Source organism: Malania oleifera, chromosome 2 (genome assembly GCF_029873635.1).
Source record: "Malania oleifera isolate guangnan ecotype guangnan chromosome 2, ASM2987363v1, whole genome shotgun sequence".
Lineage (NCBI taxonomy): Eukaryota > Viridiplantae > Streptophyta > Magnoliopsida > Santalales > Ximeniaceae > Malania > Malania oleifera.
In genome coordinates, this window is record NC_080418.1 from 41,699,179 (window position 1) to 41,843,357 (window position 144,179).

A 144,179-nucleotide genomic window follows, 5' to 3' on the forward strand; every position below is an offset into this window, starting at 1 on the left:
GTGTGCCATTTAGATCTTTATATAGCTTCTAATTAAGATTTTCTATAACCCCTCTTTAATACAAATTGAAAACTAAGGTGTAGTCCCAAGAGGAGGGCGAATTGGGCTTTTGAAAGTTTCTTTTAAATTTTTTTACTGATTCACAACCTTTTGTAAATTTAGCAAACACACAAGAATAATTTTGTAATGCTTAATTATACCAACTACAATCCACACTCAATATTAACACAAGCTTATGATTCTTAATGAGATTCTTTCAACAATGTTTATCAATCAACCAATCAATCACAAGATACTTAACCAATCATATGAGCTGTAGCACTTCCTTGATTTAGCATCTGCAAAACTTGGTTTAGAGTTTACATAAACTCCTGTATATATGAATTTTGGTGCACATCCTATTAACCAAGATTTCCGCAAATGATTAATCAACATACTCCCTTTAAGATTTCCGCAAAAGAGTAATCAACGTACTCTCTTAAATTAAGAGTTTTCCAAATCTTGAACTTTCAGCTTCCTGCACTTAGATACACAACCACACAATTTATATACGCAGAAAAATTAAAAGTAAGGGTAGAGAGTGAGACCGAGTTTTAATGAGGTTTGACTTATACCCAGCCTACGTCCTCGCCTTAAGCAAGACCACCTAATTCCACTATAGTGTTCCTTTACGGGCGGAACAAACCATTACAATCCCTCCTTCAATTAGGGTGGAGCCCCCTATCCAAGCGATACCCCACACTCGGTACAATGACCCAATAACCCTGAACCATCAAAGAAAGCAAAGAAACAAGAAAGGATTCTTGTGTACAAGAGATGCTCTCAGATAGAGCTGGTTAGTACAAATATAGAACAGCTAATACTTCAAAGTAAATATTAAAGGGAATTGAATTGAAGCTCAAAGAAGTTTGTCACCAGGATTCTTCTTTTGATTTGTATCAAACCTCAGAACATTTTCTTTCAGATCAGTGATCGAAAACTTTGTTTATCTCAAAAAATTCTCAACAAGAGTACATGTGCAAAAGGGCTTGAGAGAGAGTGGGCAATATAGCTTGAAAGTTGATTTTCAATTCCTGGTATTGGTTTGATTTGAGAAACCATGTATTTATAGGCTTAAAAGCATTAAATTTGTGTTGCCCAAGTTACTTGTAGTGTTTCCCAAGTTTATAAAAAATTTGGGGCACAAACAACTTAAAATTTGAATTTAAAAAGTTGTTTTAAAAACTAGTCGTTTGAGGGTCAGTAGCTTGAGCCCTTAGGGTTTAGTTGCCTGATCGTTTTGAACATTGCAAAATTTCAGTTTAAAACAGGGTTAGGCGCCTGAGGATTTAGGGGTCAGTCGCCTGAACCTTCACGGCCAATTGAAAATCAGTTCAAGAAAATCTTCAGTTGCCTAGGTCTAAAGCTCAATCAACTGAACAGTTATTGTTAGAATTGGTATGATCCCAAAAGGGAGGGTGAATTGGGTTTTAAAAACTTTTTTGCTAATTTAAACAATTCGCTGATTCACCACAGTATCATATCCCATTCAACATGTATATGTGTATGTAAAGTGAGTTTAACAATAAAAGCAAATATACACGTGTGCAGTATCTTATTTAAATCAAATGTGTGCATGAAAATAATTTCGACATTAAATAGACATTCATACACATGCTAAAATTAAAATGCAAGAATTTAAATAAGATAGAAAGAGAGACACTAGATTTGTTATCAAGGTTTGGCCAAACCAGCCTACATCCCCGCCTTGGACATACCCCCAAGGATTCCACTATTCCTACTTACTTAACCAGGCGGAGCAAAAGCCTTTTACATCCTCTCCTTACGAGGCGAGGAAAACCCCAACTCAATTACTAGGCTGAGCCAAACTAATTTCACTTGTGGGGCTGAGACTCCCCAGTTCAATTCCAAGCTGAACCGAACCGGTCTCACTTGCGGGACTGACACTCCCTAGTTCAATTAACGGACTGAACTGAACTGGTCTCACTTGCAGGGCTGAGACTCCCCAGTTCAATTAATGGGCTGAACCGAACCGTTACAATAAAATCATTTTGTACATAAAATATGCTTTTTAATTACAAGTAGAGATGTACAACATTAAAATCAAATATGTAGTCTCATATGATTTTGAAATAAAGCTCATGTAGAGCATGGGTTTTCTCTCAAAATATTTTTCAAGTAAAACTTGAAAGTTTGGAAAATCATTTCTTTTCTAAAATGATTGACCTTTATAAAATAGAAGGAGAAGCCTCTCAAGTAAGTATATATTAAATTGATATATGCTCAAGGCTCCCTCTTGTATAACCCAAATAAATTCTCCAACAAATGTATGTCAAGATAAGAGTAGGAGAATATTAGTGTTTTCTTCAAAATGATTGATCTTAGTAAAATTAATCACAAGAAGGCATTCAAGCAAAATATATGAGCAAGAATATTAGTCCAAGCCTTCAAGACATTATTCACAATAAATTTCTCCAAAAGATATTTTTCCAAATAAAAGAATATGGGAGAAATTTAATCTTTGAAAACATGAAAAATAGAAAGGCCTTCAAGCAATATACATATAGAGAATGTTATATGCTCAAGCCTCTTCAAATATAACCCCAAAAATATTTTCCCCAAAAATGGTTTCAAAAGAAGAGAATAGGAGACATTTTAATCTTTAAAAATATATCACAAGTGAAAGAAGAAGGCCATCAAGCAATATATATGTATATGATATATGCTCAAGCCTCTTCACATAAAACGCCCAAGAATATTTTCTCCCAAAATGATTTTCAAATAAAAGAAGAGTAGGAGAAAAATAAGAATTTAAAGAACAAATGGCGTATAGAAGTGTGGGAGAATCAAAGAATGATAAAATAATTAAGAAAAGGATTTTCCAACAATTTTCAAGTGTTTTGGGGTTGTATTTATAGGCAAAAACCCCTTGTGACCGTTATATAACTGTTGGGACCTTAAAATGTATTTTTATTTTGAAAACTAGCCATTTTTCGGCCATTGAGACACTTTCCCGAGAAGGTTGGTCGACCAAGCTCAAGGTACGGTCAACCGAGGTTTGAAATCTACGAGTTTCAGTCGACCATAGTGAAGGTTCGGTCGACCGGCCTCTACTTTTCTGCGCAGACACTGTTCAGTGTTTTAGCCATAACCTTTGATATACAATTCCAAATTGGATGTTCTTGATATCAATAAAAAGGTAAGAGAAAATCTCAAAACTTTCATGTTGAACATAGTTTAAGATAATGATTTTTGTTTTGAGAAAAATGTCCATCAATGAGACGGAAGAAACATGAAGGGAGTTTTTCTCTTACAAACACATTTCAGTGTTTTGGCCATAACTTTTTCTGTATAACTCTAATTCAGACGTTCTTGGTATCAAACTCAAGCTATGGAAAAATTCCACAATTTTTATGTTGAACATGGTTTGATATGATATATAATTGAGTGAGAAAAATGCTCATTTATAACATTTGGTCGACTGGTTGGTTGACCGACCCCTTTGAAAAATTTAGTTTTTGCCTTCTTTAAACTTTAAAACCATTTAAAAACCTTTGTATAAGTTAAGAATTTTATGAAAAGAGTTTTCCATATTATTTGGTGGTCCTATGGTCAATCTAATGTTAGGTAGAGTTTAAATTTTAAATCATGTAAGATGTATGCACATTCAACCCTAATTACTATTACATCCCAGAAAATAAATAAAGTCTTCATGTCTTCTATTCCTCAATGCTCTATGGAATATGCCGATTGGTGTTCTTCTTAGTGCTCTTTACAACTTCCATTTTGCATTCATCTCTTGTTCTTATAGAAATATAAACTTGTTCACACTCAGTTACACATGTGGGATACTATGGTTTGTCATTATCAAAACAAGGATCAGACTCAAAAAGTCAACAATCTCCCCCTTTTTGATGATGACAAACACATGAACAAAATGGGGATTGCCTGAAAAGGCTCCCCCTTACAATATGCATAAATTCAAAATGATATTAAAAAAAAAAAAAAAAAGCTTAATCATAAATATGAAGACTTCACAAATTTTCAAGTTGACAGTTAAGCTCAGTGGTTCAATGTGCAGTTTATGTTTGAAGCTATTTTAACAAAATATTCAAGTTTGTGCATTTGTCATTTCCCATTTTGAATAACAAAAGGCAGAGAGATAAAAGGGGTTTATAATTTTGCTCAAGAAACATCTCCCCCTTTTGTCATCAACAAAAGGGCTAAACTGAGTAGAAAATAATTTAATCATTTAAAATATACACAGCAAAGAGAACATCCCTTTTTTGAAGAAAAGAAAAACTCTCCCCTTATGTGATATAACAGTTGGGCATAAAAATTTTATAACTTTATAAAAGATATAACCATTAAGCATACAGAACAGTTTAACTGATCATTTAAAAGATTAAAATGACATGTAAACAAGGTTAGACCATAAGCATACACAAATCGTTTGCAATTTAAACATATCATATGACCCGTGGAATATTTGAGTTAAAGGCACATGACATATGATATCAAAGGGAGGTTTGAGCATAAAAATAGTCTAACAAGTTCACATGCATTTTCATATGAAATTACTGAACCAATTATGCAATTTTATAACTCATATGTATATAATAATAATGAGGCAAAAGAAAAAGTTCTGGTTTTAAAATAAGTTTTTGCCATAAAGTATTATAATAAATATATATATATGTATATATATAAATATATATATCCCCCTTATAATGTTTGCTTAAAAAACTAGGGGTTTATGCTTGCTAAAAAAGAAACTTTAATTTAAAACTCAAGCAAGCATTATTTTCCTGGAATATCATTTAAGTGCAAATCACAAAGTACCAGAAAAATGAAACCATATAAATCCAAGGATGTTAAATAAATTTAAGAATGGGGATCATATGGAAAAACCTAAACCACTGTGGCAAACAAAATATTTTCATTTATTATATTCAAGGAAGACATTAAAATTAATCACAAGCCACAATGAATTTAAAAGCCAAATCTATGTAGGAAATGTTGTGAGCACAACAAGATAGAAAAATAATTTCTAGGTGCTCCCCCTATTAATTTGAATGCATGCTTAGATTCTTTTAACTACTTATACTGATATAATTTTTGAAAGTTCAAGTAGTATAAGTATTAATTTCATATTTTACTGGATATGTGTTAGACGAATAAATTTCACCAGTAAAATATCCCTAAACACACATGAGCTAAATATCAAGTACTAACTCATGCATGGTGTTCAGGTGTACCCGGAACAATTCATATCAAAGATATTCAGTAGAGACAAGATACGATGTTCAAGGTGCCTAGAAAAACTTTGGACTCAAAAAGTAGAAACAATGAGAAATAATGTGAGTCCATGGGTCAATTGATTCTTATCCTTTTTCAAGGATGGGGCTTAACCTCCCCAGTATAGTCTCAAACATACAAAAGTGCATTAACGTTCAAGGATGAATTTCATTTAAGCGCACTCAACACATGTTCATCCTTCTAAATAATACTTAGCATGCAGGAGATTATAGGCATTAATTTCATTTTCCTTAAAAGTGAGGCTTAAACTCCCCCATGTATATTTGCATGCATACATACTTGCATTAAGTTCAGGATGATAGTCATTTAAGAACATTCCTAAAAAATTCATCCTTTCAAAATATTTTCAACATGTAGCAAATATAGACATTTCGCACATACTAGCATGACATATTGCATTTTAATTTAAATACACAATAGTCAATCAAGGCTATACTCAAGGGTAATGCAATAGGGGTTCAATAAGGATGACACAACTCAAAATTCACAATGAGTGTGTGTGAAATGAAAAACTCCCCCTAAGTCATGCAAATTCCTTAGTCAATGGACCATCATCAAAATATGGAACGTTCAATTTAAAACAGGATGATGCTCTACCATTTGGTTCTAGAGTGAAAGTACATAATCCAAAGAATTTGACCAAATGGTTTCCATGAACTAAGTTCATCCTAAGACACAACCTAATTGTGTACATATCTTCAAAATACATAGCAGTTTGGATTTCACATGTACTATCCCTTATAATTACTGTGCATCCTAGGAAAGGAAATGTGATGCTTATACTAATCAAAAATTGATTTCAATAGGTATACCAGATAGTATAAGTGATCCTTTTAATGCATCTATACTAGTTTTCTGTTAAGAGATTTTGTCATATGTTCAGTATAGTCTTCCTTGTAAGCCACAGATGCATCAGAAAATATATATAGGGGCATGCAATAATGTTCATGACCCAAGAACATTTCATATCAAATCATCAGACGTTAAGCACTTGATATAATGTTTAGGGTATTCTAAAAAGCCTCGATATTCAATAAATGAAGATGATGCATATGGATCATTTTTGTGCTTCCTATAGCGATGGAGCTGGGCTCTCCTAGTTATTCGATGATTATGTAAGGATGAATTTTACTTTTCTATTTGGTTTCACTCATCCTTTCAAAAATGTTTTAACATTAATTTTATCATAATCATCTTTAGCACAAAGTTTTGGTTTGGGAAAAATCCTATCAAAATTTCGGCAGCATGCCGTCTGTAAATCGGATATTTCCCAATTTTACCATGTACCTAAAACCAGATAGATTCACGCAATCAACAAATAATAGTTCAGTTTAAGCATGCGAGAACCTATTTCAACTACCAGCATGCAATTCTCATCAACTGCATCCACCATGCAGGAGGCGTTCTAGACTAAGCATGTAATCAGGTAGTTCAATCAATATACCAAAAAGGAATATAAACTATCCATACGAAAATATGATCATTAGGCAAGTGATGGATAGTGGCATTCAGTACAAATAAGTTATCCATCAAATATAATTGAACTTAAATCAAAAGATGGATATATGCATTTATTTAAAACAAATTATCCATTCATAAGAAAATATAGTCATTTAAAGAAGAATGGACATAGGCATTTAGCTCACATCAGATCAAATTTAAAATAATATCCATCAATCATTGAGTATATTCATTTAGCACAAATAGATATTTGTATTTAGCTCATATAAAGCATCCAATGTATATGATAAACACAATACAAAAAAAATGTATATTGGATGAATTTTCAAAACATGCTGCTCCCCCTCAATTATGTAGCCAAAGAATTATAGGTTCAATTAATTGTGTTTGGCATAAAAAACATTTTCAAATATGAGGACGAGCTTAAGTTCAATTATGAGTTTAGGATTATACATTACATAGCATAAGATCAATTTCCTAAAACTCAATACTATGTGATGGACACATATATGCTATATCTGAGACATTCATACTAAAGCATATATAGCATCAGAATTCTTATAACAATTAAAACATTTTGTCCATTTGAATGAGATTTATTTAAATATGCTTATGAGGTTTAATTCAAAAGCTGATAATGACATAAGCATGCACTAGCCACAATATTATCATATATTAACCAATCATAATTATATGTATATATTAAGCTTAGATTGGATAAGGTCATTAAAACTCATATGTTGGCTAGATTTTCTTAGGGTTCTCAGTAGAATAATAGAGCATACTAAAATATAATCTTTTAAGCATGCAACTCTATTTAATCATTTAAAGCATTTTGATTCCTTATATATATATATATCCTAAAATCTTATGAGTATTAATAAGATATTCTTCTCAAGTGCACCTCATAAGACATCATGCTATTATCATAAAAGATTTATCATGATTTATACAAAGATTTAATACAAGATATATCATACAAATCATTACAAGAAATTAATATAAATGTCATATGATTCACGGCGACAAATAAATCAAACATAAGATATATCATGTGAATCATACTATGAGTTATTCAATATATTAGAAGGAGAAAAGATATACCTTTAAGTTTTACTCCTTCTTAATCGTTTAAGTTTGGAGTGGTGTCATCTCTCTTTCAGTTCCTTATACCTCTTATGATTCCCAAAGGACCTTAGCACTCAAAAGAATGAACTTACATAGGCATTAGTGACTAAGGCACACAAAAAAATTATGCATGACACACATATGATATGCATTAAAACATATGTCATGCAAATTTAATTCATTTTCAAAATTTGGGAAATTTGAAATTTGAAAACATTTTCAATGGGATATGATAAGCATAACAAACACGAATACTTTCCAAATCCACCAATCATTTGATTTTACAAACATATTTTCAGATTTAACACAGTAAAATCTAAGCAATAAAATAGTGGAGGATTTGCAAAGCACTGACCCTCAAAATTGGGATACACCAAAAAGTTGAGCCGTTACGATCTTTATGCATAAGCGCTTAAACCTTTTGCAACGAGGCTCTGATACCAATTGTTGGAATTGGTGTGATCCCAAGAGGGGGGGTGAATTGGGTTTTAAAAACTTTTTGGCTAATTTAAACAATTCGCCGACTCACCACAGTATCATATCCCATTCAACATGTATACGTGTATGTAAAGTGAGTTTAACAATAAAAGCAAACATACACGTGTGCAGTATCTTATTTAAATCAAATGTGTGCATGAAAATAATTTCGACATTAAATAATCATTCATACACATGCTAAAATTAAAATGCAAGAATTTAAATAAGATAGAAAGAGAGACACCAGATTTGTTATCGAGGTTCGACCAAACCAGCCTACATCCTCACCTTGGACTTACCCCCAAAGATTCCGCTATACCTGCTCACTTAACTAGGAGGAGCAAAAGCCTTTTACATCCTCTCCTTATGACGTGAGGAAAACCCCAACTCAATTACTAGGCTAAGCCAAACTAGTCTCACTTGCTGGGTTAAGACTCCCCACTTCAATTCTGGGCTGAACCGAACCGGTCTCACTTGCGGGGCTGAGACTCCCCAGTTCAATTAATGGGCTGAACCAAACCATTACAATAAAATCATTTTGTACATAAAATATGCTTTTTAATTACAAGTAGAGATGTACAACATTAAAATCAAATATGTATTCTCATATGATTTTGAAATAAAGCTCATGTAGAGCATGGGTTTTCTCTCAAAATATTTTTCAAGTAAAACTTGAAAGTTTGGAAAATCATTTCTTTTCTAAAATGATTGACCTTTATAAAATAGAAGGAGAAGCCTCTCAAGTAAGTATATATTAAATTGATATATGCTCAAGGCTCCCTCTTGTATAACCCAAATAAATTCTCCAACAAATGTATGTCAAGATAAGAGTAGGAGAATATTAGTGTTTTCTTCAAAATGATTGATCTTAGTAAAATTAATCACAAGAAGGCATTCAAGCAAAATATATGAGCAAGAATATTAGTCCAAGCCTTCAAGACATTATTCACAATAAATTTCTCCAAAAAATATTTTTCCAAATAAAAGAATATGGGAGATATTTAATCTTTGAAAACATGAAAAATAGAATTGCCTTCAAGCAATATACATATAAAGAATGTTATATGCTCAAGCCTCTTCAAATATAACTCCAAAAATATTTTCCCCAAAAATGCTTTTCAAAAGAAGAGAATAGGAGACATTTTAATCTTTGAAAATATGTCACAAATGAAAGAAGAAGACCATCAAGCAATATATATGTATATGATATATGCTCAAGCCTCTTCACATAAAACCCTCCAGAATATTTTCTCCCAAAATGATTTTCAAATAAAAGATGAGTAGGAGAAAAATAAGAATTTAAAGAACAAATGGGGTATAGAAGTTTAGGAGAATCAAAGAATGATAAACTAATTTAACAAAGGGATTTTCCAACAATTTTCAAATGTTTTGGGGTTGTATTTAGAGGAAAAAACCCCTTGTGACCGTTATATAGCCGTTGGGACCTTAAAATATATTTTTATTTTGAAAACTAGCCATTTTTTGGCCTTTGGGACACTATCCTAAGAAGGTTGGTCAACCAAGCTCAAGGTACGGTCGACTGAGGCTTGAAATCAACGAGTTTCGATCGATCGTAGTGAAGGTTCGGTCGACCGGCCTCTACTTTTCTGTGCAGACACTGTTCAGTGTTTTGGCCATAACCTTTTATATACAACTCTAAATTGGATGTTCTTGATAGCAATAGAAAGGTAAGAGAAAAGCTCACAACTTTCATGTTGAACATAGTTTAAGATAATGATTTTTGTTTTGATAAAAATGACCATCAATGAGACGGAAGAAACATGAAGGGAGTTTTTCTCTTACGGACTCATTTCAGTGTTTTGGCCATAACTTTTTCTGTGTAACTCCAATTTGGACTTTCTTGGTATCAAACTCAAGCTATGGGAAAATTCCAGAATTTTTATGTTGAACATGGTTTGATATGATATTGAATTGAGTGATAAAATTGCTCATTTCTAACATTCGGTCGATTGGCTAGTTGACCGACCCCTTTGAAAAATTTAGTTTTTGCCTTCTTTTGGCTTTAAAACCATTTTAAAACCTTTGTATAAGTCAAGCATTTTATGAAAAGAGTTTTTCATGTTATTTGGAGGTCCTATGGTTAATCTAAGGTCAGGTAGAGCTTCAATTTTAAATTATGTAAGATGTATGCACGTTCAACCCTAATTACTATTACAACCTAGGAAATAAATAAAGTCTTCGTGTCTTCTACTCCTCAATGCTCCCTGGAATATGCCGATTGGTGTTCTTCTTAGTGCTCTTTACGACTTCCATTTTGCATTCATCACTTGTGCTTACAGAATTATAAACTTGTTCACACTCAGTTACACAAGTGGGATATTGTGGTTTGTCATTATCAAAACAGGGATCGGACTCAAAAAGTCTACAGTTATAAAAACTTTTTTTAGATTATTATTTTTTTTCCAAAATCCTTAGTCATCTTGCTTTGATACATTTAAAAAGCATTTTCTTGGATTTTCGAAGTAAGGTCTCTAAGTCCATGTCAACCCCTAATGAGCTTCAAAGAATTCAAAATGATATTTATAATGAAGTACTTACATAAGACTTCCTAAAGACTTAAAAACTCTCTAAGTTTGAAGTCTTCATGTATTTCTTTTCTTCAAGTTATCTTTGCCTTGAACTTGAGTATTCTTTAAGCTTCCACATGTTTTGAACATCTTGGTCCTCTTGAGCTTTTCTTTTGATCACCTTGTTGATGAAGTATAACTTTATGGTACTTGTGATCTTGAATTTTCATTTCTTTGAACCTTTTGAACTTTGACTTACTAGGTTTCCTGAAATATCATCACTTAAACAATAACTTGTTAAATTAACCTTTATTTGTTATCATCAAAACAAGATTTGAAAGTCATGTTAGGCCAACAGAGAAGTTGCCTAAAGTTACATTAGACTACATAATTAAGGGAGAGCAAGTTAAATTAAAATTCAAAATTAAATTCCCATTTGATTAAAATTTTCACATTTGGCAAAAAAAAAAAATCACATTTGGTGTTAAATTGTCTATGGATCTATGACACATGTTGATGCACACATAAATTTTTGGATTTTAATGGGCTGATTGGCTTATCCATGTCTAAGTAAATTGAAATGCTGTGTTTGGTCACATTAAAATTTGATTCAACAACACGGATATACCTTAGAAAGAGGGAGAAGTAAGGTAAGTAACACAAGGGGAGAAATTGTTATATTTTTTTTTTTACAAAGATGAGATATAATTCTGTTAGAACAATTTTTTATAAACCTTTTTTTTATGTCAAAAGGGGGAGAATTATTTAATTATATACTAGAAAAAATCGATTTGCATGGAATTGAATTTGCATGAAAAGGGTTTGAATGAAAAGGGGAGAAGTTGTACTAGCAAAAATATTTCATATTCTACAATGTGTATGAACTTCATTGTGAGTGAATGAACTTCATTGTGTGTGAATTATATTTCTAAATTCTACATAATGCATTATCTTAGGGGGAGCCTTGTTAGGCGTAACCCATTTTTGCTCGTGTATTTGTCATCATCAAAAAGGGGGAGATTGTTGACTCTATGAGTCCAATCCTATTTTGATAATAACAAATCACTTGGTATTTGACCTGTGCAATTGAGTTTGTAAACAGGATTATGATTTATAATGCATGAATGGTAAGCATGATATGGAAGCCACGAGGAACCTAAAGTATATATCACTTGACTCAATCTATGGAACTGGAAGAATAAAAGAATGATGAAGCAAGCTCTAAGTTCAAGATCCTCAATTGGAATGGGTATTTAGAATTGAATATATTTACATATCTCATATGATATAATTGAAAGCTCAAATATACCCTATACTAAACTTAGGACTCACGCATTTCATGAAAATCTATTTACATTAGTTCTAGGTTGAACAAATTTTAGAGGCAAATTTTAGAGGCCTGGTCAATGAACCACATGGCCTCATTGATGAACCACATGACCTCATCGACGAACAAATGAATGCCACTCGGCGACGAACGATTTGTTATCGTCGACGAGAAAATACCGACAGCCTAAAAATTTTAGACAGGTCTCTCATCGATGAACTCATATTCTTGTCGACGAACGAGTGTTGAACACTTGTTGAAGACTATGTCTACTCGTCAATGAAGGTCGCGATGTAGAACTCTATTTCAGTGCAAATACGGACAGATTAATGTTTAATCTTTATGACCTAACAGCCAAAACTTAATCTGATAGCGAGAACACTCTTTAAACATATCTTAAACCCTATAGACACAAGAAGAAACACTTTAAAGAGACTAACCTTGTTATCTTGTGTTAAGTGTACCTCCATTCTAAAGATTTTGCCAACACTCTACTGTATTCATCTTTGGGAAAATCATCTCAGTTTTTTTAAAGAGCATTCATTTACACATCTTGCAAGCAATTCATGGTGATTGAGGTTTGATCAATAAGTGATTTATTTGTGGATTCAATACATATATCAAAGCTTTTTCATCTCCCAAACTCTTATATCCAATATTTTTATTAAGAAGAAAAATCCAAATTTAGAATAGCTTTCCCAAGAGGGGGTGAATTGGATTAATTCAAGTTTTAACCTCTTTTTAACTTCTTACTTGTTTTAATGCAACAACAAGAAAATAAATCAATTAACTAATAATCACAACCAAATCACACCACAAAGAACTAAAAAATTAAAACACAATCCAACCAACCAAAGTATGAAAATCAATCAATCATTCAAGAATGTTATGCTTTTTGGTAGCAGCCCTGTAGTTGTTTGCAAACCTTACTTTGAATGAAATTTTTATTGCGCTTCTCTTAATCAAGATTTCCACAAATTAACCAATGTAATACCTTGTGGGTTTCCAAAAATGGTTAATTAAAATGTACTTTCTAAAATCAAGAGTCTTCTTTGAATATGGATTTTAAGCCCTGCAACCTGCACTTAGCATACACAAGGATATATGGTGCTAAAAATAAAGAAAATAAGGATGAGAAGAACACCGAGATTTACGAGGTTTGGATTATGCACATCCTACGTCCTCACCTTTAGCAAACCGCCAAAGAATTCCACTAACTTAGTTCCTTTATCGGGCGAAATGACACCTTTACAACCACTTCTTCAAGTAGGCTAGAGTCTGACTCTCCAAACGATGTATCCTCATTCGGTCAGCGAACCAACAAGCCTGGAATCGTCCAATAACTATAAGAGAAACAACAAGTGGATGTGTACAAAGAGTGCTCACACACAAAGCTGATTAGTACAATTCAAATCTATATACTTCGAAATTTAAATATCAAAGATGAAATACAATTCGAAGCTCAAGATTAGAATTGACCAAGTCCCCTTTTCTCTAGATGTGAAATTAGTATATAGAACTCAGGGATTGATGATCAATACTTTCATAATGTCAGCACTTTCAGATTGCAAGAGGTTTAGCAAGAGGCCCTATAAATAGCACTTTCAGAATGCAAGAGGCCCTATAAATAGATAAAAACCGAATCTGGCATATCTTGGTTTCAGGGTGTTGTGTAGCAGGACCTGCGGGTGTTAAGCTAGTATTCCATAGGGACTTTTTAGTAGTCAAGTAAGGAAATATGCTATGCTAGGTATTTTTAAAATGTTATACAGTTTATTAAATGATGAAAATTATGTATTACAGTATCGTGTGGCTTTTGAATATGAATATAGTACGAATATATGTTTTACAATATTTCAGTGTTCTGATTTTACGATGTTTTAGTACCATGATTTTATGGATTTTAGTACCATGATTATACGATTCTCAGTATTATGGTTATGCAATTTTATTGTGATGAATATACAATTCTCAGTAGTACGACGTATGAATTACAGTACAGTTTATGCAGCATCATGGTTATTACTATTACTTCAGAATCATGGTAAATCAGATAGATATGTATAGAAATATATTATATGATATCAGATCCTATTAGACTTGCAACTATAAAGCACGGTACCGTTGCTACAGATACTATGTTACTTTATGAGTGCAACCACCTATTTAGATAATACATGGTATGATCGATCACCTAGGCCCTTGAAGAGGTTAGGCTCCCCATCTAGATATGGGTTAAGAGGGGCAGATCGACTGACGGAGTATAGTGATTTATTCCTGGTTGGCTAGCCAAGGTAAATCCCGCCTACGGGCCGCACAACCCTGTCCTGAGGGGGTAAGTCATGACACATAAATAGCCACAGGGAATATTTTCAGTTATTATTACGTATGTATAGATTTGCAAAAATAGAGAACATACTTACTTATACTAGAAGTACTTTGAATTATAGCTCGTTATACTGTTATATTAAACAACATGGAAAGGGGTGGTGTATTTTATTACTTGTACTGTAATTTTGTATCTAGTTATTCATGATTATATGAAAACTAATTTTCATATTATAGTAGCTCATTTGCCACACACTAGTAATAGCATATTTCGTCTTACTGAGCGTTGGTTCATCCCAGTGTTGAATCATTTTTCAGGTGATCTAGGTAGGCAAGCAAACTAGGCTCACAGATAGAGGGGCTTCAGGTGTGCTCTTTCATAGAGTGAGTATGTTTTGTAAGAATTTTTGTATACCTTAGCTAGTTGAGGATATTATGGGAAAACAGTGATATGTGATATTTTGGGAAAACATTTAAAAACTCTAGTATTGTATGTAATGATTTATGATTATGTTTATATGATTTCTGCTTCTTGGTGCTTACGTTTATGATTAGGTTTACCCCCAGCATGGTATCAGAGCATGTAGATTATTATTGTATAAAATTTATATATATATATATATATATATAGTCATTAAGCAGGTCTCTATAGTTTGGTATTAGAGCCTAAGTTTACTAGGTTTTGTAGACTATAGAGTGCAGTAGAAGCAATACTAGAGTATAGGAAAAGGATTTGGGGTCTGTTCTGTGTCTAGGTACAGGATTCCGTGGTGGTCTCTATGTTTTTCTTGGGGTGACGATTTCAGGAAAACTATAGTAAACTATTGTCGGGTCGTGTGTCTAGGTGACAGAATTGGATATTGGTTAAGGTTAGGGAAGGTAATTAGTTTTGGGTTGGTATGAGATAGGTCTGTATAGGAGATAAAGTACCTAAGTGTATTTCTTGTTTTTAGGATGGACCCAGGAAGCAGCGGCATGAATACTGGAGAGGATAGGCCAGGATCTTCTAGCATAGGTGGAGAAGATACTGATGCTGTATTGCACAGTGTCACTTAGTAGGCGATGGCTGAGATGGCCAGGAGCTCTGGGGAGCATGGCTGTTCAATTGAGCAATTTACACAGATGAAGCCCCCATTCTTTGCTGGAGGTGATGACCCGATTGTAGATGAGAATTGGTTCAAGAACATTGAAGAGACATTGGCAATGCTTCCATGTACGGATGAACAGAAGGTAGCATTTTCCACATTTAAGCTGATAAGGGAGGCAAAGCGCTAGTGGAGAGCAGCACGTCTGATAGAGGAGCAGAGGCTGGTTCCAATTCCCATGACGTGGGACCAATTCAAGGACCTGTTCTTCGAGCGGTATTTCCCTTCTATCGGTCAAAATATGAAAGCAGTAGAGTTCCTACATTTGGTACAGGGGCAAATGATGGTATCCCAGTACGCAGCTCAATTTGTCGAGTTGTCACTTTTTGCTCCATATCTAGCACCTAATGAAGAGAAGAAGGCAAGGAAGTTTGAAGAGGGGCTGAGGCAGAATTTGTTTGAGCAGGTGATTGGTTTTAGGGCTCAGACATTCACAGAGGTTGTAGACAAAGCTGCAATTATTGAGGGTGGTATACAGAAGGGTGTAGTAGCTCAGAGTCAGAGGAAGAGGCCCGCGCCTCAGGGTTTTCAGGCTAGCTCCAGTAGGGGTCCATGAAGAGGTGGTCGCGATAGGAGAGACCATAGGCAGATGGCAGGAACTCGTGGGAACCAGGGTGTACAAACATACCCGGTGTGTCAGACATATGGGAGACATCATTTGGGATAATGCTAGGTAGGCAATGGGGTATGTTATCATTGTGGGAGACTCGGTCACGTGATGTGTGAGTGCCTAGGTCAGCAGGACCAGGTCCCAGCACCCAGGCCTTATCAGGGAGGACATTAGGCAGCTCGGGGAGGATACCAGGTGCCTCGGGGTGGCCAACAGAGAAATGTGGCCCCAGCATGAGTTTATGCCCTGACACCAGGTGATGCAGAGGCTGCTACGAATGTGGTGACAGGTACATTTACTGCTTTATCACATCCAGTTATTGTTCTTTTTGACTCGGGTGCTACTCATTCCTTCATTTCCGCATCTTATGTTAAATTATCTGAGAATGAGACCCAGTCATTAGATACAGCACTGTCGGTAGCTACGCCATCGGGATTAGAGATCAGATGTTAGAGGATACTTAGAGGTTATCCGATAGAAATTCAGGGGAAGGTGCTAGCAGCAGATGTTATTATGTTTGTGATGTATAGGTTCAATATAATACTAGGCATAGACTGGTTAGCTGCCAATCACGCCAGCATTGATTGTTTCCAGAAAGAAATAATTTTCAGACCTCCTGGAGAGCAAGAATTCAGATTCGTTGGTTCAAGGGTACGTGCTCCAACACAGCTAGTATCCTCCATGCAGGTAGGCAGATTACTCCTAGATGGAGGTCAGGGGTTTATAGCATTTGTGAAAGAAGTATCTGAAAATGAATTGAAGACTAACAGCACTCTAGTAGAACGAGAATTTTTAGAAGTTTTTCCAGAGGAGCTACCAGGGTTGCCTCCTGTGCGTGAGGTAGATTTTCCTATAAATTTACCTCTAAGGACTGCACCGATCTCTAGGGTCCCGTATCGTATGGCTTCAGCTGAATTAGGAGAATTAAAGGAGCGGTTGTAGGATTTGCGGAACAAGGGGTTTATATGACCTAGTGTATCGCCGTAGGAAGCTCTAGTGTTGTTCGTAAAGAAGAAAGATGGGTCCATGAGGATGTTCATTGATTACAGGGAGATAAACAATGTTACTATTAAGAATAAATATCCTCTACCCCGTATAGACGATTTGTTTGATCAGCTCTAGGGTACATGGGTATATTCCAAGATTGACCTTAGATCTAGGTATTATCAAGTGAGAGTGAAAGCAATGGACGTTGTGAAGACAGCCTTTAGGACCAGGTATGGGCACTACGAATTTCTCGTTATGCCTTTTGGTTTGACGAATGCCCCGGCCGTGTTTATGGACTTGATGAACAGAGCTTTTCACCAGTATCTGGATCAATTTGTAGTAGTTTTCATCGATGATATATTGGTATACTCGAGGAGTTTTGAGGAGCACAATGTGCATTTGAGGCAGGTGTTGCAGACTCTCAGGGAGGAGAAGCTTTATACTAAGTTTAGCAAGTGTGAGTTCTGGCTTGAGAGGGTGGCATTTTTAGGCCATGTGATCTCAAGAGACGGTATAGCAATGGATCCCAACAAGATTGACGCAGTGGTAAACTGGTCTAGGCCGAGAAATGTGCAGGAAGTTAGGAGCTTCTTAGGACTGGCAGGTTATTACCGTCGTTTTGTTGAGGGGTTTTTAGCCTTGTCAAGTCCTCTTATGCGATTGACTAAGAAAAATTCCAAATTTGTGTGGGATGAAGAATGTGAGCAAAGCTTCCAGGAATTAAAGTAACGGCTCGTCACTGCACCAATTTTGACGATTCCATCGGGAGGCGATGGTTATGTTATCTACAATGCTGCGTCCTTGAAAGAGCTCGGTTGTGTACTGATGTAGCATGGTAGAGTAGTGGTGTATGCATCTAGGAAGTTGAAAGAATATGAAAAGAACTACCCTACTCATGATTTAGAATTGGCTGCGGTAATACATGCACTGAAGATCTGGAGGCATTACCTTCATGGTAAGAGATATGAGATATTTTCTGATCACAAAAGCCTAAAATATATCTTTACACAGAAAGAGCTGAATATGCAGCCGACGAGGTGGTTGGAACTTATCAAGGATTACTACTGTACCATTAGTTACCACCCAGGTAAAGCAAATGTGGTGGCTGATGCTCTGAGCCATAAATCAAGAGACACAGCACAGTTAGCAGTGATAGTTCAACATCCGATTCAGATGGACTTAAAGAGACTTGGTGTGGAATTAGTGGAGGATGATCCTTGGGCGCTTATGGCCAGTTTGGTTGTACAGCCGACGTTATATGAGAACATTAAAGTTGCTCAGAGAGATAATCCAGAGTTAGTGGTGGTGATAGCCAAAGTACAGGATGGTCAGGGGGAGGAGTTCAGTATTTTTGATGATGGGGCTCTGAGATTTCGCACCAGATTGTGTGTGCCTGAAGATGATAGCATTAGGAGGACGATTTTTTAGGAGACACACAGATCTCTAAACACTGTTCATCCTAGCAGTACAAAAATGTATAGGGATCTGTGAGATTCTTTTTGGTGGAGTGGCATAAAGAGGGTGATAGTAGAGTTTGTGTGGCAGTGTTTGACATGCCAGCATGTTAAAGTTGAGCACTAGAGGCCAGCTGGTCAGTTGCAGCCACTTTTCATTCTCGAGTGGAAGTGGGACCACGTATCCATGGACTTCGTTACTGGGCTGCTGCCAGCGACGCATGGTCAGAATGCCATCTGGGTGATAGTTGAGAGATTGATGAAGACAGCGCATTTTCTGCCCATTAAAGTCAGTTACCCTATGAACCAATTAGCAGAGATATATATACAGGAGATTATTCGATCCCATGGAGTGCCGGTATCCATAGTCTCGAATTGTGATCCATGTTTTACATCATGATTCTTGAGGAGTTTACAGGAGGCACTAGGGACTCATCTAGCATTCAGCACAACTTTTCACCCTTAGACTGATGGTCAGACTGAGAGAACCATCCAAGCATTGGAAGATATGCTTCATGCTTGTGTGCTAGACTTTGGAGGTAGATGGATTCAGTTTTTTCCACTAGTTGAATTTTCTTATAATAACAGTTATCAGGCTAACGTCGGCATGGCACCCTATGAGGCATTATATGGTAGGAGATGTAGATCTCCTCTTTTCTAGGATGAAGTAGGCGAAAGGTGAGTTTTGGGTCTAGAGATTATTCAGCAAGCATGTGATAAAATCTGACTTATTCGAGATAGGATCAGTGCAGCGCAGAGTCGGCAAAAAAGCTACACAGATACTCGCCGCCAGGAACTGGAATTTGGAGTAGGTGATCATGTATTTTTGAAAATAACTCCACTGAAGGGGATCTTGAGATTTAGGAACAAGGGTAAGTTGAGCCCTAGGTTTATTGGCCCTTTTGAGATACTTGAGAAGATTGGGTCAGTACCCTATCGGCTGGCTTTACCGCCCTCTCTATTTCGAGTTCATGACATATTTCATGTTTCTATGTTAAGGAAATACGTCACAGATCCTTCCCATATCATCATCCATGCAGAATTGGAAGTCAGTGAGGCTTTAGCATATGAAGAAGTACCAGTACAGATTTTGGACAGAAAGGTTCAGACTTTACACACTAAAGAAATACAGTTAGTGAAAGTTTTATGGAGAAACCACGCGATAGAAGAAGCTTCTTGGGAACTTAAGGAATAGATCAAATAGAGATACCCGAAGTTATTCCAAGAGGTATAGAGGTACTCAGGTAAAGTATAATAGTTAGATAAGTTTTTCTCTTGCAGGTACATGCATTGATTTTAGTTAGTAGATAGTTTTTAGTTCATATGTATGTAATCTCTCAGGACGTAAATGTAACCACGGTATTCCTCTGCCATAAGTGAGGGCAGGTAATAAAATAAGTAGACCTTTTTCTTTTACTGAATGATAGAGTATGGGTAAAGATACAGATAGTAAATTTTGAGGACGAAATTTTATAAGGAGGGGAGAATGTAGTGACTCGAAGAATGATATTATTTAAATAATAAGAGGGATAGAAATAGAAACAAAAATAAAAGGAGGTCATAGACTTCATTGACGAACGCAGAGCGTTCATTGACGACATTGCATTTTGGAGAGTAAAATAATTTCAAGGAAACTGCCAAGCTTCGTCGATGAATACAGGGTTTCGTCGACGAAGGTCTAAAGGATTTTTTTGACGAATATAGGGCTTCTTCGATGAGAAAATACCGAGAGACGGTTTGAGCTGCTCTGAATTTCATCAACGAAGTGACGTGTCTCATCGACGAATTTGACCTTATAAATAGATAAAAACCGTATTTTTATTCATTTCTCGCGCCGCTCTCTCTCTCCTCTCTCTCTCTCTCTCTCTCTCTCTCTCTCTCCTATGAATCCTCCCATTTCTCTCTTCGATTCAGGCCTTGCCAGTCACTGGATCAAAGATTTGAGGCTACCATGATGCTCCTGGCGAAGTTCTCTACATGTCTATCGGAGCGAATCGTTGGGGAAACGAAGTTGGAATTCATCCCAAATTTAAGGTAAGGCCTTTTAGTCCATTTTTAGCCTTATGTCAGTTATAGGAAATGATATAGGTAGAAAAATACTGATATTTTGTTTTGGCATATATTGGTTTCAGGGTGTTGTGTAGGAGGCCCTACGGGTGTTAAGCTAGTATTCCATAGGGACTTTCTAGTAGTCAAGTAAGGGAAACATGCTATGTTAGGTATTTTAAAATGTTATATAATCTATTAAATGATGAAAATTATGTATTACAATATCGTGTGGCTTTTGAATATGAATATAGTACGAATATATGTTTTACGATATTTCAGTGTTCTGATTTTACGATATTTTAGTACCATGATTTTATGGATTTTAGTACCATGATTATACGAATCTCAGTATTATGGTTATGCAATTTCATTGTGATGAATATACAATTCTCAGTAGTACGACGTATGAATTATAGTACAGTTTATGCAGCATCATGGTTATTACGATTACTTCAGAATCATGATAAATCAGATAGATATGTATAGAAATATATAATATGATATCAGACCCTGTTGGACTTGCAGCTATAGAGCACGATACCATTGCTACAAGACCATGTTACTTTATGAGTGCAACCACCTATTTAGATAATACGTGGTATGGTCGATCACCTAGGCCCTTGAAGAGGTTAGGCTCCCCATCTAGATATGGGTTGAGGTTGGCAAATCGACTGACGAAGTATAGTGATTTATTTCTAGTTGGCCAGCCAAGGTAAATCCTACCTACGGGCCACACAACCCTTTCATAAGGGGGTAAGTTTTGACACACAGATAGCCACAGGGAACATTTTCAATTATTATTGCGTATGTATAGATTTGCAGAAATGGGGAATATACTTACTTATACTAGAAGTACTTTGAATTATAGCCCGTTATACTGTTATGTTAAGCAACATGGAAAGGGGTGGTGTATTATATTACTTGTACTGTACTTTTGTATCCAGTTATTCATGATTATATGAAAACAGATTTTCATATTATAGTAGCTCGTTTGCCACACACTAGTAATAGCATATTTTGCCTTACTAAGCTTTGGCTTATCCTAATGTTGAATCATTTTTCAGGTGATCCAAGTAGGCGAGCAGACCAGGCTCGCAGATAGAGGGGCTTCAGGGGTGCCCTATCATAAAGTGAGTATGTTTTGAAAGAATTTTTGTATACCCTAGCTAGTTGAGGGTATTGTGGGAAAACAGTGATATATGTATATTTTGGAGAAATATTTCAAAACTCTAGTATTGTATGTAATGATTTATGGTTATGTTTATATGATTTCTGCTTCTTGCTGCTTAGGTTTATGATTGGGTTTACCCCTAGCATGGTATCAGAGCATATAGAATATTATTGTATAATATATATATATATATATATATATATATATATATATATATGGTAATTAAGCAGGTCTCTACATCTTGGTTTTCTATGGAGTTTTCATTTGAAGTTTCACCATTGTTTTCTTCTTTTATTTCAAAGTTTTCTACTTTTTGTGAGATATCTTCTTTTTCATCATGCTTAGTTTCTTTGACATAGTGATTTGATTCATCAAAAGTTATATGTATGGATTCAACAATAGTAAGAGTTCTTTTATTATAAACCCTATAGGCTTCACTATTTGTGGAATATCCTAAGAAGATACCTTCATCATATTTTGCATCAAATTTACCTAAATCATCTTTAGTATTAAGAATAAAGCATTTGCATCTAAATACATGGAAGTAGGATATGTTGGGTCTTCAACGTTTTCATAGTTCATAAGGTGTTTTATCTAGACTTGATCTAATAGATACCCTATTTATAATATAACAAGTTGTATTTACAACTTCCACCCAAAAGTACTTAGGTAAGTTATTTTCATTTATCATGGTTCTTGCCATTTCTTGGAGGGTTCTATTCTTTCTTTCTACAACTTCATTTTGTTGTGAAGTCCTAGGTACTGAAAAGTTATGGTTTATTCCATGATCATCACAAAATTTATCAACTTCTTTGTTTTTGAACTCTCTACCTTGATCACTCCTAAAGTTAGTTACATTATAGCCTTTTTCATTTTGTAGTTTCTTGCATAGAGTGATTAGCATGTTACAAGCGTCATCTTTATTTGCTAAGAACAATACCTAAGTGAATCTTGAATAATCATCTACAATAACAAAAGCATATTGTTTGCCTCCTAAGCTTTGGGTTCTAGTTGGACCAAATAAGTCTAGGTGCAAAAGTTCCAAAGGTCTGCTAGTTGATATGTATTTCTTCTTTTTGAAACTTGTTTTGACTTGTTTTCCTTTTTGGCATGCATCACAAATCTTGTCTTTTATAAATTTTGTATTTGGTAAACCTTTTACTAAATTTTTCTTGGATAGTTTAGATAATAGGTCCATGCTTGCATGTCCTAGTTTCTTATGTCAAAACCAACTAGTTTCATTCATGGCAGCTAAACAAGTTACATTTTGATTAACTAGGTTATCGAGATTTATACAATATACGTTATTTGCCCTATGAGTTGTGAATAAGGTTTCATTATTCTTAGGATTTTGAATAATACATTTGTCTTTCTTAAATATTATGTCAAAACCTTTGTCACTTAATTGCCTAATACTCAAAAGATTATGTTTTAAACCTTCAACCCACAACACATCATCAATTGTAAGAGAGGGTTCTTTACCTATTTGACCAATGCCAACAATTTTACCTTTGGCATTGTCACCGAAGGTCACGTATCCCCCATCTTTTTATTTTAGTGTCGTGAACTTGGTCCTATCTCCGGTCATGTGTCTTGAACACCTGCTGTCCAAGTACCACTTTTCCCTTGATGATGTTGTCCTAAAGCACACCTACAATGAAGGATTCATGGTGTTAGTTTTTGGAAACCAAATTTTCTTAACTTTCTTTGAATTATTTCTAGTCCCGTTGTTTACTCTCCATTCACCTTGAACTTTAACATATTTTCTTTTGGGTGGGCAATTAAACATCACATGTCCTTTATTCTGGCACATGTAGCAAGTAGTATGTTCATATATATTGGTTGAGGAAGTACTAGAATAGTACTTTGCTTCTTTAACAAATTACCCCATGAGTAACTTCTTACTTCTTTTATTTGTTTTTCCATTATATTCGATTCCTTCTCTATTTCCATGTAATCCTTGTTGTCCAATCATCTTTTCAAAATTTTCTGTACCTTTGGTAAAGCTATAAATAATTTTCTTTTTATCCTCTATTGATTTCTTAAGTTCAATTATTTCTAAATCCTTCTTATTTAGATCATCTACTTGTACTTTGCCTATTTCTTGAGTTATATCTTTTATTTCATCTTCTAAATTTTCAATTCAAGAATCTTTCTCCTTTTCAATGGTTTTAGAAGATTCAAGTTGTTTTCTTAGTTTTTCATTTTTCTCTTTTAAAGTTATGTTTCTTTTCGAGACTTTGATAAATCTTTTATGTAAGGCAAATAACTCGACTTGCAGTTCTTTATAGGAGGGCATGCTATCGCAAGATTCATCACAAGACTCATTACTAGATTCTATTGAGGAGTAATAAGAATTTACCTCTTCATCATTTGCCATGAAGCACATACTCATTATCTCTTGTCCACTTGACTCGTTCTCTATTTTGCTTGAGCTTGAATCATCCCAAGTAGCTTTCATGGCTTCCTTCTTCTTATTTTTATCCTTCTTAAGTAACGGGCAGTCCGATTTGATGTGTCCTAGTTTCTTGCAATGATAACATATAGGAGGATCATTTTTACTTTTTTTTTCTTTCCTACTTATTTCCCCTTTTTCAGATTTCTTTTTACGAAACTTTCTAGGGAACCTTTTATTTCTCCTATAGAACTTGCCAAGTCTTTTAGTGATGAATGCTAATTCTTCTTGGTCTAGGTCACTTGATTCACTTTCATCTTCACTTGAGCTTTTACTAGATTCTTTTAAGGCAATGGATTTCTTATGCTTAGATTCAGGGTTTCTTTCTTTTAGTGTCATTTCATAGGTGAGTAGTGAACCTATAAGTTCATCTACTAAGGTGGTCTTAAGATTCCTACCTTCCATAATTGCAATGGCCTTTGCCTCTTAGTATTTTCCTAATCATTTCATAGGTAGTGTAGGTCTTTTCTAAGGCATTTAAAGAATTTATTATGTGAGTAAATATAGTATACATACTAGTGATTGTTTCATCTAAATTCATTTTGAACGCTTCATACTTACTAGTTAGCATGTCTATCCTATTGTCTCTAACATCTACCATTCCTTCACAAGCTACTTCTAACTTGTCCCAAATTTCTTTGGCCGTTTTGCAGGCCATGACTCTATTTAATTCAATGGCGTCTAAAGCACAATACAAGGCATTTATGGCACTTGAATTTATTTGAAGCATATTGTAGTCTATATCGGTCATATCATTTTTCTCTTTAGGAATTTGTTTTCTGCCCACTATTTTAGTAGGAATTAGATCTCCATCCATAACTACTTCTCAAGATTTCCAATCCATATGTTGAAGATAGATTTGCATTCTTTTTTTCTAAAAAGTATAGTTATGTCCACAAAAGATTGGTGGACGGGTTGAGGATTGGTCCTCTTTGAAGGAGCTACTCCTGTATATGCCATTAGATCTTTTTATAGCTTCTTGTTAATATTTACTATAACTAGGCTCTGATACCAATTGAAATTAGAATAGCTTTCCCAAGAGGGGGGGTGAATTGGATTAATTCAAATTTTGACCTCTTTTTAACTTCTTACACGTTTTAATGCAACAACAAGAAAGTAAATCAATTAGCTAATAATCACAACCAAATCACACCCCAAAGTACTAAAAAATTAAAACACAATCCAATCAACCAAAGTATGAAAACCAATCAATCATTCAAGAATGTTATACTTTTTGGTAGTAGCCCTATAGTTGTTTGCAAACCCTGCTTTGAATGAAATTTTTATTGTGCTTCTCTTAATCAAGATTTTCGCAAATTAACCAATGTACTCCATTCTGGGTTTCCGCAAACAATTAATAAAAATGTACTTTCTAAAATCAAGAGTCTTCTTTGAATATGGATTTTAAGCCCTGCAACTTGCACTTAGCATACACAATGATATATGGTGCAGAAAATAAAGAAAGTAAGGATGAGAAGAACACTGAGATTTATAAGGTTCGGCATATGCACTGCCTACGTCCTCACCTTTGGCCAACTACCAAAGGATTACACTAGCTTTGTTCCTTTACTAGGTCGAACAACACCTTTACAACCACTCCTTTAAGTAGGCTAGAGCTCACCTCTCCAAAGATGTATCCTCGTTCAGTCAACAATCCAACAAGCATGGAGTCGTCCAATAACTACAAGAGAAACAGCAAGTAGATGTGTACAAAGAGTGCTCACACATAGAGCTAATTAGTATAATTCAAATCTATATACTTCAGAATTTAAATATCAAAGATGAAATACAATTCGAAACTCAAGATTAGAATTCACCAAGTCCCCTTTTCTCCATATGTAGTCCCCTTTTCTCCAAATGTGAAATCAGTATATAGAACTCAGGAATTGATGATCAATACTTTCAAAATGTCAGCACTTTCAGATTGCAAGAGGTTTAGTAAGTAATGATTTTAAATGCAAGAGAGCTTAGAGAAATTTTCAATTCTTGGTATGTTTTGATTTGCAAGACCATGTATTTATAGACCAATAAAATGAGTTTCGTGCTACCCAAAATTACTTAAAGTGTTTCCCAAGTTTTAAGAAAATTTGGAGCACAAGAAACCAATGTAAAGCATTTGAAATATTTAAAAAATTTGACTGTTAACAGTCTTCATATGACTAAACCTTCGGGGTCATTCTTCTGAAGTTCCTTAAACTTTGAAAATATTAAACTGGAAACAGGGTTAGACGACTGAGGTTAGGGTTCAGACTTCTAAAGTTTCAAGTTCAGACAACTGAAGTTAGGGTTTAATCTTCTGAGGTGCTTCTACCAATTTCTATGTTTCACTAATAAATCTTCAGATGACTGAACATAATCTTCAGATGTCTAAAGTAATTCTTCAGAAAACTAAGCTTAAACTTCAGTCTTTTGAAGTTGACATTTCAATCTGAGCAGTAACTTCAGTCCTTTGAGTAGTATACTTTCTGGTTTTTTATTTCCATTTCAAAAATATGTTTTGCTCTCTTTCTTTATTCTTTTATAAAACATTTTGTGGGGTTTTAAAATAAGTCTTTAAGTCCATATATTTCCCTTAAAGAGCTTCAAATAATATTTCAATAGATATTTAACTTTGAAGTACTTACATTGCTCATCCTAAAACCTTATACTCTAAGCTTAAAATCTTCCATTCCATGGTCACTTTGAAATCCCTTGGACTTTACCTTGAGCTGGCTTTAGTTTCCCCATGCATTGATCAATCTAGTGTTGCTTTGAGCTTCTCTTGGATCACTTGTTAATGAATGTAGCTTGATGGTCCATAATGATCCTTGTATTATTGTCAAACTTGAAACATCATTTCTCAACCATTCCAAGTTAGAATATCCTTTGTTTGCTATCACCAAAACGGATTGAAAATCCCAATTAGGCCAAAAAAATCCTTATTTTATTACTTGAGAAGTTTTGATGACTTTGGTCTATTCCCAAGATGGGGGTGAATTGGAGATTTAAAAAAAAAAAAAACTCTTTGGTAAATTTAAATGTTTCGCCGATTCACCAATATTAAATGCGTGTATGTAAAAATATTAAGCTATTTGGTTCATGCATACATGTGTATCTCATTCAAAGTAAATGTGTGCATGCAACTAAATATAACAGTAAATAAATAGGCATATACATAATGAATTTATAGTGCAGTAATTTAAATGAGATAGGGAGAGAAAGACACAATCTGTGATTGAGGTTCGGCCAAACCAGCCTACGTTCCCACCTTGGGCATACCCCCCAAGGATTACACTATACCTTCGCGCTTAAATAGACGAAGTAGAAGCTATTTACATCCTCTCCTTACGGGGCAAGGAAAACTCCAACTCAATTACTAGGCTGAGCCGAACTAGTCTCACTAACGGGGTTAAAACTCTCCAATTCAATTTCTAAGCTGAACCAAACCGGTCTCATTTACGGGGCTGAGACTCCCTAGTTCAATTAATGGGTTGAACCCAACTAATACATGGAAAACATTTTTGTACATGAAAATGCTTCTAAAACATACAAGCAGAAATGTACACATTTAAGCTCGAGTATAAACACTTTAGTATGATATGAAATGTATGCTCAGTGGAGTAAGGGTTTTTTTCAAATAAAGTTTGCAATCTTTCAAAATGATTTATATGAAAAGCGCATCAAAGATTTATATAATCTTTGATTTCAAAAATGAAATATGCAATAAGTATTTTTCAAAGATCTTTAAACCCTCAAGATATTTTCCCAAGTAATGATGATAAAAATAAGTTCATTGCAATGAAAACACACATAAAAGAAATGCCCAACTAAAATACTCTCTTTGAAAAATATTTCAAAGAGTAATAGAGAGAGTTGGAGAGTATAACATTTACCCCATAAAATATTTTTGCACTAAAAACATGTTTTGGGGGAACTTTGATTAGGAGAAAATTAGAGAGAAAAATTGGCTAATCAAAGTTGCTAATTTTGACAAATGAAGGGATATTTATAGTTCTAAAAATTGTGACCGTTAGGGACATGTTGGAAATTTTCAGAAAAGTTTAATTAAGTTTTAACCTTAATTACCGCAGTTAAAAATGAGCAACCGAGAGTTTCGGTCGACTGAACCTGAGTTCAGTTGCTCGAATAAACACGAGAGAAAAAGCAAGTTTTTGAGGTTCGGGTGCCTGAAAATGGGTTCAATTTGCTAAATCGAAGGCGATTTGAAAAGACCGCGGTTCAAGTGCCCGAGCATGAGTTCGGTCTACCGAACGCATGTGTTTGGTACCTCGAGGCAAATTTGAACGTGATGTTCGGGCACCCGAGGAAGGTGAAAAGTGACCGCTCAAAGGTTCGGTAGCCCGAGGACACTCAGTTCAATTTGGTTCGATCACCCGAACCAAGTCAAAGTTGTTGACTAGTTAAACATTTGGTCGATTGAGGTGTTTTCAACGCACACAGTTCGGTTGCCTAAAGCCTTTTCACACTTAATATTTTTTCCTGATTTTTAGCAAAATTATGTGCAAGGACCTAGGGTCAATATAAGGTCTAGGCATTTTAATTTACCCTAAAAGCCTGGCATCAGTCGACCGAAGGTCGATCGAAGTCAGCCCTAAGGTTGGTCAATGGTTCTATCTGAGCATTTAAATCATTTCATGCATATGCATGCATTATTACCAACCAGAATAATAAAATTAAAATGCATATACAAATTGAAACAACTGTCTTCTTCTTCTTCTTCTTCTTTGCTCTCCTGTCCTTATGAAATATGTCAGAAAATATCGCTCTTCAAGTTCTTCTGGCATCCATTTATCGGTATCTTATGTTCGTACTGAATTGGAAACCTATTCACATACTAAATGCACACATAAGATGCTGGTGGTTTTTCAGCATCAAAATAGAGATCAGACTTAAAAAGCCAACAAGTTTATTTAAGAAAGGTTTTTTCTAAAGTCTTAATCTTTGCATATATTCAAGTTTATATTTTACACAAAGATTTCATCTTATGATATTATTGCAAAAATTTTCGATACGCAAATCCTAACAATTTTAAAATACATAGCCTTGAGAAATCCTTTTGAAAAATATTGACTTGTGTTCAGATCTTTGAAGATATTTTATCATATATATACAAAGATCATATATTTTTTGATACACAAATATCATTGAAAACATCTTACACACTCATTAAGCTTCATGTTTTATCAGATGAGTATCTATTAGGATTTCAATTGTACTCACTAGTTTTGTTAGAAGCATTTTGAGTTTTTGCAGAAATATTGTAATCATTATATTGTATAAATAGTTTGGATTGTGAACCGTGGTGAGGAGGAAGCTATGCCTCTTGTAAGCTGCGGAAGCTACGTCCCAATTAAAGAAGCAGGGATTAGTGGAATCCTAGAGTGGTTTGCTCGAGGCGAGGATCAAGGTCGGGTTGGATGAACCTCGTAAAATCGTGTTTGCATCTCTCTTACCCTTAACTCTTTTAATTTTCATGTACATTTATTTATATGTATATTGGGAATGTTTTGAATATATAGTAGGTCTACAAAGTAATTGGGTAAAATTGATTGATTGACAAAATTACACATTAACTTGATTAATTATGAAACATTGAGCTAGGTGTAAAGTAGATTGCAAGTTTGTAATTGAAAGTTTTCAAAATTAGAACTTGAAGGACATAATTTTTAAAATACCCAATTCACCCCCCCCCCCCATCTTGGGATAACACTGGAATTCACAAAGTCGTTCAGTCCATAATGTCAAAACATCCCAATAGCTAGTAAAAGAGAGACCTTAAGCCTACCATTTATCCTAATGAGTGATTCAAATTCAGGATTTTTCACTCTTATAAACAAATCAAACTTAGGATTTGAAGTTCGTATAGTTAGTGAAAACCTATATAGGTAGTAATCATGTGTGAGTCAACCCAAAGTAAAAACCAATAATGACACTTGGGGGATGTCAAGGCGAAAGCATTCAACTTCTTTAAGATAACCAACCTCAACGAGTGGTTGAGAGGGGGGAACTCCAATTTCCACTAAGGATTGCCAATAAATGTCTAAAGAATCTTTCAAACCATGTATCCCATCAAGTTCCAAATGGTCTTTTGCGGAAAGTTGAACTGATGAAATGTTACAGTGGGATTTGGTTACAGAATGATTGGAGAGAACCCTCTAGCTTTAGAGATAGAATATCCATTCAGCAAAAACCACCATAGCCATAAAATTGAGAAAACATATGTAGTAAGTTAAGGATGATCCTTCTATTGAAATCCCAGATGAATTCCCAATTATGTTAGAAAACCCACTATAAAGAATCCATCTCTTCTAAGGAATTGAAAGTGCCAAACAAAGGAAATGGGAGATAATTTGTTTGTTGAGGTCCTATACTATCTCCCCATATTGTGGAAGATGAGGGGAGAACTTCCATCACAAAGGCAAAAATTGAATGGTTTAGTGAAACCAAGAACACTTCTAATCTCTGAAGTCCAACTTTCAACAATAGACCTCCTACATAATGCACTCATTTCCTGAATTTTGACTTAAAAGTTGGTGTGTTTGAGTAGGTTAAAAGTTGGTGTGTTTTAGTAGGTTAAGGGCCTTAATAATATTTGGAAGATTAGCAAAGAAACATGTTACTTCCCATTCATGTAGAAGTTGAAGATTTGAATCTAGATAGTGTTCCATTTTTTGGTGGTCAATGACACTGATAACTAGAAATAGAACTTGGAGTTCTACCTCTAACTATGGTGACAATGATAGATTAGCTCCTTATCCTAAAACAAAAAATAGGGGGAGAAAAAGGGATGGTACTGGGGTAGTTTGTTTGGAGTTAGAGGCAATACAGTATCTTTAAGGATTTAAGCCTACCAAGGATAACCTATATCAAAGGACTCCAAGATTGGGGGTAATCTTTAAAATACCATGTCGATTTGGTCGCTTGGCAATTATCACACTGCATAAGAAGACATAATCGAAGCAATCGATATTATTCCATGATGCATCGAAACATCCTTCCTCTCACTATTTTTCATCTCTTAAACTTACTCTTCCTTATTTCACTTTTATTGAATTTAAAGTCATTTACTCAAAAAAAAAAGGTGAAAGGTTGTGAAGGTCGCATGGGATCCCAGTGAAAGTCTAAAGAAATCACCTAAATTTGGTTTGTAGATAGCAAAAGAAAATAGTACAATAGGCAGGGTTGGCTAAAACCTCAAATGATAATGGGTCTGGGCCATGTATTGGCACATGTTGGGATTAAGGACTAGGAAAACTCTGCTCACGTCCCTTTTTGCATAAGAAGTCATAAACTTTAGGTTCCTACTAAATATTTGATTTTCCAATACTTAGGTCAAGGTTACTATCCCTTAATGCCGAGTCTTTGTTGTGTTAGATTAGGTATATCAAGGTCACAATCCCTTGAGACCAAATCTTTAATTTTCTAGAGAAGGTAGGCCAAGGTTACTATCCACTAGGACTAACCTTTTTTGTGTTAGAGGAGATATTTTAGGATCACAATCCTCTAAGGCCAATTCTTTGTTTTTCCAAGATTGGGTAGGTTAGGGTTACTATCCCCTGAAATCGAGTCTTTGTTTTGTTAAAGGAGGTGTTCTGGGGGCACAATCCCTTGAGGCCATATCTTTTTATTTTCAAGACGAGGTAGGTCATTGTCACTACCCCCTAGATACTAAGCCTTTGTTGTGTTAGAGGAAGTATATCAGGGTTACAATTCCCTGAGATTGAATCTTGGTTTTACCCAACCAAGCAAGTCAAGGTCACTATCCCCTAAAATCCACATCAAGCAACGGTACTTTTATATTGTGGTGGTTTGATTTTTTATCTTTACTTCTTCTTCTCTCGTCCAAAATGGACATCTCTATCTTTGACCAATGCCATTTTTTAGAAAAAAAAAAATGCTAACCAAAGAAGGGCAGCTGTCAATGCCCATTTTGTTTAGGTAAGTTTTCCATTGGGGAGCAAAGGCAGTTGAAACTAGTTATGTTCTTTTGTGTTTCTTTTTGTTTTTACCCTTTTAATTTTGTTTATGCCATTTTTGGTTATATCAAATGACCCAAGATGCTCCAACGTAAAAGGGTGGGGTTTGGTAGTGATTTTGACTTTATGCACATAAATTGAGGTAAAAGTCTTCTCATTCCAGGCTTTTATACACACTTTCTACCAAATTTCATTGCAATGGGTGATTTAGAGCAATCTAAAATTGTAAGAAAATGTAAAATTGTTATTTTAACTTTGAGTACGCAAATTAAAGCAAAATCCTTGTCATTCCGAGCTTTTCTACATTCTTTCTATCAAATCTAGTTGCAATAGGTGATTTAAAGTAATATGAAATGATAAGAGGAGGTTTGACAGTGATTTTGACTTTGGGCACACAGATTAAGGAAAAATGTCTTTCATTCCAAACTTTTCTGCACTCTTTCTGCCAAGTTTGACTGTATTAGGTGATTTGACGCAATCCAAAAATATTTAAAAAAAAAAAAAAAAAACAAGAAAAAATGCAATGATTTTGAATTTGAACATGCAAATCAAGAAAAAATCCCTATCAAGCCGCAACGAATGATTCGGAGCTATTTGAAATGGTAAGAGGAGGTATGATAGTGATTTTGACTTTGAGTACATAAATCGAGGCAAAATCCTGTCAACTCTAGATTTTCTAGTCCTTTTCTGCAAAATCTAACTCCACGAGGTGTTCCAAAGCAGTCTGAAATGGTAAGATAATCCTCTAGTAATTTTTCCCTTTAGCACAAAAATTAAGGTGGAAGTCCCTTCATTTCTAACTTTTCAAATTTTTTTTTTCGCTAAATATAACTACATCGGGTGATCTGAAACAATGTAAAATGGTAAGGATCAAACTATAATTTTGGCTTTTGCATGAAAATTGAGGAAAATTTCTTCTTCTTTTTTTGTAATTTTCTAATATTTTTGGACACTTAAATATTTTTGTCATTATTGGTTAACCCCAGGCCCTTTTTCTATATTTAAAAAAAAATAAAAAATTAAATATTATAATATTTTAGTATTAAAATAAAAATAATTTTTAAAAAATGAAAATGAAAAAAAAAATTAGGGCTGGCGCGTGCAGACATGCATATGCCCTGGGCAAAACAATTTCATTTTGGTTTAAGAAAATAATTAAAAAAATTAATTAAAAAATAGTGTCATTTTTTTAGCATTTAAAAAAAAAAAAAAAAAAAAAAAAAAGAGGTAACGACACTATTATGGCGTCGTTCCTCCCAATGTCTTCCTTGCATCTCCTACAAGCCTACGGCCACCAAAGATGCCATTTTAGACTGGCAATGGTGGCTGCCCGGGGTGGGGGGGCTCTCTCTCTTTCTTTCTTTCTTTTTCTCTCTCCCCCTCTCTTGTTCACCCTGACATCTCTTTTTTTTTTTTTTTTATTTCTCCCCCTAGCCTCAACCACCTTCCCCTGCCCTACAACCACACTCACTGGTAGAGTGTTGCTACCTACTTATTTATTTATCATATTTTTTTCTCCTCCAGCCTATAAAAGTTAGAGGGGGGTTTGGGGGCTTTCTTTTATCTCTCTCTCTCTCTCTCTCTCTCTCTCTCTCTCTCTCTCTCTCTCTCTCTCTCTCTCTCTCTCTCTCTCTATCCCCCCCCCCTCCACCAAGTAAACCTAAGCAGGACATTAGTTCTTTCCCTAATTCTTGAATCGATTAAATGGCAAGGTTCTCTCTATACACCGAAACCTATTTCTTCATTTAATTAATGTTATTAATTCTTTCTCTCATTTTTGAATCGATTAAATAGCAAGGTCCTCTTTATACATCGAAGTATATTTCCTCATTTAATTAATGTTATTGGTAACTTGTATAGTTTACATTCTTTCGATGCACAAAGAAAATATTTTCTTATGAATGAAAATATTTTTTTTCTTCTTCTGTTGTTGCTGCTGCTCCTCCTCCTCAACCTATGTGTGTGTGTTTTGTGTATGAATGCATGTGGTAATGTGTGTAAGTGCACATGCATGATATATTCATGAATAAAGGTGTGTGTGTGTGTGCGTGCGCGCACATGCGTAAATGTATGAGGATGTGTGGTGCATATATACATATGTGGATGCATGCATATATAAGTGAATGATGATGTGGATTCATGTAAAATGAAGATGCATATGCATATAATGGATGATGAGGTGCATATGCATGACATGGATGCATGTAGATGTATGTATATCCAAGTAAGCATGATGATGATATATGTGTATGCATGGCTATGCATGCATATGTATGTGCATGTTGATGCATGCATGCGGATGCATAGATGATAAGTATAATGCATAGGATTCATGTGTGCATATACATATGCATGATGGTATGATGCATGGATGCATGTGGTATGTAAGGATGTGCAATTGCATGATGACCATGTGAATGGATATGAATATGCATGTGCATGTGATTACGCATCAAAATTGTGTAGTTAGGTATTTAAATTCATGCATTAAAGATCATAATTTCAATTAAATATCTAATTATGTATTTTATTTTAATTATTGGGCTCATTTGAGTTAATTATCCTATTTTTACCTTAAGTTTATGGACATTTGTATTTCTTTATTACAAGATAATTTCTAAGAATTAAGATCATGCCATGCTTAGGACATGAGACGAGAAGGCTTGTGTGTGTGCAAGAGGGCCGTGTATAAGGCTGGGCTTAAATCAAAATACAAGTCGGGCTGGCCGTGTGCAAGCAGGACTCAAAATGAAAACCAAAGAAAAAAAACAAAAGAGTGTGGGCTTATAAAGGGTCAGCTGGAAGGGATCCTAAATGAAAACAAATAAAAAAAAAAAAAGGAGTATGGTCGGGTCCTTGATGTGGCCCGTGTGTGTGTGAGTAAAGTGAGGCGCTGGGCGCACAAGGCAACTAGCTAGGGAGAGTGTTTCTTTTGGGCTAGAACGTGAAACAAGGGGGTTGTTAAGGGAGTGTACTGACAGTTTGGAAAAGCAAAGGAGAGGGAAAGTGAAAAGGAGCTAATGTAGGGTTTTCTTTAGGTTCTTTGAGGGAGTAACTGGGTTTTTTTTGGGTCTCCGCACTGCTACAAGTAGCAGAACATAGCAGCTACTGCTACTGTGTTGGGGGCTATCTCACAGCCTCTCCACTCTCTCTCTCTCTCTCTCTCTCTCTCTCTCTCTCTCATCTTGTTTATGTATTTTAAATGTTTGTTGGAGGGAGTAGACTTTTCGATAAAGCATTGGTATAGAGAAGGAAATAAAGTGGCAGCTGCCTTGGCTCGTCAAGGTGCTAGGCGGAGGAATAGGTTGTTTACAAATATTAGTCAACTCCCTAGAGTTATCAATGGGTTATATAAATTGGAGAAGATGGGTACGACTTATTTGAGGTACGTTTAGCTAATTTCCTGTTGGTGTTGGTCTATGCTTTATGTTTTTTATCTTTTTTTTGTTTTATTACGTGATATTTGGTTTGTAGGTCCTTTTTTTGTTTTGATTTGTTAGGTTTTGTAATCTTTTTTTTGGCTGGATGTTGGTGTTATTATTTGGGAGGCCTTTAAAGGTTTGTCTTTTGCCCCTCCCTTTAAATATCTTGTAACCACAGTATTCCTCCGCCAAAAGTGAGGATTTATTAATAAATAAATGGAGGTCCCGCCCTTCTTCTTTTTTTTTTTTAAACAAAAAAAAGTATTTTAAATGTTTGTTAGATTGTGGGAGTAGGTTTATCTATTTTAATGGTTGTTTTTAATACATTATTAGAGTGCTCTAATACTATGTTTCTTTACTTTATTGTTTGAGTATGTCCATTAGATTAACTAATTGCTTATCTTTTATTTAGTTATCCTAAATGCTTCAAGGTAAGTTTAATTTGTTGTTTAACTTAGTATACATTTAGTCTAATATCTGGAATGATTATAGGATGGATTAATTAGTTTTCTTTTAGTTTTAGTATACATCTAGTTTATTGTTCTTTTAAGTTGTTGTCTTTTATTTTGTTGTTGCAATGAGTTATTGTAGGATTAGTTTGATCTGGAAATTTTGGATTGCAAGCATGAGTGGCTAAGTTTTATAACTTGGGTTGTGGTTCAATGTCGGTTATTTTCCATGGTTTATTAGTTTTCCTATGATACTATTGTTAAACTTTTATTTGGCTAAAACCGAAAATTGAAAGCATCGTTGATAAATCGCTAGCTCTTATTTCTTATTTTGTTGTTGACGTTAGGCACATCAAAACCTTGATTTAATCTAGGATTTTCATCAATTAATTTTTACATAAAATTCGGTTGATGCTTAATGAGAGTTTTTATTTTCTTCTGTTTGAATGTGACAAATTTACTTGAACTTTAGTATGAAAATTTCATCTTATTAATGTCTTGATGGATTAACAAGAAGAGGAGTAAGACCTAGGGAATTAGTAAACGGTGGAAGCAAAAAGACATTGAACCTATAACCCATGTGTTTGAAAAATTGTTTCAGTTAATCTGTTTAGTTTTGGTTGCATTACTAGATTTATATTTTTGGAAATTTGATAAAAGTTCAGTCTCATTTTAGCATTTTTCTCAAGGATTTCCCACTTTGTTTACTATTTTCGAAAACATAAAAATCGAAAAAGATTTTCACACCACATTTTACAACAACAGGATTTCACTAAACTTTCACAAATACTTTGATACTCAGTTATCCCTGTGGAATACGATCCTGGACTCATCATTGATACAACTTGACACTTCTACACTTGGAAGCACAACTCAGAACGAGTCAGCATGTATGCATAAGGAGTTTGGGTGTATATGTATGCATACATATGTAAATAAATATATATATATATATATATATAATGGATAAATGTAGGTGTAATGTGTGTGTGTGATGCATATATACGTATGTGGATGCATACATGTATAAGTGGATGATGATGTGGATGTAGGTAAAATTTTGATGCATATGCATATAATGGATTATGAGGTGCATATGCATCACATGGATGCATGTAGATGTATGTATATCCATGTGAGCATGGTGATGATATATATGTATGCATGGTTATTCATGATGATGTATGCATGCATATGTATGTATGTATGTGCATGTTGACGCATGCATATGGATGCATGGATGATGTATAATGCGTAGAATGCATTTGTGCATATGCATATGCATGATGGTTGATGCATGGATGCATGAGGCATGTAAGGATGTGCAATTGCATGTGCATGAATGAATAAGGAGTTCGGGTATGTATGTATGCATACATATGTAAATTTATACATATACATATACATACACACACAAACACACACACACACACACACACATATATATATATATTAATGGATAAATGTAGGTGTAAGTGTGTGTGTGTGTGTGTGTGTGTGTGTGTGTGTGTGTAAGTTTGTATATATATAGCATTATATATATTCTTGTGTATATTAGGGTGTAGATTAAGGTGTTTATTTATGTTGTGCACAATTGGCGCTCTAATACCAATTTTTGTTCACCACACCAACAATCACTTGGGTCTGATACTGATTTTTGTTCTTAACAATCAACCCTGAGAAACCAATCACCGCTGTCGAATGTGCACAATGGAAAACCTTGCACAAACTCTCACGAAACAATCAATGGAACAAGCAAGCAAATGCTCGATGATGAACTATACTAAATAAGCAACCACTTAACAATGAGAACTAATGAAAGTAACAATCAAAAAACAAGAAATTTACATGGTTCAGAAATTTGCCTACATCCACAGGAGCAGCAACTATTTTTCACTATCAATGAATCTTATACCAAGCTTTGAAGCTTACTTGAAGCTTAATCTCTTCCAAGGTTACATAATAATGTTTATATAACAATGTAATGTGTACAGAAGACCTATAGTTGATAATAAAACACTTCTGTAGCAATCCCTCAACGAATCCATTACTTGCGCCGACTAAAATCATGGACGGTTTGACCAAACCATCAATGATTTGAAGCAAAAAACAAACACCTTGCAACTACTACCTAAAACCGTTGATGGTTACACCCTAAACCATCAACGTTTGCCTTCAATGGCTGCACCCTGCAACTCTCTTTTGGTCCCTCACTTCACAGTGTTTTTCTCAATACATGCGTTCCACTCAAAATATGAGTCATATTTCAACAATCTCCAATATTCACCACTTAAAAGAAATCCGAAAGCATAATCCCCTGCTGCTCCACCTGAGCCAGTAGATTGGGACTCGCCTTCCCTCTAACATATGGAGACATAAACCAAGTTCAAGCCATGCTTGAACTTAACTGTGGTAATAGGAACTTTACCTAGCTAAACACTCAGCTCCTTGAACAATCCTGAACCACAATGGTACTTTGGCAGCCTCTACCCCTGCCTCTTCCAGGAACTCTGATCAGTTGTAACCAGCACACCCTAAGACTGTACTCTAGACTTCCAACAATGAGGCCTTCCTACAACATACCCTGTTGTAAGCCCTTTGTCATCCAAGTCCCCTATGTAGCCTCTATTTATGAACCTCATAACTAATGAAACCCTCAGTTTCCTGCCAAAATACCCAATTGCACTGGCGTAGAAAACCTTTAACATGACCCGAACATCATTGTTCGTCCATAAATACTGATCTGTAGACTATTTACTTAGATTCACCAATAGTGTACTGGTGACCGATTTAACATTAACCATACTAAACCTCTCCTACACCTAATCCCCAAAACCACCTTGAGATAACCACAATCTCCATGTAGTTTTGTCCGTACGTCCACCCTGAGATAACACCAATCTCTCTGCAACTATGACTACAAAGTCACCTTGAGATAATTTCAATCTCCTTGTAACTTTAACCTTGCGAATCTCTAACCCAAGAACACTTTTGGTAGCACCCAACACCTTCTTGTCAACTTCCTTTCTCAACAGAGCCCTCGATTGATTTACCTCATTCAGAAACTTCCCAGCAATCGACATATCACCCACATAAAACCACAGAATACTTGCCCAATCGCAACCTATCTCCCCTTCCCTTTCTAGGAGCACCACCAACTCCTCTGTCAAATTCTTATGTAGTACCTCCATCTCCTCCACCATGGCACCTGTCCATCTACCCTTCTCCTGGCCATGCACTTCTTCCTGAAAGGTAGTAGGATCCTTCCTGGTAATAATGTTTGCATAAGACATGAGATCATACCTAGGCATTGGCCTGATAGTGCCTTTGAGCCCATTGTGATCCTACTGGTCTCCAAGCTTAAATTTCTGCATCATAACCAATGTGTCATCTCTACCATGAGTCTGTAACTCCACGTACATCACAATTTACTTTCTGCTCCAATTTATCCCGTGATACTACAAGTATCCAAAGTTAGAACTCCCTGCACTTCTGCCCTAAGTCTCCAACTCCACCTACACAACATGCTCATTACTGCTACTATAGTTTTATGGAACTCATTTCTCATTAGGTACGTTGTCTCATGGCTTTAACACCTAAAACAATGTCTCCACCAATCACCACCCTATTTGCCATTGGATCACCCAACTTGAATTCATCTTTCTTATATACCAGAAAAGATGCACCATTTAGACATCACACCAACCCTAGATCCCACCTCACTAGAAACGTGCATAGCTTGACCTCCAAAGTCTATTGCATAACCAGTCAAAGCCTCTCCTGCAACTCTCCCATCTAGTGATACCTTTGGCGATCGATTAATCAAGAAACACGCCATTCTCGTTGACTTCACTAAGAAGTCCCTTGCAAGCCTTGCATATACCATGCCTTACTCACAAAACTCCTTAAACATTAGTGTACTTAGAATCAATATCTGACCTGAGGAACTCTCTCCCGGTCTGGTACTCCATCTCAATCACAAGTTACACCTGGAAAACAACTCCAACTTGTGTCGCATGAGATACCCCCAAACCTTTCATGATAACCTCACGAAATGCCCATGTCCAACCCGTGATGCTGCCCTCACTGATCCCTAAACATCCACACCAATGTAGTTAAGAATACCCATCATTTTTTGTGTGGTTATATTACACAAAACGGTATTACTTGACTCAGAACTCTCAATTGCAGCTCCACCTACAACTTTGTTACCTAATAGTTCATAAAGATTCCCTACCATCCTCTGTCCCTTCATCACCATCAATACGCCATCACTCACCATCATCGTCTTACCTTCAAACTTGTAACTATACCTGTTACAAGTTAAAGCACCCAATGATTTCACGTTCTTCCATAGATCGGGTACATGCCTTACCCCACACAACGTATTTACTATTCCATCAAACATCTTGATCCTTATGTCCCCTATTTTGATAACTTAGTAGACAACACCGTTATCCATCAGAACGGAACCAAGACTCACTAATCTATAAGTGGTGAACCAAGTTTTGTGCTGTCGTGTGAAAAGAATATCCCGAGTCTAAGATCCAAGAACCCGTGAGGCATTCTGAACTTTATGAAACAAAAAGCATCTCACAATCACTACTCTTTGAGTCCCTTTCTTCAACTACATTCACATATTTTAGTGAACCCTCTTGAGCTTTTGCCTTTCCTTTCTCCCACTCCTTACATTCTGGTTTTATATGCCCTGGTTTCTAATACCAATTGTTGTTCATCACAACAACAATCACTCAAGTCTGATACCGATTGTTGTTCTCAACAATCAACCCTCAGAAACCAATCGTCGATGTCGAATGTGTACAGCGGAATACCTCACACAAACTCTCACGAAATAATCAATGGAACAAGCAAGCAAGCACTCGATAATGAACTATACTAAACAAGCAACCACTCACCAATGAAAATCGGTTAAAGCAACAATCAAAACGCAAGAAATTTACATGGTTCAACAATTTTCCTACGTCCACAGGAGCAACAACTATTTATCACTTCAATGAAGCTTACACCAAGTTTTGAAGCTTACTTGAAGCTTAATCTCTTATAGGGTTACATAATAATTTTTATATAACAATCTAATGTGTACAAAAGACCTATAATTTATCTAATACACTTCTATAGCAAACCTTTGGAGAAAATCCCTCCGATTAGCACAATCTACTGATCTCAGATTCAAAAATCCATTACTTGCGCTGGCTAAAACCATCGATAGTTTGGAGCAGAAAGAAACACCTTGCAGCTACTGCCTGAAACTGTCGTTGGTTACACCCAAACCATCAACGGTTTGCCATCAATGGCTGCGTCCTGCAACTTTCTTTTGGTCCCTTGCTTCATGGTGCTTCCCCCAGTACATTCATTCCACTCAGAATATGAGCCACATCCCCAACAATTTAGTATGTATATTATTATTATTATTATTATTATTATTATTATTATTATTATTATTATTATTATTATTATTATTATTATTATTATTATACACACACACACACACACACACACACACATATATATATATATATATATATATATATATATATATAAGGGATAAATGCTAGTGTAATGTGTGTGTGTGTGTGTGTGTGTGTGTAAAAGTTTGTTGTATATATATGGTATTATATATATATTCATGTGTATATTATATATATAGATATAATGGATAAATGCAGGTGTAATGCATGTGTGTGTATAAGTTTGTATATATATGGTATTATATATATTCATGTGTATATTACGATATTTATTTCGTATGTATATTATTATTATTATTATTATTATACGTACTTATATACACCTATATATATATATATATATATATAATGTGTGTGTGTGTGTGTGCGTGTGCGCGCATGTGTATATGTGTGCGTGCGTGTGCGTGCGTGTGTATGTGTGTCTGTTAGTATATGTTTTCTTGTCTTTATTAAAATCCCAAATTTTGAGAAATGCGAAAAATTGCAAAAAATATGAGGTTTTTATCTTGGTTCCCAAAGTCAATTTCTAGCTGAAAATGGAATAAAAGGGGAAAGTTCTACTCTTTAGCGTTATCTTCTCCTTATCCTCAAACATTACAGAAGTTTTTAACTTTCAAAAATTATATAATTTACAATGGATTATGGCTCTAACTAATAGATTTGGACTAAACGAACTCTATTTTGTTAATTAAGTGTTGGAGTTTTTTTTTTCAATTTTTTTTTTCAAAAATTCAAAAAATATTGTGCTTTTCAATGTTTTTTTCTTGATTTAAGTCGATGATGAAGCTCTAACTTTCTAAAACTTATGCGTCTCCTCAAAGTTTTCAACTCCAACTCCACTTTTTTCAAACTCGCTATTTTCAAACTTTATTTTCAAATACCAATAATACAAGTCTGGGCCCTTTTCTAAAAATCTTGGTTTTTCAAGTTGATAATACAAGTCCAACTTTTTCCAACCAACTATTTTGCTCACTCACCATCATTAACATGTTTTCATCAAACTTATGATTATAAGTTCAACCCCTTTTGGAGCAATACTCTAGACTTCTCATAGCCATGTTAAAGTACTCGAATAATGATTTAATAATTGAAGAATCAAAAGGGGGTCTTTTCCCTTTCATTTTCTATTTCTTTTCTTTTTGAAGGCAACACATAAGTAATTGTAGTAACCGTTCCACAAACAGTGTCGCTAGGGGTGCCAAAAGGCTGATCATCAATGAGATAATGGAGTAATCACCTTCCCTACCCACATTGTACTCTTGAATTCTAAGTCTAGTTTTCGCAGACCTTTTTCAGGGTTTTTCTTTATTTTTCCCGTGTTTAAAAAAAAGAAGTGGAAACCCCATATCTTGTGTTTTAAACTATTTTACCCCCTCTTTCTTCAAAATCTTCCTCATTTGGGGACTGTCATTCACTCTTCATTGGCACCACGAATAAAATCTAGCTTTGGCAATTGCCCTAACCCTAAATTTTTGTAGGAATTAAAATATATATATATATATATATATATATATATATAATCAATTTAATTAGTCAAAATAAATAAATTTATGACTAATTATTTTAATGAGGTCATCCACCTTTATTTTCAGCCTACAAATATTATTTATGATATTTCTCAAGGGAACCCCTGAAAGAACAAATAAGAAGAATTTAGAGAGAAGGCATACATCAACCTAGTTTACACTCTTCCTTCATTTTTGTTATAAAGGAACTTCAATAAATTGTACCTATGCAATCCATTCTTTACTCAGACATCCATCATCCATTATCAAACTTGCGCCTACGAACATTGGATACAAGTCCATCTTTAAACAAATTGCCAAATTTGTCATCTCCACACCACCTATTTAAGAGTACACTCTTCGATCCCTCAAATCAATACAAATTCATCTTCCATCAATACAAACTAATACCCGTACATTACTTTATTATGTATTATAATAATATATTGTTCTTATGTAGAAAATACTAACAGGAGTTATATTAATTAGAAAACTATTTATTAAAACCACTATATATTTAGTTAATGATACTAAATATTAAGACAGACTAAAATCATATATTACTATATTACATATTTTAAAATATATTATCATTAATTAAGAACTAACAATGTGAATCATATTAATTAAAATATTAAATAAAATTGGGCTCGGTTTGGGTTTGGGCTGAACCCAATCAGGCTGCAAATGTCAGAGAGCCCAAGCCCATCCTACTAGGCCTTTGGAAAATAATATTGCTCAGGCCTCATCAGAAAGCCCGCCCATAATTCGGGCCAGCCCGCTCAACCGCACCGCCGATCTCATCCTTCAGAAAAGGGCGCCGACCGTTGGCACATGTGCTATATGTCTGCCTCGCTGAAGCGCCGATCGTCCTTTTCCCTTCACTTCGAATGCCTACAACTTCTCTCGTGGGCTGCCGCACTGGCGCCGCCATCGCCACCGGTTCTTCTCGGCATTATCTCATACGCGATGGAGAGGAAAAGGGGCAACCCAACTTCTCCGCAGCAAGAGGCAAAGAGGAGAGTTTGCTGCAAAACCCCGTTAGCTCGTGCGGATGATTCAATTCCGTATATTCCCGAAGAATTGGTTGAGGAAATTCTCTCAAGAGCGCCCGCTGAGTCTCTGGCTCGATTCATGTGCGTTTGCAAATCTTGGCACTCCTTGTTCTCGGACCCATTCTTCGTCAAGAAGCACCTCAACTTTGCCCATGCATCAAGGAATCTTGCTTAACACCGTTGTAAGACCCTTAATCTTTAGATGCTATAAATTTCCCCCAATTTTCGGCTTTGGTTCTACAACTGGAGTGCTATCGTGTCGTGTACCTTTTATGGATGGAGCAAAGATTGTCAGAGTAATCGTTTCTTGCAATGGCTTGGTGTGTTTGAGAGCCAATGGAAATGTTAGAATGGAGATACACCTGTGGAACCTTGTTATAGGAGAATACATCAAATTGCCTTACACATTTACAGTTCATGGTGTTAACATATTTGGGTTTGGCTACGATAACTCCATTAATGATTTCAAGTTGGTAAGAATGCACAGGGATGATATTAACCGTTTTGGGGCTGAGATTTACACTCTGGGAGCAAAGTCTCGGAAAAAGATTTCAAACATCCCCCATGGACTTCCTTATAGTCGGGATGAGGGTGTACTCGTTAATGGAGCTCTCCACTGGCCAGCCGGTTAAGGGTCCGGCTCCGATTTATTTTTAAAAGCAGGTAGTGGTTTGGTGTCAGGAACATTTTGGGTTGTTGTTGCTTTCGATTTGGTAAAAGAAACATTCCAAGAGTTGCCACAACCTGACTATGATGACGACTGTTTCGGATGTGAGAATAGGAGATTAAATTTGGGTTCAACTGGCGGATTTCTCTGCATTGTTTGCAGCTATAAGGAAAGTCATGATGATGTGTGGATAATGAAGTAATATCTTATCAAAGAGTCGTGGACTAAATTGGTCAGAATCCCGTTTGCGCAAGCTACTAATCCTGTTAGGGCCAAGCCGAAACTGGTGTACTGATGGAAGAATGGTGCTCTGTACAGTTCAAAAGAAAAAGAAATAAAGGATCTTGATATTTGTAGCGTGAGTGATGTTCTTGCATTACCTTGCTACCCAAAGATATATGACATCCAATTCAACCCTCACGTCGATAGTCTAGTTAGTCCTAGGGAGGTCATGGGACTGAGTAACGAACATGTAAGGGTGGACCTAAAAGGGATGTGATGAAAACTTTTTGTTCTTTTTTAATGATTTGTATGTGCCATTTTTATCATTTTTCTTCAATCTAAAATTTCACGATTCTTATTCTGATGGAACATTTTTCTTGAATTGTTGTCTTAATTTGTGGCTTGAATATTTGAGTGGCTTGATAGTTAGTTGCGGCATGTGCTTTTGGCCACCAAATTAAGTTCTTAAAAAAGTTTTTTTTTTTTTTTGGTAAAAAAAAAAAATTGGTTTTGGTGGACAAGTTTAAGATAGAACATAGAAATCCAACACAAATTTACAAATACTGTTGAGTTGCGCATAGTATGTAGAGACGGCAGCACCACCCCTCGCAGCTTACGTTGAAATGGAGATTTACAGTAAATGGACACCAGCAGCCCTCCGCCAACCTTGCCTACCATGGCTGACATTGAGCCACCAACCTTTGAAATTTACCCTCCATCCATGTATATATATGTGTGATTTGTGTGCAGAGTGTTGCGTAGAGCTGTGTGTGCAGAGCAAAGTGCGTTGTGCGAGAAAGATAGAGAGAGAGAGAGAGAGAGAGAGAGAGAGAGAGAGAGAGAGAGAGTTGAGTTGAAGGCAGTAGCCTCCTCCTCCTTATATTATTCTCTTGGTTATAATGAATTTGTGTGTGCTCCGTGGACGTAGGTCGATTCGACTGAACCACATAAATCTGGTGTTTCATTTTTGTTATTTATTTTTCCTGTGTGTAATTATTGCTCCTAGATCTACCCCAACAATTGGTGTCAGAGTTAGGTTGGAGCAAAATCGCCAAATCGGAGCAAAATTGTCGAATTGGAGCCTCTATCCAGTAGCTCAAAACTTAGTTTTAAGGCCACCATCGCATTCCTCTCGTTGAGACGAAGCCAATGGTGGTAACCGGAGCTCAAATGGAGCTCAAACGACAACGCACGTGCCATCGACAGTTAGACAATGCTGCCATGTGCCCCCACGCACCCCTCGGAGTTCGGCGAGTAAACAAATGCACCCACACGCTCTGGTGAATCCCAGCCAGCTGAAGTAAGAAGACGATGTGACGTTAGCGCCACATCACCTATCCATGTCAATGTTGAGTAAGCGCCCCGTCAGCATCCGCGTCAGGTTCGTCAACCTCGGGTCCACGACCACGTATGCGCTGAGTCAACAAGCCACGCCAGTAGGGACCCACGCCAAGTTAGCAGCTGGGTCGGATCCCCATAGGACACGTCAACAAGTGGCCCAATAGTGCCACATCAGCAAACAGTGTCAATAATGGCGTCAGTGACCGTTAACGGTGTCAAGTATATTCCATTAACGGAAGGAATATTCTGTTAAAGTTGACCGAAGTTTGACTAGGTTTGACTAGGCTTTTCAGAACCATTTCAGGTCCATTTTTCGAACGGCTTGAACCATTTCTAAGGTTTTTGACAGTTTTGAATCCAACCGTACTGCCCGTTTGAGCTAATTCCATCTTTAGATTGGTGAATCAAGATGTTGAATGAAAAGATCTTACAAATCGAGATGTTTGAGGACACCAACTTCGATTTCTAGAAAATGCAAATTGAGGACTACTTATTTGGTAAGGAGTTACACTTACTATTGAACGAGAAGCCAATATCCATGAAGGAGAGCAAGTGGGAGTTGCTTGACCGAAAAGCTCTTTGAGCTATCAGAATGACGTTGGTAAAGTTTGTTGCCTTCAATATCAAGCACTTAATAACCACCAAGTCTCTTATGGATGCGCTATCCAATATGTACAAGCAGCCATCATCCGCGAAAAAGGTACACTTGATGAAAATATTGTTTGCCATGAATATGTTTACAGGTGAAAGTTTTAGTAGACACCTGAATAATTTCAACGAGCTATCGAATCAACTCGCCTCAGTTGGAATTACATTTGATAGTGAGATTCGTGTCTTACTGATTCTTAGTCAGCTGTTTGAGAGTTGAAAAGATATTGTTACTGCGATCAGTAGCTCTATAGGACAATCTAAGCTGAAGTACGACAAGGTCATCAGCATGATTTTGATGGAAGAGATTATAATGCAGTCGAACAATGTCTCCACTTCAAATTTAGCCTTGAATGTGAAAAGTCGAGGAAAAGGAAGCGGACATGGACAATCAAACAATCACGGTAGACCTAGGACCAGATGATCTAGATCCAAAAATCCTAGTGGTTCCGAGGGCACAAAGAACATTGAGTGCTGGAATTGTGGAAAGGCCGGGCATTTTAGAAACAAGTGCATGCAAAAGTCCGAGAAAGGAATCTATGGTGAAGATAGAAACAAATCTTGACTCTTCCTCAGGAGAAAAAGATGCATTGATATGCTCTTTGGAGAGCAAGCAGAAGTCTTGGGTCTTAGACTTCGGAGCCTCATTCATGCCACTTGCAGCAAAGATTGCTTAGAGGAGTACACACCAAGTAACTTAGGTAAGGTGTACCTTGGCAATGATCATCCTTGTGATATAGCCGGCAAGGGAGTTGTGAAGATCAAGGTAAATAGGTCAGTATGGAAGCAGCTAGCTTAGGGGGATTTTGAATTGGGAATTTGGCATTTAATGTAAAGGGGAGTAGGGTTTAAAAAAAAAAAAAAAAAAAAAAGAAGGATGGGGTTTATAAAAATTAGGTCTTTCTTTTTGGCTTTGGAGGAGGCAACAAGAGAGGGGGTGCAGGAGTGCTGCTATGGGCTTGGAGTTTTTTTTTTTCTTCTCTTTCTCTCTCTCTCTCTCTCTCTCTCTCTCTCTCTCTCTCTCTCTTTGAATTCAATTTTGTTAGAATTAATTTTATTGTTGAGTTTTTAATTTATTCAAAGTTTGGATAAATTTTAAAAAAAAAACAGTTTGTTTAATTTGAGAATCTTCTTTTTAATTAGATAAATTCATGTTTAATTCTCTCTCCCTCTCTCTCTCTCTCTCTCTCTTCTCATGTAAGTTTTCTCTTACTTCATATTTTTAGTTTGAGTTATTGAGTATTTTGTTTGGGTATTAAGTTTATGTTTAGGATTTTTATTTGGCATGCTTCTTTAATGGTTTTGCTTCCCTGAAGTGTTAGATCATCATTTTGTTTAAGTTTATGATTATGTTAAGTTTATTTTTATCTTGTTGGGTTATATTTTAGTTGGTGTTAATTGATGATCTTATGGTTGTTAGATTTTAATTTTGTCTGATCTCATTATAAAATTTCGTACTTTCATTTGGTTGGGTTTTAATTACTATTTAGCATAGTTGGTCTTTATTTAGTTGAATGATTGCAGGTTTGTTTCTTTTGATATTGTGGTACTGAATCTAACGTTTATTTAGTTCATTTAATGCATGTTAATCTTTTAGTTAAGATTTACGTATTTCCATTGCAAAAATCTCAAACGTCCCAGGAAACCGAATTTGAATTGTGTTCAGTAAAATTTTCTTTTCTTAATTTATTTTGAGATTACATGAAATTTGGAATTAAACTGCATTCCTTAAGGAGAAGATCTAGCCCTTGGGCTAATTATTACACGACTAAACTCCTATACTTAGGATAGCTTCCGAACTGCTCATTTTTCGAGTGAGTCAATTAACTTGTTCTAGACCTTTGGAGACTTTATTTATGGATGTTTGGGGTCCTGCTCCTCTCCCATCCTTTGATAATTTTCACTGTCACATTATTTTTGTGGATTACTTTACCAAAAACACTTGGCTTTATTCTATCAAGAAAAAATTAGATGTTACTTCAGTATTTTAACGATTTAAATCTCTTGTTGAAAATTATTTTTCTACATTGATTAAAACAATTTATACAGATGGAAGTGCCGAAGCCACTAGTCTCGAACATATTCTCTCTCGAGTTGGTATTCAACATCTCAAATCTCCTCCTCATACCTTAGAACATGTTGGCATGGCTGAGCGTAAACATCGCCATGTTGTTGAAACTGCACTAGCCTTGTTACATTATGCATCTATCACAATCCAATATTGGTCCTTAGCATTTCAAGCCACCGTTTACCTCATCAACCAAATGCTCTCTCCAGTAACGCATCACCAATCTCCTTTCTCTCATCTCTTTAAGCAGTCACCTAATTATTTATCCTTGTTAATATTTGGTTGTCTATGTTATCAATGGTTGTGACCCTACACCTCTCACAAACTCCAACCACGGTCTCGTCCTTGTATATTCATTGGATACTCAACTCCACATCATGCCTCTATGTGCCTTGATCCCTCCACCAATAAAATCTACATCTCTAGACATGTCTTGTTTGTGGAACACACTTTTTCCCTTCAGAATAACAAATCTCACACCTCATCATCTTTCATCTTACCGTCCTCCACCAATTGGTTATCCAAATCAACTCAAGTTTCTATTCCTGCATCTCTTCCTAATCACCTTCAATTGCTTGTCACCTCTATCCCTTGAGTTGAGTCTATATCTCCTCCTCTTACTACTACTTCATGTGGTGAGTCTTCTTCTTACTAGACTGAATCTCCACACTAGGTCATTTTATCCTTGGGGCCCTCCTCCACGCCTCCACCATCGAATGCATCCAATCCTTCCCAGGTAAGTATCTCATCCCCAATATCCTCTCCCTCATCTACAATTCCAACAAAACCTCACCCTTATAATACCAAGCTATGTAATAACATTACAAAGCCAAAACATATCTTTGACCTTCACACAACCACCACTCCCACCACAATTGAACCTTCCACCTTCAAACAGGCCCAGCAACACCTCTCATAGCGACAAGCCATGAGCGAAAAACACAATGCCTTACTTTCCAATCACACATGGTCTCTTGTTCCGCGCAATCCTACACAAAATTTTATTGGGTGTAAGTGGGTCTATAGGATTAAGAGGAATCCTGATTGGTCCATAGCTCATTACAAAGCTCGCTTAGTGGCGAAGGTTTCCATTGACAACCTTGGATAGATTTTTTTGAAACCTACAACCTAGTGGTCAAACCTGCAACTGTTCGGTTATTACTTACTCTTGCTGTGACTAACAATTGGCCTCTTCACCAACTAGATGTAAATAATGCATTCTTGCAAGGCACTTTATCTGAGGCAGTCTTCATGGACCTGTCCCTTGGCTTCACCCACCCCAATCTTCCTGATCATGTATGTTGCTTATGCAACACCATATATGGGCTTCGACAAGCTCCTCGTGCGTGGTACCATGAACTTTGCAATGTTCTTATATCGGAAGGCTTCACCAACTCTTAGTCGAACACCTCCTTGTTTATGCTTCACTCTTCTGACACAGTTCTTTATCTATTAGTTTATGTGGATGACATCATTGTCACTGGATCCTCTACTGCTCATGTGATTGCCTTCGTCACCAATCTTTCCAAATGATTCTATCTTAAGGATCTTGGTAATCTCTCATATTTTCTTGGGATTGAAGCTCACTTTACCTTTAATGGTTTTTTTTTGTCTCAAATAAAATATATCCAAGACCTTTTGCATCGAGTTCACATGGCCACTGCCAAGCTTGTCTCTACCCCTCTTACAACTACTGAAGCTCTCATATTACCAGATGGTTCTCTACCAATTGATGTGAAATTAGGATAGCTTCCAAAGAGGGGGGGGTGAATTGGTATTATTTTAATTTTAATTCTTAATTATCAATCAATCACAACAATTAAACATAAAAACAATTCAACCACAGCCAATCAAGATAATCAAAAACTCAATCTTTGTCTCAATAGCCTTATAATAAATTGCTAAATTTGTGTAAGCCCTGTATTTATTCCAAACTCACAAGTCTTCCTTATGTTTAGTTTTTAAACACACTTTTAGATTAATAAGTTTAGGTTGATCAACCAACGTAGTCCCTTTTGGTTTCTGCAATCAATGCTGATCAAACTAAAAACAAATTATCCTCTGGTTTATTTAACAACTAAACACTCAGAATTAATCAATTAAAAGCATGCACGTAGATTATAAGTCTTTGCTGAAAAAGTAAAGAGTAAGAAAGAATAGAGACACAAGATTTTATGAGGTTCAGCTTATACCCAGCCTACGTCATCACCTTTGGCAAACCACCAAAGGATTCACTAGTTTAGTTCCGTTGACGGGTGGAACAATACCGATTACAAACACTCCTTCCGTTAGGCTAGATCCCACCTCTCCAAACGATATTCCCTCGTTTGGTCCAACGATTCTACAGCCCTGAATCATCTATGAATAAGAATCAAGATAAAGAGATTTTGTGTACAAGAAAAAAACTCTCACAACAGAGTAGGTTAGTACAACAATCAGCATAATAATACTTCAAAGTAATTCAAATATAAAAGAATTTGAAGCTCAATACTTAGTATGAATCACCAAATATCTTTCAAAATATGAAAGATTTTGACTTTGAAAGCTTTGCTTCGAAGTTTGAATCAGTAGCAACTCAGTAGTTGAACACAAGAGAGTTTGAGAGCCTTTGAGAACTTTATTGCTTGAAAATTGTTTGGTGTCTCAAACCTTTGAAGATTGGGCCTATTTATAGATGTTTAGAAGCAATTCCATACCCCCAAAGTTTCTTTAAAATAGTTTCCAAGTTTTTAAAAATAATTATGTCCAAAAACTTTGTTTAAAAAATCTTCCCATTAAGAGTTTTAAAGCCAACGTTCGAGTGGCAGTTGCCTGCCACGACTTGGCAGTCGCCTATCATAGAACAAACTCTCAACACAGAATACTAGCAGTCACCTGTCAGAACCAAGGCAGTCACCTGGCATGTTCACGCAGGAGCATGACATGTTTAGGCAGTCGCCTGTCTTACTACTATCTTTTTGAAAAACCCCCTTACTTAATTTGGCAGTCGCCTGACCCTTCTTTTTATTTCAAAAGTTTTTCTTTTTCAAAACCCTTTCTTTTCATTAGTTATAAAAATATTCTTTAAATTATATATAAAAAATATATTTCTGAATTTTTGAGAGCTTCAATTCAATTTATATTTGAAATTAACTTGAAGTACTTACATTTAGAACATCTAAAAAACATGATCCTTTGTTCTTCAATCTTGTTCTTCCATCATCTTTGAGTTTTCAATCTTTTCTTTGAGCTTTCACTAATATATCTTTAATCCTCATGCTCTTTAAGATCTCTTTGTAATCCATAAGCTTTATTATGCTCTTCAAAATTTCTTTTTAATCCATAGGCTTCTTTATGCTCTTGAACTTTGTCACTTCCTTTAAGGTTTGCCTTTTTCCTTAAAAACTTTCACTTGAACCATATTAAACACATCATTGATTTGTTATCATCAAAATAAGAATTGTAAGCCTTATTAGGCCAATAATCTCCCCTTTTTTTATGATGACAAATCGAGAGTAAAATTAATAAGAATTAATACTCATGGCTCCCCCTATCAATAAGCATGATATATTTTTATAGTTATGATCCATGCATATAAGTCCAAAGATAATCCATGAATAAACCATGCATACAAGTACAAAGATAATCCATGAATGATCCATCCATTCATTTAAAATTTTACAAACCATAAGATATGATTCATATAAGTACAAGTTAGTTTTACAAACCATGACATAGCATATTTTTGCACTCACTTCTCTTAAACATTTCTCCTCCTTTGGACATCAATCAAAAAGGAGAAAGAAAAACAAAAATAGAGAAATGCTGCAATACAAAGTACTGCTTTTAGAACATCAAGAACATACTATCTGATAAAGCTTTAATACATAAAAATGATAAATAACTCATAGATGAAAACACATCAATCAGAAGCTTCCATAGATCCACTTTCATCATCTCCTTCCTCTTGTTCACCAGATTCATCATCACTTGATGTAGCAGAGCTGATATTCATAGGATTTGCCTTTAGAGGAGCTGGCCAACGGTTGTTCAATCTTATCAAATCGCTTATCAATATTTTAACAATGATTTTCTACAGAAGAAACCTTCTCTTGTAGAGTAAAAAGTCCAGATTTCATTCCATCACTGAAAGTCATATAATGATTAAAAAATGGAACTAACCATGAAGGAGTTTCTGGATCAAACTGCACTAAAGGTGCTGGTATGGAAGATGAAGGAGGTGGTGGAGCAGATGATACATGACGATGTCCCTTATGAAACCATCCTTGAGGAGAGTTCTTATAACCCTTACGTTTAAGAATGGTATCAGAAAAAATATTGTAATGAGTTTTGCTAGTGAAGTTAAATGATGGTGTAAGAATATTAAAATGAGCAAAAACCATATTTAACATCCCAGCATATGGTAGAACAATATGAGAAGCATCAACTTTCATAATAATCCACTAGATAATTAAACTTGGAAGATCCATATTTTTTCTTTTGAGAATACACCACATTACAAAACAATCTAGGAATGAAATATGATCATGAGAACCAGAACACGGTAAGATGTTAATTGTAATAAGTTTATGCAGGATTAGAGCTTTCAGATTAAGCTGTTTGTAAATAGGTGGATGCCCAAAATTAACAGGAGTTTCAGTCATGATTAGAGGCAAAAATTCTTGTGGAGTAAAACCCTAAGTCATAATCCATTGTTTCTCAACAATGTGAACCTCAAAATCTCCTGGTTTGATTCGAAGAATTTTTCCCAAAGATATGGAAGTTAGATGAATATTTTGCCCAAGAAGATTGGTTTTGATCCCATTATCACATCGTTCCATATTTGCATAGAAAATCCGAACAACATTGGGATAATATCCTTTAGCTTGATATGTAATAAACTTAGCCCATCCAATATCCTTAAAGAGTTCCATGATTTCAGGAAAATCTGTATTGAAGAACGTTACATCAAGAACTTTACCTAAAATAGGTTCAGCTGAAGCAATCTAATTCTGATAAAGTTGCTTAGCATGTGGAGTTACTAACCATTTCTCCATCTCATCATTATTGATCCTAGTTGAAGACGAAGATCCCTTAACACCAACTGATTTGGATCGTGGCATATTTGTATGGAGGAGAAGAACAAAGAAACCCTAAGTTAGGTTTGGGATTTGGTAAGAAGGAAGGATTAGAACCTTGGTTTCAAGTTGATTTGAATAAGGTATGTGTATGGAAAAAGGTAGAGAAGAAGAATTTTAAAGAAAAGGATAAATGAGCAGGCGCCTGATGGAAGTTAAAATGACTTAAAACAGGGTTTTAAACCCTACCCGCCGCGAGGCAGTCGCCTGCTAGAATGTGGCAGGCACTTGTCTATGTGGACTCTGAAAAATCAGTAGCTTGGCAGTCGCCTGCCAAGCTTAACAGAGTTTAGATTACTTCACGACTATATAGCATGCTCAATTCTCTTCTTATAAATATGAATCTTTCTTTAGATAAAGGTTTTGTGAAAATATCTGCTAATTGGTCATTTGTATTTACAAATTCTAGTATTATATCTTCGTTTTGCACATGATCTCTCAAGAAATGATGTCTTATGTCGATGTGTTTTGTTCTTGAGTGCAATACTGGATTTTTTGAAATATTAATGACACTTGTGTTGTCACATTTTATGGGAATAGTTTGATATTGTATTTTAAAATCTTTTAGTTGCTGTTTCATATACAATGTTTGGGCACAACAACTTCCTGCAGTAATGTATTCTGCATCTACTATTGATAATGCTACAGAGTTTTGTTTCTTTGAAGACCATGAAACTAAAGAGTGTCCTAAAAAATGACACGTTCCACTTGTTCTTTTTCTATTTATTTTACATCCAGCAAAGTCTGCATCTAAATAACTAATCATTTCAAATTCAGATTCCTTTGGATACCATAAACCTAGTTCAAGTGTGCCTAATAGATATCTAAGGATTCTTTTGACCGCTATTTCGTGTGACTCCTTAGGAGCTAACTGAAACCTTGCACACATACATACACTAAACATAATATTCAGTATACTTGCTGTTAAATAAAGTAAGCTTCCTATCATTCCTCGGTAATGCTTAGTATCAACTTGTTTCCCTTTTTCATCTTTGTCAAGACTAGTTGAAGTGCTCATAGGGGTTCCTATAGGTTTACTTTCTTCCATATCAAAATTTTTTAACATATCTTTAAAATATTAAGTTTGATTTATGAAAATTCCATTTTTTGCTTGTTTTATTTGTAATCCTAGAAAATAATTTAATTCTCCCATCATACTCATCTTAAACTCTTTTTGCATGGATTTAACAAATTCATTACATAAATTCTCATTGGTTGCCCCAAAAATAATATCATCAACATAAATTTGTACTATAAGCATGTCTTTGTTTTTAGTTTTTCTAAACAATGTACTATCTATCTTTCCTCTTGAGAAATTATTTTGAATTAGAAACTTGCTTAGTCTTTCATACCAAGCTCTAGGAGCTTGCTTTAATCCATATAGAGCTTTTGTTAACTTAAATACATAATTTGGATTTTTTGAATTTTCAAAACTTGGAGGTTGTTTAACATAAACCTCTTCATTTATATATCCATTTAAAAAAGCACTTTTTACATCCATTTGATATAATTTGAAATCCCTATAGGCTGCATAAGTTAGAGTATCCTAATTGCTTCCATTCTTGCTACAGGGGCAAAAGTTTCATCGTAATCATTACCTTCTTCTTGATTATATCCTTGAGCTACTAGCCTAGCTTTATTTCTTACAACAACTCCATTTTCATCTTTTTCATTTCTAAACACCCATTTAGTTCCTATGATTGATTTGTCTTTGGGTTTTGGTATAAGTTCACATACTTGACTTCTTTCAAATTGATTTAGTTCCTCTTGCATAGCTATAATCCAAGAGTCATCATTTAAAGCTTCATCAATATTTTTGGGTTCTTCTTGAGATAAAAAGGCATAATGATTGCAAATATTTTTCAAAGAAGTTCGAGTGGTTATACCTTTTGAAATTTCTCCAAGTATTTGTTCTTTTGGATGAATTTTTGAATATTTCCATTCTTTAGGTAGTTCTAGACTTTTTACAATGTTTTCATTTGAAGTCTCATTAATATTTTCTTCCTTTATTTTAAGATCTTCTTCATTTTGTGAAACATCTTCTTTTTCGTCATTCTGAATTTTATTTTCATAAAAGTTGGATTCATCAAATGTTATGTGTATTAATTCAATGATAATAAGAGTTCTCCTATTATAGACCCTATAGGCTTTGCTATTTGTAGAGTAGCCTAAAAAGATACCTTCATCAGATTTTGCATCAAACTTTCCTAAATCATCTTTAGTGTTAAAAATGAAGCATTTGCACCCAAATACATGAAAGTAAGAAATATTAGGTTTTCTTCCTTTCCATAATTCATATGGTGTTTTATCTATACTTGATCTTATAGATACCCTATTTATAATATAACAAGATGTGTTTACATTTTCAGCCCAAAAGTATTTAGGTAAATTATTCTCATTAAGCATAGTTCTTGTCATTTCTTGTAGAATTCTATTTTTTCTTTCTACAACTCCATTTTGTTGTGGAGTTCTAGGAGCTGAAAAATTATGAGATATTCCATATTCATTACAAAATTTATCGACTTCCTTGTTCTTAAATTCTTTTCCTTGGTCACTTCTAAAACTTGTTACATTATAGCCTTTCTCATTTTGTAATTTCTTACATAAGGAAATTAACATATTACAAGCTTCATCTTTATTAGATAGAAATACCCAAGTAAATCTTGAATAATCATCTACTATTACAAAAGTATATTGTTTTCCTCCTAGACTTAAGGTTCTAGTTGGACCAAATAAACTAAATGTAAAAGTTCTAGGGGTCTTTTAGTAGATATATTTTTTTTTTCTTTTTAAAGCTAGTTTTAACTTACTTTCCTTTTTGGCATGCGTCACAAATCTTGTTTTTTATGAATTTAGTATTTGGTAATCTTTTTACAAGATTTTTCTTTGATAATTTGGATAATAAGTCCATGCTAGCATGTCCTAACTTTCTATGCCATAGCCAACTTATATCATTCATAGCTGTCAAACAAGTTACGTTTTCATTTATTAGATTTTCAAGATTTACATAATAAACATTATTTATCCTAAGAGCTATAAATAAGATTTTATTTTCTTTGGGATTCTAAATAACGCATTTTTCTTTCTTAAAGATTATTTCAAACCCTTTGTCACTCAATTGGCTTATGCTTAAAAGATTGTGTTTTAATCTTTCTACCAATAATACATTATCAATAGTAATAAAAGGTTCTTTACCTATTCTCCCTGTGCCAATGATCTTACCTTTGGCATTATCACCGAAGGTGACATATCCTCCATCCTTTTGTTTTAATGATGTGAACTTGGTCTTATCGCCGGTCATGTGTCTTGAACACCCGCTGTCCAAGTACCGCTTGTCCGTTGATGATGTTGTCCTAAAACATTCCTACAATGGAGGATTCATTTGGTTAGTTTTAGGAACCCAAATCCTTTTAACTTTCTTTATTTTGTTGTTAGATCCATTATTGACTTTCCATTCACCTTGTATTTTAACATACTTCCTTTTTAGTGGACAATCAAACATTACATGACCTTTGGTCTTGCACATATAACAAGTAGAGTGTTCATGTTTGTTGTGTGAGGAAGTGCTAGCAAAGTGCTTGGCTTTTTTTCAAAATATCCCATGTATAATTTCTTATTCTTTTTGTTTGGTTTACCGTTGTAACCTATTCCTTCTTTATTCCCATGTAACCTTTGATGTCCTATCATTTTTTCAAAATTATCTTTCCTTTAGTAAAATTATATATAACTTGTTCTTTATCTTCTACTAATTTCTTTAGTTCATTTATTTCTTGATCCTTTTTACTTAAGTTTTCTTTATGAGTTTTGGTTAACTCTTGAGTTGCTTTACTTACTTCTTCTTCTAACTTCTTTATATAAGAATCCTTTTCTTCTTCAATAGTTTTAAATGATTCAAGTTGTTTCAGAAGTTCTTTATTTTAATCTTTTAAGGTTATATTTCTTTTGGAAATTTTTATGAATCTTTTATGTAAAGAAAATAATTCAGTTTGTAATTCTTTGTATAAGGGCATACTATCACAAGACTCATCATAAGATTCATTGCTAGATTCGGTTGAAGAGTAATAGGAGTTTACCTCTTCATCGTTCGCCATGAAGCATACGTTTGCCATCTCTTGTCCACTTGATTCGTTTTCAATTTCGTTGGAACTTGAGTCATCCCAAGTAGCCTTCATAGCTTCCTTCTTTTTCTTCTTGTCTTTCTTGAGCAAAGGGCAGTCTGGTTTGATATGTCCTGGTTTCTTACAATGATAGCATATAGGAGGTTCATTTTTACTTTTATTTTCTTTTCTACTTGATTCTACCTTTTCAGTTTTTTTTTTTTTTTTGTTGAACTTCTTAGGAAATCTTTTATTCCTTCTATAAAACTTTCCTAGCCTCTTAGTGATGAATGTTAATTCATCTTGATCCAAATCATTTGATTCACTTTCTTCTTCGCTTGAGCTGTGGCTTGATGCTTTTAGTGTAATAGATTTCTTATGCTTTGGTTCAGGATTTCTTTCTTTTAGAGTCATTTCATAAGTAAGAAGTGATCCTATGAGTTCATCTAAGGAGGTAGTCTTAAGGTTCCTTCCTTTGGTAATTGTTGTAGCCTTAGGTTCCCATATCGAAGAAAGGCCTCTCAAAATTTTCCTAATCATTTTGTAGGTGGTATATGTTTTTCCTAAGGCACTTAGGGAGTTAATTATATGGGTGAATCTTGTGTACATATTTGATATGGATTCATCTGAATTCATTTTGAATGCTTCATATTCTCTAGTTAACATGTCTATTCTATTGCCTCTTACATCAATGGTTCCTTCATATGTGACTTCTAATTTGTCCCATATTTCTTTAGCTATTTTACAAGCCATTACCCTATTGAATTCGTTAGCATCTAAGGCACAATATAAAGCATTTATAGCACTTGAGTTTATTTGAAGCATCTTATAATCTGAATCAATCATATCTTTTCTCTCTTTTGGAATATGTTTTTCATCTATTATTTTGGTGAGAATAAGGTCTCCATCTACAACTACTCCCAAGCTTTCCAATCCATGTGTTGGAGGTAGATTTGCATTCTATTTTTCCAAAAAGTGTAGTTGTGTCCACAAAAGATTGGTGGACGAGTTGAGAATTGGCCCTCTCCAAAAGGAGCTACTCTTATGTTAACCATTTATATCTTTTTATAGCTGCTTGTTAAGAATTTGCTATAACTAGGCTCTGATACCAATTGAAATTAGGATAGCTTCCCAAGAGGGGGGGTGAATTGGTATTTTTAAAATTATTTTAATTTTAATTCTTAATTATCAATCAATCACAACAATTAAATATAAAAACAATTCAACCACAACCAATCAAGATAATCAAAAACTCAATCTTTGTCTCAATAGCCCTCTAATAAATTGCTGAATTTGTGTAAACCCTGTGTTTATTCCAAACTCACAAGTCTTCCTTATGTTTAGTTTTTAAACAAACTTTTAGATTAATAAGTTTAGGTTAATCAACCAACGTAGTTCCTTTCGGTTTCCGCAATCAATGCTGATCAAACCAAAAACAAATTATCCTCTGGTCTATTTAACAACTAAACACTCAGAATTAATCAATTAAAAGCATACATGCAGATTATAAGTCTTTGCTGAAAAAGTAAAGAGTAAGGAAGAAGAGAGACACAAGATTTTACAAGGTTCGGCTTATACCTAGCCTACGTCCTCGCCTTTGGCAAACCACCAAAGGATTCACTAGTTTAGTTCCGTTGACGAGTGGAACAATACCGATTACAAACACTCCTTCGGTTAGGCTAGAGCCCGCCTCTCCAAACAATATTCCCTCATTTGGTCCAACGATTCTACAGCCCTGAATCGTCTATGAATAAGAATCAAGATAAAGAGATTTTGTGTACAAGAAAAACACTCTCACAACAGAGTAGGTTAGTACAACAATCAGCACAATAATACTTCAAAGTAATTCAAATATAAAAGAATTTGAAACTCAATACTTAATATGAATCACCAAATATCTTTCAAAATATGAAAGATTCTGACTTTGAAAACTTTGCTTCGAAATTTGAATCAGTAGCAACTCAGTAGTTGAACATAAGAGAGTTTGAGAGCCTTTGAGAACTTTATTGCTTGAAAATTGCTTGGTGTCTCAAACCTTTGAAGATTTGGGCTATTTATAGATGTTTAGAAGCAACTCTATACCCCCAAAGTTTCCTTAAAATAGTTTCCAAGTTTTTTAAAATAATTATGTCCAAAAACTTTGTTTAAAAAATCTTCCCGTTAAGAATTTTAAAACCAACGTTCGAGTGGCAATCGTCTGTCATAGAACAAACTCTCAACACAGAATACTAGCAGTCGCCTGGCATGTTCACGCAGGCGCCTAACATGTTTAGGCAGTTGCCTATCTTGCTACTATCTCTTTGAAAAACTCATTACTTAATTTGGCAATCGCCTGCCATATCATGGCAGTTGCCTGACCCTTTTTTTTATTTCAAAAGTTTTTCTTTTTCAAAATCCTTTCTTTTCATTGATTATAAAAATAATCTTTAGAGTATATATAAAAAATATTTTTCTGAATTTTTGAGAGCTTCAATTCAATTTATATTTGAAGTTAACTTGAAGTACTTACATTTAGAACATCTAAAAAACATGATCCTTTGTTCGTCAATCTTGTTCTTTCATCATCTCCGGCCATCCTCCTCGCAGCAATCCATCTCTGGCCACGACCCAGCTCTTTCTCCCCACACATTGAGCCTTCTCTACTCTCATATGCACACACTCACCTTATGTTTTAAAGTTTAAATTTTTCTTTGTTTTATCCTTGTTATATATATTAAAATTGTTAATTGAAGGGTTTTTTTTTTTATTAATATTCATGTGGTTGTATAATCTTGTCATTGCAAGGATTAATATTCATTATGTATGTTTAACGATTGATATTGTGATAAGTTTGTTTGTTTTTTTTTTCTTTTATATGTTGATCATTTTGTTATTATTATTTGTATATTATTATTAGTAATATTATTATTTTTTATATATTATTATTAGTAAATTGTTTGGATATTATTATTTTTATTATATTAATTGTATTAGTATTATTACATTGATTTTACTAGTATTAGTATTATATTGTTGACTTATTATTATTAGTATTATTATTATATTGATTGTATTTGTATTAGTATGACACTGTTTGTATAGTATTATTAGTAATATTATTATATTGTTGGTATGTTCTTATTATTATTATTATTATTATTATTATTATTATTATTATTGTCATTTATTAGTTATTACACAGTTTGCATATATATCGTTGTTATTGCCTTAAGTTTTTATTTGCATATTTACCATTTAATTTATTGTGTTGACTTTGGTGCAATCCTAAAAGGAAGGGTGAATTAGAGATTTAAAATTTTTTTCCTAAGTTAACTAGTCTAACAAAAGTATTTCGCAACTTAAGGGCAGTCTAAATGTATATGAAATTGCAAATGTAATATATTAAACAATTTTCAAAACATACAATGCAATTCCAATATTTCCCAATCAAATGCAATACCGTGCCAATCAAATTTGCAGTATATTTAGTAAGGAAATTAAATCAATCACAACGCAAAATATAATGCAGAAAATGTAAACTTGACACTGAATATGATATCGGGGTTCGACCAATCCTGCCTACGTCCCCGCCTTGGTTCACAAGTACAAATATTCCACTAAAGGCTCACTTCACGGGTGAAGCGGCACCATTTACAATACCTTACTAGGATAGTGCACCTAACTTTACTAACCGGGTCAAAACCAATCTGGGACTTTTCGTAAGGCAAGTCTTCCTCTTTAGGCCCACGTCTGGAATACAATCATATATGAAATTTTTCGTACAAATAAAGTGCTTCTACACAAGCAAATATGTACTACAATATAGTCCAGATAAATATGCACTCACATATGATAGTGACTATGCTCAGTGCCAATAAGGTGTGCTAACACTCAATCTGATATCAATATGCAATCAATTCCTAGAGTGTATTTTCAAGCCATCTTTGAAACACAATATCAATATTAATCAATCACAACAAGTTTCAAAGAGTTCCAAATAAAGTATTCAAAAATATCTCAAAGATAATTTTCTCAAAATAATAGCTCAAAAGATATTTGAAAAAATATGCTTGAAAGAGATTTTGCACAACCAAAAATCACAAGCTTGATGAGTCTTGCCATAGTGATGCAAAGACTCACTAGCTACAAAGGTTTTCCCACAAAAATATTTATTAGTTAAATCGAGGGAAAAACCTTAGCTAAAACTCTCAAACAAAAATGATAAATCAACAAGAATAACGAGAGTTTAAGCAAGTGCAAACAATGTAAATTAACTCAAATGCACTCTCGCCAAACTTGGTTTAGCAAAGGAATATCAAAAGGGTGAGTATTTGGCTTTATATAGGAAAAATAAGCTCTCAAAATTTCAGAGAATTTTTCTCTTAATGATTTTTCTAATCCTATTAATTGTGCAAATGAACCCATATATATAGAGAAAACCAAAATTATAATTGTTGGGGACACTCAGGGAATTATTAAAATTGTTTTAAAAGTGTTTAAGAAATTAACCCTAATTAACTGTGATAAAAATTGGCCAACTCGAGAGTTTCGATCGACCAAGTCATAGGTTCGGTCGCCCGAACAGACACAACAGAAAAAAAAAAATTTTGAACTTCAGGTGCCTGAATGTGGGTTCAATTTGCTGACCAAGGCAATCTTCCATTCTATATGAGGTTCGGTCGCCTGGTCTTAAGTTCGATCTGCCGAATTTGGACATTCAGTCACCTGGGGGTATTTTGAACATAAAGTTCAGGCGCCCAAATTGTTGGAAAAGGTAGGGACATGCGTTTGGTCGGCCGTGGACGCTCAAGTTATTTTGAGTTCGGTCACTCAAAGTCAGGTAAACTTTCTGACCATTCAATGGTTTAGTCGACCAAGGCAATTTGACTTGTCTGGCTCGGTCGCCCAAAGCCCTCATAATTTTAAGTCTAAGGTACATACTTTAATTTAAATTTATCTCTATGATATGCGAGCTTAGAGGGGTTATACATATGGTTGTCTTTATTTGGACGATTGAGTGGTCCAAATTGATCGTTGTTGGATGTAAACAAACAACAAATGGTGCAAATTGATCCTCAGTGGAAATAAACAAACCTTCTAAATCTGAAAATGATGCATTGATCGCGAGAGATGTACGTGCTCACATGCAGTCCATAACATGGTAGTCGTGCCATGTCCATGAGTCAACATTTTTATCCAGCCATAGATTAGTGGTGGAGCCGCAGTGATATTGGCGTGTATGCTCAATTTTTTTCCCCTGAAATTGTAAAGAGAAAATTTATTAAAAGAGAAGAAGAGAAGAATGCACAGAAGTGGCATGGACGGGCATAGCTTAGAACTGAGCAGCAGATCAGCAAAAGCTGTTCAAAACTGCAAGGAAATCTGCATATAAAAGCTTGTGAAGGATGGACAGACGCCTTAATTAGAAGCCAGAAAATATTATAGATGACTTTATTTTGGACGGCAAACCTGGAGGCCCTTCCAAACTTTTGCGGGATATTCCATATATAATTTCAATGTCTTTCCAAATAAGAATAGTATACGGTAGAAAATATTATTCCCATATTATTAAAGGAGAGTGCACAATTTCATTTTCATTCAATGCAATTTGTATATACTCAAAAATTATTTGTGCTTAACAAAGAATATATATTAAATAAACAAAACACAATTCATTCAGTCTAATTCTGCTGATCAAAAGTCTTTCTCAAATCATATGGTTCTTGAAGGTTCAAACTCCTGACATGCCTAGGGATAAGGGGAAGAAAGCATTATACGAAACAATTGATCATGTTACCTCATCATCATCATCCAAAAGTAGATTGTGGGAACCAATGGACTAAATTGCATATTTTTTAGATTTTTCACATTTTCTAATTTTTCTTTTTTTAGATTTTCAATAAAAATAAAATAAAATTCACACATTAATACACACACTAAAACACAACACATGTCCACACACATACATACACGTACTTGCATTCACACATTTACACATACTACATGCGCGCGCACGCACACACTATGTACCACACTTATACACATACACTTATACTAACATAAGTATATTAAAATTTGTGATATCAATTAATTCTATCAGCAACACTCTTACAAACATATATATATATATATATATATATATATATATATATATATATATATAAAGGCATGTGACATATGATTAAGGGTTATGGGAAAACTATAAGTACAATTAGGAAATTTGTTGTATGCGGAGTTTGATTTTAGCATGAAATATTATATGAGAAATATTTTAAGTGCGACTTTTGTTTTAGGCTTTCGCGGAGGGAGTCAAAGGGGTGTGTACTGCTCCCCTAAAGCACCAGAGTAATTTTTTTTTTTTCTATGAAGGTTATTATGCATCCTCATATAAATATGTTATTCTAAGTTTGAAAAAAAAATGTTGAGCACAAGGAGAGTGAGAGAAGGGATTTATGACATTCTGCTAGTACTTATTATTGAATAATGGAATTAGTAATCTGATTTGACCTCGAGTACGCAAACAAATTGTTGAACCTCATAAATTTTGTATTCTATGTATTGCGTTTTTTGTTTTATTTCTCATTTGTCATTTATTTGCTGATGTTGTTGTGATTTTCATTAAAAGATTTTTATTTTGTGATCATTGCTCGAGAACTTAAATCAATGTTGGAGATACTTGAACAGCAAATGACTAAACCACTATGACTATTTCACTGCATATGATATTATAATAGCTTAATATTTCATTCTTATATGTTAAATGTGTAAAATACTAAAAAAAAAAATTAATTCGTTGGAAAAGTCTATATATATATATATATATATATATATACAAATGAAACACGCACTTTCATACCCAAAGATGGTTACGGACAAAAAAACTCACTAGCGCCTTGCGGACTAGCCAAAAAATGAAAATATTATTACCAAAAAATCATCAACAAATGCTTTTAGGAATGAATAAACTTCTAGAAACAAAATATTTTGTTGCCAATATATATATATATATATATATATATATATATATGTTGTTTTTTGTCCCACATTGGTAGAATAGTTTCACATTAGTATAAAAAGTTGTTTTGAATTTTTTGTATTATTTGTCTTACATTAGAGAGAAGTGTTTTTTGAACGTGATGTTGAAGTTATATAAAGAGCTCAACTCTTCATTTATAAAACACACCTCAAAGTTAAACTTTATCAAATAGTAGATTGATCATCGGCCCCTGAGGACGTAGGTAATTCTATACCGAACCTCATTAATTTCTTGTCTTGTTCTCACTGTTTTATTATTAGTTTCTGCATTACTTTAGTTTCTTATATATTCAATAGCAATAGTTGTAATATTAGTGTTTGGCACAAGTGGGGTGTCTAACACAACAATTGGTATCAAAGTTAGGTTGAATAGTGTCGATACGGAGGTGTTCCTCTGTTAGAATCCTTGATTCCACATTTGATGGCTAAGAAAGACTTTGTCTACACGAGTACTCAGAGACCATTGCGGCTCAGTCGCTTCCTAGAGGTCGGCCTGGTCAAAGTAAGAATTTCATAAGATAAAATAGAGTAGACACAATTGGTACATAATATTCATCCTAGGCATTTTGCTTTATTGGTTGCTATTGAATATATAGAAGATGGCAAAAGCGAATGCAGCAGTAAAAGAAACTCTGTCCACACAAACTCTAGCCCCTTCGGCTTCGACATCATCATCGAAGACAATAGCTAATGCTCGGTTTGAGATAGAGAAATTTGATGGTACCAATAATTTTGGTATGTGGCCATATGAGGTGATGGACATCTTGTATCAGCAAGAACTAGATATTGCTTTGGATGATAAACCAGTAGATATGGGTGACAGAGATTAGGAAAAGATCAATCGTCAGGCATGTGGTACGATTCATCTATGTCTCGCTAAAAATCAGAAATATTGTATTATGAGGGAGACATCTGCAAAGAAATTGTGGAAGATATTGGAAGACACATTTATAACTAAGAGTTTGGAAAAGGTGAAAAATAAATTGTTTCGCTTCCAGTATCAACCAAGTATTTCGATTAATGACCACATAAATGTTTTCAATAAAATTTTGGCTGATTTTTTAAATTTGGAAGAAAAGGTGAAAGATGAGGATAAAGTCATATTGTTACTGAATTCTCTCCCCAATGAGTATGAACATTTGACCACCACTTTATTGTATGAGAAAGATAAAGTTACTTATGATGCTGTTTGTGCTGCATTGATTAGTATTGAATGTAGAAAGAAGGAACAGATGGTCCATAAGTAAATAGCAGAAGCACTAACAATAAGGGGACATTCTCGGAGTCGTATGCTTGGAAGGAAAAGTATATCTTATGGGAGGAGTAAATCTCGTGGGAGACCTGCTAAAAATGAATGCACCTTTTGTCGTGAGAGAGGGCATTGGAAGAAAGATTGCCCTAAATTACAGCAGAAGAATAAGGGTAAAGTACATTCTTATACCAATGATGATGGAAGTGAGTCATATTTTTCTCTTGTTGGAACATCTTCGTCACATTATTTTGGTGAGTGGATTTTGGACTCTAGTTGTTCCTATCACATGTGTCCCAATAAAGAATAGTTTTTTTAATTTTGAAGATTTAGATGGTGGGGTTGTTTTTATGGTAAATGATAATACTTGTAAAATAACTGGAATAGGATCAATATAGTTGAAATGTCAAGATGGAACTATAAAGACCTTGACTGATGTTAGGTATGTTCCAAGCTTAAAGAAGAATCTGATTTCATTGGGTGCCTTAGAATCTAAAGGGTTCATTATCACTTTGAAAGATGGAACGTTAAAGATTAAATCAGGTGCGCTGGTGGTGATGAAAGGAATAAGGAAAAATAACTTGTATTATTTATAAGGTAATACAGTTATTGGCTCAACGACTGTTGTTTTTGAGAAAAATGCAGGTTTAGATACAACCAGGTTATGGCATATGCGATTAGCACATGCAGGAGAAAAATCTTTGCAACAATTAGCTAAGCAAGGTTTGTTAAAGGGTGCAAAGGTATGCAAACTTGAATTTTGTGAGCATTGCATTCTGGGAAAATAGACTAGAGTGAAATTTGGCACTGAAATCCACCAGACTGAAGGTATTTTAGACTACACCCATATAGATGTATGGGGCCCAACAAAAACGGCTTCTTTGGGTGGTATGCATTATTTTGTCACTTTTGTTGATGATTTTTCCAGAAGAGTTTGGGTGTATTCTATGAAGTATAAAAATGAAGTGTGATATTTTCCTTTAGTGGAAAAAATAAGTTGAAACTCAAACTGCATAAAGATTAAATGGCTCAGATCAAATAATGGTGGTAAATACACGAGTGACCCATTTATGAAGGTATGTCAGGATGAAGGAATTGCTGGACACTTCACAGTTCGAGATACACCATAACAGAATGGGGTGGCAGAGAGCATGAATCGAACTTTGTTGGAGAAAGTTCGATGTATGTTGTCTAATGCTAGGTTAAACAAAAGGTTTTGGGTTGAGGCTGTTAGATATGTGTGTCATCTCATCAATTGTCTACCATCATCTGCAATAGATGGAAAAACACCCTATGAGGTATGGTCTGAAAACCCTGCTAGTGATTATGATTATTTACATGTATTTGGTACTATGGCTTATTATCATGTTAAAGAATCTAAGTTGGATCCAAGAGCAAAGAAAGCAATATTCTTGGGGATAAGTGCAGGAGTCAAAGGATATCATCTTTGGCATCTAGAGACAAAAAAATATGATTTTAAGTAGGGATGTGACTTTTGATGAACTTGTGATGATGAAGAAAACAATACGCAAGGAGTCACGAGTTGAAGAGAAGACCAGTGTTACTTAACAACAGGTGGAGGTTGAGACAATTTTGGGAAACCCGGTGAGAAATGAGACTACACAAGGTAACTCTTCAGTTATGAAGGGAAATAGTTTACAAGAAGAGGAGATTTCAATTTGAGAATCTTTATAGCAACAAGAATCAATTGTTTCTCAGAGGCCAAGACGAGAAATTCGAAAACCTGCTCAGTATACTGATATGGTGGCCTATGCACTTCCAGTTGTGGATGATAATATTCCTTACACTTTAAAAGAAGCAATGAGGAACTCTGAATCAAACAAGTGGAAAAGAGCGATGGATGAAGAAATGCAGTCTCTTCATCAGAATCAAACTTGGGAGCTAGCCCAACTACCCAAGGGTAAGAAAGGAATTGGTTGCAAATGGGTTTATGAAAAGAAAGAAGGATTTCCAGATGCAAATAATGTTCGCTTCAAAGCTAGATTGATAGCTAAGGGCTACGCATAGAAGGAATGCATTAATTATAATGAGGTATTTTCTCTAGTTGTTAAACATTCTTCCATTCGAATTGTATTGGCTTTGGTAGCACAATTGGATCTTGAACTAGTTCAGATCGATGTAAAAATTGCATTTTTACATGGTGATTTGGAAAAGGAAATCTATGTAACTCAACCAGATGGATTTTAGGTTGCTAAAAAAGAAAATTAGGTATGTAAACTGGGTAAATCGTTGTATGGTTTAAAACAGTCCCCAAGACAGTGGTACGAATGATTTCATTAGTTTATAATGGGTCAGAAGTACATCCGAAATAAACATGATCATCGTGTTTATTTTAGTAAACTACCAAAGAGATCTTTTATATATTTACTCTTGTATATCGATGATATGTTTATAGCTTCAAAGAATAGGGAAGAAATCAACAAGATGAAAAGTCAGTTAAATCAAGATTTTTAAGAAAGATCTTGGTGAAGCAAAGAAGATACTTGGTGAAGAAACCCGGATAATTTTCATAATTTAATAATAGGAGAAGAAGATAAAAGGAATAAAAGTTGGAAAATTAAAATAGGGTCTCGTCGACGAACACAGGGGATTCATCGACGAGCACATATGAGGGTCTCGTCAATGGGAGCGTGTCTCATCGACGAGGAGATACCGAGAGGTTATATTTTTAGTTCTGAATTTCATCAATGAGGAGTAGGCATTCGTCGATGAACTTCCTTCTTGACCTCGTCAACAAAGTGACATGGCTTATCGACGAAGGTTAGTGTATAAATAGCCTAAACTTGAAATTTTAACTAAAAATCACGCAAAAACTCTCCTCTCTCTCTCTCTCTCTCTCTCTCTCTCTCTCTCTCTCTCTCTCTCTCTCTCTCTCTCTCTCTCTCTCTCTCTCCTGTTCGTCTCCCACCTTCTCTCTAGGATTTTGGGCCAAATTCTTGCCAATTCGATGATCCGAGCCACCATGATGCTCATAGGAAAGTTCTCTTCAAGTCTGCCGAAGTGGATCATTGGTGGTACTGATTTGAATTTCATCCCAATCTCAGGGTAAGGCATTTTATTTAGTATTTGTCTTTTCCAAAGTTTTAAGAAATGTAGTATACGGAGAAATACTGATGTTTTGTTCTAGGAGATGTTTGTTTTCAAAATGTTGAGCGGGGAACCCTACGGATGTAGGGTCAGAATATAGTAGGGGTTTTTCCGAAATTAGGTAAGCGAAATATGTTATGTTAGGGATTTTTAGAATGTATAACAGAAGATTATAAATGCATATTTATAAGCATGTTGATCAGATTATTTTTCCAGAATATCATGATTATTATTTTTATAGTGAAATTGCAGAAATGGATTATGAGATTTTAATTACACAGTTGTGTGGCGTGAATTTATTATAGTTTAGCATGATTGATTATGCAACTTTACAGATATTCAGTTATACAGATTATTAGTTAAAAGTAAGATTTATAGTATCTTTTAGAATAACATGATTTATAAACCATAACACTCGAAAAAATATTACAAATATTTCAAATAGATATTACAGATAGTTATTATAGAAAGATATTACAGATATTTCAGAAAGATATTATAGATATTTCAGTCAGATATTTCAGATATTACAGTTTAGATTTATAGTGTTTTGGTTGTTTTGAAATCATGTTAAAACATCAAGATAAATATATTTATATATACAGTATTACACAGTATCAGATCCCTGTGGATATTACATACAAAGATATACAGTAGAGTACGGTACCGTTGCTATTACAGATAGAGTGCAACCACATTACTCAGATAGTATGTGGATTCCGTCTAACCGCGCTAGGAGAGATTGCAGACTCCCCAGCAAGCTGGGTTGAGGTGGCCGGTTAGACGAGATAGTATTGGAGTTTGCCCAAAGATACTGCAGTGGGCTAGATTGGCAGATGATAGAGATATGGATTGACTTGCTTGGTAGGCTAACTAGAGTAAGTCCAGCCTACGGGCCGCCCAACCCTATCTTAAGGGGTTAAATCATGACTTACAGATCCCAGGGTATAGCATAAGTTCCTATGTATATACAGATATATCATGCAGCAACAGTTTATATTATCATATTAAAAGTATGTACAAATAGCAAACTTAGAAACACAGTTGTATTTTAAACTACATTCCATGTGTTTTGTACAGTATATCAACTTACTCATTTTACCGTATCAGTATTATATCAGTATGTTAAATGTGTAACTCAACTGCCACACACTAGTGATAGCATATTTCCTCTTACTGAGCGTTGACTCATCCCAATGACTTACTATTTTTCAGGAGATCCAGCTAGGCAAGCAGATCAGGCTCGCGGGTAGAGGTTGTCTTGCGCTGCCATTGTTGGAAGGGTAGGTGTATTTTTGGTGCCAATGATTTAGGGTAGATCCCAGGTTTTAGATGTTGTCACTGGGTATTTTGTGTTGTAGATATACTTCATAATATTATAGCTTTCTGGTTTTGTGTATATAACAGTTTGCAGCTTTTTTTTTTTATACTACTACTTAGGTGTGTATAATATACAGAGTTTCCTCAGTGCTCCTTTGAGCCTGGAATATTATTAGTAGTATTTCAGACAGATAGTATTTATGATATATATATATAGAAAAAAAAAATGTTATATAAGTAGCAGGTCGTTACAGTTTGGTATGAGAGCCTGGGTTGCTAAGTTTTGTAGACTCTAGAATGTAATAGGAACAATACCAGAATATAGGAAAAGAATTTGATGTTTTGTTCTATGGTCTGAATACAGGATTTTCGTGGTGGTTTATATGTTTTTCCTGAGGTGACGATTTCACGAAAGCCATAGTAAATTATCGACAAGTCATGTGTTTAGGTTGCAGGACTAGATTTTGGGGCAGGAACAGCGGAGTTGTTAATAAAGAATCTGAAGTTTTAGTTGAATGAATAAATTAGATCTATACGAGGAATAGGATCCTAAAATAGTGTTCTTTTTATTTTTAGGATGGATCCAGGGAGCAGTGGTACGAATGCTGGAGGCAATAAACTAGGACCCTCCAATATGAGAGGTGGAGATACAAATGTAGTTTTGCCCAGCGTCACCTAGCAGGTGATGGCTAAGATGGTTAGGAGCAGGGGAGAACGTGGCTGCACGATCGAGCAGTTTACGCGGATGAAGCCTCCATCCTTCGCTGAGGAGCTGACCTAGTTATGGCTGGGAATTGGGTTCAGGATGTTGAGGAGATTTTAGCAGTGCTAGTATGTACATACAAGCACAAAGTGTCATTTGCGTTGTTTAAACTGACAGGAGAGGCAAAGCGCTGGTGGAGATCAGTGCGGTTGATTGAGGAACAGAGGCCAGATACAGTGCTAGTGTCGTGGAGTTGGTTCAAGGAATTATTCTTCAAGCGATATTTCCCTGCTATCATTCGAAGCGCGAAGGCAGCAAAATTTCTGCATTTAGCTCGGGGGCAGATGACAGTGTCTCAGTATACTGCTCGATTTATTGAGTATTCCTGTTTCACCCCACACTTGGCACCAAATGAGGAAAAGAAAGCAAGGAAGTTTGAAGAAGGCCTGAGGTAGAATTTGTTTGAGCAAGTCATCGGCTTTCGGGTTCAGATGTTCATGGAGGTGGTGGATAGAGCTACTATTATTGAGAGTGGCATGTAGAGAGGTGTTGCAACTCCGAGTCGGAGGAAGAGGTTTGTGTCTCAGGATTTTCTAGCGAGTTCTAGCCGAGGACCATGGAGAGGAGATCGATATGGGGGTAGTTAGGGATAGATGATGGGTCGTGGTGGTCCTTAGGGTGGACAAGCTATTCCTACCTATCCTAGAAGTGGTCGTAGACATCCAGGTGAATGTAGAATGGGAGAGGACATCTGCTACCACTGTGGGAGACCCGGGCACAGATCTTAAACATGTCAAGGATTGCCAGATCAGGCACCAGCTCTTAGACCATTTCAGGTTGTTATCAAGCGCCCTGTGGAGGCCAGTAGAGGAACACTGCACCGGTGAGAGTGTACGTGTTGATGCCGAGTGACGCCAATGCAGCTAGAGACATAGTTACAAGTACCCTTACTGCTTTTTTCATATAAAGCTATTGTTTTATTTGATACAGGTGTCACCCACTCTTTTATTCCATTGATGTGTGCTAAATTAACGGGGTATGAGGCACGGTTGTTGGATGTTGAGTTAGCTATAGCTACGCCGATTGGATCAGTGGTGAGATGTAGGAGAGTACTCAGGGACTTTCCAATGACTATCTCGGGAAAGATATTACCAGCTAATCTTGTGATGTTAGATATGCGGGGGTTAGATATAATTTTGGGTATGGATTGGTTGGCAGTTAACCATGCTAGTATCAATTATCATTTGAAAGAAATGATTTTTAGACCTCCAGATGAGCAAGAATACAGATTTCTTGGTTTACGGGTATGTTCTTTACCACAACTTGCATCAGCTATTCAGTTGAGAAAACTGATTCAAGAAGGCTGCCATGGATTTGTTGCCTACATTAAGGAGTTTCCAAAATAATAACTGAAACAAGCTGATATTCATGTGGTCAGAGAATTTTTAGACGTATTTCCAAAAGAATAACCTGGCTTGCCACCAGACCATGAAGTTGAATTTACTGTGGAGCTTCTACCGGGGTCAGCACCAGTATCTAAAGCACCTTACTGAATGGCTACAGCTGAATTAAAAGAACTGAAAGATCAATTGCAAGAATTGCTAGATAAAGGATTTATTAGGCCTAGCGTGTTGCCCTAGGGAACACTAGTTTTATTTGTGAAGAATAAAGGTGGGATCATGAAGATGTGTATAGATTACAGGGAGCTAAATAAACTGATAATTAAGAACAAATATCCTCTTCCCAGGATCGATGACTTGTTTGATCAGCTCTAAGAGACCCATGTCTATTCTAAAATCGACCTGCGATCAAGTTATCATCAGGTGAAGGTGAGGGCAGAAGACATCTCAAATACGGCATTTCGAACAAGATATGGGCATTACGAGTTCTTAGTGATGCCATTTGGATTGAATAACACACCAGCAGTGTTTATGGATTTAATGAATTGAGTGTTCCATCAGTATTTGGACCAGTTTGTGGTTGTACTTATTAATGATATAATGGTCTACTCGAGGAGTGTTGAGGAGCATGAGCATCATTTGAGGTTGGTATTACAAACATTGAGAGAGAGGAAGCTATACGCGAAGTTCAAGAAATGTGAATTTTGGCTGAGGTAGGTTTCTTTTTTCGGCCATGTGATCTCTGAGGCAGGTGTATCAGTTGACTCGAGTAAGATAGAGGCAGTAGTGAATTGGGTAAGGCCAGGAAATGTCCAAGAGGTTAGAAGTTTTCTGGGTTTAGTAGGTTATTATCAGCGCTTTGTTGATGGTTTCTCCAATTTATCAGGCCTACTGATGCGATTCACGAGGAAAAATGTACAATTTGAATGGACTGATGACTGTGAGCAAAGCTTTCAGGAATTGAAACAAAGGTTGGTTACTGCCTCAGTGTTGGCTATTCCATCAGGGGAGGATGGGTTTGTGATATATAGTGATGCGTCTCTGAAGGGTCTAGGGTGCGTATTGATGCAGCACGATAGGGTTATCGCCTATGCATCTAGATAGCTTAAAGAATATGAGAAAAACTATCCTATGCATGATTTGGAGTTAGCTACAGTGGTGTACGCTCTTAAGATCTGGAGGCATTATCTGTATGGTGGAAAGTGCGAAATCTTCACGGATCATAAAAGCCTAAAATATTTCTTTACCCAGAAAGAAATGAATACGAGGCAAAGAAGGTGGCTATAACTTATTAAAGATTATGACTGCACTATTAGTTACTACCCAGGGAAAGCGAATGTGGTAGCAGATGCTCTAAACAGGAAGTCAATGGGACCAGCACAGGTAGCTATGGAGATTTAGCATCCGATCTTGATGGATTTGAAGAGACTTGGCGTAGAGTTAGTAGAGGATAATTCTCAGGCATTTGTTGCCAACCTGGTTGTACAGCCTATGCTATATGAGAAGATTAAGGGTGCTCAAGGAGATAACGCAAAATTAGCAGAGGTAATAGCCAGAGTACGGGATGGTCAGGGAGAGGAGTTCAGTATCTCTGATGATGGAGCTCTAAGATTTCGTACCAAATTGTGTGTGCTGGCAGGTGATGATATTAGAAGAGCGATTTTAAAAGAAGCTCACAGATCATTATACACAGTCCATCCTAGTAGTACTAAAATATATAGGGATCTGCGAGAGTATTTTTGGTGGAGTGGAATGAAAAGGGAAATTTTCGAATTTGTACAGTAGTGTTTGACGTGCCAGCAGGTTAAGGCCAGCAGGACAGTTGTAGTCACTCTTCATTCCAAAGTGGAAATAGGATAACGTCTCTATGGACTTTATTACTAGCTACCACCAGTGCGACAAGGATTAAATGCAATTTGGGTGATTGTTGATCGTCTGACAAAGAATTTCCATTTCATCCCTATTAAAGTTGGCTATTCCATGGACAAACTAGCAGACATATATATTCAGGAGATAGTTCGCGTCCATGGTGTACCGGTATCCATAGTCTCGGACCGAGATCCTTGGTTTACTTCACAATTTCAGAAAAGCTTTCAAGAGGCTATAGGTACACAATTAACATTTAGCATGCATTTCTACCCCCAGACAGATGGTCAGACTGAGAGGACAATCCAGATATTAGAGGATATGCTTTGTGCATGCGTACTAGATTTTTGGGGTAGCTGGACTCAGTTTATGTCGTTGGTTGAGTTTTCTTACAATAACAGCTATCAGGTCAATATTGGTATGGCACCATACGAGGCACTGTATGGTAGAAGGTGTCGTTATCCTCTTTTCTAGGATGAAGTAGACGAGAGGCGAGTTTTGGGTCTAAAGATTGCACAGCAAGCATATGATAAGGTTCGACTAATTAAAGAAAGAATCAGTACCACGCAGAGTCGGCAGAAAAGCTATACAGATACTCGCCACCGGGAGTTAGAGTTTGACGTGGGAGATCGAGTATTCTTGAAGGTAGCTCTTCTGAAAGGGGTTATGAGGTTTAGGAAGAAGAGCAAGTTGAGCCCTAGGTATATTGGCCCTTTTGAAATACTAGAGAGAGTGGGGTAAGTTGCTTATAGGCTAGCTTTGCCACCAGTTTTGTCTAGAATACACGACGTGTACCATGCAATTATACTGAGGAAATACGTCCCAAATCCATCCTACATAATCAGTTATGAAGAAATAGAGCTTAAAGATTCATTAGCTTATGAAGAAGCACCAATACACATCTTGGACAGAAAGACACAAGCACTACGCACCAAAGAAATTCAGCTAGTAAAAGTTCTGTGGAGGAATCATGCTATAGAGGAAGTTTCTTGGGAGCTCGAGGAACAGATAAGACATAAATACTTGCAATTGTTCCAAGAGATTTAGTGGTAATCAAGTAAAGTGTAAGTAGTTAGGTAATGTTTCTTTTGCAGGTACATATATTAATTTAGTTAGTAAGTAGTTTTTTTTTTAGTTTTATATGTGTAATCTCCCAGAACGTAGAATGTAACCATGGTATTCCTCTGCCGTAAGCGAGGGTAAGTAATAAAATAAGTAGACCGTTTATCTTTAAGGGATGGTGAATCATATGGATAGTAAATTTCGAGGACGAAATTTTATAAGAAGGGGAGAATGTAGAGACCCGGATAATTTTCATAATTTAATAATAGGAGAAGGAGAGAAAAGGAATTAAAGTTGGAAAATTAAAATAGGGTCTCGTCGATGAACACAAGTGATTCGTCAACGAGCACAAATAAGGGTCTCGTCGACGGGGGCGTGTCTCGTCAATGAGGAGATACTGAGAGGCTATATTTTCAATTTTGAATTTCATCGACGAGGAGTAGGCATTCGTCGACGAACTTCCTTTTTGACCTCGTCAACGAAGTGACATGGCTCGTCGACGAAGGCCAGTGTATAAATAGTCTAAACTCGAAATTTTAGCTGAAATCACACAAAAACTCTCCTCTCTCTCTCTCTCTCTCTCTCTCTCTCTCTCTCTCTCTCATGTTCATCTCTCCCACCTTCTCTCTAGGTTTTTGGGCCAAATTCTCACTGGTACGACGATCTGAGGCTACCACGACGCTCCTAAGAAAGTTCTCTTCAAGTCTATTGGAGCGGATCGTTGGTGGGGCTGATTTGGATTTCATCTCAATCTCAGGGTAAGACATTTTATTTAGTATTTGTCTTTTCCACAGTTATAAGAAATATAGTATACGGAGAAATACTAATGTTTTGTTATGGGAGATGTTGTTTCCAGGGTATTAAGCGGGGAAACCTACGGGTGTAAGGCCAGAATATAGTAGGGGCTTTTCAAAAATTAAGTAAGGGAAATATGCTATGCTAGGTATTTTTAGAATGTACAACAGAAGATTATGAATGTATATTTATAAGCATGTTGATTAGATTATTTTTCCAGAATATCATGATTATTATTTTTACAGTGAAATTAAAGAAATGGATAATGAGATTTTAATTACACAGTTGTGTGACCTGAGTTTATTATAGTTTAGCATGATTGATTATGCAACTTTACAGATATTCAGTTATACAGATTATTAGCAGAAAGTAAGATTTATAGTATTTTTCAAAATAACATGATTTTTAAATTATAACACTCAGGCAGATATTATAGATATTTCACATAGATATTACAGATATTACAAATAGTTATTACAGATTATAGATAGATATTATAGATATTTCATACAAATATTATAGATATTTCAGTCAGATATTTCAGATATTACAGTTCATATTTATAGTGTTATGGTTATTTTGAAATCATGTTAAAACAACAAGATAAATATATTTATATATACAGAATTACATAGTATCAGATCCGTGTGGATATTACAGATAGAGATATGCAGTAGAGCATGGTACTGTTGCTATTACAGATAGAGTGCAACCACATTACTCAGATAGTATGTGGATTTCGTCTAATCACGCCTGGAGAGATTGCAGACTCCCTAGCAAGTTGGGTTGAGGTGGCCGGTTAGACGATATAGTATTGGAGTTTGCCCGAAGAGACTGCAGTGGGCCAGATTGGCAGATGATAGAGATATGGATTGACTTCTAGTAGGCTAACTAGAGTAAGTCCAGCCTACAGGCCACACAACCCTATCATGAGAGGTTAAATCATGACATACAGATCCTAGGGTATAGCAGAAGTTCCTATGTATATACAGATATATCATGCAGCAACAGTTTATATTATCATATTAGAAGTATGTACAAATAGAAAACTCAGAAACACAATTGTATTTTAAACTACATTCCATGTGTTTTGTACAGTATATCAACTTACTCATGTTACCATATCAGTATTATATCAGTATGTTAAATGTGTAACTCAGCCGCCACACACTAGTGATAGCATATTTCTTCTTATTGAGCTTTGACTCATCCCAATGACTTACTATTTTTTAGGAGATCTAGCTAGGCGAGCAGATCAGGCTCGCGGGTAGAGATTGTCTTGTGCTGCCCTTACTGGAAGGGTAGGTGTATTTTTAGTTTCAGTGATTTGGGGCAGATCCCAGGTTTTAGATGATGCCACTGGGTATTTTGTGTTGTAGATATACTTCAAAATATTATAACTTTCTGGTATTGTGTATATGATAGCGTGCAGTTTTTTTTTTTTTATACCGCTGCTTAGGTGTGTATTGACATACAGAGTTTCTTCAATGCTCCTTTGAGTTTGGGATATTATTAGTAATATTTCAGACAGATAGTATTTATGATATATATATATATATATATAGAGAGAGAGAGAGAGAGAGAGAGAAATGTTATATAAGTAGCCAATCATTACACTTGGCATGGAGATTCGTAGAGACGAAATGAGAGGAAGAGTTAGTTTGTATCAGAAACAGAATTTGAAGAAGATAGTACAGAGTTTTGGCATGTCTGAGCAGTCAAAACCAGTAAGCACTCCTCTTGCTCCTCATTTCAAATTTAGTGCGGCTTTATCTCCTAAATCGGATGAGGAACGTAAGTATATGTCACAGGTTCCTTATGCAAGTGTTGTTGGTAGTCTGATGTATGCAATGATTTGTACTAAACCTGATATTTCACAAGCTGTTAGTATGGTGAGCAGGTATATGCATGATCCAGGTAAAGGACATTGGCAAAGTGTGAAATGGATTTTAAGATATATTATGAATATGATTGAGTTGGTATAGTATTTGAGAAAAATAATACTATTGATCAACGTGTTGTTGGATATGTGGATTCTGATTTTGCAGGCGATTTGGATAAATATCGATCAACTACTAGATATGGTTTTACATTTGCTAATGGTCTAGTGAGTTAGAGGTCTACCTTACAGTCTACCATTGCATTGTCTACAATAGAAGTAGAGTACATGGCAGCTTCAGAGGCTGTTAAGGAAGCTATTTTATTGTAGGGTTTACTTGAAAATTTGAGAGTTGCTCAGAAGCACATTGTTGTGTTCTGTGATAGCCAGAGTGCTATTCATTTGGTAAAGAACCAAGTCTATCATGCACGAACGAAGCACATCGACGTTCGATTTCATTTTATGCGGGATATTATTGATGGAGGCAAGATGCTTCTTCATAAGATTGCTACAATTGAAAATCTCGCAGATATGTTGACTAAGATTGTGACAACAATCAAGTTCAAACATTGTTTGGACTTGATCAATATCTTATAAGTCTGAATATTTTTTTAAGGCGTCGATGATGTGGAACTCCAAAAAATATTGGTAACTAAAAATTTTGTTGAATTTATCGTCAAGGTAGAGATTTGTTGTTTTTAGTCTCACATTGGTAGAATAGTTCCACATTAGTATAAAAAGTTGTTTTGAATTTTTTATATTATTTGTCTCATGTTGGAGAGAAATGTTTTTTGGAATTGACGTTGAAGCAATATAAAGAGCTCAACTCTTCATTTGTAAAACACATCTCAAAGTTATACTTTGTCAATAAGTAGTGGATTGATCGTCGGCGCCCGAGGATGTAGGTAATTCTATACCGAATTTCGTTAATTTCACATCTTGTTCTTTTTACTGTTTTATTATTAGTTTCTGCATTACTTTAGTTTTTTATATATTCAATAGCAATAGTTGTAGTATTGGTGTTTGGCACAAGTGGGGTGTCCAACACAACAATATATTAATGTCGTCGAGTGTCCTAGGCTTATGCACTAAACTAATCTCATATCAGTCGTGCCCACAACCAACACAAAGGAGGTAAATTCGGATGTACAGTACAAGTGGCAGGTTTTGAACCCTAGATCTACTATTGTAAGCGGCATTTTGGGGCAAGTCCTTATCACCTACCTGACCATATGTCCGGGGGCATGAATACGTGTTTAATATTGATACATAGTTTGTATAGATTTTTTTAATAAACAATACACACTTCTTATGTTCGGAGAAACTTAAATTTAGATAAAATGTAATATAAAATTATATTAAAATTTATTAAATTCATCTAAATCTAAATTTAAAATTCGAAATTCATGCTCCAAAAAGGTGACACTTAAAACCTCCTCCCGCCAGTAGCCTTGCTTAAAAACCATCATTCCATTGTCAACATGTTTTCTTGAAACGTCATTGACGGTAGAAAGTTGCACTTAGTGTACGACTTTTGTTAATCTTCAAGTTAAATGATAAGAAGGTGAACTAACGAACCCGCAGGCCACAAGCGGTGACAAACACAACTTGAATGGAATCCAAAGCAAGATTCGCAACTATTTTTTGGGGAAAAAAAAGAAGAAGAGAATAGATTTAAATTTAAAGAAAAAAAATATGAAAGATTATATGAATTAAAATAGGCTTTTTTCCCCTGCCGCAATAAGTTGATGTTTTACATTTATTGTCCTCAATGGGAACAGAGAAGATCCAGCGGCCAATTGTGCGCCAAGTAATGGCAATGGCTGCCATGGGACCCAAGTCCTTCGTCAAATAGTACAATGCAGTTATTGGCGGAGGAGGAATATGAAAGAGCAGAGCAGAGCAGAGTCAGGTAACATAGTGGCAGGTCCAGGGCTGGAAATGAGGTATACAAGTAGCCAAGTAGGGGAAAACTGCGTTTAGGTTTTCGAATAGGTATTATTTTTTAGTTTACGAAGAGCAAAGACAGTCAGGAAAATGCAATGCCCCTGAGAATGCTCATTTTAGAGAAATCCTTGGTTCCAATTTTATATAAAATTAACCAAACAGCTTTCTTATTTAATATTTTAAAATCCAGTTAAGATAATGATGGAACTCTTAATTTGTAATTAAGTAATATTGTGCTGTTGTTTGTAAGGGCCCGTGGTAATTGCTATAAATGATGAAGTGTTATCTTTGCCAACTCGAGAGGAAGCTCAGGCTGCCTTGCCAGCTTTGGAGCATAAGCAACCGATGGAAAGGACGGGCATAACAAATGAGTTGGCAGGGATATAAATTCAGTTCTTGGATTTTCATTATTAATTTACATTTTGGATAGGGAGGATCTTACAAAATAGCCATTGAATCTTAGCAGCCAAGAGTTTACAAGATTAATGACAATACAAGTAGGTATTGATCGACCTTGGCAAATCTGCTAGTTGGTTTCAGACTCGCTCTGATTGCAGCACTAAAATCCTCAGCTCTGCCTTTGAAATCAAGACTTTTATATTAAATTTAGTCCAAATCTATACAATTTCAAGACAAATACTGTTCCCAACAACAGCAGAAATCCATTGACGAAAGTACAAAATCAATCCCCCAGTGATCATCAAAGAGCACGAACCTGTATATCACACCATGATTCTGAATTTAAAAATCCTGACTGAACCACTAATGGGGGAAAATAGGGGAGAGGTTAACAGAAGAAAGTACATCAAGCACAACCTTATCTGGAAACATCTCCAGGACCCCAAAATTTTCATCGCAGTAAAAAACTTGGATGCAATTTGTTGGTATGGTCCTCTAGATATAAATCTCAACATTTCAGCTGCAGAACCGCGCTTGTAGGTAGTAGAAAATATACCAATAGAGAGGGTTCACTGCTAATACCCAAGACATTGCTGCTATGGCTCCACAGTACAAAACCTTCGGGACTTCTTCAGCCGATAAACTCGTTTCCTATGCCCACGTCCCTGTTTGTGTTGTTCCCACTCATTTGCGCCTCTAAGAACCCTATTCCCACAAGCCTAGCAATAAACAAATCATACTATTAAGGCCCGATGCCTAGCAATGTAACAGCCTACTATCTTCTACACAAAATTTAAGCAACTGACCTCACAAATATATTGAGTCCACAAGTCCCTTTCCACTAATAGGGATCCCCCAGTACCACTTTTAGCCTCTGAATCAGGCAGTAAGCTTGCATCTTCATTAAGAAAAGATCTAATTATCTTCACAGAGGGCACAACCACACCTGCTGCCCAAGAATCACCAGAGTTGCCTGGAGAACGAAACACTCAAGTGGTTCAGAATAATACCAATAAAAATGCCATGCAAAAAAAATTGAATAGAATCTATGGAACTCTGAAGACAAACTTATTAAAGACTCCGTTGAATCAACATAATGTATAATCCATCCAAATAATGTTTGCAGCCGATTAAGCATTCTTTTCTGCAAAACAGAAAAATTAATGAGATTAGGTCTCTGACATTGATCTACAACCACAGAAAATGGCTCCATGTAATGGTTTTAGGAATAGTGGTTCTATTGGCAAAAAGTGCAAACCAAAATTTCAGAATTTCTTAAGTTACACAGCTGATTGAACCTAATTTTCTCCAATTTAAAATTAAGAAGTAAATAAATCAAAGCTTTTGTGCAGATCCTCAACAATTCCAGATTGGAACTGGAGTAATGAATTTCAAAACTGAATATTATTCAGTGCCAGATTAAAAAGAACAGAGCTTGTACAGGAGCATAGAATTTTGCTAATGAATGCCACTGGGATGAAAAAAAAAAGGCATATAATATCATTCTAATTTCATGAGAATCCAGGGACTAAACTGCAATGTTGGGGAATAATCCTCAGGTCCATATATTATGCAGGATGGGAGGAAAATTCTCTTATAAATTGTATTTTAAAATTTCCATGAAGGCAAGAACTATGCCCGGAAGGTCATGAAGTTCAAATAATTTATTTTGAAAATCAGATGTGTGTTTTTCCATTCCCTCCTATAAACTTATGTGTAAGTTGATCTATATCTTAGAAACTCCAAAAGTAATTAAGTATAAGCTCTAAAAATCAAATAAGTTTTCCCTCTTTCCTTTTTGGCAGCAAACAAGAATTTGGACATAAGGATAAGTGACATTAATTTGCTTACTTGGCGGCGAACAAGTCTTCTAGTGTTGACTTTGACTTTATCTATGGCTTCTTTTAATAAAATTTTGTGCTGGTCATCACTGGATGGACTAAGAATTGCCCTTGTATTCTCATTTAACAGTTTGCCAGCCTCTGTCATTGCTGCATGGATATGGGGCCCATCAGGCAAATCATGGCCTTTCCCATTGTCATCTTCAAAAAGGTAAACTCTCAAAAAATCCTCAAATTCCCGAACACCAATAGCCTGTCGCAAACCTCGAGTATAGTCTGCATTCAGGCTATAAATGTCATAAACTTCACTAAGCAAACCAGATTCAATCATGCGGTCAACTCTTTGTCCCACATATTGGTCCAGTACAGGAAGAGATGCATCCACACACAAAAAACAGCAATTATATCTGAAATTATTAGCTCGGCCCCAGTTCTGCCCTGCCACATGCAACAACACTATAACAACATCAAAGACCACAATTCAGATTGTTTCTATACTTTCATCTTCGTCCAAAAAAAAAAATCATGCATAAAATGTCTTATTTTGACAACTCTTAACTCAAATTGGACTCCTCCAATCTAGTAATATCTAAACTGAGTAAATATTTACAAATATACATAATGGAAGCCTAATATTTGCTATAAAGAATGAACATAATCAATAATTAGTGCATTTGAGCTTCATCAGTATGTGGATTAGGAATAAATAAATAGAGAAAGAATAGCCAAAGCGTCACAATCAGATTGAAGATAAAATCACATGAAGAAGTTGATATCTCTAATTTAGAAATGTCGCCATAAATCACATCTTAGGAAAGGCAAAGGCATCTCTTTAAGATGATATTTAAAGAATGTATCAATGCCAAAGCTATTCCAAAGGAGAGAAAGATGCTCAAATTTACAACTCTTAAACTATAATTATACATGCACTGGTAAGGGGAACAAACCTCTGCAGCCTTGCCTTGAAAAATTTTACTAGGGGTAACACCATAGCGAGTGTACAGACTAAGGTATTGATTAATCTGCAAGATTTTGAACCAAATATTATTCCAAAAAATATTTATATTATATGCCAGAAAAAATTATCGAAAAAGCAACAGGATCATAGGAAAGAACAATCTTTCTAAGTTATCAGGCATAACCTCTCCGAAAGACAAAATCAGGAAATATTTGTAATGTATTCATAATTGATGCATATAGAAAAAGTGTGTACAAGCATTTCATTCAAAATGACTGTAATCATGATATTCAGTAGCTTATTACACAATAGCATACATATGTGACAGCACCATTCACGAGAAAAAGATGACGAATAGGAAAGGTACTACAGTGCTTAAACTAAGTGCACAAGCTGACCTCTGTTGGCAATCCTGCTAAAACCAATTTTTAATGTTTACCAAGCAAAAGGATTAAGATGTAACTGAATAATCTACTTTGAGATTAAAGCTACATATTTCAAAATTTTGACAATATTATTTAATTATTAATGAAAACTAGTACTAAATAATGTCAAGAATTGACTGTGTTCCGGCCAGGCCTAAACGTGTGGCAAGATCCGCTCATATATATTTAAAGAAATATATATTATAGATTTTAAAATGTAAAAAAGTAAAATATATATACGCATATACAAATAGAAAGCACAATTTTTTTTATATATAATTATTCTACTAGTACCGGGCTAGGCTTGGAATTAGATTCCCCTGCACAAGGAAACCCATTTTCGGGCATGGCCATTCAGTTTGAAACTTTAAGCAAAGATCATGCATAACTTTTGAAATCTTACTTTCTACGGTTATTTTTGTCTTTTTCACTTGAAACAGTGTGTTACTGTTGGACAAAGCAATACTAAAGTTCCATGAAATCACAATTTAATGCCAAACTCACAAACCAAGGACTGTTTGATATAATTTCTGTTTTCATTTCTGTATAGTGAAAAAAACAGATTATGACAATGCATTTGGTTGTTTCTGTTTTTCTATTGTCCATTTTCATGTGTTTTTGAAAATATTGAAAAACAGATTTTTCTAACTTTCAGTTGCTGTGCTTTGACAACCTGTTTCCAAAATACTTTAATATCCATAACTGGCTTTTGTGGATAAAATTATTCATTTTATGCATAATTTTTAATTAAAATAAAAAAAAATGACCATGTGAATTTAAATTATAATTTAAATAAATATATCCATAAAATTTCCAAAATTTTGAATAAAATAAAAAATATATTACAAAATATTTTTACTATTTTTCAATTTTCACGTACAATAAAATCGTTAGTGTAGCACTAAAAAGTGAGTTTTTAAATATCAAAATTAAGAAAAATAATTATAATAATTTTTTATTAGATTCATAATTTTTTTAATTGTTATTTGATCCACAAATAAAAATGAGCATTTGTTCAATCATGTTTTTAATATGTTTTAGCTTTAGAAATGTTAAACAAACAAGGCAAGTTTTTGAATTTTTAGTTTTTGTTTCTAGTTTTTAGTTTTCGCTTCTATTTTTGTTTTAATTTTTGGCAGTGATGCAAAATGGCCCCTAAACATGAGAAACAATAGACTGAAATCACCTATTGTTCAAGAAGAATCAAGACACACTTGGATACTTAGCTGGAACATAAAAGAGAATGCATGTCTGCTAATAAAGAATGCAATAAGTATGTAGCCGACACTCTTACTTTTCTATGATCATTTGGATGAATCCTGTTTGCTGCAACTGGATCAATATCTTTAAGATACTGATAACAATAGTGCAAATTGCCTCCTCCAAAATCAAGTTCATGCCCTGAAGGCATGTTTCCTGTGAACATTTCAGTCCTTATTAAATGGATATAAATTCAAATTACAGTATTTCAAAAGGGTATAATTTACCTATAGGATCATTTAAACAGCTTTCATCCATATCTTCTGCAGAATCATCTAAAAGGAATGAACTCACAAGAGCCTAAGAACAGTAAATGCCAAGAGAGATGGGTTAAGGAAATATATTCAGCACTGTTCAATGATATTTTATAATGCATTGGACTCAAATTCTAAGAAAACAACTCTACTTAATCAGTCAGAGATAGAATTTCACAATTACCAATCCAAAGTATATTTTGATACACAGATAATCGGATATCTAGTTCTAGACCGGAAACAAGAACAACAGAATGCAGATGCAGTACTTCGAAAACCGTTTGCCCTCAAATAAAATCTCCTCCATAAAAGAATCTCAATGAGTTCAAGGAAATATTAATTGAAAACTTATTAAGTAAAATGAGAGATGGAATGACAGAACAATATGTCAAAGCACTCTTCAACTGACCAATCTCAAATCTCAAATAATATAGTACCTTCAACACTTCAACCACAATACCACATATAATAATATTTTTTTTTTTTAAGTATTTTGCATTCACCATAATACTTTTAGGCTCTCTTTGGAACTTGGAAAATATAGAGAAAAGAAAGAAAGGAAAATATGAAAGAATTTGCTTTTCTATGTTTGGTCATCAAGGAAAATACAAAAGAAAATATAATATATAGGAAATTTGGACAAATTTTTTATTTACATGCCATTAACCTTTGAATTCTCTTCATTTTTAATCATATCAGACCAAATTTGCATTCTTAATAATATTTGATATAGAGAGAAACTCTAATGGAAAATGAGTTTCTTTCTTATTTTATTTTCCTTTTCTTTTTTAAAGAAAACCTTGATAGAAATTAGAAAGTAATATAGATAAAATCACCAGAAATAATTTTAAACTGCAAGATTATCACTAGCATCAACATGTACATCCACCCAGAGGACAGCAGGTCAATAGGAAGGGCAAATTGAAAACGTTGCCAGCATCCCTAAGAACATGTGATCGATGGACAACAGTTTTAGTATGATTTTAAATTACCAAAAGGGAAAAGTTTAGACTTTAGAGCATATCAGCAGCAATGATGAAGAAGAAGATATCATTGATTTCATCAGGTCAATTACAATTTTTATTTTAAATTAAACAGATTATGAATAGAGCTTATATCTGATCTGAGTATGTCATGTTCAACTTCAAAGGGATAAATATTGGAGATCTTCCAAACAAACAAAGAAAATATAAATATTATGACTGCAAGGCACATGAGTTGCATAATTAAGTACAGTTGAAATTTTGTTCTCATTTAACGTGTGATTGAATGCACCAGGGGGTAGGGAGGGGAGAGAAGGGGTGGAAAGGGAGTTGAGGAAAGCAGCATACCTGAATATAGTAATTTGTGCCTCCAACGATGACAGGCAAGCAGTTGCGTGACAATATTTCATTAACAAGCTGAAAATCCAATTATTTGAGTCATAGCATAATTTGCACATACAATAACATTTAATGATCAAGCAATATTAAAATAAAATCATGAGTATTTAAATATAAATTAATTAACAAACAACAACAACTAAACTTTTATCTAATTATTTGAGTCAGCAACTCAAGTACATAGATCATTGTTTCACTGTGAGCTATTCCTACTAACAAAATGAAAATACAAAAAGACTTTCTCCATAACTTTCTCCATAAAAAGGAAAGACAATTAAAGAGGAAATCAAAAATTTTAAAGAAATAAAAAACTAACATATAAAGTGAAGCAAGAGGCTAGTAGAGCATTGTGTGTACATATTCACAAAAGTTACAGGAAGAGAGAGAGAGAGAGAGAGAGAGAGAGAGAGAGAGACACACACACAATAAATAAATAAACAAACAATATAATGTCCATGGAAGAAGTGAAACACCAAAACCAACCTTTAGAAGTGAAACACCAAAACCAGCCTTTAAATCAGAAGAATAAAACGGTTTTCTTAAATTAATTTAAGGAAAATGCACTCATGAACTTAACAAGTGTAAAATGACAACAGAATAGAGAGATGCATTGAGGATTCCAGTATTATCACTTTAAAATAACATAGAAGGTAAAATTAAATCACACGTAATCTGATTTGGAATCAAAACCCATGCCCCTTCTCATTTTCTTTTATTTTAACAAAGAGCTGAGCTGTACCAGCTACCTCTAATAAACCTAGCACAACAAACCCCAGCCACAGTGTTCACATAAACACATGTTTGCTCCAACAATTTTTTTCTCGTCACATGTTTGCTCCTACAATGAATGAAATCAAGATTTCCAAGTTAACAGCTTGTCCCCAAACCCCCGATAACCACTAAGCTAGCCTATGAGAGGTATGGCACGCTCCATATTACGTAGTTCATTTTTTTTAAAATGACCAAGATGCCCCCACAAACTGTAAAAAACTTTAGTTAAAAATAAATCATCTAAAAGCCTCCAATGAACTCGTTTTACTCTGGAGTTTCTCTTCACATAACATTTTAATTTTTTCTTCAGAAGAAGAAGGGAAAATAACTATCCAAATAGTATGTTTGTGACAGTGTTTAACCTTAATCTGATATCCTGTACCATGAAAGTTGTGCAAAAATGCACTGACGTTATGGCACACACATTGTTTTGCTAAACATAATGGGCAATTGTATAACTTCATCAGAAATTGGCACAAATATTATAAGAAATTCATCAGTATATAATTTTCTTACATTCTTAAACATGGAATTAAATCTTTGACTCAATTGTATAACTTCATTCTGATCGTGCAATGAGATTTGATCTAGCTATTAACATATCATGACAAGTTCAAAGAAAGCTAGTGCAGGGAGTGAGAGAGAGAGACAGAGAAAAAGAGAGGTAAGAAAAGAACTTATATTATGTTTATTTAAATTAACCCCAAGACCATAAATTTGAAGTTTGAACAAACAACATTAATGCCAAAAATTTTAATAAACCAACATCTGAAATTCGATCAAATTACAAACCACAATCCTACACCATTTTCATTGCTCAAACACGCCACATATAATCAAAATAATAATATACAGACAATAAAAATAATATTAATAAATAGTGGAGTAACTTACAGGAATAGCGGAATCCCGGAAATCTTTCGATGTGAACTCGACGTTGGGGCTGATCGTGCCCAAAAGATGGTGCGGCACTCCTACAATATACAGCACAAATTATGCAAAAGAGAGAGTTTTGGCTCAGAGAGAGAGAGAGAGAGAGAGAGAGAAGGAACCTTTCCGGTCATGGAGGGGGACCTTATTGGTGAGAACATCCAGACCTCGGTAGACCTGCATCGAGTCGGCGTTGATGATCTCGATGGGGAAGTGAGAAGCTAGGTCAATAGCCAGTCGTGACTTTCCTGAACCAGTTGGCCCCAATATGACCACCACCTTTGGCTTCTCTTCCATCCCTCCCTCAGCTACTCCATTGCTAGGGTTTACCAGTTCCTCCATTCTTCTCTCTCTCTCTCTCTTCTCTCTCTCTCTCCCTCTGCTGAACAAGCTGACTGAAGACGGATGAAGGCAGGGCAAGGTCCTGGGCCAAGTCTTCTCCAGAAGGGCATTTCGGCCCCAAGCCTCTGCACAGATTAGGACTGCCTATTATCAGCCTACGCCTATGACGATGGAGTCCAGGCCCATTTGCCAACGTGTGAAAGGCCTCTTAATGCGAGTTTTTTCCCGTTTTAACTTTTTTTAAAAAATATATATTAAATAATACCTCATTCTGGGAAGTTTTTCCCAAAATGATTCTGACGTAATCTCGCTAGTCCAAGTAGCGATTTTTAAACAAATCTCGCTACTCCAAGTAGCGAGATTTACTGTTTCGTAAAGGTATCGTGGTGACGCGTGGCAATTATCGCTACTCCAAGTAGCGAGATTTAATTGGGACAAGTGACACTCCGGCAGCCACGTTTGGACGCGTGTAACTGTCTGCGAACCAAAATTTGACGCGTGGCAAATCTCGCTACACGAAGTAGCAAGATTTTGTTCTGATAATTAATGCTCTGCCAACCCCTTTTGAATTACCTCCAGTCGGATGTCGACGCGTGGCAAATATCGCTACTCCAAGTAGCGAGATTTGCTTCGGAATAACTTCACCAGTTCTTTCTTCCTCCTTTCTTGTGCGAACAGACTGTTGCAGAACCGAGCAGTGACCGTTGAAGGAAGACAGCCGAGCAGGTGACCGTTGGGGCTTCATCACATTACAAGTTATATAAAGAGATGGGGTAAGTTATGTTTTTCATCTTCAGTGTTTGTTTTACGTTATTTTTATTTCATCAAAAGCTTTGATAATCCGAGAGAGAGTTTGTGATTTGTGTTAAAAGAATCGTAGACAAATACTGCTCTTAAGGTTTGTATTTCATTGTTTTGGTATTTAAATTTAATTTTTTGCTGATAATATTTTCTTGTTTGGGTATTTGAATTTAATTTGTTGCTGATAATATTTTATTTTTTCCATTCAAATTGTAGTTCAATATTTATATATTTATTTTGGATTGTTGTTTCATTGCAAAATGCATTATCTTTCCTGCCTTAGAAATTTTTGAAGTTTCATCCACTCACAAAATTAGTTAAATTTCCTTCTACTCGTTTGAATAATTGTGCAATTATAATTAGATCATATGGTTTACTTTCAAAATGGGAAATTTTGTTATTCAATTCTTAAATTTTCTTGTACTGTTTTTAATATAATTTGGCACATGCACTAAAGTTGTGAACATAACATGTAAATTATATGATTTTAATTGATGCTTTCAATGAATGTGAGTGTACATTATAATTATAAATTGTATTGTCATATGTATAAGATCTTAGGATCTTATACCTTATTTTTCGGGTTATTAATAATTATGTTGAAAATTTTAAAAAAAAAATTCCGACTGTTATATTAATGCTGAAGAACAAAAAAAAAAAGGTGATATTTTTATAATGTACAAAAAAAGAATCTAAAAATTGAGAATTATTTTCTAAACATTGAACACATCGTTAGGCTTTTCTCTTCCCTTTATTTTTTTTATTTTTTCCAGTTAATTTAAGGCTATTTGAAAAATTAAAATTTGACAATATGTTTGGTTAATATTTATGAAAATTAATATAACCTAAATTTTGTAATTACAAAATATTTATGTATTATTTTTAAATCAATTGATATTTTAAATATATAATTAAAAAATAAAATTACAAAGAATATATATTAAAAATATTATAAAAATAAAAATACAGTTTATTATAATTAGTTTAATTAATTGTTGTACTATCCAAATTTATTTGATAATAAAATCTTTTTTTTACATGACATTTGAAAAATTGTGAAAAATATTATATTATTGCTTTTATAATTTTTTAGATATATAACTTTGAATTCTATTTAAATTTTTTTCATAAATAGTTAAAAATTGAAAATTAAAACTGAAAAATGACTACATAAAGAAACATATTTATATAATATGTTTTCTTTATCACTTTTCTAATCTTTAACTAAATAATTTATTTTATTTCTAGATTTATGAATTAGTTCTTCAAGAAACTAATAAAAAAAAAAATTAGGGCTAGCACAGCACAATGATGCATATATATATATATATTGTTGGATGTTACGTCTTCTCAATTTCAAAAGTTAACTCATAGGATCAATCTTTCCAAATACTTAATAATTGATTTTTAGTACCTTTCACAATAATTCCAATAATCTCTCTCTCATACATGAGACTCCAATTTTAACCCATCTTGAGAAGAATGTTAAAACATGTTTTTGACACTAGTATTTGGGGGGTGTGTGTGTAGGCTATGAAAATGAAAGAAAATTTATTACCTCTTTGTCTGCCTACTCAAGAATCCAACTATAATGTGACTTGCTATATGGACATCAATGAGTTATCCCTCTATTAGACTCAGATGATCATGTTGGATTATTGTTTGACAACTTCTATTTGAGTGAAGAGTTTTCTTAGTTCTCCAAGCTCATAGCCTAAATTTCTTTTGTATTTTGTTCACCAATACTCACAAGCCTACTACTTGGTTTCCAACAATCTACTCAATTCTAACTCACCCAAAATCACATACACAGAGGCAATGTTCACATAATCACAGCTCTAGCTATGAAAGGTTATCTTACCAATCCTCTGTCATTAGTCCATTCTATGTAATAGAACAATGACTTCAACCAATATATAAATAGAGGCAACTGCTACACTGCACAGAAAATGCCAAACAAGAAAGGTGCTTGAATAGCTGACCATCATTACAATACTAAAGTAGCAGAAGACAGTTAGTTGGATTACCCGAGTTATTTGGTGGGTGCAGCAGTTCTAAAAAATGCGGTTCCTTAGGGATCATGACCAAAATAAAAAATTCCATGAAAAAAGCCCCATATGTATAAGATCCTAGGGTGGGGGGTGCCTGAGGAGGCCACAGTCGACAGAGCACCATTAAAGATCCAATGGTATGAGGAGGCCACGGCCTCGACTAGTCACCGTCGATGACACTGACTGGGAACACTGTAGAGATGTTAGCTAAAAGGTCACATTATTATAGGAGAGTAATGAGTTTTTTTTCCTCTGATTCGAGCGTATTTTTCACCAATATATCGATATAAATGTAGTGTTCACATTTTAAAGCACTGCAGAGTACGAAGTACCAATTTGAAAAAATTACTCTTAAGAGCACCATTTAATAGTTCTTTGGATTCTAAGTTGAATCACAAATTTTCGGAAAATCCAAAGTATATGTCATATGGGGAAAATCAAAACATATTCATGTTATTTATTCATAGACACTGAATTCATCTATTTATTTTCTAGAGGGGGAAAGTTAGGTCCAAACTCTAAGTTCATTCATTCATTAGAATTTGTATACATCTATTTGGTTTATAGTTATTAGTTATTTCGTTTCATTTACACATCACTTATACATACAATTTTGTGTTGCGTAGGTTTGTTTTATTTCTCGATCGCCGATCTAAATGGCAGGAAGCTCAAGCAGTAATCCAGTCACGGTATTTTTATATATAGGGGGGAACATCATAACCGCATTAGATGGTGTTAGGTATAGTAGTCGGCCAGTTCGACTTATTCGAATTGGCCATAGGTGTAAATTAAGTAAATTATATACGAAGATATATAAATATTTGCATATCGATCCATATCAATATGCATTGCGGGTGACCGCAAGATACCCTGCGCGAGAGTTAAATAATACAGCGTTCTACGAGGCTGTTCCGATATCAGATGATTATGGGTTGCGTATTGTATTGGACGCACACTGTGTCGGTGAGACATATTTGACGATGCACTTGTATGTCGAGACTATTCCTCAAGTGGGTGTAATTGCAGTTGGGCAACCAGATGAGCCGGCGGAGCAATTGGGTGGAGTCGGTGAAGACATCGAACAAACACATCAGGTCGATGTTGGTGGGGAGGTTCGTGCTATGTCCACGGTCGATTTTAATGAATATCCGGGATCGTCATTCCAGCCGTCGGATTACGAAGCACCTGTTCCTCACACGTTTCCGCAGGCAGGTTGCGAACACATCCCGAGTGCGGTACCAGCATCGTTGTTTGCCATTGCGAACGACGCATTGGACGAGGGCATGAACATTACAAATGATGTTCATATTGAAGACGAACACATGCACGAGCAGGAAATGGGTGAAGGGTTAAATGATGTTCCCGATGATGTGAACTTACCTCACCATGACACGGGCGACGCAACGTTTGACGCGCAATTCATCGGCGAGCTTCCGATGTACGGTCAAATTGACCTAGGTGCCGCAGATTTAACTGCGGTCGATGAGCTTCCCATGCACGTCACTCGTTGGGAAGAATCCTCTGAGTTGAGTAAGGGGATGCTCTTCGGTTCGAAGGATCAGCTGATCGCCGCAGTGCGAATATATCACGCTCGCACGCACCATGACTTCCATGTGGTGCGATCTACTCCTGAGTTGTGGGTTGCTAGGTGTAAGGACCACGCTTGCGCGTGGAGATTGCGTGCCATGTATCGGATGATACACCGTTTTTTTGAAATCACCCAATATAGTGGTCCGCATACGTGTCTGAATGACCTTATATCGCAGGACCATAACCAAATCACGTCGGCCCTCATTGCTGGGGAGATAGTGAATATGATCAGGGGAGATGCGTCAACGTTGATCGCTACATTGAAGGAGTTCATTGATCGTCGATTCGGGTATTCAATATCTTATAAGAAGGTTTGGTTGGGCAAACAGAAGGCAATAGCCCAAGTCTTCGGTGATTGGGAGAAATCGTATGAAACGTTACCGAAGTGGATGGAAGCGATGCGCGCGTACAATCCTGGGACTACAGTCAGGTGGAGGTCAACTCCGCTTCCAGGTAGCACTAACAGCGCTACCTTCATATCTGTATTTTGGTCATTTGCAGCATCTATTCAGGGTTTTCGTCACTGCCCTCCCGTTATATGTGTCGACGGGACACACTTGTACGGTAAGTACAAGGGCAAACTCCTTATTGCAACGTGCCCCGATGCAAATAGGCAAATATTTCCCCTTGCATTCGCTATTGTGCAAGAGGAAAGCCTCGACACATGGAATTGGTTTCTGTGTTCTTTGTGTTTGATTACCGACAGGGACGACATTTGCCTCATATCAGATCGACATCCAGGGATTATCGCTGCGGTGCAGCACAATCCTGATTGGCAACCACCACGTGCGCACCACCGATTTTGCCTTCGACATGTCATAAGCAACTTCAATACGAAAGTGCGGAGTGTCAATATGAAGCGAATGGCTGAGCGAGCCGGAAGGGAGCATCAAGTGAGAAAATTTGACACCTGGATGGAGAGGATATTCGACGAGGGTGGAGAACCAGCCAAGTTGTTCTTCGATCAGATCCCTCCTCATATGTGGACTCAGTGCCACGATGGTGGAAAGAGGTATGGAAACATGACGACCAACCTGGTCGAATGTTTCAACGCCGTCCTAAAAGGCGCACGTAGCCTTCCCATTACGGCTCTCGTGCAACTAACATTTTATCGCGTTGCACATTACTTTAATAGCCGACGGGAGTCTGCTCGTAACGCAATATCTGGAGGAAATACGTTAACTCCACATATATTGCTAGCGATGGAAAGAAGGAAGTTGAAGGCGACCGGACAACGAGTCACGACGTTCAACCGATCTAGGGGTACTTTTAGCATCACGACCGCGCAGCAGGGACCCCATAAAGGAAACAATGTCCAAACTTTGAGCATCCAGATGCGCGAATGCTCCTGCGGGAAGTGGCAATCTTTACACTATCCCTGCTCGCACCTTCTTGCAGCTTGTGCCGAGACATGACTAAATATGAGCCAGTTTGTTGAGCCATATTGGAGTACTGCCGAGCACTATGCAACATATGCTGCAGAATTTTATCCAATCATGCATGAGGCATATTGGCCAACTTGCACGTTGCCAAACTTGCAGGCAAATCCTGCATACGCTAGACATAAAGGTCGGCCTAGGAGCTTACGTATACATAACGAGATGGATGCTCAGGAAGGTCGGAAACATATCACATGTAGCATATGCCGTCAAGAAGGACATAACCGCATAAGATGTCCGAGAAGGACCCAACCTGGGGATGCAGCTGGACCTTCGCACTGACCTATAACTTATAGGTCATCCGGGATTTGCGTACTCTTACTCCTCGCGTCACGACAAGTTTTCACCTGCTAATTCGTTATGAAAAATTTGTTTCCAAATGTTAAATCCTCCAAATACTTTAATTTCTCGGTGAACACGTGAATGCTCCATACTCAATTTGTCTCTGAGCAATTCAGTCACTGTGACCATAAATCGAGAATAGTGTATGTTTAGATGAAAACTTGGTGAGACATTTTAATTTGTACACATATAGGATAACCGTTGAGATTTTTGTTCGTTTCCACCATACAAAGCATCGGGGACAGATACTCAATTCTTATGCTTTCTATGTTCATGCTTTCAATCTTCTGGCTTGTTTGCAGGATCGATCCAGGGCCGTCCGATACTACTGTACTGTCTATGGGCGATCGGCACCGGTCCAGTCGTGCGTGGACCGATTCGCATGCTGACGTCTTATATTGCCGAGGGGGCAGTCAGAGCGTACAGGATAGGATAGGTGCAGACCCTCGCATTATTGATTGGATACGTGAGGCGGGTTTCTATGGGATATATCAGATTGGCCATATCCAGTTGGATTGGCATCTTGTGACCGCGTTGGTCGAGCGATGGAGGCCAGAGACACACACTTTCCACTTGCCGCACGGGGAGGCGACTATCACATTACAGGATGTCGCAGTGTTGTTCGAGCTACCGATTGATGGGTTGCCTGTCACTGGTCGTACAGCTGGACCAGTACAGGATGGAGGCGTCGGTCAGGGGGGAGGACTTCGCCGCATGTGCGAGAGATTGTTAGGAGTGGTGCCCCCAGACAGTGAGCTTGTTGGTGCCCGCATTCGCATGCGGTTTCTAGAGGGGGAGATGTTTCGCCAGCTTCCGGCTGATGCTGATGATCAGACTATAGCGTGTCACGCACGTGCCCACATGCTGCGATTGATATGTGGGACGCTGTTCTGCGACCTATCGGGGAGTTACGCACACTTGATGTTCCTTCCACTGCTCGCGGAGCGAGCAGAGATACGCCATTATAGTTGGGGTGCTGTGACGTTAGCTTGGCTGTACCGGGAGATGTGCCGCGCCGCTAACGTGTCGCACTCACAGATCGGAGGAGCACTCCGCTTATTGCAGGTTTGGGCGTGGGAGAGATTCACGCCGTTAGCTCCTACGCGCCACGGTGTCCGACATCTTATTCAGAGGGATGAGGACGGACGACCGATTGACCCAGCTCCACTCGCGTGGAGGTTAGTAACTCAACTAAAAATAATTTGCTTCAGTTGTCGTACGTAGTAGTGGTTACACCTTGCTAACTTACGTTCTATTGTGTACACGTGGAGGGATCAGTTGTTGGCACCTAATGTTGCGCAACACACGCTGCCCTGGTACAGATTCGAGCTGGACATGCACCGGGAGCACGAGGTAGTCTCCGTTCTGTGTATTTATGGCTATTTCAACCTTTGCATATATTCCCGTCCCAGCTCTGACATTTACTATATGTCTACGCGCAGTTCGTATGGGCGCCCTACACGGATGACATTGTTGCCGACCTACCACCTGGTTATGCAGTTGGATCAGACCTCTGGGTTGCCCGAGTGCCACTCATATGTTTTCATATTGTCGAGTGGCATCTCCCAGACCGAGTGATGCGCCAGTTTGGCTTTCGACAGGGCATTCCAGGTCGCTTCTGTACCTCAGGGGTGGATGTACGTGGGGAGGACTTGCACGAGATTGATGGTCGCGGTCGGGGGAACACAGATTGGGCAGCGGAGCACGCCATGTACGTGAGTATGTGGGTACATAGGCGCGACTACATTGTCGAGGGAGTCCGGGCAGATGGCCCGATGCGTCCGGAGGATCCATATTACGCGTGGTACAGGTCGATCACACGTCGCTTCGTAGATAGGACTGCGGCGGTCTACATGAGCCTCGTACGCTTACTCAAACGTGTACCTAATTTGTTACCGTGTTGATTAGTAGTTCAATGTTTTAAACACTATTTTCGTATGATGCAGGCTGACGTATTACACCAGGTGGAGTCGCTATCATCAGACCCTGTTGTGAGCGATTTAGAGAGAGTTGGTTTGGAGATTGTCTACGAGGATGGGCGACGGATCCCTACCCCACGCCGGACGCCGGCTCCACGAGGTGGTCGAGCAGCTCCAGTACGAGGGGGTCGAGCAGCTACCTCCAGCCGTCCATCGAGTCCGACCTTCTCACCACCCATTATACATGAGGAGTATGTGTTTGGGCCATCCGCTGCTGATATTGCGGGACCCTCCAGTAGACCGGCCGATTATCGATCTGACTCTGCCGCGACACCGTCGATGTTGTACTTACTGGACGACCCTCTCGATGCGGAGGAGGTGGACGCACCCGGCTTGCCAGCTCGGAGTCGTCCAGAGACTACATACGACATAGCTCCTCGTCAGCTTCACCTAGAGAGGGATTCTCCAGTATGTGTGGGCGGAGACGACAGACATGTAGCCACTCGATGTGACCGGACACCAGACGCGGAGGAGCAGCCAGGTGAGGGCAGACACAGACGGCAGCCACCCCGACTCCAGAGACGACCTCCATGCGGTACCGAGTAGCTGATATATGTAGTTGTGAATTAGTTCATAATTTGATTTGTACATCAGATGTATGTTTATGGCTTCATTTGTACATAACGTATTTATTCATTATTCATTTGGGCGAAATGTATTTACTAATGACTTCATTTGTACAGCATCTATTTGTACATAATGTAATTGTTTGGAGTATCATTTGTACATAATGTAATTTACTTAATTCTGAATCTATAGAGCAGCAATAGGTAAAGTGACAAGCAGGTATAATTAAGTGTACTAATTTGATAGGTTTAATGTATACGATTCTCGTGAATGTAATGTTGTGAACATACTGGTATGAACTGTATTGGAAGAATGTTATATTTGCACAGGTGCGTGGATGGATATGCTCAATTTTTAAACAGGACTCTGTTGAAATTAGTATACTATTTTGCTAGGTTTAATGTATACGAGTCTTGTGAATGTAATGTTGTGAACATACTGGTATGAACTGTATTGGAAGAATGTTATATTTGCACAGGTGCGTGGATGGATATGCTCAATTTTTAAACAGGACTCTGCCGAAATTAGTATACTATTTTGCTAGGTTTAATGTATACGAGTCTCGTGAATGTAATGTTGTGAACATACTGGTATCAACTGTATTGGAAGAATGTTATATTTGCACAGGTGCGTGGATGGATATGCTCAATTTTTAAACAGGACTCTGCCGAAATTAGTATACTATTTTGCTAGGTTTAATGTATACGAGTCTCGTGAATGTAATGTTGTGAACATACTGGTATCAACTGTATTGGAAGAATGTTATATTTGCACAGGTGCGTGGATGGATATGCTCAATTTTTAAACAGGACTCTGTCGAAATTAGTATACTATTTTGCTAGGTTTAATGTATACGAGTCTTGTGAATGTAATGTTGTGAACATACTGGTATCAACTGTATTGGAAGAATGTTTTAAAAAAATTAAGCTACTTGTTGAGTGTAACCTTTAGCTACTAATCGAGCTTTGTACCTTTCAATAGTTCCAAAAGCTCATTGCCTTAATTGGAAATACCCACTTACAACCAATAGTCTATTTATGTTGAGGAAGAGTTACAAGTTCCCAAGTTTTATTTAATTCCAAGCCATTTAATTCATTTTGCATTGCAGCTTGCCATTCAGGTATTTGAGTAGCTAATTTGTATGTTTTGGGTTCTTTAGAAGCTGAAATGGAGACTAGAAAAGCTTTATGAGAAGGAGATAATTGTTTTTCATAAAGATAATCAGAGATGGGATATATAATACCTTTATTAGAAAAACAATTAGCAATATCAGATGAAGAAGTTGCAAGTGAAACCTTGGAAGCTGTACCACAGTAAAAATCATGCAAATAGCTTGGTCGTCGTGTAATTCTTGAAGATTTTCTGAGTTGTGGTGAAATAATATCTGCGATGGGAACATTGTTCAAAGATGTTAGGTGATTGTTGGTTGAATGTGAAGAGGATGGAGGAGTTTTATTAGAAGAATAAAAAAAATCAGATGTAGAGGCTGATGGAGGGAATAACAAAGAATGTGATTCAGGATTAGGTGAAAAAACCTTCAAAGGAAAAATAGTTTCAGAAAAAACCACATTTCTTGAGATGAAAACTTTATTAGTATTAAGGTCTATTAATTTGTAACCTTTTATGTTAGAAGGATAACCCAAGAATAAACATTTGGTACATCTTTGATCAAATTTATGTCTATGAGTTGTAAGTGTTGATGCAAAACAAAGGCAACCAAATACGATTTATGTCTATGGGTTGTAAGTGTTGATCAAATTTGAGTTTGAATTCTGTTTATAATGTGAGCTGCAGTTAAGACACAGTCACTCCAGAAAGGTAAAGGCAGATTTGCTTGAAACAATAAGGCCCTGGCAGTGTTGAACAAATGTTGGTGTTTGCTTTTCACGACACCATTTTGTTGTGGAGTTTGTACACAACATCTTTGATGTATAATGCCATGGTCATTATAGAATTGAGTTAAAAGAAATTCAGGACCATAATCTGATCTCACTATTTTAACAGGAACATTGAATTGGGTTACTACCATTGTGCAAAAATTTTTAACAATAGAAGAAACTTCAGATTTCATCTTGAGCATGTATACCCAAGTACAACGAGTATGATCATCAACTATAATAAGAAAACACTTGAAACCAGAATAGGAAACAACATTTAATGGTCACCATATATCACAATGGATCAAATCAAATCTGTTCTTTGAACTAGACTAAGATACAGGAAATGAGAGTTTTCTTTGTTTTGCTAAATGACATACATCACAAACATGTGTGGTATTAAAAGATATAGATGACTCCAGCTGTTTAAGATAAGGTAACCTTGAGTTGGAAACATGACCAAGTCTGTAGTGCCAGGTATCTAATTGATTTTGGGTAATGGTTGAAGCCAAAGATGAAGAATGAAACTTCGCTTGATTGTGAGTAGCAGCCTTTGAAGGAACTTGAGATGAATGGTACAGTCCATGTTTCTCAATATGAGTTATAGAAGGCAGTATGAGTTAATTGGTCCCAATCATCTTCTTTCTTAATTGGTACTGTAGAAGGCAATATGAGTTAAAGAAAGAAACACAAATGTTAGATTGTTTTGTTAGTTTAGAAACAGACAACAGATTGAATGAAAAACTGGGAACACACAACACATTATGTGAAGACAGTATATTTGAAATGCAAATACTGCCAATGTGTGAAGCTGGAAAAGAGTTTCCATTTGGAAAATTTATGGAAGTGTTGATTGGTGTAGGTGGAGAAGAATATAATGAAGGTGAACATATCATGTGATCTGTTGCACCTGTATCTAGAATCCATGAATGTACATTCTGCAGAGATGAAGAAACTAAATAACAAAAATTTGAAGGGTTACAAGAAAATTGAGAAGTAACAATGTTAACAGCCGGAGAAGATGTTTGATGAGATATTGGAGATGAAGTAGAATTTGCAAGTGTTAGCAATTTATTGAATTCCTCAGAAGTAAAAGAAAACTTTGGATCCTCATTACTCTGTTGAAGAGAAAGCTCAGGAGTTGTCATGGCAGCATGTGCAGTAGGTGGCTTCCTTTTTCCTTTTGGTCCAGTCTAGCCAGGAGGAAAACCATGAAGATGAAAACATTTTTCTATTGTATGCCCATTGTATCAACAAATGTGTACAGTATAGAGAAAATCTCTTCTATTTATCCTTTGAGAAGTTCAAAAAACCAGATGGATGAATCTTTTGTTTGGCAATCAAAGCATGAGTTTCACTGCTGACAACATTATTTAGTTGTCTTTGACTTTCCTCTTCAAGTAGTAAAGAAAATACTTTCGCCATACTTGGTAATGGCGAAATCATAAGCAATTGACTTCGAATTGGAGCATAGAATTCATTCAGACCAATCAAAAATTTCAACACATAATCACATTGCTGTCTAACCAACAAAAAATCAAACAGGTTGTAGGTACAAGTTGCCATTTTACCACAGCTACATGTAGGGAATGGTCGGTAGTTAATATATTCATCCCATAATGATTTGAATGAATTAAAATATTCAGTAATTGATAAACAACCCCGAGTAATACAACTAAGAGATTTTTCAAGATGAAAAACTCTGCGACCATCACTTCGTAAGTATCTTGTTTTCAGCTCATTCCAAAGATCAACAGCAGATGTAACATAGAGAAGACTATTTCTTATTTCCTTGGAAATGGAAAACATATTCATGAAAGAACTAGATTGTTTGCACGCAGCCATGTAGTATGGTGAGAACAGACTTTTATAGAAGGAGCAAGAATCGAGCCATCAATGAATGCTACCTTATTTTTAACTATTAGAGCAATGGTGATTGACCGACTCCATGCAATGTAATTATCACCACTAAAAATTTTAGAAACCAGTAATGCACTAGGATTATCACTTGGATGTAAGTAATATGGACTGGATGAATCATTAGAAAGATTGATCATACGATGACAATTTTGAGAACTGGTAGAATTATCAGCAGAAGTCATATATGGAATTTCTCGAAGAAATATAAAAAATTTGCAGATCAATGAATTTTTCTTTGTAAAGACCAGAGATAAAAGCAATTCACTTGAGGCTTTGCAATTTGATACCAGAATAATGCCGATACAGAATACTAATCTATCAGCTTCTCTTGATCAGCGTCCGAATTTTTCTGAATATTCGTACTGCTCAGAATTTTGAGGCGCAGTCTGGCTAAAAACAGAGCTTTCGTGGTTTCTTGAAAATTAAAAAAAATTGCGGAAGGGAAGCAAGTGCTCTGATACCATGTGAAGTTTTTACATAAGTTGAAAAATTCTTCTCTATTATCTGCTTCAAATACAGAGTATATGTTTGTATTTATATAATACAAGAATCAAGAATAAAGAAAACTAACTAATCAGGCTAACTAATTAGCTAATCTTCTCTTCTTCTAATTTAACTTGCGTAGCTTTGGATTTCAGTTCCAATTGTTCAATTCTTGAAGCAATATTCCAACACTTATTTATCTTATTATTGATCTTATCATGAATGATGGAATCATTATATTCAATATAGTATGCACGGGCCAATCTGCATATTTTTTTTGTTTTACGTCTCGTAACTCTTCCTCAGCCAGGCTTGGGCTGAATAGCGGAGCAAGTACAAGTATTAGTATAAAAAATGCGTCATTTGTCATCAATATTTACTCACGGCCTCTCGGGAGAATCGATGACTGCATCTTTATTTATCATTTTTGGGGCTGTCCACCCGAGACAATCCATTCAACGAGCCAAAAAACACTACAGCACAAGGAACCGAGTTTTTTTTTTTTTTTTTTTTCATTTTTTAAAATATAGATATTAAATAATATTTTTTTACAACACATAATTAGATTTGTCTTTTACAAAAAATAATCTGCAGTGACACGTGGTAATCTCGCTAGTCCAAGTAGCGATTTTTAACCAAATCTCGCTACTCCAAGTAGCGAGATTTGTGCTTCACGAAAAATAAACCCCAGTGACACGTGTAAATCTCGCTACTTGGAGTAGCGAGATTTGGTTAAAAATCGCTACTTGGACTAGCGAGATTACGTCAGAGTCATTCTGGGAAAAACTTCCCAGAATGAGGTATTATTTAATATATTTTTTTTAAAAAAAGTTAAAACGGGAAAAAACTCCTCTTAATGCCCATTCACTCTCATCTTTTCTTTTTTGGATTAGGCACGGGTATCACGTGTCCGTTTTACTTTTTATTTCGAATTATGTGGTTTGTGGGATTACAAATATGTTTTTTAAATAATATTTTTAAAATTTATTGTATTAAACATAACATGTTTCATATATATATATATATATATATATAGGAATGTAAAGAAATAGGATAGGATAGAAAAAAACCAATTTTATAACTTAATTTATTATATACACAGTCCAATTTTCATTCTATTTCAATCCTATCTTATTCCATTTCGCAAGTTAAATATAATGCAAATGTATTTTTATTTGATGTGCATTGTAAGATTTTAAAATATATGCTTATGATTTTCATTTTATTTTTTGGAGGAAATAAGTGAATCAATCTAGTTCAGAAAGCACTTGGGCTCAACTCGTTTTACTATAATAGCTTGACTAGTCAAGTTGAGCTCTAAAATACTATTCACAAGTCTAATTGATCTTAATTGAGCTTTGTTATTTTATTATTTTGTATTATATAAATGACAATATATATATATATATATATATGTTTCACATATATCTAGTATTATATATACATATATTATACATGTATTTAATATTATTTATTATCAACTTGAACTTAATCGAATCAATTTTGAGAAATTACTACTGAGTTAAGCTTGAGTTTCAATTTTTTTTAGATTCAATCAAGTTTGAGTTGTGTCGATACTTGTTTTTTACTCTTAAGACAAAGATTAAGTTCAATATGTAAAAAATTAAAGCAAAAATATAAATGGAAAAGAAAGCAACTAACACAGTCGACCAGCACTTTTGGTGGTCGATTGGCCCCTTTCTTACTATTTTTAGCTTGGTGCCTTAATAAGCAGTCAATCGGGTCATTCAGGTGATCAATTGGCCTATTTGAGGTAGTCAATGGACTCCAACAAAATTCAAAATTTTGAGTTGTTTTCTTGTAATTAATTGAAAATTTTTGGGCATGTCATGTTCCCCAATATAGCTACATATCAAGCAATGATATTTATAGGTGTTTGTTAGTAGTTAATTTAGAATTTGAATTTTCAAAATTCAAATTTAAAAGGGGTTTTCCCTCCCTTTTAATGGAGGTTTATAAAAGGATCATGTGTGGAAGAGAAAGGGGCACATCTAAGTGGGGCAAGGAGAGATTTTCCAAATGTTATAAAGGGGTTTGCATTAGGAATTTGTTTGAAGGAAAGAAAAAATGACATTTATTTCTTATGAATTTGCTTTGGGGTATTTGGGGACTGATTCGAAAGAGAGGGGTCTTTCACTTGATCTACAAAGTAAAATTCTTCATCAAAATCAGTGTTTAACCTTTCTTTTTCTTTATTTTCATTCATTTTCATGAATTGTTGAATTCAAGATACATGTAGGCTTATGAAAGTGCATGTATTGCTGAATTCATGATACATGTAGACTTATAAATGTGCATGTTTAGATGTACCATATTTTTGTCTATCGTTTCATGTTAGTGTTTGTAGGTTAGTTATGTTAAAGTGTTTTTATTTCAATTCCATGAGAAAAGCATGTTTCAAAAATTTTTTAAAAAAATGCGAGATTTTGTTGAAATTGTCCTTTAGGCAGTTGACTGCCCCCATTTAGGCGGTCGACCATCCCCTTACTTTTTTGAAAAAAGTAATTGTTGGATAACTAGGTGGTCGACTGCCCCTTTGCAAGTGATCGACCATGCATCGAATCCTAAGAGTGTATTTTTTTTATACTTTTTTCATATTTTTCGGGATTCTTAATGTTTTTGAGCCTCTACACTCATTAATGTATGTTGGTAGAGCTTGCATATTATTTGGATGGAAGTTTTCATGTTTTACCTTAAAAAACAAACTTTTCATTTCAAAAAGGAATTTAAGTTTTCTCAAAATTCTCAAGCTTTTTACAATAGTTATCAATTTTTTTGGAATGTTCTCTAAGTTTTTAAACAAAGATTTCAATATGGGTTGTGGTTCTCCCATAAAAAATCCAAAACTTTTTTCAAATTTAAAAAATGAAAAATCATTTTTGAAAGTAATTACCTATGAAGTAGCTTGAAGGTGGAAAAAACGATTTTTCTTAATATTATCTTGATTTTAAACTTTGTTTTACAAAGTTTGCACTAAAAAAGTTAGTTTTTTAATTAAGAATAGAATATTTTTCAAATAAGGTTTCAAATGTTTTCAAGAATTTCAATATGATTTCAAATGTTTTTCCTAAAACAATCACTAAAATGTTTCTAAAACCATATTTTTTGAAAATATTTTGAAACTACAAGTGGCTTGATTCCTCCAATGGATGATATGTAGGCAATCTATCTTAGTAGATTTAGACACAACTAAAAATCTTAGTTTTTTCTTTGTTACTTTCTCTTTTCTTTTTATTTTTGTATGAGGAATTTGATAGGGCATCAAGTAGTGAAAATTTCATTGAGTTTGTGCCGCTATGTGAATTCCCTGAAAGCCTTTTTAGATGGGGTAGAGTGCAAGAATTTCAAAATTCAACAAAGAAATAAAAGCAAAACAAAACTAGTAAGGGGCAATCGACTGCTCTTTATACAAGCGATTGACCACCAGATCCTGCAAGCATACTTTTTGCTATTTTTTTAACCTTGTCCTCAATTTTTTTAAAATTTTAAGTAAGAGACACACTTACATAGGGTAAGTGTTGCACCTTCTTGGAATTGGTACTTTAGAGTACTAGATCTTTTAAATCCTAAATTAGAAATATTTAAAAGTCTACCTTCCATATTTACAACGGTACTCCTAAACTTGGTCTTTTCCTAAAGAAAGGTATTCCTTTATTTTACCTTTTCAAAAACCAAAATAAAGTGGCAATTCCATTAAATAAAATAGGTTGATAAAAGAACCAAAAGTTTGTTCATTTTAATTACTTTAGTTTTCTAAAGTCACTATATGTTAGCAATTCAAATGGGTCTTCTAAATCAATATTGACAAGTTGAGTTTCAAACTCTAGACTTTCAAGTAGAGTCGAGTTTAAGTATCCAACTATGTCATTTTGACATGACTAGAATACATCCCTAATCTAGTTAAATGTGGGATTTTTTTGCATATATATTTAAAAAAAAAATGAGTTTCCATTCTTGACCAGTGTATGAAACAATAAATAAAAATAATAATAATCATATTTTCAATATAAAAAAAAAACATTGTTGTCATTGAAATTTGTTGGACCAATGCACAATCTTGATTCCCCAAAAAAAGTGAATAGGAAAATTTTAGAGGACCTCTCTGAATTTTTAAGACACAAGTGGAAAAAAAAGAAAAAAAAAAAGAAAACATTGAACAATATAGAAAGTGTTTCCTCTCTTACCTTCCTTCAAAATCTCTTTTATAGGTTAAGCTCCTTTTTTAATATTCAATGCAAATAGCTTTTAACTCTTAGGAAGTTGCATGTCCTTAAAGGATTATGTCTCTTCATTTTTCTCATTTAGTTAGGAGTTACCTTCTTTAATTCTCCTCCTTAATTATATTTTAGGTTATATTGCTTAATGCTAAGGTGTCTCTTGGCCTTCCTTGTTTTTAGCACTTTATTTTATCCTCAGCAATTGTCTCCCACTCCTAAATATGAAAGTATTATCAAACTAGGGAGTATTTTAATGCAAACTAATTATTTCCCGAACTGAATTATTCAATTGCCAAGTTGAATGAACCTCTTTGATCCAAATACAACTCACGGATAACATTGTCGAGCCAAGTTGATTAGTTTTTGTTGAGCCAAGTCATCTAGGCTAAGTAGCCCCCATGGGCATGGCGCCGTGGAAAGGCATCAACACATAAGAAGGAGTATCGGGGGTTCAATTCAATGTAGATACACTCACGGAACTAGTGGTACCTATGAATGGTGAGAATTTACTCTGTGAGCCAGCGGAGACCGTGGATGGTGAGAGTTCGCTTTGTGAGCCAACAGGGACTGTGGATGGTGAGAGTTCTTTGTGAGCCAGTAGGGACCGTGGATGGTAATAAAGATGTGTCTTGGGGGTCGGGTTGGCCGAACGTCCAACTAATGCACGGAACCTGTGTCCGCATTCCGGATTTTACCTGATCAGTGAGACCTAGAGGGAGGGTGTTGATCTGTAAGTTTGGTGCCGCACCAGGGGGTTTGAAGGGCTTGTTGGTAGCTGGAGTTCCAATGTAATAATAAGAATAATAAAAAAGTCATCTAGGCTAAGTCACTTGGCCAAGCCAAACGCATAGCTTGAGCCTTGAAATTATTTTCAAACTTCCAAATGTTCATTTTAAATATGAGCATTGTTCACTAAGTCATGAAACCCCCCCCCCCCTCCAATTGCTGCCGAGTTGAACAGGGAGTTTCCTCCTCCTCCCGTTTTTTTGAGCTAACTGGAAGATTACTTTCTCTCTTTTTTTTATTTGCATGGCTAGGCAAGTTTCCTAGTATACTATTGCATGGTCAAACGAGGCATCACCTAAGCAACTTATTTTTCTTAATGTTTCCTTTTGCAAAGATTTGTAGCCTCCTCCCCCTAATTTTTTGTCCTTTTCTTTTTTTTCCCCTTTTCTTTTGCACAACCAAGTTGTGAAAGCTTTCTTTCTTGCCTTAACCATTTTTGTTTAAAATAAGCTCTTTTATTCACTTCAATTCAAGCAAAGCTCATCTCCCAAACATAAGAAAAGCCCGTCCAATGTGATATGAGCAGTTGCCGAGTTATATAAAGAGCTTATTTGTTAAGTTGCAAGAAAATCTCATCTATTTAAATATAAGAAGACTCATTGATATATATATGAAAATATCATCAACTTTGATATGAAGAAAGCTTCATCCATCCAATTATACATGCATACATAACTCATTTATGAGATTATATGTAACACCCAAGAAAATAATATGCATTGTAGTAATTCTAAAAAAAAAAAGAAAAAAAAATTATTATTATTATTATTAATTAATTAATTAAATATTATTAAATTGAATTAACTAAATAACTAATATGATATATATATATATGTACATATATGTATATAATAATAATATAATATATATTAGATATATGTATATACTTGTAAAGCATTATGAATGCTTCTTCAGTAAGCATTCAAAAGGAATTGGTTTAGGAACTCTAGAGACCCCCCCAAAAATGCTGCGCCTTCTCCAGCTCTCTCAAGCCTCTCTCTCTCTCTCTCTCTCTCTCTCTCTCTCTCTCTCTCTCTCTCTCTCTCCTCGATTTCCTTGGCCAAACGTGCACCGATCGAAGAACGAAAAATACCCCCTAGGTTCCATTCTCCGCCACCGAAATTTTAATCGAAGTAGATTTGTTATAGAAGCATCGTAGGCACCACTCCTAGGATAAGGTAAACTCACTCTCTCTCTTCAATTTCTTCCCAATCTTTAGCCAAACTAACGATCAAAAATCACCACGATGATCTAGGAGTGTTTCTCTAGAAATTTAGCGGAGTAGACTTTTGAACTGGGTTTTCCAGGCACGACTCCAAGGCTAGGGTAAGATTTAGGGAATTAATCAAATTTGATGTTTTTGAGAGTTTACTCATTTATTTGGAGTTTATGGCTTGGGAAATGTTAAAATAGTATTTTACTTGCGGTTGAATTGATTAAATTAGGATTTATGAATTCAAGGTTCGTGTGAGCGCTGCAGGCACAATTTTGGGTTCCATGCAGACGTAGCTTCAGGAAACAAGGTAAGGGGAATAGATTAAGCGAGTTATTTTGTAAATTCTACCGGCTAAAATAGAAATTCTATGTGTATGTATATGATTATCATGCAAGTTTTGAAAGCCAATAGTTTAAACTAAGGGTTTTGAGCCTAGGGTTGTGTTAATAGCTATTATTATCGAAAATGAACTGATTAAAGTAAATAAAAAGTCTACAGGATCTAAGTAATGAATTTTCAGGATAATTTGACTAGTTGAAATGATTGGTTGGAATTGTTTTACATTTTCTAAAATTGGTCAAGGTGAGTAGGGTTAATTGTCTCCATTTTTCTTACTAACGCTTATTTTGAGTATTATATAAATTGTGGAGATAATTTAACCTATATTTTCAATAAAGTAGATAATGAACATGGATTGACTTATTATTTCTGTGGTTATATAAATATGTGTATTATTCAAATCATGTGGCATGAGGAAAAATGAAAATACTGTGTTGAGTTATGAAATATTTATAATATGTTGAAAAACTGAAATGCGTCGGGATTATATTGTATTTAGAATTGTTTAATCAGAGTAGAATATTTATGTTAAATTGCAATGTATGGTTTGAGAACTCCAGTGGACCATAGTACGCACAGTACCATTGTGAGACTTATGGAGAGTTTAGTGCAACGACACGTTTTAGAGAGAGTGTTGATATTGAATAGTCGATTGAGTTGTGAAGGGTAGAGTTCCCCCTAAAGTCTAGACCGGCATGGAAAAGCCAATCGGACTAGCAGATTGAAGAGTTGGGAATTGATTTAACTCTGGTGGCTGACCAGGGTTAAGTCCAGCCTACGAACTGCACAACTTGCCATGAGGGGAAGCATGTCGATTTTTATCCATCTGCTAGTGAGTTTTAAATTCATATCTGTAGATTTAATCGGAGTATAATAAAGCAGTGCATGTAAATATAGAATAGTATATGTGAATACAGGATATATGAAGATAGAGGATGTGAAATGTGATAACAGAGTATGTGATAGGAGAATAGAGCATGTGAAAATAGAGATTATGAAGAGTTGGGATTTATAGAGATAACAACATATAAAGTAAAGTAACAAAGTATTAAATGTATTAAATATAGTAATATTATATGTATTTGAGGCGAAATAAACTCTCCGCCCGAGGGCTTGTTGAGAAAGGCGAGTGCCCTAATAGGTATCAGTTGTAGCCATACTAGGTTTCATAACATATTAGAGCAAAAGGGAGCTACATGTATGGGAGTGTAATCTCCTTTATCCCCAGGAACTTTCCCTTATAAAAATTTTGTGTGTGTGTGTGTGTGTATAATAGTATTATATGTATTTGGGGCAAAGTAAATTCTCTGCCCAAGGGCTTACTGAGAAAGGCGAATGCCCTAATAGGTATCAGTTGTAGTCGTACCAGATTGCATAATGTATTGGAGCAAAGGAGAGCTACATGTATGGGTGTGTAATCTCTCCTATCATCGGGAACTTTCGCTTATAAATAATTGTGTGTGTGCGTGGGTATGGTCTGAGAATGGTTTTATAACTATCATTAATTAACAACTAATGATATTTTGTATACACTAAACTCATGATAGCCACACACTAACATTAATCTATTCCGTCTTACAGAGATGTGTCTCACCCGTTATACAATTCATCTTTTTTAGGACCTTCGCGTGGTCAATTTTAGCAAGCTCAAGGTTGGGTTTGTTGGCATAGCATTTTTGTGAGAGGGTACAAATCTTGGATGTATTTTTGGGTTTATGTTTGTAGCTTTCTAAGATGTATAAATGGATACTGGATGTTGGGAAATTCTTTTTGGGATTTTTATATAGAACTCTGGTATATTATTGAGGATGCTTATTTATTTTTCCACTGTGTGATTGAGGTTATGGTATCAGACACAAGTGATTGGATCACATCACGCCCTCGGGTCCCACTTGGCGGGTTCGGGGCTTGGCATTATAGATTGTTGTGAATGAAATCAAAATTGCACAGCGGGATTTAAATGCAGCAATAATGAAGAACAAATATGGAACACACACGCAGTATATATGAAAGTAAAAAAATAACAACACAACAATTTATATGGTTTGGTGATGCCTATATCTACGGGAGCAATCGATGAAGGTTTTCACTATGAGAGTGTCAAAGAACACAATACAATACAATACAATGATCTTCTACTCTCTAAATATATCCGGAATAGTATATTTATAAACTCTTTGGAAGTTTCCCTCCAAACACCCAACCATATTAACGTTCACATTCAAATTTTGAAATTAGTCTCACTACCACGAGCTAAACAGTTTACTGATTGGGCCAATAAGTCAACTGTTTTGATTGTTTCAAACAAAATGTTATTTTTTGAATTCTGGATCAAACCATCGACTGATTTGGCTAAACAGTCAATGGTTTGCTATTGCTCCTCAGCACAATTGACTTTCAACTATATTTTCTTCCTTGTGCACTCCATCAAGTATATGAGCCACAAAAACACAACAATCTCCACCTTGGCGAGTATACGCTCCTTGGGAGAACTTGAAAACATAATTCATTGCTCCACCTTGACCTTGGAACGTTAGGTTGAGTCTGTCTCCCTTCTAGCACTTGGAGACATGAAGTAAGTCCTAACAATGCTTGAACTTTTCAGTAGTAGCCGGTTTTGTCAAAATGTCCACTATGTATGCTTGGTTCTAACATAGTACACTTGATTCTTTGCTAAGTAGATAGCACTCTAACTATCACAATGTAGCACAACCCCACTTTGTTGTATACCTAGCTCTTTGACTAAACTGATAAGTCATAAGGCTTCCTTTGTAGCTTTGACAACTGCCATATATTCTAATTCAGAGTTAGACAATGCCACCAAGGATTATACCATGAACCTCCAATATATAGGTCCTCCCACAAGGGTAAGAACATAACCCATTGTAGACTTTCTGTCATCCATATCCCCTGCATAATCAGCATCAACAAACCCTACAACTGAGGGACTATCCTATTACTTTCTGAACATGATGTCATAACTAGAAGTACCCTGTAAGTATCTAAAAATCCATTTGATAGCTTCCTAGTGTGGTCTACTTGGATTAGAGAATTTTCTAGTGTATTTCATTTAAACACTACATGTCACAACAAAATTTCTCACAAATATATATTGAGAACCTTTAGCCTTTTTAATCAAGTAAATTCGCAATAACAAAATATTGAGTGTTTGAATGAAAATAAGAACTTGAAGATCATCAAATATTCAATGTTTAGAAAATTCTTTCACAAATAAATTTTTTATATAACAACACAAGATTTTTCCATTTTCAATAAGAGTAATAGATGTATGAGTATAAGATATGAAAAATCTTCAAGATATCTATATATTGAAAACACAAACTAATCCCTTGTTTACCAAACCTCAATCGCTAGAGCTTGCTTTCAAGATGTGTAAATGAAATCCCTTCGAAAAGCTGAGATGATTTGCCTAAACTTGATGAATATAGTTGAAGTGCAGGTAATCGTATAGCAATATGTTCAAGTTTCTCAATATTATCCAAAAAGTTGGGGCACTAGGGTTTAGAGGTTGATTATATAGGTAATCTTGGCCTTAGGATAAGTCTTGACCGTTGGATCAATTTGATTAAGTGTATAACCCGTGTGTTCTCTTGCTAAAGATCAAAATTTTAAACTCCTCGCAGGTTTAGACGATTGAAGATTTGGGTTCAGATGTCTAATGTTCCTTAAAGCTTTGAAAGATTGAACTGGACATAAGGTTAGACAACTAAACTTAAGGTTCAGACTTCTGAAGTCCCTACTTCAGACGACTAAACTTAAGGTTCAAACGTCTGAAGGTGTTCTGCCTATTCTGTGTTTCAGCAGTTAATTCTTCAGACAACTGAACTAATTCTTTAGTCTTGTAAGGAAATTCTTCAGACATTTGAAGTAAAACTTCAGTCGTCTGAAGTTGCATCTTCAGACGTCTGAGGGTAATCCTTAGTTTTCAAGATAGTCTAACTTCAGTTTTTTTTTTAATCTTCAAAAACCATTTTTTCTTTCTTGCTTTGCTTCTTCATAAAACATTTATCGAGGTTTTAAATAGAGTCTCTAAGTCAATGAATAACCCCTAAAATATTTTCATGAGATGCATGAGTCCTAAGGTCAATCTAGGGTATATTTTGAGCTTCAAATTAAATTATATGAAATATGTAAATACATTCAGTTCTAAATACCCATTCCCATGACGATCTTGAACTTGACGCTTATATCTTCATTCTTCTACTCTTTTAGTTCCATGGATTGTGCCAAGTTGTATATACTTTAATTCTCATGACTTCCATGACTTTCTAACCTTCTGTGCATGCTAAATATTGTTCCTATTCACAATCTCAATGCACAGATCAAATACCAAGTGCTTTGTCATTATCAAAACAAGATTGGACTCATAGAGTCAACAATTGGTATTGCAAATATTGAGGGAAAGAGAACTGTACGTGAAATTTAAGAAATGTGACTTCTAGCTGAGGTAAGTCACCTTTCTAGGGCATGTGATCTCCAGAGATGGTATATCAGTTGATCTAGGCAAAATAGAAGTAGTAATTGATTGGCCGAGGCAGAGGAATGTTCAGGAGATCAGGATTTTTCTAGGTTTGGCAGGGTATTATTGGCGCTTTTTTGGATGTTTTTTTTTAGACTATTAGGTCCCTTGACACAACTTACGAGAAAGAATATGAGGTTTGAATGGTTCGTTGAATGTGAACAGAGCTTCCAGGAGTTGAAGCAACGGTTGGTTGCTACCCCAATGTTGGATATTCCATCGGAAGAAGATGGATTTATCATATACAGTGATGCGTCTCAGAAGGGACTCAGGTGTGTGTTCATGCAGCACAGCAGAGTCATCGCCTACGCCTCTCGACAACTTAAAGAATATGATAAGAACTATCCTATGCATGATTTAGAATTAGCCGTAGTAGTTTATGCTTTAAAAATTTGGAGGCATTATCTATATGGTGGGAAATGCGAAATCTTCACGATCTACAAAAGTTTGAAGTATTTCTTTTGTTAGAATTGGTGTATTCCCAAGAGGGGGGGTGAATTGAAATTTTAAAATTTATCTCCTAGGTTAAATGAAATACCCATATGATACAACCTAGAGTCTTTCCATGCAACTCCAAATGCGCCAATAATAAAATATGCAGAAATTTAAATCAAGCGCATCATTCACACCATAATATACATGTGTGGTAAATGTAAAGTGCATAAATATAAACAAGTCACACGATATGTTATCGAGGTTTGGCCAACTGTGCCTACGTACGTCCCTGCCTCTAGCTTGCAAGCCTGAGGATTCCACTAATGGCTCACTTAACGGGTGGAGCGGCACCGATTACAACCAGGTCAATTAGCATAGGGCTGACCTCAACCTTTACAACCAGGTCAATTAGCGGGGCTGACCTCAACCTACACCCTAACAGGATGGTGCACCTAGCTTTGCTAACTGGGTCTAAGCCAATCCGGGACTACTTCAAAGGGCTAGTCTCCCTCTTCAGGCTCGTGCTTGGAAATACAACAGTATGTTCACAATCAATGAGATTGGTACAGTGATTATGCTTTCAAGTAAAGCAAATGTGTACCCAGTTACGCGCAATCACATACACCATAGAATGATTTAATATGTAAGCTGAATGTGATTTAATATATGTTCTCAACTAAATATTTGTTATCAATGTAATCAGTGCGCGAGAGTGCAAACCAGTATGATCTTTGTATCACAAGATGTTCAATCTAAATGCTTAAACAAATATATCAGTCTAACTTCATATATTTCTACTAGCAGATTTTCTCAATCATATAAAGCTTAAGTAATGTATGTGTTTGGTTTGTAAAACGAGTTTAATCTTTGTATTCAGAAAATGATATATAAATCAATGAATATTACAACAAAGATTTTACCACATAAACAAATATCTTTTCAAAAGTATGTCATGATAAATCACAAAAGATATTTGAGAATGTTTTGAAAAAGTTTTTGCAATCCAAAAACAAATACAAACTACCTAAGATATTGCTACGAATGTGCAATACTCATAAGTTTAATACAAGTTTTCTTAGGAGAGACTTATTGACAAAGTCCCCTAAGAACACTTAGGTTTAGCTCTTAATAAAATCGATTTAATCAAATAAAGATGGGAGAGCAAGCCTATCAACACAAACACTCAATCAACTTACAGAGAGTTTAAATAGAGGGCAAGAATGAGTGATTAGAGTAAGAAAATGAGTAGTAGAAAATTTTTGGCTTGAGAGAGAATATTTAATTGGGTTTGCTAATCGTGTTACTAATTTTCCCAAATGAAGGGGTATATATAGACTCCCCTGAAATTATAACCGTTAGGGACAAGGTTGGGATTATTAGAAAAGTTTTAACGACATTTAGTTATTTTAACCCTGTTAAAAAATAGTTAACCACAGTAAAAATGCAGGGCAACCCAAGAGCACCGGTCGACCAAAACGGGTTTGATCGACCGAAGTTCTTGAGGCTCGGTCGACCGGGCCAAAAATGAACTTCAGGTACAATCGACCGGACAAGTATGTTTGGGGCGATTTTTTCGAAATAGTGAGGTTCGGTCGACTAGGATTAGAATGAACTAGACTGGTCTGTCGACTAGACCATTGGATTCCCACACGTGGGAACTCGGTCGACCAGGTTAGTGCAATACAAAATTCTCTCGGTCAACTAGGAAGTCAAACTATTGACTTCAAGGGGATTCAGTCAACCGGGGTCAAATGAGCTTTAGAAGCTCGGTCGATCGGACTGTGGTCAACCGATTGACCCAAACCGGGTTCGATCGATCGGGGGCAGAATGAACTGCACAGGTCGGTCGACCGAAGGTGCACATTTTGTGCCTTTTGGTCCCTTTTCATTTCAAAATCACCCTATTCAAGTGCCTAACACATACAAGTGCAATGGTGAGTGTCTTAAGGTCTTTTCTAGGTCCAGTTTTAGTTATTATTTAATCTGAGCTTACCTATTAGACCATGCATGTGATGTGTGTGATTATTATAAGTAAAAGCCCTAATTACTACTACAGATCATTTACATAAATGAATTATATATTACAACATAGAATTATTTTGGTCTTGACTCTTCACTTTTTCTATGTGCATCTTGATCTTGACAATTTAGGTTCTTGCACATAATCTCAAACACCCATTAGATATAATGAGTATTTGTCATTATCAAAATCGGGCGTGACCTATAAGGTTAACATCTTTACCCAGAAAGAGCTGAATATGAGGCAAAGAAGGTAGCTGGAACTCATTAAATATTATGACTGCACTATTAGTTACCATCTAGAGAAGGCGAACATGGTAGTAGGTGCTCTGAGTAGGATATCAGTGGGACCAGCACTGGTAGTTATAGAGGTACAACATCTGATCCTGATGGATCTGGAGAGACTTGGTGTGGAGTTGGTAGGAGTAATCCTCAAGCATTTATTACCAGCCTGGTTATGCAGCCTAAGCTATATGAAAAGATTAAAGCCGCTCAAGGAGATGACACAAAATTAGCAAAGGTAATAGCCAGAGTACAGGATGGTTAGGGAGAAGAGTTCAGTATTCTGATGACGGAGTTCTGAGGTTTTGCACCAGATTGTGTGTGCCTGCAAATGATGATATTAGGAGTTTTTAGAGGAGGCCCATAGATCTCTATACACGATTCATCCTGGCAGTACTAAAATGTATAAGGATCTATGAGAATATTTCTAGTGGAGTGGCATGAAAAGAAACATTGTTGAATTTGGTTAGTAGTGCTTGATGTGCTAGCAGGTTAAGTCTGAGCACCAAAGGCCGGTAGGATAATTACAACCCCTTTTCATCTTTGAGTCGAAGTGGGACCACATATCCATGGACTTCATCACTGGGTTATCGCCGACATCGCATGGTCAGAATTCCATCTAGGTATTTGTTGATCGGTTGACAAAGACAACTCACTTTCTACCTATTAAAGTTAGCTACCCTATGAACAGATTGGAAAAGAGTTATATTCAGGAGATTGTTCGACCCCATGGAGTGCCAGTATCTATAGTCTCAGACTATGATCCACCCTTTACATCACATTTTTGGAAGAGCTTGTAGGAGGCTTTGGGGTCTCAGTTAGCATTCAACACTGCTTTTTATCCTCAGACAGATGGATAGACAAAGAGAACGATTTAAGTACTTGAGGATATGCTGTGAGCATGCGTGCTAGATTTTGGGGGTAGTTGGACTCAGTTTTTGCCACTGGTAAAGTTTGCATACAATAACAGTTATCAGACCAGCATCGACATGACACCTTATGAGGCGCTTTATGGAAGGAGGTGTCATTCTCCCCTATACTGGAACGAGTTTGGTGAGAGGCGAGTTTTGGGGCTAGAAATAGTACAATAGGCATACGATAAAGTCCGACTTATTAGAGAAAGAATTAGTGTAGCTTAGAGTCGATAGAAAAGTTATGCAGATAATCATCACCAAGAAATGGAATTTGAAGTGGGTGATCACATATTTTTGAAAATAGCACCACTGAAGGGGGTTATGAGATTTGGAATGAAGGGTAAGTTGAGCCCTAGGTTTATTGACCCATTTAAGATACTTGAAAAGGTTGGGTCAGTTGCCTATCAGCTAGTTTTACCACCAGCTTTGTTTATAATACATGACGTATTTCACATTTCTAAGTTTAGGAAATACGTCTTAGATCCTTCCCATGTCATTAGTTATACAGAATTGGAATTCAATGATGCTTTAGCATATGAGGAAACTCTGGTACAGATCTTAGATAGGAAGGAACAGGAATTGCGTAGTAAGAAAATATTACTAGTAAAAGTTCTATGGAGGAATCACGCGGTAGAAGAAGCTTCATGAGAGCTTGAAGAAGAAATCAAACAAAAATACCCACACTTGTTTAGTGGGGTACTGTAGTGGTTTGTATAGTGCAAATAATGACAGTTTATTTTATTCAATATAGAGTGATGAATGTAAAATTGTAATATAGAATATATGATAAGTAGTATTTTTGTTTTTGGGAGAATTTTCTTTTATGGGTATATTTGTAATCTCCCAGAACTATCTACATTTCCACGGTATTCCTCCGTCGTAAGTGAGGATTAGTAATAAAATAAGTAGCCATTTTTCTTTTAGGATGGTATGCAATACAGATAGTAAATTTTGAGGACAAAATTTTTATAAGGAGGGGAGAATGTAGACACCCAAAGAATTATAGTAATTAAATAATAAAAAAATGAGAGAAAAAGGAATTTTTATAAGAGGGTGTAGTAGGGCCACGTTGATGAGTGTAAAAGTGCTCGTCGATGGGCATGAGCATCTCGTCGATGAGAACTTACTGAAAGGCCTATTCTAGGGTCTAAAACTCATCGACGAGGAGACGGTGTTCATTGATGAGATTCTTTCATTGACTCGTCGATGAGGCGATGTGTCTCATCGACGAGTCCACGTGGACAACACTATATATATAGCCAAAACGGATTTTCAATGAAAAAATTTATCTCTTTGTAGAAACAAATTTCTCTCCCTTCTCTCTAGTTTTTCAGCTTCGTCTCTCCCCGGTTCGACCATCAGAAGCTACCACGGTGATCTTGGAGAGATTGTCTACAACATAGCTGGAGCGAAATGTTGATTTGAGAAGTTTGGGAATCATTTCAAAATCAGGGTAAGTAGAATATTTGGATATTGTTAGTATTACCAAGTTCATTTGAGCCCATATTGTGTATTGTATGAGAATATACTAGAGTTTTGTGAAATAAAATTAGAGTATTATATTTTCAGGAATAGGGTGTTTTGGGACCTTGCAGGAATGGGTTGAGGAACCCAATGGATATCTTTTTAGAAGCCCAAGTAAATAATTAATAGTTTATAATTCTGAAGACAGAAAAATGAAGATAATTTGGGTATTTAGTTGATTAACAGGATATACATATGTATAATATTTTCAGGAATATGGAATTATAAATGTTAGAGGTGTAATTTAGAATGTTAGTAGGTGAGCTTAATTATGAGGTAAGGGAAATATGCTATACCAAATAAAGTAAAATTTTTATCAGTATATATAGTATAAGATTACGGGTGTTTTTCCAGAGTAGATACTATATAGTTTTACAAATTATATGCAAAGAGTTATTAATAGTTGTGTGGCATGAGTAATATGAGTACAATACTAAATTTATACAATTCTTATAGAATCATGAATAAGTATACAATTTTATAAAATCATGAAGTGGAGAGCATACAGTTATTTACTGAGTAGATTATACAGTATTTATTTTAGAGTTATAACTATCCAGTATTCTATAGAATCATGTATTTACACAGTTTAACACGGTTTAATAGAAAGCATAGTATACATTCTCACAGTGAGCATATTATATAAAATTTTATAGAAATCAATTGAATAGTTTTTAGAATACCATGATATACAGATCACAAAGCCATAACAAACAGTTATACAGTGTTACATATTAGTTAGTACAATATATGTTCAAAAACAGAAAGTATAGTTTATATAGAATAATTATTACAGTGTTATGGCTATTATAGCAGAAATAGAATCATGGTAAACAGTAGAATACATGTATATACTAGAGTATTATATATATAGTATCAGACCCTGATGGACTATTATAGATTAGATTGCAGAGCATGGTACCGTAGCTATACAGTGGAGAGTGCAACCAAACATCTTAGATAGAGTGTGGCATTTTATGGTCGATTGTGCCGATGGAGAGATTGTAGACTCCTTGGTGTGCTGATCCAAGTGAAAGGGAGAGAGTGCAGTGCTCCTTGGACAAACCCAGGTTGAGGGGCCAATCGTACCTTTAGTAGAGCTATAGTTGACTTATCCTGGAGGGCCAACCAGGATTAAGCCCCACCTACGGGCTGCACGACCCTATCATGAGGGGATTTGAATCATGACATATAGTTATCCATCCAGGGAAGTTTCACAACTATTATATACATACATAAATTAGCAGAAATATTTATAGTTAATAAAAGTATGTTCAAATAGAAAAGTTTAGTAACATATGTATTTTAAGAATCACATACGTGAGTTATACTATATATTTTTGTTACATACCATTTTAGATTTAGTTATTTATAGTATATGTATACTTTATAGAAACTCTTATGCCACACACTGGTAATAGCATATTTCATCTTACTAAGCATTGTCTCATCCTAGTAATTTAACATTTTTCAGGTGAACCAGCTAGACGAGCAGACTAGGTTTGTAGATAGAGGAGCCATCAGTTCTGCCCTATTTATAGGGTAAGTAGTTTTTGGGTGAGATGTATTTTTGTATAGATCCTAAGGGATCTGGACTTTTAAACTAGAGTGATGTACATAACTGGTGAAAAATTTTGGTATTGTGCTTCTAGTTGCGCACTTTATGTTTTCCGCTGCCTAAGTATTATGTTTTTGGGTATCAGAGAACGGGATATATTTACCAGACAGTATTATGTTTATTATTGTTATGATTATAAAAAAGAAAAATGGCATGAAAAATCAGGTCGTTACAATGAGGATCGGAGTTAGGACCCAAAAAAGGTGTTTGTTCTTCAATTTGGCTAAGGACTGGAGAGAAATTGAAAATAGAGAAAGAGAGAGAGAGGGAGCGAGAGAGAGAGAGAGAGAGAGAGAGAGAGAGAGAGAGAGAGAGAGAGAGAGAGAGAGAGAGAGAGAGAGAGAGAGAGAGAAATTTTTCAAAAGAAATGAGCCGAAATCCTATTAATAGGTTGTTGTCCGAAACAAAACAGTCGACGGTTTGGTCTTCAACCAAACCATTTTTACCGCGTTTTTATTTAACGACCCTCGGTAATTCGAAACCGTCGACGGCTTTCCTAAGTTCCACAAACCGTCGATGGTTTGGTTTGCACCAAACCAAATTCCCCTTATTATTATTTTTGGGGTGTCTACATGAGACCTCAAATAGTTTCTTTAGAGATCATGCCAACCTAACAACATGTCCATACACAAAGAAGGGTTCCTAATAGAGTGAAGTCAATTCCAATGTCCTATTCAGTCCTGTTCCCCCATTTACTTGAAAGAAAGCTCATCGCAACCATCCCCAGAATAGCTGTATGACATCTGTTGATTAAGGTGTAATCCCAAGAGGGGGGTGAATTGGGTATTTTAAAAATTCTTTAAAACCTATTTACCAATCAATCCCTATTTCTATGTTTAACTAATTAATGGTAGGGACTTATGTCTGAATTAAAGTTATTTTATCAATGAATTCCTTTTTACTCAATTAAGTGCGTGTAAAGTTATTCAACATACACATGAAAGCAGGAAATTAAAATACGATGAGGAAAATAAAAAGGATAAGGGAAGAGAGAATGCAACCGCGATTTTACGAGGTTCAGCCAACCCGGCCTACGTCCTCAAGGATTCCACTATAATCCCTGCTCCTTAAATTAGGACGGAGCTTCCCTTACAATCTACTCTTTACAAGAGGTACAACTCCCTCCTAATCCACTGCTTACAAGAGGTACAACTTCCTCCTCACACCCGGTTCACAACCCGAACCGTGTTTACAATTTAGGCTCAAATCTGCAAACACTCAATGTTGTTTCTAACAAAAGCTGGTGAGTACAATTCAAAATCCTAGTACATTGACATATGATGTAACTTGAAGCTCAGAATATATGGAAATGATACAATCATTTTATGAATGATTATGCTTCAACACACAATACTCTTTTTATAAAATCTCTCAAATAAAGATATATTTAAGCACTTTGGAGAATTTTAGGGTTCTAGTTCACTTGGTAAAAATGCACAAATATATTTGATGTGAACTTATTAATAAAATCTTTGTCTTGAATATTAAATCAATCAAAATCACAAAGTTTTCTTTCAAGTATTCAATCACAAACTGAGTATATTAGTTTTCAGAAAATATCCCTTAATAGAATATATAGTTATAAGTACCAAGGATATTTAATCAAACGTTAATACATGTAAAATATAGTTCCTTTAGAAAACACACACTTGAATCAAACCTTTCAATCAATCACACAACTTAAATCAAGTAATGATCTTGTTTAGAATAACTATGTATATGTATAGACACTTTCAAGATCAACCTTTTAATCTAAATGGGTTATTCAATAATAAGCTCTATGAAAAATATATATATGTATATTTATACTCTTGAATCAAAAAACCAATCAACCAAGCTAAACAAGCTTTCTTAAGTAATGATTTTTTCAAAAATCAATTTTTATACTTATTTGCACACTCAAGATCAAAACTTTTCTAATGATAATCAAGAACACGTAATGAGATGAAAAGTTCTTAAGAATAATAACTTGAAAGATCAAACCTCAATACTAGATTAAAGTACAGTTGAGTAAACAAGTTCCCTTTGAGAATCTGAGTTGATTTGCCCAAGCTTGAAGATTAGAGATTGAAGTGTAGGCAATCGTATAACAATAGTAGCAAATTTTCAATGTTCTTTCAACAAGGTGTGTTATTCTCTTTCTTGTGTATCTCTCTTGTTTTCTAGGGTTTAGATATTCAGTATATATAGTGTCTTACCCTTAGAATTGATCTCAACTGTTGGATCAAAGAAAAAGCTAGCGATTTCTTTTAATAAAAATCTAATTTTTAAACTTTCCCGCGACTTCAGGCAATCGAAGTAGGATACAGGCTCCTGAAGTGGCAAGTTCAGGCATCTGAGGTCCTCAGTTCAGGCGACCGAAGTGCCTCTGCTAGGTTTCTATGTTTCCCCTTAATTCTTCAGGCTACCGAACTTAATCTTCAGGCACCTGAAGAAATTCTTCAGGCGATTGAGATTGAGTTTAGGTTACCGAAGTCCCCTTTTTCTCAAATTTTATTTTCTAGTTTAAAATTATGCTTTGCTCCTTTTCTTGGGTCTTTTATAAAACAACTTTCCATGATTTTAAAAAACTTTCTAAGTCCATGGAAGTTCCCTAATGATGTACATGAAATGCATGAATCCTAGAATCATTCTAAGTTATGTTGAGCCTCAAATTAAATCATACGAGAATGTAAATACATAAGTTCTAAATACCCATTCCCAAGATGTTCTTGAACTTTGCCGCTTGCATCTTGATTCTTGTACTCTTTGAGTTCCATGGATCTTGCCAAGATTTGTTAGCTTTACTTTGTGACTTCCATGACTCGTTATCCTTCTGTGCATGCTTAATATAGGTCTTGTACATAAACTCAATGCACAAATCAAATGCCAAGTGATTTGTCATTATCAAAATCGGATTGGACTCGTAGAGTTAACAATCCCCCCCTTTTTGATGATGACAAATGCACGAGCAAAAATATATAATGGGTTATGCCTAACAAGGCTCCCCCTCAATTAATGCATCAAATATTCATGTTCATATACAAAGTGTTTAGTTTGAATCCAAATGAAATATAAAATATGCTCATGATGAATATGCTATGCTCATAATAAATATGGTCATGATGTTTCAACCATGACATCAAACAATTGTTTTTCCCTTTTGCATATCTCCCTCTTGCAATTAGTTTTACCGACATTCTTTGCTTCCATTTTATTATTTTTTCTTCCAAATTTTCTCCCCCTTTTGACATTAACAAAAAGGTGTAAACTAATAAAGCATGAATAAACATACCCTTATGTTCTTCTCCCCTTCGAAATTTTAAAGTTTTAATCTTGTTCAACCATCAGATTTGGAAAACTTTTACTTCTCCCCTTTTTACATCAACCATCCCCCTTACATAAGATTTAGCGATTATGTGAGGATACCAATTATTGATTGATGGGATATCAAATATGAACTAATGTTATATCAAATATGAACAAATGTTGATTGATTTGATACCAAATGTGAATTTATGCGATACTAAAAGTAGATTGATTTGATACCAAGTGATTACATCTTAAGTGATGTTACTCTCCCTGAATTATGTCATCTAATATAATTCTAGGCAACAATGTTTATTTTAGCTCAAAAAAGTATCTCTCATGTTTTATTCATTTAAGCTCATACACATAGTAGCTTATGCAATTAAAAAATCTCTCCCACTTTAGTTCTCGTCAAAGATTTACTCTAATGTATATCTCTCACTTTTGGATCTTCAAACTAAATTGTTCTATAGATATTTCCTTTAAGTACATTCCGAAAAGAATTATAACCAGAAAGACTAACCATACAGATCCTAATTGCATCAATGCATTTCAAAACAAGATCATATGGTTAACTCAAGTACTTTTTTTTCGGATAAAGCACTATATTTTTCATTTAGAGTAATCAATATAATCATCATAATTGAGTGCATGCTACAAAAAGTTCACTGCGCATCTAAGAAAAAGACATATTGGTAAGCATAATAGGATAATGAATAATTTCCAGATGTTCCCCTTATGAATTTTAATATTTGCATAGATGAGATGAGATGTTTATACTTGTCAACGATTAATTTCACTACTAGTTCAAAGTCATATAAACAATCATTGTAAAATATTTTAGACCAACTATAGTGAAACTATGATGCACATGCGTTCTTTATGCTCTTTCTCTAGGAATGGAGCTCAGCTCCCTTAAATATCTTCAAGCATGCAGCAAGTTTAGTTCAGTATAGTTTCAAAAATACAACATCATGTAGTTAACATGTTGTATCAAATATGCTTACAAGAATTTACACATATCATTCATGATTTGATACCAGATGTACATACAAAATATGATACTAAATGTGATTATGCTTATGTTTTAGAGCCATAGTATTTTCAAGTTAGTTTGCTCCCCTTCAGCTATACACTTGTCATATTCTTATGTCTTTTCCTTGTAATCATTCTTCACCAGTATAGCCAAGTGTTCTAAGATTTTGAATGGTTTAACTTGACTTTACCTACTTTAGCTTAGAAAGCCAAAAAGTTATAAACCATTTTACTTTAGGGTCATAAGCTTATATTGCTTCTTTTCTTATGGATCTCAACACATAGGTTTCCTAGTCATTTGCATTATCATATAGATTGAAACCTATAGCATATAGCTTAGCCATTTGACATATTCAAACTCTTTTAATAGATTTGATTTGAAGTTTGAGAGCTTGTAAAGTGAGATTTTGCAAATACTCTTAACAGTTTAATTATCAATAAGTTCATAAGAATATTCATTGTGTGTGGACAATATTCAAAATATTTTCATGAGAGTGAATATATCCAACTACACAGGCCAAGGAGCAATTTTGAATAATATTAATTTTGGAATACTGCTCTTTAGGTATTTCTGATTATCCAATTATTGGACGGTACCTTATAAGTATGTCTTCAATATTAAGCAAGGGTACTTCCCTATAATGGATGAATCTTTACCGGATATGATCATGGTATGGTAAAGATTTCTTGTGGAGGATGTTGCTTAATCACATATTAAACTTAGGGATTTTTACGTTTTAAGCACAACGGGAATATTCATGTCTTTGTAAACAATTTTATTCCCTTAGAGAATGCCCTAGATTTGATTATAATGGGATATCTTTTAATAAGCACTTGAGAGATATAGAGTTTATGATTTATCAGTGCTTGTGGCTAGAATGACAATTGATTTAAATCCTTTGAGGCTCTAAGAGTGAGTTAAGGATTCGATGATTTTTAATATATGATTTATTCCTAAAGGCTTAGTCTTATGCATTGGACATGATCTGCTTAACTTGAGATTTTAATATTTAAACATGGGTTGAGCAAGAAGAATTGTTCGTTAACCAGCAATACTTTCATTCATTTGGAAGTGGATTAATTCTTCAATGATATGATGTATGTTACTCACTGCAAAGATATAAGGTTCCTGATATTCTAACAATTAATCTCTCAACCTTCACTTTGAATTCATCAAGATTTGCATGCTATTCAATGTTTTAACATTTTACCCAATCATTATGATATAAAAGCATTAGATACTTAGATTGGATGTCTTGGTTAAAGAATCATATTGACTTAAATTTCTCAAAGGATTCTTAATATAATGATACACATACTAAAAGCATATACTATTCCCAAGCCTATTAGTCCTCATGACCCTCTTTGTTTATGTGACTGATTTCACTAAATTATCAACCCTAAAGTCTAACGAGGAGTTTTGGTACTTATTTTTCTTTGACTCGCCAAACCTGTTTGAGCTTCACACCTTTCCTTTTAAATGGACAATCAAATTTAATGTGTCCCTTATTTTTACATAATACGCAGGTCATGTGAGCATACAGACCGGTGGAGGTACTAGCATGCAATTTTGACACTCTAACAAAATACCCCATGTATAGGTTCTTTCTTCTCTTATTTTCAATTCCATTGTAACCTATACCTTCTTTGTCTAAGGTCATCTTTTGAGAACCTAAGAGTTTGTCAAAATTTTCTTTTCCCTTAGTAAATGTGTGGATGATCTTAGCTTGATCCTCTATCTTTCTTTCTAGGTCTTGAATTTTTGGATTCTTTAAACCTTTGCAAACATCTTGTAATTTTACCAATTCATCGGTCATTTTGTTTGCTTTGTATTCAAGTTCAAAGATTTTAAGATCTTTTGCATTATCACTCGAAATCTTAGATCTTAACTCTTTCAGCTCTTTTTCCGTCATATCATTCTTGTTTTCTAATTTCAAGATTTTCAAGTTCTTTTCTTTTTCAACACAACTTTTTGATTCTAAATCCTTCAGTAATGCCTCATTCATGGTTACTAATCTCTTAATTTCTAAATCCTTTTCAGTCTTTTCTTTTTCCCAAGAAGTATGAGACTCTCAAAAATCCTCTAACTATTTTGTTAAGTCTTTATTTTTACTTTCCAACATTATTTTCTTTTTGGTCATCTTTGCTAACATTTTATAAGCCTTAATAAATTCCTTTTGTAATTCCTCATAAGACGACATGTTATCATTATCAGATTCATCATAATATTCACTGCCAGAACTATCACAAGATGTATCACAGTCATTGCATGAATCATTTTGAGAATTTGAATGAGAAGTAGAATGAGTAGAGTGTACCTTTTCATCAACTAAGGCAACAAGGCCATAGTTTTCTACTACCTTATCATTTGAGTATGGATCTTCTCAAGTAGAAGACTTCTTTCCTTTGGTTTCTCCAAATCTCCAATCAAGTTCTTCCCATATCTCTTGAGCACTTTGACATGACTTGATTTCATGAAAAACATTAGTATCTAAACCAAGCAATAAAATGTTCATAGCACTGAAATTTATTTGCATTAATTTCATGTCATTCTCATTCAGCTCATATTCAGATTTAGGGATTTCAACATTATCAATAATTTTCATAGGAACTAGGTTTCCTTGATCAATTATTCTCCAAGTTCTCCAATCCATGGATTTGATAAAAATAATCATTTTCATTTTCCATTCGGTGCAATTTTCACCATAAAACATTGGATGTCTTGCAGAGATTTGTTCCACACCAATTGGGGATACACCAAAATAATCCATGTGATCTTTTTACAGATTAACAATTATGTATATGTACACCCGCTCTGATACCAATTGTTGATTAAGATGTAATCCCAAGAGGGGGCCGGGGGGGGGGGGGGTGAATTGGGTATTTTAAAAATTCTTTGAAACCTATTTACCAATCAATCCCTATTTCTATGTTTAACTAATTAATGGTAGGGACTTATGTCTGAATTAAAGTTATTTTATCAATGAATTCCTTTTTACCCAATTAAGTGCGTGTAAAGTTATTCAACATACATAAGCAAGCAGGAAACTAAAATACAATGCGGAAAATAAAAAGGATAAGGGAAGAGAGAATGCAACCACGATTTTACAAGGGTCAACCAACCCGGCCTACGTCCTCGCCTTGAGCAACCCACTCAAGGATTCCACTATAATCCCTGCTCCTTAAATTGGGACGGAGCTTCCCTTACAATCTACTCTTTACAAGAGGTACAACTCCCTCCTAATCCACTGCTTACAAGAGGTACAACTTCCTCCTCACACCCGGTTCACAACCCAAACCGTGTTTACAATTTAGGCTCAAATCTGCAAACACTCAATGTTATTTCTAACAAAAGCTGGTGAGTACAATTCAAAATCCTAGTACGTTGACATATGATGTAACTTGAAGCTCAGAATATATGGAAACGATACAATCATTTTATGAATGATTATGCTTCAACACACAATACTCTTTTTATAAAATCTCCCAAATAAAGATATATTTAAGCACTTTGGAGAATTTTAGGGTTCTAGTTCACTTGGTAAAAATGCACAAATATATTTGATGTGAACTTATTAATAAAAACTTTGTCTTGAATATTAAATCAATCAAAATCACAAAGTTTTCTTTCAAGTATTCAATCACAAACTGAGTATATTATTTTTCAGAAAATATCCCTCAATAGAATATATAGTTATAAGTACCAAGGATATTTAATCAAACGTTAATACATGTAAAATATAGTTCCTTTAGAAAACACACACATGAATCAAACCTTTCAATCAATCACACAACTTAAATCAAGTAATGATCTTGTTTAGAATAACTATGTATATATATAGGCACTTTCAAGATCAACCTTTTAATCTAAATGGGTTATTCAATAATAAGCTCTATGAAAAATATATATGTATTTTTATACTCTTGAATCAAAAAACCAATCAACCAAGCTAAACAAGCTTTCTTAAGTAATGATTTTTTCAAAAATTAATTTTTATACTTATTTGTACACTCAAGATCAAAACTTTTCTAATGATAATCAAGAACACGTAATGAGATGAAAAGTTCTTAAGAATAATAACTTGAAAGATCAAACCTCAATACTAGATTGAAATACAATTGAGTAAACAAATTCCCTTTGAGAATCTGAGTTGATTTGCCCAAACTTGAAGATTAGAGATTGAAGTGTAGGCAATCGTATAGCAATAGTAGCAAATTTTCAATGTTCTTTCAACAAGGTGTGTTATTCTCTTTATTGTGTGTCTCTCTTGTGTTCTAGGGTTTAGATATTCAGTATATATAGTGTCTTACCCTTAGAATTGATCTCAACCGTTGGATCAAAGAAAAAGCTCGCGAGTCCTTTTTAATAAAAATCTGATTTTTAAACTTTCCTACAACTTCAGGTAACCGAAATGGGGTTCAGGCTCCTAAAGTGGCAAGTTCAGGCGCCTGAGGTCCTCAGTTCAGGCAACCGAAGTGCATCTGCTAGGTTCTGTGTTTCCCATTAATTCTTCAGGCTACTGAACTTAATCTTCAGGCTCCTGAAGAAATTCTTCAGGCGACTGAGATTGAGTAAAGGCTACCGAAGTCCCCTTTTTCTCAATTTTTTTTTTCTAGTTTAAAATTATGCCTTGCTCCTTTTCTTGGGTCTTTTATAAAACAACTTTTCCATGATTTTAAAAAACTTTCTAAGTCCATGGAAGTTCCCTAATGATGAACATGAAATGCATGAATCCTAGAATCATTCTAAGTTATGTTGAGCCTCAAATTAAATCATACGAGAATGTAAATACATAAGTTCTAAATACCCATTCCCAAGATGTTCTTGAACTTTGCCGCTTGCATCTTGATTCTTGTACTCTTTGAGTTCCATGGATCTTGTTAAGATTTGTTAGCTTTACTTTGTGACTTCCATGACTCGTTATCCTTTCGTGCATGCTTAATATAGGTCTTGTACATAAACTCAATGCACAAATCAAATACCAAGTGATTTTTCATTATCAAAACCAGATTGGACTCGTAGAGTCAAAAGCATCCCCTCCCACAATGGTATAACCCAGATGCTCGGTGCGCATATTACTGTAATTCCCCTGGTCACACCATTAACTGTTGTTGAACATTTAAGCACAAAGTGCAATCATTGAGGGATGTTGGTTGGCTGTTTTCGATGACAAGCAGCCAGGGATCCAGAGCGATCCCCTACCCAATCATGGGGAAGGAAACAATTAGGATGATGGGAGAAGATCTTGAATGGATGGGTTTACTCTTTTAACCGCAAGAGAAGGAAACATCAAATTGGCATATTTTTTACTATCCAATCCACTTCGTGTGATGCTTTTGTCTCTTTTATTTCTTTATTGATTATTTTCTCTTTTTAATCCTTTGAAATCTTTGTAATTTTGATTAAATGACATATGACCCTTCTTGGCCGATCAGTTTTCCCTTCAAAAGAACCAAACATTTATTTTACCATTTGTTAAACCAGTTGAGCTCAATATTAAACCATTTTCTTCAGAAGTCCTTTTCCAAAAATTTAAACTGGGTTTGGGATTTTCAAAAGGTGTAACAAATCATATGAGATAACAATTGGTTACCCAAAATGACAGCAGGCCATTTTTGTGCTACCCACAAAAAAATTGAGAAAAGAAATACCCTTTGCTAGCCCTGTTGAGCTTAAAATATCCAATTTCTTAGCTAACCTATCAAAGAATCACACCCCACACTAGGGCAGATTCAAAAAGATTTCGTTCCAAAAAAGTTCAAAAGAAAACAAAGTCGATATTCCTTCACGAAAAGAAAAAAAAAAAGACGTTGTAAAAAGAAGATGAACAACGAAAAAGTAAATAAAGAAACAAGGGACATAATTCATATGTGATCATTCATTAATGATTACCCTTGATAAGATTGATAATTTTGAGCCTTATTGTACCCTTTTCTTCTCTGACCTGTACCCCTAGTGCGGAGACTCAAAAAATTTTGCTTAATATCTTGGATACCACTTGTAATAACCTGAATATTTCATATTATAATAATCACTTTTGAAGACAGAAGGAATCCTCAAAATTCTAATTACCAGAGTACTAAACTATCCCAATACAACAATAATATCATTTCCAACATCACAGTTTGTATATCTCTAAAAGAATAGCCTGAACACATAAAAAACATGATTTAATTAAATATTTATTCTAAATAAAACCTTCTATCTCATCCACGTTTCCACTGCGCTACTCTGATTACTGTTATGCTCCTCATGACATTTGAAAAATATTTGATAATGATGGGGTGAGACACCTCTCAGTAAGACGGAATAGATTATTATCAGTGTATGGCAATATGAGTTTTAGTGTAGTAAAAACACATCCAATAATTAACTTAACTTTAATTGAGAAATCATGTAAAACTATACTCACACCAATATATTTAAAAATACTTACTTTCTTCTCAAAACATGCACTGTCTTAATAAATTTCCCTGTATACGTAAATTCACATATATGCATAAAAGAACCTCCCTGAATGGATAATCATATAATATAATGAATTAACACCGCATGATTGGGTTTTACGATTCGAAGACTAGACTTAGCCATGGCTGGCCTACCACTAGGCTAAGTCAAAATTGTAACTGTGACTGTAACTGTAAGTACAATTTGCCTACCCAACTGGTCCGGACTCCAGGGGGTAACTCTACTCTTCACTGACCAAATCGACCAAATACCACAAACACTTTCACAAATTTAATTCCACGATATTCCCAAAAATATGATATAATCAAATCCCAGCAAATTAATTTAACTTAGGCATATTATAATTAACATAAATCTAATTAAATTCACGTACTTAAATTTAATAGGAAGTATTTTAAAATAAACTGACATAATCTATTCCCCTTACCTTAGCCTAGAGTGGTGCCTACGACGTCCAAACAACAAATCCACTCTTGTTAAAATGTTTAGGAGTGGAGCTGGGACTCGGATATGATGTTCATTTTTTGATTCGTTTGGGAAATAGTTAAAAAATCCTAGAGAGAGAGAGAGAGAGAGAGAGAGAGAGAGAGAGAGAGAGAGAGCTTAAAACGGCCAGGGGGAAGATTTTCAATCTCAGGACATGTTACTTTCTTGATTCTTTAAGAAAGTAACATATATATATACATATATATATCTAATATTATATTATATTGATTAGTAATTATTATTTTTTAGGATCACTACATCTTACTGTCTTCCTTTCCTGCAATATACATAATGCTTCTCATTAAAGGGAATTAATTTTAAACATTGCCTAGTTAATTTTCGGCATTCACGTATATACGAATTATGTTTATATACACTTATATGCATATTATTTTCTGTGGCGTTACATTCTCCCCTCCTTATAAAAATTTTGTCTTCAAAATTTGCTGAATATAACCCCAAGTAAAATTCATCGTTAACCTAACAAGTTTTGAGTTAATATCATAAATAACTTTATTAAAAACTGATAACTAACACAAATTGATGGATTGGACATCCTAGTCTAATACCCCTTGTCATCTTCTAGTTCCAAAATAAAATTCCTTCTGAATAAAGAGGTATTCAAGACTTTTATCGTCTGAATACAGTTCAAATTTGTTTCCATATATATTTGAAAGCTATAATTTTAATGCAAACATAATAGCAGCTAATTCCAAGTCATGGGTTGGATAATTAGGCTTGTGAGGCTTTAAGTGTCATGATCCATAGGCAACCAGCTTTTCCTTTTCCATCAATACACATCCCAATTCATTCAAGGAAGCATCTATAAATACAACATAATGATCCTCTTTATTTGGAAGAGTTACTATTGGAACTATTGTTAATCAATGTTTTTAATTACTAAAACTCTCATTCTCATTTTTCACTTCACTCAAATTTCTTTCCTTTCCTTGTCAACTTAATCAGTGGCATAGATATTCTAGAAAAATTCTGCACAAACCTACGATAGTACCCTACCAAACCTAGGTAGCAATGAACTTAAGCCACATTTTTAGGGTTTCCCAATTCAATAAAACATCAATTTTAGAAGAATCAATAGATAACCATTCTTTGATTATGACATGACCCAAAAATTTCGCATTTGTTGTCCAGGACTCACATTTCCCGTTAGCAAATAACTGATGCTTCCATAATGTTTGTAAAGTTAATCACCAATGTTGTTCATGCTCTTCTTGAGTCTTTAAATACATAAAAAATCATCTTTAAGAACTATAATAAATTGATCCCAGTATGATTGAATGACTTGATTCATCATATCAATGAAAATGTAAGGTGCAATGGTAACTCCAAATGGTAACACAAGAAACTTGTAGTGATCATATTGTATACTAAATTTCATATTTGGGATATTTAATTCCCAAATCTCAATTGGTAATAATTTGATTGTAAGCCAATCTTTAGAAATTTTGGGATTTTGCCAATTTATCAAATAGTCCACCAATTCTTGGAAGTTGATACCAATTCTTAATGTAACCCGATTCAAATTTTAATAATCAATACATAGCCTCAAGGACCCATTATGTTTTTTACCAACCCATAGTGATACACTAGACCGAATAAATTCCTTGTCAAAGAAATCTTCTAGTTGCACTCTAGGTTGCCTTAGTTCGGCTAATGCCATTCTATATAAAGCAGTTGATATAGGCTCTATTCCTAACACCAAATCAATATTAAATTCAATCTTATTTTCGAGGTCGGCCCAATAAACCATCTGGAAAAATATGTAGAAATTCATCATCTATGGGTAAAGAAGTTTGAGTTTCATTAACTTGTGTATTTTCTTTCATTGCTGTTACAAACCCCAGACATGTGCCCAAATTCCATCCTTCACAAGCACTCAAGATATCAAACATGAGAGCTTGTTAGTTGGAAAGAAATAGTTACTCCATTTGGATCTCCGAGTACTACTTTCTTTTGGAAACAATCAACTAAGTGTATGATAAATAGATATCCACTCCATTTATAGGATTACATCATAATTCACAATATCCCTGTTAATAAGTCGACTAGGAAGTCATTCCCACCAATATTTAAAATGCATGTTTGCATATTCTATCCACATATATAGTCTTCCTTAGTACAATTGGTTTATCTGCAAAATAACTCTTAACCAAAACCTTATTATCGACTTCCAGTTCAACTTCTGGAACACAAGGGAATGGTGCACCTCCATGACCCTCATAATAGAAGCTTCATTTTGTGACATTACATTTAAGGATATATGAAAAGAAAACTTTCCAAGACTAAGGTATCCGAAGCCTTCGTTATCTTGCATCACCTCATTAAAGATTTTGGAAACCCTTGATACGAAAACATAACCTTAAGGCAAAGAAACTTTCCTATATGCAGTGATATAGGATCATTATCCAATAACTTTAAATCTTCATTACAATCCCTCAAAACTAATGTATGCGGGCCTTCATACACTTAAGTTTGGAAGATAAGGAAACTAAATTAAGCGAACCAATTAAATGAAAATATTAATTTCCTAAATAACCTAAAATATTGCTTCCTAAGCAATAGTATCCTAGAATTCTGAAGATTTGCCCCTAATGAAATCACCATAAATAAATAAATGAATATACTGTTGACATTAGAAAGTTAATAATAATCTCTTGGTAACAAACTGCATTTTTTTTTCTCCACTAATAGAAAGAATCTAACCTCAAACTTTAAAATGGAAAAGATGAATAGCAAAGACCACAACTATTTTTTCTTCTTCAACTAACTCAACATGTTGTGGGTTGAACCCTAAATGCAGTGGTGCAACAATTTTTGTAGCAACTTCCTCAACCCTTTTCTCACTTATTGACTTCTTTTTGAATAATCGAAAGGAAGATTTATTGTCTAAATAACAATGTTTCAACCTATAGAACCACCAAAATTTCCACTTTGCCTCCCACCATTCACTAAATTTAAACAACTAGATAGGACCTCCTTCCAACCTTGAAATAACTGTTTTGCGAATTGAGGCACAACTACACTCGTCTTCTCCAAACCCACCATCGTATGCTACTATTGTAAGAACCTTTGCTAGTCAATTGTAAACCCAACTCTATAAGCTTACCATTCTAATTTTTTTTTTTTGTCCCCATCCAAGTCTTTATCTCTTTAACTTTTTGTAATGAGTATTTTTCTTCAATTTTCAAAAGCGAAGGCAAAAATTCTAAAATCCATCTAACCACCAAATAAGGGAATCCAACTCCATTAGCTGCAAATCTAGGTTTTCTCCTCCAAGCAAACAAAACACTTTATCCAAACTTTTTCACTTGCAAATTGAAGGGTTCTCTTTCAATCTGACACTATTTTGTGGAAGTTTTTCTTCCATGCTATATATGTGTGCTCATTTATTTGAATTCTAATTTCATACATTAAAGAACTTTGATAGTTTCCAACTAAATGTTTTCTTAACTCATGAACTTAATATACTGGATTATCTTATTAAATAGATGTAAGAATTGTAACTTCCAAATCTGAGATGACTAGCATGACTGATCATGGGACGAGTCTTAAGACACCTTATGCATTATAGTCCTTTTTTTTTTTATATGTTGATATTCCCTTGGGTGTTGCATACATTTCTATGGGCTAGTAATACGATTTCTTAATATAGGATCTTCTCATACTCACCTGAATTAATTATTTCCATATCCTTTTGTGTGTGGCCCCATTTAATTAAAATTTTTTTCATTTTTTTTCTTATTTTCTTTAACCAATTAAAAAGATCCTCACTCTTTGAAATTCTAAATTCATTGAATTCTTGACTCATGGGCTTTAAAAATATCTTCTATTCCTCTTTTGCTCGAACAAAATCTACATTTACTTCCGTGACATTTTCATGGCAGCCCAGAATTGAATTTGACCCTCTACTCTCCGTAGAAAGTGATCTAAGGACTCGTGGTTGACTTATGGAAATATTGAATATTTTCCTTTAAGCACAAGAAATATGAGAGAGAATAACATACACCAAAGAACTATAACTTTTCATGAAACCTTAGAATAATCAGTATCCACAAGGACTTCACCATTAAAAAACTCCTGGGATTTCTAAGCATCTAAACTCGAAGGTAACCACTAACATTTTTTCAGTTGCTCTCAGATCCATGCACACTAAATCCAAAGGAAATCATAGGGAACTAGGAGTACACCCTAATGTGTAAAGGTGCACACATTCCAAAAATAAACAAAATTCTATTTCATATATTCCAATTTGCAAATGGTAGCTCATTCCTTGTAGTGACTATTTACACAAGAAAAAGATCATAGTGCAACATTCCAGGAGAAAAACCTCAATGGCTTGCCATGACTTGTCCGGAACTGCTGGCTATTCCAGAAAAAGTCATAAAAAACCCTCGATGAATTTCTACTTTCTGTTGCGAGTAAAAACTCCAAAATTCCAATTGCTTGCTATATTTTACTTTGCTACACATCCTATATCCAATCGCTTTAACCACATCTAGCCTACCTATTCCTATCCCCATCCTACTTCATATCTATATTATGGTAATAATCATCCCTAGAGTCAATAGAATCTATATCCTAAGCTCTGATACCAAATGTGGAGACCCGAAAAAATTTCGCTCAATTTCTCAAATACCACTTGTAATAAGCTGAATATTTCATATTATAATAATCACTAATAAAGATAGAGGAAGTTCTCAAATGGTAATTACCAGAGTACTAAACTATCCCAATAGAACAACAATATCATTTCCAACATCACAATTTACATATCCCTAAAAGAATAGTTTGAATACATCAAAAATAAGATATAATTAAATATCTATGTTGACCTTATAGGTCACACCCTAGTTTTGATAATGACAAATACTCTTGTATTTAATAAATATCTAGTTCATGTGTAGGTTCATATTAGTATATCATCAATGGCAAAGCTCAAAAGCTTGAAGACAAACTCTTGATCTTAATTGTAATAATCTTAGTAAAATTTGTCTGTAATAATAATTAGGGTATTCAGTTTGTAATAAGCACACACATCACATGCATGGTTTATTTTGTAAGCTCAAACCAGATACAAATAAAAAAAAATGACCTTAGGAAGACTTTAGGGTGCACCTTCGGTCGACCGACATTGGACTTTTTCGGTGTCTTCAATTTGGACCCCAAGTGCCCATAAGAAACACACATTTACACATATGTTTGTTAGGCACTTGAATAGGACTTGTTTGGTTCAAAACGGGACCGAAATGCACACTTGGTGCACTTTCGATCGACCGGCCAACACAGTTCACTTTGGCCTGGTCGACCGAACCGGCCCTGGGTCAATAGTTTGACCAAGGTCCGATCGACCGAACTTCACAGTTCATTTCTTGCCGGTCGAACGAACCACCTGGGAGTCAACATTTTGACCTCCCGATCAACCGACCACTTTTTTACTCCAACTACCTGGTCGACTGGAGGTCCTCGGGAGAATTCCCAACGGTTTGGTCGACCGAACCATGCAGTTCAAAAAGGCTTGGTCGACCGAACCTCGAAAGTTTGGGAAATCTCTCTCCTCGATCGACCAAGCCTTTCAGTTCAAAAGTTCCCTGGTCGACCGAGCCATTTGAGTCCTGGTCGACCGGACCTTTCGGGTTGCTCTTATTTTTTTACTGTGGTTAAATGTTTTAAACAGGGTTAAATTGATTTAAATGTCATTAATCTTTTCTAACAATCCCTAATAGGTCCCCAATGGTCAAAATTTTTAGCATGTCTATATATACTCTTTCATTTGGTCGATTAAGCACTAATTAGCAAAAAGATTAAGAAAATCTCTCTCAAATAGAAATACTTTATTTTTGCTCCTCACTGCTCATACTCTTTCGAAATCTACTCAAGCTTACCTTCTTCATTTATCTATATCATTTGTAAGTGTATTGAGTATTACTACTTAGAGGTTTGCTTTCTCATTTGTTGCATATGAGAATTGATTTTTCTTTGAGAGCATCACCTAAGTTTTCTTAGGAGGCTTTGCTAATAAGCCTACCCTAAGAAGACTTGTGGTAAACTTCTGAGTGTTGCATTATTATTGCAATATCTTTGGAAGTTTATATTTATTTTTGGTTTGCAAAAACATATTTCAAGCTTAATCAAATATCTTGTGGAATTTATTGAACTATTTGTGAAAATATATTTGTGCTTGTTACACTAATCTTTGTGGTAATATTTATACAAGTATTTATATCATTTGCTGAAAACAAAAATTATCTATTTTGCAATCCAAGCATATACACATTTGTGTGATTGAGATATTCTCTGATTGATATTCTTGAGGCTTGCTTGGTGGTATGTGTAAACATGTTTGATTGAATATTTTGAGATACACAGATTATTATTGATACTCTCACGTACTTACTATATTGATAGAAAACATCTTTGGGAGTTAAACTGTTTAGACCACATTGAGCTTACATTATTAAATCATCTGTGGTGTTTGTGTTTGTGCGCATTTGTGGTACAAATTTGCTTTATGTGAAAGCACCCATATATTGTACTGTTAGATTGTATATTTGAGGGATTCCAGGCATGGCCTAAGGGGGCGGTAATCCAGCCCGGTAAGGATTGGTGTAAAGGTTGAGGTCAGCCCTGTGGTAATTTGACCTGGTTTGTATAGGTGCCGCTCCACCCATTTAAGTGAGCAAGTTATTGTGATAATCCTTGTGCTGGTTAGCCAAGGCGGGGACGTAGGCAATTGGCCGAACCTCGATAACATATTTGCGTGTCCTCCTTTCTTTACTGCTTTCTGGTGCTTGTGTGATTGTTTAAACTACTTTATTTAATTTCTGGTATATTTACATTATTCGCACTAGATTGACCATAGGCTTGTGAACATACTGCTGTTAGGAGGAATACCTAGGAGATAAATTTTAAAAATACCAATTCACCCCCACTCTTGGGATCACGGTAAAGCTAACAATCTATTCTAAATAAAACTTTCTATCCCACCCACGCTTCCACTACGCTACTCTGATTACTGTTATACTCCTCACGGCATCTGAAAAATATTTGATAATGATGGGGTGAGACACCTCTTAGTAAGATGAAATAGAATATTATCAGTGTGTGGCAACATGAGTTTTAGTGTAGTAAAAACACATCCAATAATTAACTTAACTTTAATTAGGAAATCATGTAAAACTGTACTCACACCTATATATTTAAAAAAAACTTACTTTCTTCTCAAAACATGCTCTATCTTAATAAATTTCCCTGTATACATAAATTCAAATATATGCATAAAAAAACCTCCCTGAATGGATAATCATATAACATCATGAATTAACCCCGCATGATCGGGTTGTGTGGTCCGAATACTCGACTTAACCATGGCTGGCCTACCACCAGGCTAAGTCAAAACTCTAACTACGACTGTAATTGTAAGTACGATTTTCCTACCCAGCTGGTTTGGACTCCATGGGGTAACTCTACTCTTCACTGGCCAAATCGACCATATACCACAAACACTTTGACAATAGTGTGGCTGGACCACTATTTATGAAGCTATGGTACAGAGCTTAACTCTTGTCTATCAGGATTCTTAAAACATATAATACAATTTATAAAATAATAAAGTAACATAATCTGAATTTCACAATTCGGTAAAAAACTATCATGCTATACTTTTGTACGTATGAAACACTGTAATACTGTAGTTTTATATAGAATACTATCATTATGTAACTCTATACCAAAAACTGTTGTACTGTAGTTCTGTATATAACACTGTTATATTGTAACTTTGTACAAAAACTCTGTCATATCATAACTTTGTATAAAACATTATCATACTATTACTCTGTATTAACACGGTCATTTTATAACTCTATTAAATTCTATCGTACTATAATTTTGTATAAAAACACTGTCATATCATTATTATGTATTAATCTCATGCCACACAATTTGAGTTAATAATTCATAATATAATAAACTGCCCAGGGAAAATATATTTTTGCAAGTAACAAAGGTTTGATCATCTCCATAATTTTATTTAACTCACAATATATATTTTTCAGGAAAACGGGAGATGATTACCCTACTCACTTTGTTTTTCCAAAATACATATATAATAACTTAACAAAACATCATTTCCATATGCCTAAAAAATTCAGAAAACTTGATATAATCAAATTCCCGCAGTTTAATTTAATTTCACAATATTCCCAAAAATATGATATAATCAAATCCCGATAATTTAATTTAACTCATGCATATTATAATTATCATAAAGCTTATTAAATTCACGTACTGAAATTTAATTAGAAGTATTTTAAAATAAACTGACATAATCTATTCCCCTTACCTTATACCTGGAGTGGTGCCTATGACATCCCAACGACGAATCCACTTCGATTAAAATGTTCAAAAGTGGAGTTGGGACCCGAATATGATCTTCGTTTTTTGATTTGGTCTAGAATTAGCCGAAAAATCTTAGAGAGAGAGAGAGAGAGAGAGAGAGAGAGAGAGAGAGAGAGAGAGAGAGTTTGAAATGGATCGGGGGGAGATTTTCTATCTTAGGATATGTTACTTTCTAGATTCTTCTGGAAAGTAATATATATATATATATATATATATATATTGTATTATAATATTATATTATTATATTATTATATTATATTATATTATATTATTTAATTAACAATAATTAATTAATTTTTTTTAGGATCATTACATCTTACTGTCTTCTTTTCCTGCAATATACATAATGCTTCTCATTAAAGGGAATTAATTTTAAATATTGCCTAGTTAATTTTTGGCATTCACGTATATACTAATTATGTTAATATACACTTATATGCATATTATTTTCTAGGGCGTTACACCTAGCCTACATTACGATCCAAATAAAAGTCCTGACCAGATTGGTGCACATTGTTGTCTTAAGTAATTTGTCAGACTCGATATTGAGTCAGAACTACGTAATGACTTGATCCAAAAAAGGTACGTAGGCAACTTGTTCAAAATTAACAAGTTCGGTTAATATCTTGCAAAAGCTTCAACACAAACTAGGGCAGAAAATATTATTATGGGATGGAATTTTTTAGCCTCAGTTTCCTTTTTCTTCTAAAAACCTGTGTCCTTAAGCCTACATTTCGTATCAAGTCTTAAAGACCATCTTGAGATCAAAATAAGGGTTGAACTTGACTAAACTAGGGGTAATAGTTAAGCAAAGGAGGATTTCCAATGGTTTCACAGCAGAACAAGACAAAAAAAAAAAAAGTACCCCTCGATAAAACTGGGGCAGTCGGTCAAAGGGAGAAAATCAGTTGTTGAGTTTGATAAATTAGCATCATTGTCATATGGTCCTCGAATACCGGTATAAATTTTTTCCTTAGAAATAGCGTGTGAATAGGGCAAGACATTTATCTTATGCACATGACCTTTCGATGTAGTGAATTGATGTCTAAAATGCATTGATCATTCATCCTCAAAACCCATTTCATTCTTTAAAAGCTCCAAAATACAATTGGATAGTCAAAAAGGTATCCCACAAGGCTCACCGATGAACTTTTCTGAGACCCAATTCCAAGATTTGCTTATTTGAGTAGAATTTGAAAACATGGCTAGGAGCAGTTATAGATGCATTTAACTAGGACAGATTTCGTGTTGAGCTTCATTGTAGCTAGTTTTGGTGCCTTCAGATCATAGTAGAAGTTGAAAGCATGGTCAAGATCAATGAAAAATAAATGTAAATGGGGTAGATTCCATATCGGTGCTTCATTGAAGCCAATTCTGGTGTCTTCATATCAGATTGGAATTTGAAAACATGGCCAAGAACAATGAGTGGGTTGTTGATCGCACGAGCATCGAAAAAGAAAAATTCTTGCATCATCATGTATTGCATAAAAAAATAAAAGTGCATAAATATCACATCAGCACGCATATTTATCCTTGCATTTTGGCATCGTAAGTAGCAACATGCATCATATAGCATCATTCAGACATATTTGTTGTGTTGTCCAAATTTTTGCTTCCCATGCTAATAATCGATCGGCTAACCCAAGCCAACTTGATTCATTCATTTTGAAACTGGGATAGATGAAGTTTGATTCACTTACTTTGAAACTAGGGCAACTAACCTAGGTACAATTTGATTCACTTACTTTGAAACTAGGGCAACTAACACACGCACAGTTTGATTCACTTACTTTGAAACTTGGGCACAGACTAGGCCCAAATTGAGTTGTTTGGTTCTCGGGATTCTATACCAAAGCAGTTCAGATTCTCGAGATCATACTCTCAAACAGTCATTAGGCTTTCTGGATCATACACCTGAGTAGTTACCTCTTTGGTTCTCAGGGTTCTATACCCACGCAATCCAAATTCTCAAGATTGGACACTCGAGAAGTCATTAGGCCCTTAGGATCTTACATCTAAGTAGTTACCTCTTTGGTTCTCAGGATTTTATACCTGAGTGGTCCAGATTCTTGAGATTATACACTCGAGCATTCATGATCTTACACCTGAGTAGTCGTCACTTTGGTTCTCTGGATTTGATACCTGAGCAGTCATTAGGCTCTTAAGATCTTACACCTGAGTAGTTATCTCCTTGGTTCTCGGGATTCCGAGCAGTCAAGATTCTCGAGATCATACACTCGAGAAGTCATTAGGCCTTAAGGATTTTACACCTGAGTAGTTACTTATTTGGTTCTCGGGATTCTATACCTCAGCGGTCAAGATTCTTGAGATTATACACTTGAGCATTCACTAGTCCCTCGGGATCTTACACCTGAGTAGTTACCTCTTTAGTTCTTGGGATTCTATATCCGAGCGGTCTAGATGCTCAAGATTATACACTCGAGTAGTCATTAGGATCTCAGGATCTTACACTTGAGTAGTTATCTCTTTGATTCTCGTGATTCTATACCCAAGTAGTTTAGATTCTTGAGATTATACACTTGAGCATTTTGGATCTTACACCTGAGTAGTCGTATTTTTGGTTCTCAAGATTCTATACCCGCGCAATCATTAGGCTCTCAGGATTTTACACCTAAGTAGTTATCTCCTTGGTTCTCGGGATTCTATACCCGAGCAGTCAATATTCTCAAGATCATACACTCGAGCAATCATAAGGCCCTCAGGATCTTACACCTGAGTAGTTACCTCTTTGGTTCTCGGGATTCTATACATGAGTAGTCCAGACTGTCGAGATCATACACTCAAGCAATCATTAGGCTATTAGGATCTTACACCTAAGTCGTTATTTCCTTGGTTCTCGAGATTCTATACTCGAGCAGTCCAAACTCTCGAGATCATACACTCGAGCAGTCATTAAGCCCTTAGGATCTTACACTTTAGAAGTTAGCTCTCCGATTATTGGGATTCTATACCCAAGCAGTCCAAAACATACACTCAAGCATTCATTAGGCCCTCAGGATCTTACACCTGAGAAGTTATTTCTTTGGTTCTCAGGATTCTATACCCAAGTAGTCTATATTCTAGATATCATACACTCGAGCATTCATTAGGCTCTCAAGATCTTACACTTGAGTAGTTATCTCATTGTTTCTTGAGATTCCACACCCAAGCAGTCCACAGACTCTCAAGATCCTACACTTGATTCTTCATCCCCAGCAGAGTAGCTATTTTCTGGAGACTCAGGATCCTACAATTAAGTACTAATATTTCATTTGTCTCAGATCATTGTATCTGCCATGGCTCAGCTTACATTTAGAGCAAGCCATCTTTGTTTTGTTTTGGTTCGGATCATTGTATTCACTGTGGCTCAAATTATCACATTCACAACAAGCCATCCTGGTGTTTTTTTCACTTGAATCATTGTATCCATTGTGGCTCAGATTATCACATTTGCAGCAAGCCATCCTGGTGTTGTTTTGGTTCAAATCACTGTATCCACTATGGCTCATATTATCACATTTGTAGCAAGCTATCCTAGTGTTGTTTTGGTTCAGATCATAGTATTCGATGTGGCTTGGATAGAAAGCCATCCTAGTTTTGTTTTGGCTGTATCTGTTGTGTCCCGGATTATCATATTCGCGGCAAGCCGTCATTATGTTGTTTTGTCTTGGAGCATTGCATCCACTACAGTTTAGATTCTTGCATCCAATGCACATCATCCCCTTAAGTACACTAGCTCAGATTCTTGGATCATTGTATTCACTGTGGCTTGGATTATCACATTTACAGAAAGCCATCCTAGTTATGTTTTGGCTCAGATCATTGTATCCGTTGGGTCGTGGATTATCACATTCTCGGCGAGCCATCATTATGTTATTTTGGCTCAGAGCATTGCATCCACTACAGTTCAGATTCTTGCATCCAATGCACATCATCCCCTTAAGTACACTAGATCATATTCTCACATCCAATGCAAATCCTCTTCAACCCTTTGTGATTCCATACTACCTACTAACCCCTAACCCCCACTAACTCCTAAACAAAATTTGCCAACTTTCTAGAGAACTGTGCAACGTTTCCACTTTTTCCTGGTTGCACTTTTCCTATCCCTGATTTGCAAGCA

General features: G+C 35.3%; 3 protein-coding genes across 4 annotated transcripts; 2 read left to right on the forward strand and 1 right to left on the reverse strand.

The window, feature by feature from the left end:
* Positions 1–44,107: 44,107 nt before the first annotated feature.
* On the forward strand, positions 44,108–45,594 carry LOC131149020 (F-box protein At5g62510-like). The gene has a single exon (XM_058099056.1). The coding sequence runs from the start codon at positions 44,115–44,117 to the stop codon at positions 44,508–44,510; it is 396 nt and encodes a 131-aa protein (XP_057955039.1). The 5' UTR covers positions 44,108–44,114; the 3' UTR covers positions 44,511–45,594.
* LOC131148150 (F-box/kelch-repeat protein At3g06240-like) lies at positions 44,608–81,225 on the forward strand. Its single transcript, XM_058097888.1, has 5 exons — positions 44,608–44,962; positions 45,017–45,200; positions 80,673–80,803; positions 80,901–80,969; positions 81,089–81,225. The coding sequence occupies exons 1-5, from the start codon at positions 44,608–44,610 to the stop codon at positions 81,223–81,225; spliced, it is 876 nt and encodes a 291-aa protein (XP_057953871.1).
* A 188-nt stretch (positions 81,226–81,413) lies between these two features.
* LOC131149692 (tRNA dimethylallyltransferase 2) lies at positions 81,414–89,580 on the reverse strand. 2 transcript variants are annotated; one of them, XR_009135280.1, is made up of 11 exons: positions 89,181–89,560; positions 89,023–89,102; positions 87,307–87,375; positions 85,949–86,021; positions 85,756–85,877; positions 84,026–84,100; positions 83,089–83,511; positions 82,306–82,381; positions 82,044–82,210; positions 81,655–81,956; positions 81,414–81,553 (listed from the first exon to the last, which is right to left on the reverse strand). XR_009135280.1 is itself a non-coding variant. In XM_058100373.1 (10 exons), the coding sequence occupies exons 1-10, from the start codon at positions 89,398–89,400 to the stop codon at positions 81,834–81,836; spliced, it is 1,428 nt and encodes a 475-aa protein (XP_057956356.1). In that variant the 5' UTR covers positions 89,401–89,580; the 3' UTR covers positions 81,414–81,833. The 2 variants fall into 2 exon arrangements, 1 of the variants encoding a protein (XP_057956356.1); XM_058100373.1 differs by having other exon boundaries at positions 81,414–81,956; positions 89,181–89,580.
* Between the last annotated feature and the right edge of the window lie 54,599 nt (positions 89,581–144,179).

Bases quoted from the DNA above. Each gene is read 5' to 3' on its own strand.
- LOC131148150 (XM_058097888.1), top strand. From the start codon at position 44,608: ATGGATGGAGCAAAGATTGTCAGAGTAATCGTTTCTTGCAATGGCTTG. The intron at 44,963-45,016 runs GTTAAGGGTCCG...GTTTGGTGTCAG, and splicing joins AGCTCTCCACTGGCCAGCCG to GAACATTTTGGGTTGTTGTT. The intron at 45,201-80,672 runs GTAATATCTTAT...CAATGGGAACAG, and splicing joins GATGATGTGTGGATAATGAA to AGAAGATCCAGCGGCCAATT.
- LOC131149692 (XM_058100373.1), bottom strand. From the start codon at position 89,400: ATGGAGGAACTGGTAAACCCTAGCAATGGAGTAGCTGAGGGAGGGATG. The intron at 86,022-87,306 runs GTATGCTGCTTT...TACTGTTCTTAG, and splicing joins GCACAAATTACTATATTCAG to GCTCTTGTGAGTTCATTCCT. The intron at 85,878-85,948 runs GTAAATTATACC...AAATGTTCACAG, and splicing joins CTGTTTAAATGATCCTATAG to GAAACATGCCTTCAGGGCAT.
- LOC131149020 (XM_058099056.1), top strand. From the start codon at position 44,115: ATGTGCTATATGTCTGCCTCGCTGAAGCGCCGATCGTCCTTTTCCCTT.